Source organism: Hordeum vulgare, chromosome 1H, assembly GCF_904849725.1.
Source record: "Hordeum vulgare subsp. vulgare chromosome 1H, MorexV3_pseudomolecules_assembly, whole genome shotgun sequence".
NCBI classification, from domain to species: domain Eukaryota; kingdom Viridiplantae; phylum Streptophyta; class Magnoliopsida; order Poales; family Poaceae; genus Hordeum; species Hordeum vulgare.
This window is the reverse complement of record NC_058518.1, coordinates 196,979,706-197,123,884: the sequence shown is the minus strand read 5'-3', so window position 1 is coordinate 197,123,884 and position 144,179 is coordinate 196,979,706.

The following is a 144,179-nucleotide window of genomic DNA, read 5'->3' as shown; positions in this document are numbered from 1 at the left end:
GTGAAATCATCCTCCAATAATTGACCATAGGCCATGGCAAGGTTATTGGAGGTAAAGGGGGACTAGGTAAAGCTGTGGTAAAAATTTAAGCGCAAGGAGATTAGTGAAAGGGGCCAAAGCAGCAGTTTTGGTAATTGGACACAAGGTGTTTGATGGATGCTAGGGCTAGAAAATGGACTCCATTTGCTATGAAACTTAATAGGATCACATAATACGTAAAAATAGGCTTGGACACCAAATTTGGTATTTGGTGGAGAAAGTATCCAATGTAGACTTGAAAACCCATGAAATAGGTAGAAATGGCTTTCTGCATATAAAACCATACAAATAAATTCCCACAAATCCACAACTTGGTTTGGTGGCATTATTTGAGCATTAGAGCATGCCCAAAAATCTTTCAATCAATTGGAGAAACTTTACAAGGTAAAGTTTCCCAAGTCTGGAAATCAATAGAGAAGGTTTTGAGGGGTTTGGGACAAGTTCTTCTATTCTCCTTGATGGAACACTTGGTGTGGATGCATTATTAGAGCATGAGAACATGTCCACCAAATTTGAGCACAATTGGAGACACTTGACAATGTAGAGTTGCTCAAATATGGATCTGGACAGATAAGGTTTTGGAATATTTAGCCGAACCAAATCAACTTGGAATTAGATGAAACTTGGCAAGATCATCACTTATATCATTTTTGGCATGCTAGAGTTTTACTCAGATTCATTGGGAATATTCCTTATAGAAATATTCCAAAGGCTTGAAATAGGGCCGAAGGGTTTTGAAGGGGTTTGCCTTATATTTTGAACATGACCATGTGTTGAATTTGTTAAATATGGAATATATATGTCCAATGATTTTCCCCATATTTTCTCAAATATTTTGAAAGCAATAAAAATAACTATTCTTCATAACGACAATTTATTGCCTCAGAGAAACGTATTTAAATAAAATTGTAAAATGACTTTTAAAATAATATTGTGGTTTTGGGAAGACATTTTGATAATGGGATTTAAATAAAATATTTGGTGCAAAATAACTTCCCTAATTTAAGGACTTAAATCAAGGAAATGCTTTTTGGTCAAAATAATGTTTGGCAAAAAGATAGTTTCTGGTGCTATACACATGGCATGATCATTAGGTAAGGGTTTGGGTGTAGAAAGTGAGTCTCGAGAGTAGTAGCAACATTGGCACTTAAACATAAGCAAAAAAGCAAGCAAGCAGCAATCACATCAAGCATCACAATGAGTCATAAAATTTTTAATTGGTCCTAATTTTTGAGCTATGTTAGATTAGCTAGGGAATTAAAAACACATGATGTGACATAGTATCACCATGGGAAAGGCATTTTTCGGGCACTTACCTCTGGTATGACCAATACTGTGAGTCATGGCTTGACATGGAAGTTTCCCGAGTCTTGTGGGTGAAGTGTGCAAGCTATGGAGAGTGTAAAACAATTCGAATAGCTGTGTCCATGGTCAAGGACAGTTGCATGACCACTCTTGTGCAATGTCCATCGTTAAAAACTGTGTATGTTTGAGTGGGAGAGATGATACTTGACCTAAGTCGCATGACTTGATATGATGACTGAACATGAGATGTTCAAACCCTTCTTATGTTGATATCTATAAATTCTTCATATGGATATTTGGAACCTGTTGATGTGTACTTTTACAAGTTGATTGATCATGTCACTGCACTCAAAACAAGCTTTCTGCAACTTACCTACTTAATGCTATATCATGCATAGTTATTGCCTCGTTCCAAGCATGGGTGGCTTGTGAGTACATTCAAAGTACTCATTTGCTTAGCATTGCTTATTTAATTGGCCAGGCATGGAAGAACAGGAGTATGGCGAAGAGTTTGTTGATGACGAACATGCGAACTAGGACGCTTCCCAGTCTGAAATCCTGCAGGGTTAAGGCATATGGCATGGGTTCACACTATCATTGAAGATTTTCGCTGCAAACATATGAAGACTTGGCCATAAAGACCATATTTGAGTAAAATGATACATAATGGATGTAAGATTCTTTTATTCAGTTTTCGTGTGTTCTGTGATCATTGATCTCTAGGATCATTGTGCACGTACATTCGGTGATCACGACTTATGAGTCGCAGTCCCCATGGTTGCAAGGACCATTTGGTCTTCCGAAGTTTGCAGCTCACCGACACGTGTCTTGTGCCCCTTGCAACCCTCTTGGCGTTGGCTGGTAGTTCTACTGGAAGATATTCGCCAGAAATGATCTTTCTTTTCTTAGATTGCCTACCTTATGGTCTTACAGATGATTGAATCAGTCAAAGCACAAAAGTTTCTGGTTCCACAAGAAACTTTTGAGTAGCTTGCTTTGACATGTCATCGAGAATACTATTTTATGCCCGTGGAATGTGTTCCGTCTGTAGGCCATTAAAGCACTCTTCCAAATTCCTTACTTCATCTCCATAAGCTTGAATTACTAGGCTTTAATAATCGTTGTTGATTTGACGCACAACTAGATGTGAAACCCCTCGGATTATCAGCATTCTGATGCCAAGTTTTGTTGTCATCAGAAGACCAGCAAGAAGCCCTTCATACTTTGCCATGTTATTCGTAAATACCTCTTAGGGAAAGTCCAGCTGGACCACATACTTGAGGTGCTCTCTGGTGGGTGCGAAGAGTAGCACTTCGGCATTAGTGCCTTGCAGCGAGAAAGCCCCGTCAAAGTACATGATCCAGTCCTGAGGTCCTTCCCTTTCGGGGCAGATTGTTTCTTGATTCTCTTTGCCCTACTTTGGAGACCATTTAGAGATAAATTCTGCCAAGGACCTGCCCTGTATGGTTGTTGTAATTTCAAAGATTAGGTCAAATCTAGACAACTCTAACGCCCACTCGACAATCCTGCGAGTTAGCTATGGATTCATCAATCTATGTTGCAACAGAAAGAAAGCGACGATGGTGATGTGCTCTGCTTGGAAGTAATGGCACAATTTCCGGGAGGCCATGAGGAGGCCGAAATATATCCTTTGCACCCCAGAATATCTTGACCTAGCCCCATGGAGGGAGCTGACAAAGTGAACTAGGCACTTCACCATCTTCTTCTTCTATGCAACCGTTGTTCTGCTTCTAGCATTGTGTGTGTCTTGTCCGCTCCTTGGCTTGTTGGAGTTGAATCTGGCTTGCCGGTTGCCGTCTTGGGGGTTATCGCCTCCTCTCCCTCAACTTCTATTTCCGGTACCAGAGTAGCCCTGAGCATTTGATTAGTTGCGCTAGGTACAGCTGTGTCGGGGTATTTCCCTACGATGACCTATGGGACCGGTAAGTCCACTTAACTATGGTTCTACCCGGACTATGGGTGTGCAAAGAGCATCATCAATGGCTACATGCACGGTGGTTTAGACAGGTTCGGCCCACTCGGAAGTTTAAAACTCTACATCCCGTGTTCTGGTGCATTATGTGTTTTTTCACAGTATATTTAAGCTTGCGTATGCATGTAGAATGAACTGAGAGTCGACCCTTGTAAAGGTAGCCCTCGACCTCCTTTTATAGTCCAAGGTGTTACCATAGTGGCTAAATTGGTTTTTTCATGGGAGAGTAGTCCATAAGATAGTCGTGAAAGCTACCGACAAAGCTATTATGGAAAATACCTAACTCTGGCAGGCAGAGACTGACGCAATAAATGCATCGTGAGGTGGCTAACTAGCAACGTTCCCGGGCAACGATTGCCTCTCCTTTTGTGCCATTGGCCCAGCTTCCTTTTATTTACTTGACACACCACGGGACGAGTGTCATTAAAGTTGTTGCATGACTCTAACTGCTGGCAGAGGGGTCTGGCTAGACCCTCCTAACCGCCCATCTGCTCGACACCTCACTGATGTTGACAATCACCCCGATGAGGTGGAGCGGCAAAGATCTAGAGGAGTCCTATCGGGCGCGGCGGCTGTCGTGTCTTCTTTCTCCCGCCATGGTGGCTTCTCAGGGCCATGTTTCCAGCCTTGGCTCGCTGTTGCGTGAGGATTGATGTTGCCCTGCACGGTCTTGCCGGCCTAGAGGTCACGGTTACCTGAGTACAAGTCTCCGTACTAAAGCCCCCATATTTTAGTACACCCACAATAGCCACCATCCCTCGGCCACACTTGCATCTGTTACATTCTTAGGCTAGGGCCAAAAATAGTGCACAAGCACACGCGACTGCAATTCCCATAGTTATGATGGTTTTTACTGCTTACCCACGACACCTATTGACTGTGGGTCGGGGGAGTGGTGGAGCAGGTGGTTGTTTCGACGAGTCACACCTGACGAGTCATGTGCCATTGTCGGAGAACGGTGGTCATCCAAGACCGCATGCTTGTCATCAAACGGTTGTATCGGATAGTGTTTAGTCAGCCCATGGGTCCCTTCGAATTAATGGAGGAAAACAACGGGCAGCACCCGTTCACTTCTCTCCACTATGTTCCGCCTTCTCCTCTTCTGTCTCCTATCACACTTCTGATGACACGTGTCACATGCGAGGCCCTGTATTGGATCGGAGGGGTGGTCGCTGGTGCTGAGCGTGCACCAGTATGCGCTCGCCTCGGGTTAGAAAGAGCCAAGCCCTTCCACTCCCCGCCCTATAAAGAGGGGGGGGGTCGATGGAGGGCACGTTGTTGATTCATGTTCCCCCTCACCAATATACTGACAATCATCTTCTTCTCTGTCTTGCCATCTTCACCGCGACGTTCTTGGGATGGCTAGGGGTCGTGGTTGTGCTTGCGGGTCGAATGCCCCATGTGAGGGGCACGCCCTAGAGACCGATGCGGATTAGGTTAACGACAGCGAGGGTTTGTTCGAGCTCTAGCGGGAGGACGACATCAAGGGATCGATGAAGGGCGGCTCCAGCAAACTGCACAAGTAATATTGGCGCGCTTCTCCTGCAGCCTCACATAGGGATCCACACAGGGGAGGAAGGGCACGAGTTTGTCATGCCACCGCCCGACTGGATAGGAGCTGGCTATGCCTTCCTAACCCCTTCTCACGGGTTATGCAAGACACCCGACCCCAAGGACTGTGGCTCCAGGCGGCTCCAGCTCTAATGGGCCCATATGGGTGGCTGCCACCCTCACCCCTAGCAGCGATATGTTCCTCACGCGGGGATGGAAGTTCTTCGCCAGCTCCCAAGGCATTGGCCCCGGGCACCTCCTTCAGTGCAGGTTCGACGGCTTCGCCACCCTACCCGTGAAGTTGTTTGGAGCGTCCAGTGTTCGCGTGGAGTGCTGCGTGAGAGCTCAAGCGGCAACGACCTCGACTCCTCCAGCGATAGTGACGATGATGCCATCATCTTCGGCAACAAGAAGGAGGTCTTCAAATAGGTGAGGTCAGTGTTGTAGCTAGGCCTTGTAGATGGGGTGATTGATGTAGGAAAGAGGCTCTATCGCTACGGTTCTACGGGGAGTATGAGTGCACAAAGAGCATCACCGACGGCTGCATGCACCGTGGTTTAGATAGATTTGGGCCTCTCGGAAGCATAAAACCCTGCGTCCTATGTTGTGGTGTCCTATGTTCTGGTGGATTATGTGTTTGTTCACAGTACAGGTGCACTTGCCTCGACAAGGATGCTTGAGGGAACCATCTATGCAATATAGAATGAACAAATAGGCGACCTTTCTATAGGTAGCCCTGTACCTTGTTTTATAGTCCAAGGGGTTACCAAAGTGGCTAAACTGGTCTTTCCGTGGGAGAATACTCCATACGATAGCTGCCAAAACTATTGACAGAGTTATAGTGGGAAATACCTAACTCTTATGGACACATACACATGCATTAAATGCGCCATGAGCTCGCACGCTCGCAATGTTCCTCAACAAGGATTGCCTCTCCTTCTGTGTCGTTCACTAAGCTACCTTTTATTTACTTGACACACTACGTGGCAGGTGTCAATAAAGTTGTTGCATGTCTCTAACTTCTACTAGAGGCCTCTAACTAGAGCCACCGAACTGTCCGTCCGCTTGACACCTCACTGATGTTGAAAATCAGCCTGATGAGGTGGAGCGGCGAAGATCAGGAGGAGTCCCGTCGGGCGCGATGTCTATCAGGTCTTCTTCCTCCATGCAAGGCAGCTTGCCAGAACCTTGTTTCTCGCCTTGGCTCACTGTTCTGTGAAGGTTGATGTTGCCTAGCAGGATCTTGTCGGCCTAGAGGTCGTGGCTGCTTGTGTACAAGTCTGGGTAGTAAAGGCTCCATATTTTAGTAAACGACAAGCAGCAACAACTCTTGTATTCTTGGCACGACTAGTATTGGAGCCGGGGACATGTACTTTTTCAATTCTTGCAGCGCAACCTCAGTTTCCAAAGTCCATTTCATTGGGCCTGCCTTTTCAAGAGTTAAAATGGCAGGGTGTGTTATGGAGACCTGGAAATGAACCTGGTGAGGGCGGCGATGCAGCCCGCCAGGTGGCGTGTGTTCTTGACGCGCTTTGGTCCCTCTATGTGCTTAGTTGCGTCAATCTTGGTGAAATTGGCTTCTATCACGCGCTTGTGACACAAAGAACCCGCTGAGCTTGCTAGGCGGAATTTGACCAAGCACTTCACAGGGTTAACCTTCACGTTGATCTTGTGCAAGTTCACAAATGTTTCTTCTAAGTGTTGAATTAAGGTGGACTTATATTTGGTCTTGACAACCATGTCATACATGTAAGACTATACATTCCTGTGTAGTTGCGGCCCAAAACCAATCTGAACGGCCCTTGCAAATGTTGAACCAGCACTCTTCCACCCGAAAGGCATACGCTTGAAGTAGTATGTGCCACCTGGGGTAACGAAATTATTTTCTTCCTCGTGTTCTTTGGCCATGAAGATCTGGTGGTAACTAGAGTAGGCGTCAAGGAACAACAACATGTTGTAGCAAGCTGTTGAGTAGACTATCTGATCGGTACATGGCAAAGTAAAAGGGTCCTTTGGACATGCCTTAATGCCGTCCATGAAGTAAGTCTCCATTTCTATTAGCATTTTGCACCACATCTGGATTCTCTAGCCACGTGGGGTGGAGCACACCTCTGATAAGACCTGCTGCTTCGAGTTTCTTGATTTCCTCGTCAATGAATATGTGCCGCTCGAGGGCTTCCTTCCAAACCTTCTGGTTGATGCGGCATGCGTTGGGACAAGCGGCAAGCTAGTGGTTGGTCACATCCCTCGGAACACCGGCATGTCAGATGGTTGCCAGGAAAACACATCGACATTCAACTGTTCGAAGGCGATGAGTGCACTTTCTTATTTGCTGTCAAGGGTGGCACTTATGGTGAAAGTGCCGCCCTCGTCGTCCTCCTGCAAATCAACTCGCTTCGTCTCCATGGCAGTCACCTTGCTTTCTTGCTCTTTGTGCCAATGGTCTCTATTAAGTCGTTGATGGCCGTGCGGCAAACTAGGTTGCGCTGCCTAGAATTATCGCGAGAGTCCTTGTTGGATTTGTTGTTCTTCTTCCTCCCCGGAGCTTTATCGGTAGGAGCAAGTGTCTTGTTGACACATGCTGCCACTGCCTCCCAGAAGATCTTGTCAACGCAGAGAAATGCATCTTTGTTGTCGGCCGGGATGGTGATAACACTCATCAGCCCTGGCATTTTCAATGTGTTGTACGCATGATGTGACACAGCCATGAACTTGGGCAGCACTGGTTGGCCGAGGATTCCATTGTATGGAAGTTAAATCTTTGCAATGTGAAAAACTATCCTCTCAGTCCTGAAGTTGAACTCGCTATCGAACCTCACTGGCAGAGTGATGTTTCTCTTGGCCTGATATCTTCCTGGGTTCACATCCTCGAAGGACCCTGTCAGCAGGAGATCTGTGTCGGGGATCTGCAGCCGCTTGATCATGTCTTGCGAGATCAAGTTCAAGCCATCCCCACTATTGAGCAACATCTTCATGACTTTGAGGTTGCCAATTGTTGGTGATACCAACAACAACACACACCCGACGGCAGTGATGCGGTAAGGGTGGTCCTCAGGATCGAAAATTATGGGAGTGTTGGACTACTTGAGGGGTTTTCTTTCCTCTGTCACTGGTTCTGCCATGTTAACCTCACGGACCCATTGCTTGAGCTGCGGATGGGAGGAGTCCAAAGATGTGACGGCCTCAACACATCCGGCGTCTATTACCTTCTGGAACTCCTGGCCTTCCAAACCTTCTTCATCTTCGTCCTCATCACCATCCTCATCGTTGGACTACTATTCATGGCCCCTAGCAGGCTGATATTTTTGTTGCTTCGCCTTGTTGTGGCAACCGGTACAGCCATCATGGTTCTTCTTGTCAAACTCACCTATACTGCTCCTTTCTCCTTGTCGCTCCTTTCATACTAATGCTTCTATTTTTCAGCAAGTTGAGCCACTTGGAGGTACTCAACGATATCATGGTTGTCGGTATTTTGGGAATGGGGGTACCCAGATGTAACGACTAAGATGCGGTCCTTTCTGATTTAGGGAACGAGGACCCGAACTGGAAAGAAGCGCATCTAAACGTTTCACAAGCATGGTAACATAGCACATACATAATAATAACAGAATGACAATAAGGGATTCAATTGCCATCTCATAAATATATCAGAGTACATCATGCATCCAAACAAGGTAGTTCCGCTACGGACTACAAAACATGAGAAATGACTATGCTACCCTGCAAGCTTGCCCATGATCACGACCACGCCTCAGTCTTCAGGATAGTTCACGTACAGGCGGTCGTTCTCCTCATCGTACTGCCACGCCAGCTGCGTGCCGTCGGGATCACCTGTCTCGGGGGTACCTGAACCTGTTGGTGTTGTGAAGAAATCTGTGAGCCACGGGGACTCAACAATCTATGATCTCGTGCCAGAACTAGTCAAGTTATTAGGTTGGAAAGGTGGAGTATTTAGGTTGCAGCATCCTAAGCTTTATAGTGGTTGACTTACGTAAAACATGAATTGAAGGTGGTCTATACTAGCGATCGGTGATTAACTGATCACTAAGTGATCCTGAACACCTACTTACGTCAAACATAACCCCACCGTGTTCCCGATCGAAGAGAGGTCTTTGAAGGGGACAGTCACGGTTACGCACACATTTGGCAATTTTATTATCTTATGTTTAAGTTATCTAAAACCGGATGTTAACAAATATTCCAAGTTGCCACATAACCATGGGCACGACTTTCCAAAAGATTAAACCCTGCAGGGGTGCTCCAACTAGTCCATCACAAACGTACACGGGCCGCAAAGTAATGCTCTATCACGAATCTCGTGATCTCGTCGGATTCCTTAGAGGAAAACCACAACTCTGGGGAGAACCAAAGCTTCACCGAGATTCCTATACGCAAGATATATCGCTAAGGTAAGAGAAGACTAGCAGGACCTCCCTGTGTGTCGACGACCCTGATAAGAGCAACGTATCTCAATCTCAGGACAACATCCTCTATGCATAGTGGACAATGACCAAACCTCAAGTTTCCTCGAGGTGGTATTGCCGACTGCTAGGTGGGTGGACCAACACTCATGAGGAGCACTGGCCCAGGTTGTTCATTAAAATCCTCGGGGTAGCTATTCCCTATGCAGATTATTATTAAGTGATTAGCAGATTAAAACCAATGTTGGGTCCTGCCGAACAAGTCTTAACACTACGCGATTTATCGAGGGGGCCCCATAACAACCCCAAACGTGTTAGGAGAGAACATTATGGAATCAAACACCGGTAGCCGGTAACTATGGCGGCAATAATGGAACAAAACACCCGGCAAAAGGCTAGGCCTTACGTTATTTACCAAGTATATAGGTGCATTAATTAAATAACAGATTTAACATAATGATATCAAACTCATGTTATCACATGAGAAAAAGCACCATTAGTAGCTGAGCAAAGCCTACTTAGACATTCAAGATTAGCTAGGAAGGGATAAGTGTTTGGGTTTCATGGCAATTCAGGAGGCAATTATTTCAGTGGTAGGCAGCGAGCATATGACGGAAGAAACGTAATCTAGCATAGCAAGTCTAGAGATAGAATCAAGGTCATATCATCTTACCTGTGATATCCTCAGCTTGGAACTGCTCTTGTTCGTCCGGCATGTACTCTCCCGGATCCACGTACTCGTTCTCTGATCCCGGTGCTACCCAACATAAAAATAACATGCAATGAACAACAACACCTCAAGATGCAACAAACACATGATGCATGGGATGAATATGAACATGCATCTCTATTTCTATCACTAGCACAAGCATGAGAAGTAAATACATGTTCCTGGACAGAACTTCACCCTAAGCTATCTTGACATGCATGAGAATGACATGATCAGATGCTTCACGTGAAAACGATGCAAAAACATATAAAGAACATTACAAATGGAGCTACGGATCAACGGGAAACAACGAAACAAGAAATGAAGTGCTACGTGTCAATTACATCACAACACACTCCAATGGCATAACTCTGGTGTAGCCAGGTTGCCAAGACATAACACAAACCAACATGGTTGGGGTGGTGCAAAGAATAACACCACAACATCATCTATGCACTCACAATCATCAAAACACCAAAACTACACAATCTGCCATAAACAACATCATAACACTCTGAGAGCTACATGCAAAGCACCTACAGCCACCCAAACATGCCAAATAAGATATGTGGCAGAAGCTATCCAAGAGTACTACAAGCACAAGGAAAAATATAATGCAAAGGAGTTTCACACAGAAATTTATACAGCTGCTCACTTGCCAAAAATATCAGTTTTCAGGGACTTAGTGAAAATTCCAGATTCTCACTAGGTGTTTATGCTCGGAACCATTTTGACAGCACCCAAAACAATAACTACAGGACTCCAAATGGAATGAAAATATACAGGGAGCTAGAAAAACACATAAGCTTCAACGTTCCAGTTGAAAGCTAAGGCTGAATCAGAACACATGGACCTGCACAAGCTCATCAACAGGAGAAAAAATATAAACAGATTCTCACTAATCTGGATTTTCAGCCACATGCTTACTTTGACTAAGCACCACTTGCACATAAGAATTCCTAAGCATGAAACAAAAGCAACAAGTGGTAGATGGGTCACCCTCTACTGCCACAACCAAGAATCAAACTCTTGGGCCCACCACATCTCATGGAACCAACCTCCAAACATAGAACAAATCTGAAATATGTCATGTCCAAAAAGTATCCTGAAGGCAAAACTGACTTCACCAATGGATTCCTGGGATGTTTCTACCCCAAAAACATATATAATACCTATGCACATGTATAGAACAAATGGGCACAAACTAGGAAAGAAATCTTGCATAGAATCACACATAGTGAATAGTGCATCATCACATGTGCTATTCACTAGAACAACACCTACACAAGCTCTTGCACACTCTCACAAGACAAATGGTGACAAGAGGGTTTGTACCTCATGTATGTGTTCCATAGCACATCACCATTCCACACAAATACCACAAGCACAAGCCTCACTACACATACACATGTAATCTTGCACATATGCTCATCAAGGCATAAATTGCCACGATACGTGTGAGACATACACACATGGGCACCCACACACTCACATCACACCATGGTGCATGAGTTCATCACCATGTCCATGGGCACACACACTCACATGAATCTACACATGCATACATGCAAATCCACCTACACATGCACATCTACTAAGAACATTTCTACACACACTCTCACACAAGGTATGTGGGAAGGGGGAAACCCATCCACACACACACACACACTTGTGCATCAAAGGGGGTACAAGCACAACAACACCACAACATCACAAACCTCACATGCACACACTTGCATAAAAGTACTAGGGCACACCCTCAAGCTAGATCACAAGCAGACTTAGCATCTAGAACAAATATGCACAAAGCACATCTCCTATACATCAGCAACTACTCACATCTAGCAAAAATATTATGCATATAATGTTGTTTTGAGGGGAGGAAAAATACCCTCATGGTGTGATGCACACCGCAGCAACAACTACACAAGCCAATGGTCTATAGCACAAAAATGCAAAAGGGAAAAATAAAAGGAGGGCGCAGGAATCGAACCTTGCACCTCCTGGAGCACAACTATGCAATACTACCACTAGGCTAAGGTGCACTGGTTCGACAGAGAAGGGCATCTAAGCAGGTTAAACTGCTTTGCCACTGCAAACGCTACTGAACCGAAATAATTGCAAAAAGGGGTTCGAGGGGGAATCGAACCCATGACCTGGCCACAACAAGCACACGCTACTGACCACTACACTACGCTTCGGGAGTCTGACAGAACAGAAGGGGGTATTCTTGGGATACCATCGGGCTCTCTGCTCTGCTCACACAAAGACGCCGGCGACAGGAACTCTCACCGGAGCTAGATCTCTCTACTGCCGCTACGCCGCGTGGTCAACTACCAGATCGGCTACGAGATAAAGCCCCTACGCTACTGCATCTACTCGAGCACCTACAACTACCAAGATCACACAACACAGAACACACACATGCACATATGTAGGACCTGCCATCATCCTCTTCAAACAAAGAGATGCCACGATCTCTAAGCCGATCTACTCGAGGGGAAGGGAGGAAGGAGAGGCTGCTCACCTAGGGAAGGAAGAGGGGATGCCGATCGGAGGAGGAGGCCGGCTGGAGAGGAAGAAGACCTGAAGGTGCTCTGCCGCAGAACCGAGGAAGAGGAAGGAGGAAGTACGCTGGGTCCGAGCCGTTGGCGAGCTCCTACCCGTCAGTGAGGTCGCTCCTCGACATCAGCGACGGCGGGAATGAAGCGCAGGGAGCATCCCCGAGCCCCTGGACATGGCGGCGGCGCCGGACGACAACGGGAGCTAGGTATACGTCGGTGGGGTCCTTCTATCTCTCTCTTTGCTAGAAGATGCAGAACCTACCTCGGGGGGAGAAAGAGAGATGGGGAAGGAGTCGCAACAACGGATGGGAAGAGGAGGAACCCTACGGAAGAGGGTGCACGGACGCCAACACATTTATGGGGGGCCTCGACGTCTGAGCCCTCACGACGGCTCGCTCCTCTCTCCGAAGCCTGACAGAAAGGAGGCACGAGATGCAGACGGCGTTAGGAGGAGGAAGGAGGTCGTGCGAGCTGGGCTACCGCGCGGGGAGCGGAGAGATGGGCCGCCAGGGGGGAGGGAGCCCACCAGTGGCGGAAGATAGAAGCAAATATATCCCTGGGGCTGCTTTCTAATAGAAATAAAACAGAGAGAAGAAATAAAAGCACAAGATAAATACATAAAGCTAAAAATAAAACAAAGGTACCCCTGGGTATAAGAAATTATGCCCTATTTAATAAAAAATAGAAAAAGGATTTTAGGAGCAAGTAAATATTTACAAAAGAGGATTTGTATGAACTATTTTGTGAATATTTGCACCTTTAAGACTTGGAATAAAATAGACACTCCACCTCTACAATTCCACCACAAAAATATGCTAAACCTTGGGCATTTTAAGAACAGAAAAGGATCAAGTGAAACTTGACCTTGAGATGAAATAGAGAGGGGGGAAAGTTTTCCAAACCCTAGTGTAAACCAACATGGTTTCCTACTATCACATGCTTACTCCACACAAGCTAACACATCACATCACCACACCATCATGGATCTCACCAACACATAAGATCATAAGGCATCACAAGGCATCACACATAACTCAAGGAAATGAAATGATATGGCATGCATGCATGCAAAGCAAGAGTAAAGAAAGTGACATCACATGAAGTCATATGCATAGGATAGCTCTCATATCAGTGACAAGATGGGCGCACATGAAGAAGATTCCAAAAAGGGAAAGATACACTCTTGGGGCATTACACCATACTTGCCTGCCTGCGGCCCAGGGTTGGCCCACTTCATCGACCAAATACCAACAGGCCTGGCACCACTCAAGGCAAGGCCCTCGCGATGGGCCACACCTCGTGAGGAAGAACATCATCAAGACCCGCAAGGGGCCTCCTTTGGACCCCTCCGGAGCGGCGGATATTCCAAGGCGAGAGCCGGCCTCAGGAGTCGAGGATGACGCGGGGAAGGACTGGCGAGCAACAGACAACAGGATGGTGCAGTTCCCCCTTGAGTGCAAAGGGGACGAGGATGCACGCAGGTCTCCAAGGCATCTCCCAAAGGTTACCATTCTGGTGCAACAAGGCCACCACCGCCCACCAGCAGGACGGACATCATCCCTGGACCCATCCCTACTGCGTTGACAGTCACTTTGCAGTTGAAGACTACTTTTGGATACGGGAAGCATGTTCCCCTGTCCCCCTTTCAAATTTGCCGTTGTCGGATCCGTTCCCGCCGAAACTATAAGGGAAGAGGAAAGGGGCCGCCCCTATATACACACAGTAGGTTACTTTATAGAGGGGGAGCCAATTCATTCCGCCCACCGGCCCCACACAAAGGCCACCCATCTTCCGGCACTTAGTCCGTGCCCTCCTCCTCCTTCCCCAATGGTCCGGGCACGACGGCGAGGCGGCTTGTCGTAGCTGCTGTCGCTCGGGCTCCCTCCAGAGGGGGTGTTGCTACAACGAGAGGCGAGGCGCCCACCGCCGGAGGCGGGCTCATCTACAATATCACCACGGCCTCCATCCTCCGGGAAGCAACATAGACGCTCGCACTTGTCCCCAAAGATCTTGACGAAGAGCGTCGCCTCCCCTTCATACTTGAAGTGGAGGAAGAGCCTCCCCTTCAGGCCTTGAGCGCGGGCGAACGTGTGGCACCCGCAGTTCAGGTACACGTAGCCGTGGGGGTGACCTCGACCTCCGCCCAGGAGGCCCCACCGCAGCAGCCATCATCCTGTAACCAGAGTCCTGGGAGCCTGCCGGTCGGCAGGATCGTCGCGAAGAAGTTGGGAGCTGGAACCATGCGATTTCCGGCCTATCCACCCACATAACGAACTCCATCGCCGTGTAAGCTGAATGAAGCTGCGGGCGTGGCGGCCGGGTGGCCACCGCCGACCTCCCACCTCGGCCATTGTGGATGCTCGCACCAATCGATGACCCATCGGCACAGCCGATGGTGATTCCAGGGCGGGCGGAACCACGGCCGCGCCAGCCGAAGACCGATGTCAACACCGCTGCGTACTTCCGAGGGCGGCTGATACGTCTCAAATGTATCTATAATTTTTGATAGTTTCATGTTGTTATCTTGTCAACTTTGGATGTTTTATATGCCTTTTTTTATCTTTTTCGGGACTAACTTATTAATTCAGTGCCAAGTGCCAGTTCTTGTTTTTTCTATGTTTTTGACTCTTTTCAGATCTGATTTTGGAACGGAGTCCAAATGGAATAAAATCCCTGAAATGAATTTTTCCAGAACGGAAGAAGATCTGGGGACTTGAGGGTCAAGGCAGGAGGCCCACAGGGAGCCCACAAGCCCTGTTGCCGCGGCCAGAGGGGCCCGCGGCAACCAGGCTTGTGGCCTCCCTAGCGCTCCCCTGCCCTAGCTCTTTGGCCTATAAATTCCGTAAAATCGCAGAAAAAATCAGGGCATCCACGAAAACACTTTTCCGCCGCCGCAAGCTTCCTTTTCCCCGAGATCTCATCTGGAGACACTTCCCGTTGCCCTGCCGGAGGGGACTTTGGAGCTGGAGGGCTTCTACATCAACATCATCGCCCCTCCCATGACTCGTGAGTAGTCCACTTCAGACATACGAGTCCGTAGTTAGTAGCTAGATGGCTTCTTCTCTCTCTTGGATCTTCAATACAAAGTTCTCCATGATCCTCATGGAGATCTATCCGATGTAATTCTCTTTGGCGGTGTGTTTGTTGAGATCCGATGAATTGTGGATTTGTGATCACATTATCTATGAATTATATTTGAGTCTTTGCTGATTTCTTATATGCATGATTTGATATCCTTGTAAGTCTCTCCGAGTCTTGGGTTTTGTTTGGCCAACTAGATCTATGATTCGTGCAATCGGAGAAATGCTTCGTTTTGGGTTCATACCGTGCGGTGACCTTTCCCAGTGACAGAAGAGGCAGCAAGGCAAGCATCGTCTTGTTGCCATCAAGGGTAACAAGATGGGCTTTCATCATAGATCTGAGATTGTCCATCTACATCATGTCATCTTGCTAAATGCGTTACTCTATTCTAATGAACTCAATATAGTAGATGCATGCTGGACAGCGGTCGACGTGTGGAGTAATAGTAGTAGATACAGAAAGTATCGGTCTGCTTGTTTTGGATGTGATGCCTATAGATATGATCATTGCCATAGATAACGTCATGACTTTGCGTGGTTCTATCAATTGCTCGACAGTAATTCATTCACCCACCGTCTACTTGCTTTCATGAGAGAAGCCACTAGTGAACACTACGGCCCCCGTGTCTATTCACAACTATCGTCTCCACTTTTACATTTACTTTGCTTTGTTTACTTTTTGCTTTCAGTTCTCACTTTGCAAACAATCTATAAGGGATTGACAAACCCTTCATAGCGTTGGGTGCAAGCTCTTTGTGTTTGTGCAGGTACTTGTTACTTGACGCGATCCTCCTACTTGATCGATACCTTGGTTCTCAAACTGAGGGAAATACTTACCGCCGCTGTGCTACATCACCCTTTCCCCTTCAAGGGAACACCAACGCAAGGCTCCAAGGCCGCGGGGAAATCCTTTGCATATTATCCAAGGAAGTCCCTATAGGCGTAGCCCGTAGCAGAAGGATTCCTGGCGCCGTTGCCACGGAAGGTCTGTTGTCGCAGTAGCAGAAGGATTTCTGGCGCCGTTGCTGGGGAGGAGAGATCAAGTCAAGATCTATCCAAGTAGATGTCACAAACTCATCTCTTGCATTTACTTTTTTGCCACTTGTCTCTCGTTTTCCTCTCCCCCACTTCACATTTGCCGTTTTCCTTTGCCTTTCTCTCTTGCTGTTTTCATTTGCCTTTTTGCCTTTCTCCTTTGCCATTTTCCTTTGCCAGTTTTCTTGCTTGCTTGTGCTCTTTTTGGTTTGTTGAAGTCATCATGGATGAAAACACCAAACTTTTCGACTTCTCGAGTACTAATAATAATGATTTTATCAGTACTCCGATTGCTCCCGCCACTAGTGCGGAATCATATGAAATCAACGCTGCCTTGCTAAATCTTGTTATGAAAGAGCAATTATCTGGCCTTCCTAGTGAAGATGCCGCATCCCATCTCAATACCTTCATTGATCATTGCGATATGAAAAAGCAAAAATATGTGGATAATGATGTTGTTAAGTTGAAGCTTTTTCCTTTCTCGTTGCGAGATCGCGCAAAAACTTGCTTTTCTTGGAATAAGTGCAAAGATGCTTACATATCCAAGTATTTTCCGCCGGCTAAGATTATCTCTCTACATAAAGATATCATGAATTTCAAGCAACTTGATCATGAACACGTTGCACAATCTTGGGAGAGGATGAAGTTAATGATTAGAAATTGTCCCGCTCTTGGCTTGAGTTTGTGGATGATCATACAAATCTTATACGCTGGTTTCAATTTTGCTTCTCGCAATATCTTGGACTCCGCCTCAGGTGGAACGTTCATGCAAATCATGTTAGGAGACGCTACAAAACTCCTAGACAATATCATGACCAACTACTCTCAGTGGCACACTGAATGTTCACCTGCTAGCAAAAAGGTACACGCTATAGAAGAAATTAACTCGCTTAGTGCTAAGATGGACGAGTTGATGAATTTGGTTGGTAGTAGAAATTCTCCATTAGATCCTAATGACATGTCACTATCTTCCTTGATTGAGAGTAGCAACGCTTGTTTGGACGTTAATTTTGTTGGTAGGAACAATTTTGGCAACAACAATGCTTTTAGAGGAAACTATGTTCGTAGGCCTTTTCCTAGTAACTCCTCTAACAATTATGGCAATTCCTACAACAACACTTATGGAAATCACAACAAATTACCCTCTGATTTACAGAGTAATATCAAAGAGTTCATCAACTCTCAAAAGATTATCAATGCGTCCATAGAGGAAAATCTACTCAAGATAGACGATTTGGCTAAGAGCATTGATAGGATGTCTTGTGATATTGATGCTTTGAAAGTTAGATGTGCTCCTCCCAAGGTTAACTTGGATGAAACTCTAAAAGCTATGCGTGTCTCCATGAATGAGAGCAAAGAAAGAACCGCCCAAATTCACGCTAGGCATGAATGGTTTAAAAGGGTGCGTTCTAGTGATGAAAATCACGAAGATCTTAAAGTGCTTGCTGTGACTCCTCTTGAATCTTTGTTTTATCGTGTCAAACCTATTGATGAAGGGGCTGGATATGAATCCACTTTGGTTGAAAAATGCCCCAATGATTCGGAGTCCACCTATCTTGATGATAAAGGTGTGGAGAGTGGAGTAGAAGAAATCAAAATATTGGGTAGTAATGAAACTCCCACTTTGGATTTCAAGGAATTCAATTATGATAGTTGCTCCTTGTTTGAATGCATTTCCTTGATGCAATCCAGTGGAAACTCTCCACATGCTTATAGCCAAAGCAAAGCCTTTACTGCACATATCGTAGATGCTATGATTAAATCTCTTGACGAGAAACTCGAATTAGAAGTCTCGATACCTAGAAAACTTCATGATGAGTGGGAACGTACTATCAAATCAAGATCAAAAACTATGAATGCAATGCTTTGTGTGATTTGGGTGCTAGTGTTTCCGCGATTCCAAAGTCTTTATGTGATATTCTTGGTTTTCATGAGATTGAAGAGTGTTCTCTTAATTTGCATCTTGCGGATTCTACTGTCAAGAAACCCATGGGAAGGATCGATGATGTTCTTATTGTTGCAAATAAGAACTATGTACCGGTGGATTTCATTGTACTTGACATAGATTGCAATCCTTCATGTCCCATTATTCTTGGTAGACCTTTCCTAAGGACTATTGGTGCTATCATCGATATGAAGGAAGGGAATATTATATTTCAATTTCCTCTAAAGAAGGGCATAGATCATTTCCCTAGAAAGAAAATAAGATTGCCTTATGAATCTATGATGAGGGCTACTTATGGTTTGAGCACCAAAGATGACTATACTTGATTCCATCACCTTATGCCTAGCTAAGGGCGTTAAACAATAGCGCTTGTTGGGAGGCAACCCAATGAATCTATCCTTTTTATTTCTGTTTTGTGTTTTGCACACTTTCATAATTATGTTATGATAGTGTTTTTTGTGTTTCTTTTGCGTTTGTGCCAAGTAAGACCATTATGATTATTCTTGGGGATGATCGTTTGGTCATGCTGGAAAAGACAGAATCTTTCTGCTCATGAAAAGAGTTTTCATTTTTTTCTGTAAGATATTTTGAGTTGATTCTTTTTGCTATTGATTTCTACGCAAATTGTTCAGACTTTCGTAAATTGTCAGAATTTTTGAAGTACCAAAAGTATACGAAGTATACAGATTGCTACAGACTGGTCTGCTGTTAACAAATTATGTTTTTGTTGAGTTGGTTGCTTATTTTGATGAAACTATGGATAGTATCGGGGGGTATTAGCCATGGAATATTGAAAATATAGTAACCCAACATCAACATAAGTAGAATTTAAGTTTGCTACAGTACATAAGGAAGTGGTGGTTTGCTTTCTTATACTAATGATATCACGAGTTTCTGTTAAAGTTTCGTGTTGTGAAGTTTTCAAGTTTTGGGTGAAGTTCTTATGGACAAAAAGATAAACAGTGGCAAGAGCTCAAGATTGGGGATGCCCAAGGCACCCCAAGTTGATTCAAGGATGCCGGAAAAGCCTAAGCTTGGCGATGGCCCGGGAAGGCATCCCCTCTTTCGTCTTCAATGCATCGGTAACGTTACTTGGGGCTATATTTTTATTCACCACATGTTATGTGTTTTTCTTGGAGCGTCTTGTATCGTAGGAGTCTTTTATTTTTTTTGTGTCACAATCTTCCTTGCTGCACACCTAGAGAGAGAGACACATGCACTCACTGTGATTTTCTCGAGCTTCACTTATATCCTTTGGTTAGACAATTCAACTCACATGTGTTCCACTTATATATTTTGAGCTAGATGATTTTTCTCTATGAGTTTCACTTATATCTTTTAGAGCACAGCAGCGCGTGGCTTGGTAGTTGATCTATGCTATGAAAGTAGTCTCAAAAGGGGTAGTTATCCAAAGGGATATGAAAACTTCCACCTTCATGTGCATTGAATAGTTAGAGAAGTTTGATTCATCTCAATTAGTTTTGAGTTGTGGTTGTGGTAATATTGAAGTTATACTAGTAAGGTGTTGTGGATCTAGAAATACTTGTGTTGAAGTTAGTGGTTCTCGTAGCATGCACGTTTGGTGAACCGCTATGTGATGAAGTCTGAGCATGATTAGTCTTTTGATTGTCATCCTTTGTGTGGCGGTCGGGATCGTGTGATGGTTTATACCTACAAACCCTTCCCCTAGGAGTATGCGTGGAATGCTTTGTTTCGATTACTACTAAAACTTTTGCAACAAGTATATGAGTTCTTCATGACTAATGTTAAGTCCATGGTTTAGATGCACCTTCCACCATCACTATCATATTTAGTGTCGTGCAACTTTTGCCGGTGCATAAAACCAACCATTAGCCTCCCTCAAAACATCCACCATACCTACCTACTATGGCTTTTTCAAAGCCATTCCGAAATATATTGCCATGCAACTACCACCATGACATGTGCCACCACTTCTACATTGCCATTGCATGATCATAAGATAGCTAGCATGATGTTTCCATTCATGTCTAGGCCATGCTAGATCATTGTCACGGTACACTACCGAAGGCATTCCATATAGAGTCATCATTGCTCTAAGTTTTGATTTGTAAGTGTGATGATCATCATTGATGGACCATTGTCCCATGTGAGGAAATAAAAGAGGCCAGCGAAGCCCATTTACAAAAAGAGGCCAAAGATGCCCACCAAAATAAAAAATAAAAATAAAAAAAGAGGCCAAAGAGCCCAACAAAAAAAATGAGAGAAAAAGAGATAAGAGACAATGCTACTATCTCCTTTCCACATTTGTGCTTCATATTAAGCACCATGATCTTCATGATTGAGAGTCTCTCGTTTTGTCACCACCATATAGCTAGTGGGAAATTTTCATTATATAACTTGGCTTGTATATTCCAATGTCAGGCTTCCTCAATTTTGCCTTAGGTCTTCGTGAGCACGCAAGTTGGATGCACACCCACTAGTTTTCTTTAAGAGCTTTCACATACTCTTAGCTCTAGTGCATCAATTGTATGGCAATCCCTACTCATTCACGTTGATATCTATTGATGAGCATCTCCATAGCTCATTGATATGCCTAGTCAATGTGACCATCTTCTCCTTGTTTGTCTTGCAACCTCCACCACACTCCATTCCTCTTATAGTGCTAAAACCATGGCTCACGCTCATGTATTGCGTGAGAGTTGAAAAGGTTTGAGAAAGTAAAGGTGTGAAAACAATTACTTGGCCAATACCATGGTTGTGCATGATTTAAATTCGTTGTGCAAGGATGATAGAGCCTAGCCAGACTATATGATTTTGTAGGGATAACTTTCTTTTGGCCTTGTTATTTTGAAAGTTCATGATTACCTTGCTAGTTTGCTTGAAGTATTATTGTCTCCACGTCAATAGCAAACTATTGTTTTGAATCTAATGGATCTGAACATTCACGTCACATAAGAGCAGTTACAAAGGACATCTATGCTACGTAGCATTAAAGCATCAAAAATTCATTCTTTATCACTTCCCTATTCGAGGACAAGCAGGAGTTAAGCTTGGGGATGCTTGATACGTCTCAAACGTATCTATAATTTTTGATAGTTTCATGCTGTTATCTTGTCAACTTTGGATGTTTTATATACCTTTTTTTTATCTTTTTTGGGAATAACTTATTAATTCCGTGCCAAGTGCGAGTTCCTATTTTTCTGTGTTTTTGACTCTTTTCAGATCTGATTTTGGAACGGAGTCCAAACGTAATAAAATCCCCGAAATGAATTTTTCCAGAATGGAAGAAGAACAGGGGACTTAAGGGCCAAGGCAGGAGGCCCACAGGGAGTCCACAAGCCCTGTTGCCGCGGCCAGGTGGGGGTCCCACGTCAACCAGGCTTGTGGCCTCCCTCGAGCTCCCCTGCCCTAGCTTTTTGGCCTATAAACTCCCTAAAATTGCAGAAAAATGAGTGCATCGACCAAAACACTTTTCCGCCACCGAAAGCTTACGTTTTCGCGAAATCTCATCTGGAGACCCTTCCTAGTGCCCTGCCGGAGGGGACTTTGGAGCTGGAGGGCTTCTACATCAACGTCAACGCCCCTCCAATGACTCGTGAGTAGTCCACTTCAGACCTATGGGTCCGTAGTTAGTAGCTAGATGGCTTCTTCTCTCTCTTGGATCTTCAATACAAAGTTCTCCATGATCTTCATGGAGATCTATCCGATGTAATCCTCTTTGGCGGTGTGTTTGTCGAGATCCGATGAATTGTGGATTTGTGATCAGATTATCTATGAATTATATTTGAGTCTTTGTTGATTTCTTATACGCATGATTTGATAACCTTGTAAGTCTCTCCGAGTCATGGGTTTTGTTTGGCCAACTAGATCTATGATTCTTGCAATGGGAGAAGTGCTTGGTTTTGGGTTCATACCGTGCGGTGACCTTTCCCAGTGACAGAAGGGGTAGCAAGGCACGCATCGTGTTGTTGCCATCAAGGGTAACAAGATGGGCTTTCATCATAGATTTGAGATTGTCCATCTACATCATGTCATCTTGCTTAAGGCGTTACTTTGTTCTTATGAACTCAATACACTAGATGCATGCTGGATAGCGGTCGACGTGTGGAGTAATAGTAGTAGATGCAGAAAGTACCCGTCTACTTGTTTTGGACGTGATGCCTATAGATATTATCATTTCGATAGATAACGTCATGACTTTGTGCGGTTCTATCAATTGCTCGACAGTAATTCGTTCACCCACCGTTTGCGCAGGTACTTGTCATAGCGTTGGGTGCAAGCTCTTTGTGTTTGCGCAGGTTGTTGTGACTTGACGCGATCCTCCTACTGGATCGGTACCTTGGTTCTCAAACTGAGGGAAATACTTATCGCCGCTGTGCTACATCATCCTTTCCTCTTCAAGGGAACACCAACGCAAGGCTCCAAGGCTGCGGGGAAATCCTTTGCATATTTGCCAAGGAAATCCCTATAGGCGTAGCCCGTAGCAGAAGGATTCCTGGCGCCGTTGCCAGGGAAGGTCTGTTGTCGCAGTAGCAGCGGCCGCAGCCCCTCTTTGGTGGCGGGGCAGCAAAACCATCCCCAGAAGCCATCCCCTTCTCGGCAGCGGAATACTTCCTCACCGACACCACACTGAGGGGTTAGAGGGCTCGAGGTGGAAGGTGCAGAAGACGAAGGCAATGTGATCCTTATCGCCCTCCCAGGTCAAATATGTGGCTGAGGGTAGACTGGCGTCCCTCTGTGTTCCTGGGCCCATGCGGGTCATTGGGAAGCGCGCCCGCGTGGCGTGCGTAGAGTTGATGTCCCGAAGGAGCGATGAAGGCTCGCGCAACGTCCGGGCATCGCGTTAGTTTGACGAGGCACGTCTCCGAGCGCCTCGGGAACTCGTAGTGTTGCCACTTGGTTGCGCGGCATAGAGGAAGCCTGGCCCGCAGACTTTTAGGGCCCGCGACACTTTACACCGCCCTCAAGGCTTGGCCAAGAAGCCATCCCAGGCGCACCTTAGGCCCGGGGGCTACTATCGGCGTTCTAGAAATAGGGGTACCCAGACATGCGTGCCTGCGGCCCAGGGTCCGCCAACTTCATCGACCAAAAACCAACAGGCCCGATACCACTCAAGGCAAGGCCCTCACGAGGGGCCAAGCCTCGCGAGGAGGAACAACATCAAAACCCGCAAGGGGCCTCCTCAGGACCCCTCTGGACCGGCGGATATTCCTAGGCGAGACCCGGCCTCCGGAGTCGAGGATGATGTGGGAGAAAGACAAGCGAGCAGCAGACAACAAGACGGTGCAAAGGGGGCGATGACGCACGCTGGTCTCCAAGGCATCTCCCAAATGTTTCCATTCTATTGCAACAAGGCCACCACCGCCCGCCAGCAGGATGGACGTCATCACTGGACCTGTCCCTGCTGCATTGACAACCACTTTGTAGGAGAAGACTACTTTTGGACACGGGAAGCATGTTCCCCTACCCCCCTTTCAAATTGTTTGTTGTGGGATCCCTTCCCACCGAAATGATAAGTGAAGAGGACAGGGGTCGCCCCTATATATAGAGAGTAGGTTACTTCATAGAGGGGGGCCAATTCATTCCTCCCACCCGCACCACACAAAGGCCACCCAGCCTCCGGAGGCCCTCGACACTATACTAGTTCATCCACCAACCTCCAGGAGACGCAATCCACCAAAGCAGGAGTAGGGTAGTACGCTTCTCAACGACCCAAACCTATGTAAACTGCCCTGTTCTGTGTCTTCCTCACCATCGAGTGAGTTCTCCGCCATCCCTAGCGTGTAGCTAGTCATGCGAACCAAAGCTGCCAAGTGGTTTTGTGGAGCCCGAAATCCGACAATGGCCTTGGTGAGGTTGATCTTGCAGTATGGCCTGTTGGCCTTCTCCCCTTCCATTGTCTCATCGTCTCCAGAGCATGCGGTATGTTCCTTGCCGTATCCCTCGGACTTGGCCTTCTTGAAAGCACTAGACTTGCCGGATTCGTCCAGATCAATAACTTCTTTGCCCTTATGCTTCTCATTGCGTGTTCGGCCTTTCCCCTTGTAGATGGGTGCGTCTTCATCTTCAGAGTCGACCTAAGCGCCAACATCCTCCCTGGTGGGTCTCCTTCCTTCCTCATCACGTGCACACCTGTCAGCCAGGGCATAGAGCTTGGTGACATCCCACACCTTATTTATGCTTATCTCTTCACTCATCCTCCGGTTACGCACGCTCATGTGGAATACAACAATCACTAAGCCAGGATGGATGTCAGGGATGTTGTGTTGCACAGAGCTGAATCTTTGGATATAATTGCGAAGGGATTAACCATCTCTATGCAGAAGTACATGCATGTCGGTGGGTTGCCCTCAGAGTTTGTGACCCCCATGGTATGCACCAATCAACAGATTGCACAAGTCCGCCCAAGAGGAAATGGATCTCTCCGTATGTTCGCTAGCCAAATCCTCACTTTATGCTTGAGCGCTATTGGGAAGTAGTTGGCGAACACCTTCTCATTTCCTCCCCCAGAAGCATGCACGATGATCATGTAGATTTCAAGTAACTCCGATGGGCTGATCGTTTCTTCATATTTTTCCGGAAGCTCAAGTTTGAAGGGATGGCTCGAGGGCCAGCGGACTTGCCGCAACTCATGGGTGAATGCAGGGCAACCTACCTTGTAAGGCAGGCTGCCAAGCACCCTAGTTGGAGGCTTGTCGATAGCTGGATCTGCACACTCATTTGATTGGCTACGCGTCTCCCGTCACTTCTCAATGGTAGTGCCTGCATCTTTCATGCGTTTGTCCTTCAAGACTTGAAGTTAGCCTACCTTCTGTCGCGGGCGTGCTGATGCATAGGACACTTCGTCATGCACATCCAAACGGCGGGACGGTTGTTGCTGTTGCCTAGGTGAGTCCACCATGGGTTCCCCGCCATCCTCGCGTCCGTTAGCAGACCCTGCTAGAGCCACGTGACATGCTTGTGGGGGACCCTCTACCTTCGTCTTGTCACAGTTCATGAAGCTCATCACTGTGGGGACCCCGACTCATAAGTCTTGATCCCCTAATGCATGTGTATAGTGATTCCAAAGATCAATGCTTAGTGAACACATATAAGCTGAATAACAAGAGTCTTACATGCACACATACTGTCTTACACAATTTTGAGACCATTATGATCAGGTCTTACATAAATAGCGCCTTGAAGGCCAAACACCAAACACATCTAGTAGAAGAACCCTTGAGCGGAAGGATGACGCCACCATGCAACGGCGACGAGTCCTGCAACGTGGTCGGCCCAGGCATCGTACCCTTTGTCCATCGGGCATTGCGGAGCAGCTGACCTGCCATGAGCAGCGTGTCGTGCACATTCAAATTTCCTGCATGAACGTAGGCATTGCTGGACGACACGGAGGGTGCGGCGGAGCGGCTACCCTGCCACACTAGGGGCCACGATGGGCTCGGTTGCCCGCGGTTGATTGCGGTGGTGGTTGCGATGTTGGTGGGCCAGTACCTGCCACCCGACGCATAGCTCCCGAGGCGCGTGTTGCAAGCATCGGCCATGGGGTTGGTGGACCTAGGAGCGAAAATGGAGCTGGAGAGCTGTTGTGCAACCCTGCCTGGCGCTCCAAATGTCAGATTCGGGACTCAGCAGACCGAAGAAAAGGTTCAAACTCTAGGGTGCACTTGCTCTCCTACCCTGTTCTACTTCTCAACTTCACGACGACTCATCAGTGGCACGAGCTAGGGAGGACGAGATAGGACACACGTCAATTTACCCAGGTTTGGGACACATTGCGACGTAAAATCATACTCCTGCTTGGTTTTGGATTGCTTGAGGTTGAAGAATGAGCACAAACGTGAGTTTTTCCCTAGCGGAGATGATGGGTGTGCGGATGCCCTCCTACGGAGGCTAGCCCTCTCTTTTATACTAGCTTTGGTCCTCTTCCCCCATAAAACATTGTTGAGAAGGTTTCCATGATGGCTATTTCGAAAGGGGACAAGTCTGCAGTCCGCCCTGAAAAAAGCTGGTCTTCACATGCAAAAGCTTTTCCCCATGATGCGCTGGTGGGCTCGGGGGCAACGTCCGTCCTACCGAGCTCCCAGCTTTAGTCTTCTTGCACCGATCGGGAATCCCTTGGGAGTCGCTTTGGGAGCAAGCTAGCTTGCCCCACTTCTTTTTCATAGGAGAGGAAATGCTCCATGTCTGTGTTGGCTGGCACCGCTGCTATGTTGCCTGCATAAGTTGCGTCACCCACATGGAGATGCATGGTTGTGGGGTCCTCATACGTCGCCCTTGGCGAGCCTGCCTAACGAGAGCCTCAAGGCTAGCCTTAGGATGCGCCCTTGCTACGGGCGTCCCCTCGTGATCTCCGGTGGTATTCCCTTGATGCTTACCTCGCAAGGTAGGGCTCCTCATGAGGGTCTTCCTCCCCGAGATTGCTAGTGGGATGAACCAAGCTCGCGACTGCACGTCATGCATCGGCCCGCAGGCCGACGGACCTAGGTACCCTTGGTTCTAGAGCCACGACAAAAGGCGGTTCACTCCTCAAAAAAGGAGCCAGAAAAGAGTCTTAATGACCAAAAAGTATATGGGATCAATCATAAACCTTTAGATAAGTACGAGTGTCGAATCCAACGTGGACCAAAAGGAAATTGCAAGCGGTTTTAGGAAGGTATTCTTTGCAAGTTTTGTATGTAACAATGATAGATAGTTTTGTAGCAAGATAATTCGTAACAAGTAAGAAGTAACAATAGTAGAAAATGTGCAGCAAGGTTGCCCAATCCTTTCTGTAGAAAAGGACATGCCTGAAAGTACTCATATACTAAGCAAGCGCTCCTGAGGACACATGGAAATGTTTTCTAGTCATGTTCATCATGCTGAGTTGATTTGCATTCTCTTACTATGATAACTTAATATGTGGGTGGACCGGTGCTAAGGTGATGTTCTTCCTTGAACAAACAACCAACTTATGATTACCCTCTCTCGGAAGCTTCCACAACTACAAAATAAGAATTAGATAAATCTAACCATATCATTAAACGCGTGGATCCAAATCAACCCCTCATGTAACTGTGCATAATCTAGGGTTTACACTTCTGTCACTCTCGCAGCCCATCATCTACTTGTTACTCAGCAATGACTTCCCTTAGTCCCATAACATGGTGAAGTTTCATGTAGTCGATATTCACATGAAACCACTAAGAGATGTAACAACATACATATCATCCAAATATTGAACTAATACCAACTTTACATGATTACTTATAACAAGACTTCTCCCATGTCCTTAGGAACAATAGTAACTACTCACACCTCATCAACATGTTCAGGATCGGAGTTACAATAATAATGATTAAGGATTAGAATGTAATCTCTTCCACCAAGTAATCAAACAAGCATCAACTACAAGATGTAATCAATAGAACTAGTGACCCACATGTACCAATCTAAGGTTTTGAGACAAAGATTTAATACAAGAGATGAACTAGGGTTGGACATGAGATGGTTCTGGTGAAGATTGGTCCTCCCACGAAAGAGGAAGTGTTAGAGATGACGATGGCTTTGATTTCCCCCTCTCAGAGAAGAATTCCCATGACATAACTATCTATCAGAGAAGAAAAGGTCCTCTGTCTTGGTTTCTCCCTCAAGACGGTGTCGCTTCGTCCCGAAAGGTTGCTTATGATTTTTTCTAAGTAAAAACACACCATATAGGAGAATAGGGCATCAGAGGGCCTGCAAGGGGGCCACACGCCATCAAGGCACTCCTAGGGGGGTAGGCGCGCCATGTTGGCTTGTGGCCATCATATGGCCCCCATCTCGTATGTTTTTGGCCCAATAATTCTGAAATATTCAAGAAAATATCTACGTTAATTTTCAGGTCATTTGGAGTGTGTTGATTTTTTTTCCTTTTTGTCAGTTTCCCAGTCCAGAATTGCAGTTTCCAGAATTTGCCTTTTTGTAATGTCCCTTGCCTATTCATAGAGAAAGGGCATAAGAATTGTTTGATAGTAGGGAATAATAGACATGTATAACACAAATATCAATAAGGAATCATGATGCAAAATGGATGTATCAGGGTGCAAGTGTTTGCTTCTGTGTGTGCAGTCGCTGAAGATAAGGGTTGCATGCTACTCCTATTGGTTCGATAACCTTAGTTCTCACTGCGGGGAATACTTATCTATATTGTGCCACATCACCCATTCCGCTTAACAGAAAGCCCATGCAGATCACAAGTATGAGTAAGGATTCTAGCGCCGTTGCCGGAGAGTATAAAAACCCTACTACCAAGTAGCTTCGATTAACTTTGTTCTACTTTTTATTAGGAGTTATATTTTTCTTGCTATAAAAATCAAAACTCAATAATAATTACCTTTACTAGTTTACTTGTTTGCTTGTTGCTATGGCTACTTCTAGTTCCGACCTACCCTTTCGTCCTTACTTGGGAGAAGGTTTTGAAGTTCTGATTTTGAAGTACTCAGGTGATGGTTCTTTAAAAGAAGCTTGTGATAGACTACTAGTGATAAAAATGAGAGCTTGGGATAGATTGTCATATTAAATTACTTACCTCTATTTTATAGATTTGTTTTTGGTTCCATGTTTCTAAATGATATTCATTGGAACAATGCTTTTCATACATATGAAAAGATGAGAATTGTAATCGGGCAACCCAAGAAAGAAACCATTGAGCCTACCATATTGGTTATCCACCATCAAACTGAGATAAGAAAAGAAACCAAGTCTATTGTTGAAACTGACTTTACGAGACTTTACAACATGACTACTAAAATCAATGGGAATGTTGTGATGCAATATAAGAGATTTCACACTTTGGATCAAAAGATTTGTGCCCTTGGTATTTTGAAAAATGAAATGAAAACCCTCAATGAAAAATTGGAACAACTTGTTCAAACTACGAAAGACGACGTCACATCATCATATGCATTATGCCTAGTTATGGGCGTAAAATGACAGCGCTAGTTGGGAGGCAACCCAATAGTTATCTTATTTTTCCTAATTTTACTATTTGTTTGTTTTTTACAACATGAATTTTTTCTACTGCAATTATTTTTTTATATTTTTGAATTATTTCTTGTGCTAAGTAAAGCCTTTGTGATGATTTGAATGATAAGTAGAATTATACGGTGCAAAAACTGAAACTTTGACGTGCAGTGCAGAAGTTTTCTGATTTTACTCGAATTCCTTTTTCTGCTGAAATCTTTACACAGTATTTCTATACAACTTCCTTAGATTTTCCTAATTTTTTTCAGAATTTAGGAGTTACATAAGTAGGGTGTCTTTGCTGAACACCATAAACTATTCTGTATTAAACAGAATATGTTTGTGCTTGCATAGTTTGCTTGTTTTGATGATGCTATGGATTATACGGGGGTATAAGTCATGGAATAATTAGAATAGAGTACCTTCTGTAATAAGAAAATATGAATCAATTTATAATAGTAACTAATGTTTATGGTTCGCCTATCTTACTATCGGGTCTCATGAAGTTTTTTGTTGAGTTTTGTGTGCTGAAGTTTTCAAATTTTGGGAGTTGTGACGATGGATGAAGGAATAAGGAGAGGGAAGAGCCTAAGCATGGGGATTCCCAAGGTACCCCAAGGTAACATATTAGAAAGACTCAAGTGTCCAAGCTTGAGGATGCCTCGGAAGGCATCCCCTCATTCATGTCAATCCATCGGTATGTCAATTCGAGCTATATGTTTATTCCTCACATGCGATGAGTTTTGCTTGGAGCGTGATGTATCTTAGGTTTTTTTCTTTTTGGTTTTACACAATCATTGTATTCTGGACACACCCACTTGCTAGAGACACATATTCACCATGATTTCGCAGAATACTCCATGTGCTTCACTTACATCTTTTGAGCTTAGCAGTTGCTCTAGTGCTTAACTTATATATTTTAGAGCATGGTGCCATGTATATTTTATGGAAATGCTTGCATTTTATTTCATTACTTATATTTTCTTCAGAGTTAAAAAAATAGTGAACGAAACTTGCAAGGGTTATAAGACTAGTCCAAATATAATAGGTATTCAAAGAGTGCATAATCAAAACCACATGTAGCACATAGAAGAGAAATTGTGCGTTAATCATATTTATGTGGTAATATTAAACAACATGAGTGCATGGTTGTTGGTTAGTAATAATATCGATATTTAAATAACGCAAATCTGTTAATCATATACATATTGGTCATCACATGGTGATGATGTGTGGGCACTCTTATTCCCCGTTTAAATCCTAGTGTTATTTAGGTCGGGGGTGCGCGATGGTTAAATACTTCCAAGCTCCTCCTGATATGTCTCCGACGTATCTATAATTTTTTTATTGTGCCATGCTGATATATTATCATCCTAAAATACTTTTTGGGTCATAATTTACCAATTTGCATTATTTTTTAACACTAACCTATTGACCCAGAGCCTAGTGCCAATAGATGTTTTCTACATGTTTTTTGTTTTTCAGGTTTACTGTACCAAACAAAGTCCAATTGCACCGAAACATTTTTATGATTTTTTATGGACCAAAGGAGACTTGGAAGATTTCGAGGAGGTTGGAGGCCACATGGGGGAGGCACAAGCCAACAGGTTATGACCAGGGGGATCGGTGCGCCATGATGGCTTATCCTTCCCTAGTGGCCCCTCTGCCTCCATTCTCTAGCCTATAAATTCACATATATTCTCAAAACCCTAAATATCAGAGAGAAACACTTTTTCCTCCGCCACAAGTCTTTGTTACATGGCGATCCCATCAGGAGATCCGTTTCGACACTCTGTTGGAGAGGGCATCAATCACGGAGGGCCTCTCCATCAACTTTGTTGCCCTCATGATGATCTGTGAGTAGGTCACCATAGACCTAGGGGTCCATAGTTAGTATGTACATGAATATCTCTCTCTATTGATCTTCAATACAATGACCATCACATCTTTGCTTTGATATATCCTATGTAATTCCTTAGTATGGTGTGTTTGTTGGGATCTGATGAATTGTGGGTTTATGTTTAGATTATTCATGAAAATATTTGAGTCTTCTCTGGGTTTTAAAATTCTTATTTGCATGATCGTCATAGCTTCGTAATTCTTTCCAATATATATTTAATTTCTTTGGCTAAGTAGTTTGCTATTTCTTTAGTGAGAGGGGTGCATTGTAGTGGGTTCAACATGTCAAGTTTCTATATCCTACTGACATAAGGGTACAAGTTGCATCTTTGTGTTGTTTCCACTAAGAAGAAAACGATGGGTTTTATCATATTGGCTGAGTTTAGTTTATCTACATCATGTCATCATTCTCCAAGCATTACTCTGTTTGTCATGAACTTAATACGTAGAGAGGCAAGAATAGAAGCTCTCTTGAAGTGGAGTAATAGTAGTAGGTGCAGACAGGAGTCGGCCTGTTTGCTTATGGACATGATGCCTATATACACATGATCATTGCCGTGAAAATTGCGTAACACTCTGATGTTCTGTCAATTCCCCAACAGTAAATTGTTCACCCACCATCTGTTACGTTCATGAAAGATGCCACTAGAGAGCACTATGCCCCCGGGTCTATTCACCTATATGTTGAGAAAACTTACAATTTCCATTTTGTTCTTATTAACTTTTATTTTATTTTGCAAGTTACAATTATCTACACACCTCACTTGCTTTCGAATAACGAGATCAAGGGGATTGACAATGCTCTTACCTCCGTTGGGTGCAAGTTGTTTTCTCTTTTGTGTGCAGCCGCTGAAGAAGGTTCAGCACTAATATTCCTATTGGTTCGATAAACCTTGGTTTCATAATTGAGGGAGATACTTACCCATATTGGGCTGCAATTACCCGTTCCTCTTCATGGAAAACCTAACGGAGATCACAAGTATTAGAAAGGATTTCTGGCACCGTTGCGAGGGAATATCTTCAACAACTCTCAAGTAACTTCACACAAATTATCATTCAATTGTTCTTATTTGTATTTTTTGTTATATTTTGCTTGCTTGAAAAAATCAAAAATACAAAAAGAATTACCTTTTCTTGGTACTCCTTTGCTTGTTTTACTTGTTGCGTTTGCTTGAAAGTTGCTATCATGTCTAAGTTTGAAATTAGTGGTACTTCCACCTCTAGCGCCGAAGGCCTTGTTTATCCAACTTCACCTTGTGATGAGAATGCTAAAAGAATTTTTTATGAAGTTTCTAATGAAAAACTTGATAATCTTGTGGATGATGATCCTTCCAAGGAATAACCTATTATGCAAACTAAGAAACTCCACATATGTAGTGCTAATATTATTGGAAACAGTGTGATTCATGATTTTTTTTCACTTGTGCGGAATCACTACCATTCATAAGAAGTTCTATCGTTGCTAAAACTACAAGTTATGTGGATGATATATATTTTCTGATAGTACAAATGGACATACAATTTGTGCACATGCATCCTTTCATACAATGTTTGTTACTAGAATTATCTAATATTCATGAAGCTTCTACAAAACATCTATCCACTATATTTCTTATTCAAGAATTTAGTTATATCATGCAAGAGGCTAGAGATATATATCCTCATTATAGGATTAACTGTGGGTGCCCACCCATAGAGAGGGGATTCTTTATGAGATGGAATAAATAAGAAAACTAAGATCCACGAACTATGTTTCTTATGATGAGAATCTTAGAAAGAATGTGCCATTTAATGTCTTAGTTAATAAGATTTCTGTTGGTGTACTGCGAAATTGGGTCCTTAGTACCGCAGACTTAGGCACGGGAAACCGCGGCCCACAGGCCGGCAACTCCCTCTCGGGCTCACTCTGAGCCACAAGGAAAACCAAGACCAAGGCCAAGGCGGGGCGGCAAGACTCCCACAAGCCTTTGTAGTCGTACGCTCACGGGCACCCGGCAAGATACCAGCCTGCCAAGCCATCGCTCCACCTCACTAGGGGGCAAACTGTCTACATCAACCTAGCTGTCAAGCGGGCACACGAGCATGTAGAGCTGGAAGGTGCACGTGGGCGTGGCAGTGGGTGTGTCCTAGCTGCAGTGACACCCTTCCTGTGACGTGGTAGAATAATAGGAGGTAGCAGGGAGGATAACACAGGGAGAGAGGCAAGCCAAGCTGGGGAATATCATGAGCGCGCCACCTCATGGCGCATTCAATGCGCCTGTCCAAGTCCGTTAGAGTAGGGTATTTCCCACTACCTATCCTGACAAGCATTCCCATCAGTTCAGTACGCACTATACACTCAGTAAAAAGACCGTTATAGCCACTGTGGTAACCCCTTATCCTATAAAAGGAGGTCCGTGGCCCACTCTAGAGGGGTCGATGCTATGTTCAATTGCACGTGTAGCTGCACCTCTTGAGCGTCCATGCCGGGTCGTTGCACTATTATACATGAACCCATCTAATCAACTATCACCAAACAGGACATAGTGTTTTCCGCTCTTGAGTGGCCTCAACCTGTACGGAACCCTCACACGTGATCTGATCGACTGATGCTCTTCGCGCACTCGAACCCCCTTGCAGAACCGTAAAGGGGCCTCCCATGTCCCGTAGATTGTTGTTTTCCCCCGACATCTTTGGCGCGCTAGGTAGGGGGATGTCCTGTGCGCGTTTCTTCACCGGCATTTCCGCATGCCTTTAACAACGCCCATGGTGCCCAAGAAGATAAAGGGTGGCCCGATGGACGCCCTTTCGACATCCAAGCTGCCCACGATGGCCGCTACGGGCGACAGATACGGGGGAGGGAAACACGCCAGTTCCACTGGGGAACGCAGCCACAACATCACATGGAGCTCCACGAATCATGGCCCACACATTGCCATCATGCTAGCACAGTATGCGCTGGTGGCGGCCGGGGGCGACGTCGCTGCCACGGATGCAAATGCAGAAGCGGCTGCAGTGGCGAAACCTCCATCGTGACCATGAGAAGTCATCACGGGGTGGTGCACGGGAGATACCCTTGCGCAGGAGGCACAAGGCCAAGCTCAACCACCTCCCCTTGCTGGGGACCGATGGCGGACGACGGCGCAGGAGAGTGCTCCTTCTGACACTGCCTGGAGTAAGAGCGATGCCCACGCCTCGCCCCGTCCGGTCTGTTAATCGGCGAGGACACTTTAGCACAAGCCCCAATTGCTGCTGAACATTCCACCTGCGTTGGAGATGATGGAGGAGTGGAGGGCGACCACACAGAGCCTGTAGAGTTTTGCCAACAAGGGCAAGCCACACGCGGAAGGCTCCTCGCATGCGCGGCGTGCTGCTCCATCGTGCTTGACCCTGGCGGCGCACAAACTATGCAATCGCCTCCATGACAGTAGTGGGTTATCTGCTAGACAAATGTGCAAGATGAGGTGTCTCAAGCCTCAATGGACCCGTGGCTTAAAAAAGATCAACGTCAAATCTTGAAGGACCGACGTAAGGAGGATGCGCGTAGCACAATCGAAAGGTGACGTGAAACAAATAGTCAATCCAACGATCCTGCGGATCAAGTCGTCGACATGCCTACGCTCGGGGAGCCTAGAAGCCTACTTTATGAGGAGGGATGCCCGATGTTCATCCATGAGTTGCACCAAGTCCGCTTGCCCTCCAGCGGCGCCTTCAAGACGGAGTTGTCGGACAAATATGACAGCAACATCAGTCCATCAGATTTACTAGGCATCTACACCATCGCGGTGCAAGCTGTTGGGGGACAAGATGAGAAGGTCCTCGCTAACTACTTCCAGTTGGCAGTGAAGCCCAACGTGGAGTTGGCTGATGAATTTGCCGGAGGGGTCCATCTCCTCCTGGGTGTATCTATGCAATGAGTTCATCGGGCTTACCATGGGGGCCACAAGCTACAGGGACAGCCCAGTGATGTGCACGTCCGCCCCTAGCAGGATGGCGAGACCCTCCGCAAGTACATCCAGAGGTTCAACCGTGTGGAGCAGAACATCTAGGACATGCACCATGCTGCGGTGATCGTAGTGTTCCACACAAATGTATGCAATCATCGCATTCGCGAGGAGACGAGCATCAACAAGGTGAGGGATGTTGCTAGAGGGTTCCATCTTCTCCTCGCCGACAAGTGCACGCGGGTAGAAGAGGGAAGAAAGCTATCGGGGGATGACGGTGACGCAGAAGTAGACTCTGACAACTATGAAAATGCGTCTGCCTCCTCGAATAAGGGGCGGAAACATAACAAGTAACGCAAGGGAAAGGCAGTGATGGCTACCGAGAGCTCCAGCATTCCTGACACCGACAAGAAGGCCATGTACGAGGAGCCCGGCAAGGATGTTCTCGCGTGCTCCAGAGACGACGAGGCCATAGCACGTGAGAAAACCAGCAAGCCGTACGACAAGATCCACCTCACCAAGGGCTACGACATCAATGAATACCGCAAAGTAGAGCAGCTTGCTCAGAAGCAGAAGCAAGAGTACGAAAGGCGCGACAAGGAGAACGGCCGAGATAGTGCTGGTGGATCCGACAAGAAGAACCACAACGACCGAGGTGGCAGCCGTGGCAAGGCCAAGAAGTAGAAGTAGAAGCGTGCCAGATGCCGAGACGACCAATGTGACAGTGATGATGACGAGGACAAAGAGGAATCCGACAGGCAGGAGTTCCAGAAATCCATATATGCTATGTGTGTCGACGGAGGAGCATCTTTGCACTCCTCCCATAGGGAGTTCAACTAATGGATTCACAAAGGCAAGTTGGCAGAGCCAGCGGCAGAAGTAAGGAAGCCTATCAAATAGTCCAACACTCCCATCATCTTCGATGGTGAGGACCACCCTGATCGCATCATCGCGGTCTGGTGTGTGCTGCTGTTCGTCCCACCAACGATTCACAACCTTAGTGTCAAGAAGATGTGGGTCGACAGCGGGGCCGGCTTGAACTTAATATGACCCGATGTGATCAAGCGACTGCAATTCGAAGGAGTGGACAGGTGGAGATTTCTGCTGAAGGATGAGATAACCCTTGCGGTAACATTTGGTAGCCAGCTCAAGTTCAGGATAGAGAGGGCCACCTTTGACATCACCAAGATGTCGTTGCCGTACAATGGAACCCTGGCCCGTCCCGCGTTGGCGTAGTTCATGGCAGCGTCCCACCACGCCTACAATACACTCAAGATGGCAGGGCCGATGAGTAGAATCACCGTCCATGCAGACAAGAAAGATGAAGTCCTTTGCATCGACAAGTTCTACCGTGAGGTAGTCGCAGCATCCGTTGACAAGGCACCCACTACTGCCAAGAGCAAGGCCAAGACCTTGGGCAAGACACGTGAGGAATTTGGTAAGCACGCAGCCAAGCACAACACGCTCGTAGATGAATCACTCGAAACAAAGTGACCATACCCAAGATGAAGTAGGTGGCCATGTGAGAGGACAGAGAGGGGGGTTCTTTCACCATAAGTGCCACCCTCAATGTCAAATAGGAAAGCGCACCCGTCTCCTTCCTACAGGCAAATGTCAACATGTTTTCCTGGCCACCGTCTTACTTCTCCGATCTTCCAAGGGACGTGATCAAGCACCACCTTGCCATCTATCCTCATGTGCGCCTCGTCAAACTGAAGATCCAAAAACAGGCACTCGAGGGGCAGGACTTTATTGCCGAAGAGATCAAAAATCTTGAAGCGGCAGGGGTAGTCTAGGGTGTACTCCACCCACCATGGCTAGCGAATCCCGTGGTGGTGCGCAAGGTAAGAGGTAAGTGGAGGCTTTGCATCGACTTCACATATGTCAACAAGGCTTGCCCGAAGGACTCTTTCCCCTTGCCGCGCATTGACCAAATTGTGGATTCGATTGCCGGCTGCGACCTGTTGTCATTCCTCGACGCCTAATCTGGTAATCATCAAATTTTCATGGCCAAGGAGGATGAAGAATAAACAGCCTTCATCACCCCTTGCGGCACGTACTATTTCACACGCATGCCATTGGGCGTGAAGAGTGTGAGCTCCACGTTCATGAGGGCCACCCAGATTGGCCTTGGACCACAGCTCCATACAAATGTGGAGGCCTACATGGATGACATCGTAGTCAAGACCAAGAACAAGGCCACGCTAGTCCAAGACCTCGAGGAAACCTTTGCGAACTTGCGCAAGATAAACTTGTAGCTCAGCCCATAGAAGTGTGTGTTCGGGGTCCCATCTAGAAACCTCCTCGATTTTTTCATATATCAGCGCTTGATAGAAGCCAACTCCGCCCAAATTGAAGCAATCGAGCAACTAGAGGCACTGAAGCATGTCAAGGACGTCCGCCGACTGGCGGGTTGTGTCACAACTCTAAGTAGGTTCATTTCTAAATCCGCAAAACGCGCCCTGCTGTTTTTAAGATCATGAAGAAGGGAGGACGAATGACACGGAGTCCGGAAGTAGAAGCAACATTACAAGACGTGAATAAGTACTTGTCCTCAGCCTCAGTCCTAGTCTCGCCCAAGCCTGAGGAACCTTTGCTATTATATTTGGCAGCGACGAACTAGGTGGGTAGTGTCGCACTGGTGGCGGAAAGCGAAGCTGAGGACAGTGAAGCAATGGCTTCCGACCCGATAGCCGATGAACCCAGGCCAACCCCAATGAGCCATGAGCCTAATATGGAAGCAACACAGGGAGCAGAATAGTGAACAACGCACAAGAAGAAAGTGGTGCAGAAACCTATGTATTTTGTCATCTCCCTCCTGCAGGGGGCTCGAACGAGATACTCTGGGATCCAGAAACTGCGCTTTGGCCTCCTCATGGCCTCTCACAAGTTGTGTCACTACTCCCACGCGCACCGCATCACAGTCGTCACCCGCTTCCCACTACAATGGATCGTGAGGAACCCGGAGGCGACCGGCCAGATTGTCGAATGGGCCTTGGAACTAGCTAGTTTTGATCAAAACATTCAATGCACGACGACCAACAAGAGCGGAGCACTTATGGATTTCGTTGCTGAATTTATGCCAACACCAGATGAATAAGTCCCGAAAACAGCCCTTCACGGCAAAGAAACCCCCCACACATGGATCATGTATGTCAATGGAGCTTTCTCTCTACAAGGCGTCCGTGCCGGAGAGCTGCTCACAGCACCCACCGGATAGCACATCCAATATGGTATCCAAATGCACTTCCCTCGGGAGGTGTCAACCAACAATACAGTGGAATACGAGGGTTTGCTTGCCGAGATGTGGGTAGTAGCACAGCTGGGAATCATGAAGCTAATAGTCCGAGGGGACTCACAATTGGTTGTGCGTCAGGTTAATAAAGATTATCAAAGCCCCCTGATGGAAGTATATATTGATGAAGTGAGGAAGTTGGAGGAACGTTTCGAAGGTCTACATATGAAACGAGTCCCCGGGACAGAGAATAGCATCTTTGACGACCTATCGAAACAAGTGGCTCAGAAGTCGCCTGTCGAACCAGGCACCTTCGTGCGTCGGATCACTCATCCTTCAGTTACACCATGTGGTGACCACGACTCATAAGTCGTGATCACCGAATGTACATGCACAATGATCCCAGAGATCAATGCTCACTGAACACACAGAAACTGAATAACAAGGGTCATACATCCATTACGTACTATTTTACTCGAATATGACCTTCAGGGCCAAGTCTTCATATATATTGAAGAGGAAATCTTCAAAGATAGCGTGAACCCATGCCATCTGCCTTAACCCTACAAGCACTCTCACTAGGAAGCATCCTAGCTCACACGAACATCACCAAGGTATTCTTCATCATATCCTGGTGTCTCATGCCTGGTCAATGAAATAACCAATGGCAAGCCAATGAGTACTTTGAACGTATTCTCAAGCAACCCATGTTTGGAACAACACAATAACAATACATGATATAACACTAAGTAGTTAATTTCTAGAAAGCTAATTTTGAGTGCAATGTCACGATCAATCAGCCTGTAAAAGCATGCATCAACAGGTTGCAGATATCCATACGAGCAAGTTATAGATATCATCATAAGCAGGGGTTGAACATCTCATGTTCATTCATCATGTCAAGTCATCTAACTTAGCTCAAGTATCATCTTTCTCACACAATCATCTTTATCACACACACACCTGGTTTATGTGAAAACATCTGGATGTAATTTAAGCAGCACCACCCAACTGTCCTTGACCGTGGACACGACTTTTTGAACAGTTTTACACTCAGCAGAGGTTGTGTGCTGTACCCACAAGACTCGGGGAACTTTCGTGTCATCCACGACTCGTGGTATATTACATACCCGAGCTAAGCATCCGAATAATGCCTTTCCCCTGGCGACACTAAACAAAGAGTCCACTCGATTGGTACACAGCCCTCATGATGTACATCATACGAGTCTCGCTCTAGATCATACTATCCATGAAGGGTCCAATAGTGTGCCCAGTGTGTGTAAAAACAGCCCCTACCAAGCACAACCCCGTCTCGAGAGAGTGACTAGGCTGTACCGCCACTAGTATTTCGGCCTCTCTACTAGCATTGACCAAAGTAATCAACAAAGGCCCGTCCCATAAAGGGCTATCATGATCGCACTGGTAAGGTTGGGACGATCGATTTTTTAAATCCAATCCGTTTTCGAAGGGACACTCTCACAACTTGCTACGGTACACAACTTCTTTCTCAAGTGGTCACCGAGCTCAACATCATCTCCCTCGGCATTAGTGGCACCCAACGAGGTTTTAAAAAAAAACTTTGAAATCATTTCCTTCATCGTGACCATGCATATTCCCATCCCATTTGTGTAGCAACTACTAGCAACCGACCGGTGCTAGCGCCGCGTCGGGCCCCTCCTCTCTCCCTTTCTCCTACCCTTGGCGACGCATACCCGTGCTCACCCGAATCGGTCAGGCAGCGCTTTCCACCGCGATGCGCAAGGAGCTAGCCCCGCTCCTACTCAGTCCTTCATTGGGACTAAACCTCACCCACGAACACCATGGGCTCATTCCCGAGCCTCCTGTCCACCTCTAGCCATTGCTATGGCCTCGCCGACGCCAACTTTCGGTGGACCGCACCCTCCCCATATACAGGCCACCGCGTCCTCTCTCCCCCTCTCGAACCTCTCTTGCACCTTCAATCGACCATCCAATAATCCCACTTGAGCTCCCTGACCACGAGTGCTCGAGATCGACCGAGGCGCCGCCGCATCGGGGTTGCGTCGATCTTGGGACATAGGCCCGCTCCAACATCCATTCCACCTCCATCTTGACCGCAGCAAGCCCTAGGTTCACCTCCACAACTTCCCCGCTCCTTTCCCTTGTTGATCATCGGCACCAACCACCTCCCGACACCCTTCACCGTGGCCTCCTCGTTAGTGGCCACTCTGGCAACCCCAGCCACTCCCTCGACCTCCATCCGAATGGCGGGAGTGTGAGGTGTCTGTTCCTGCACTCGCCTTCCCTCCCCTTCCTGTCGCGAGGTAGAAGATAACCCCGACAGGATGACTCACTAGTCATCCTCAGTCTGTATCTCTCTCCCTCATAGCGCGCGCGCCTGGGCGGGCTGGTTGGCTCGCTGGGCAAGCCCAGCTATTGGCCAAGTTTGGCCCAGGGTGCTGAGCCCCTTTTCCTTTTTCTATTTTTCGCATTTGCGAAAAATTCCACAGGGAAAATAATCTTCCAAATCCAATAATTTTTTCACCATAAATCTTGTAAAAATGTGTATTATTTAATAACACTACTTGTGTAACTTTTACAAAAAAAATTACACATATTTTTATTTTAAAACCTAGTTTTAAGTATTTTTAGCCTCTGTTAAAATATATATTAAAACCTTTTTCACTCCAAAACCAGAGACAATTATCTTTAGATGTGAAGTTAGTATCTTACAGAGTAGGGTAATATTTTAGGAGTGAGTTTTGTGTTCTTTTTTTGTCTTGCTTCTTACTATTGTTATTACTATCGCGAGATAGATCATGTGGTTGACGAAGGAGTTGGACCCAAAGAATTTGAAGACCCCGGAGTCTTTGCTGACCAAGGCAAGCAGCCCTTTGATCATGCCCAAGAAACTTTTAGTTGCATGCCATATGGTACCTTATTTATGCAGATATTACTATTGGATCGGGGACCACCCTTGTTGGGTTGTCCCCGAACAACACCTCGTTGAAACCTGTATTTGGGCATGACCCTAGCACTAATGAGGGATGTGCATGTGGGATGTAGTTAGTTGCAAGTAATTTCTACGCAAAAGGGATGGGAATATGCATGGTATTGACGAAGGGAGTGTTTACAAAGGCTTTTCGAAAACCCTGTCGGGTGCCACTAATGCCCGAGGGTGGTGGTGTTGAGATGGATGACCACTTGAGAAACAAGTGGTGTACCAAGAAAGATTCTGTGTGTCTGGTTTGGGAAACGGGATTAGATTTGATATTTGTAACCATCCCAACCTTACAGGTGCAACCTCGATACCCCTTATGGGATGGGGCTTTGTTGATTACTTTGATCTATACTAGCAGAGAGCCTGCATTACTAGTGGCGGGAGTGACATGGACATTCTCGTGACGGGGTCGTGCCAAGTATGGCGACCATCCTCTTTTTTACAAGTTGAGGGCACACCGTTGTGTGCCCTCATGGATGGTATGATCTAGAGCGAGGCTCGTATGATGTACGTCATAGGGGATGGCACCAACGAGTGGACGCTTTGTTTAGTCTCGCCAGAGGAAAGCCATTGTTCGGGTGCTTACCTTGGGTATGTTATATACCGTTAGTCATGGATGAAACGGAAGTTCCCCAAGTCTTGTGAGTGTAGTGCGCAACCTCTGTAGAGTGTAAAACTATTCGAATAGCCGTGTCCATGGTCAAGGACAGTCCGGTGGTGCTGCTTAAACTATGTCCACTCGTTTTTGCGTAAACCAAGTGTGTGGGGGGGAGTATGAGAAAAAGATGGTGACATGGGGAAACATGATGCTCGAGATAAGTGAGGTAACTTGGCATGATCGGTGGAGATGGGATGTCTGACCCTCAGTTGATATTGATATACGTAACATGTTCATCGGGTTACTACTACGTCTTCTGATGCATGTCGCACATGAATTTGATCATGTTGTTGCACTAGGGAAAATCCTGGTTTCCGCAAAATCAGCATACTAGTGTTATATCCTACTTCGTTATTGTTGTGTTCCATATAATGGGTTACTTGCGAATACATTCAAAGTACTCATTGGCTTGGCACTTGTTATTTAGTTGGCAAGACATGGAAGAACTAGAGTTTGGAGAAGAGTTCGTCGGGGATGAACATGCGATCTAGGATGCTTCCCAGTCAGAGTGCCTATAGGTTAAGGTAGATGGCATGGGTTCACGCTATCACCCAAGTTATCCGCATTCAGTGGTGTGTTGGTGTGTCCGCCTTCGAGGCCGTATTTATGTAATGACTTGGCCTTAATGGCCCTATTTGTATCAAACGTTATGTATGGATGTAAGACTCTTGTTATTCATCATGTGTGTCTGCTGTGAGCATTGATCTCTGGGATCACTACACACGTACATTCGGTGATCTCGACTTACAAGTCGGGGTCCCCATAGAGCTGGTATCAGAGCCATCTTAATTGTAGGAAGCCTTAGATAGCATGGACGTCACATGCGACGAAGCACCTGTCAAAATCTAAACCTAGACTTTACAATTAGGGTTTTATGCATCCCTCATATCTTCCACTATACCACTGAAACCTCTTTTACTAACACCTCTCTCTGAACCTTATAGATGGTCATCTTACCCGAGAGCCTCCTAGAGACCGGCTTTCCCCTACACCTGGAGGACAGCCTGGAAAAGTGTCAAGTACGCCGATCACCAGTTTTTCTCTATCACGAGCACTAGGTCAATGCCACCACAAAGGAGTACCACATTGATGTGGTCGTGAAGTCAAATGACTCTCCGACTAGTTGGTTCTTTGATGGACCGCAGATGGAGACTCTCGTATTAGTAGTTGATACGGCGACGCGAAGGGCACTCATCCACCTTCCTGACATCCTTCATGAGATGGTGAACGAACTGGCTACCCGTCACTTGTCTTTTGTTAAGGAGGAGGTTGGCGGGAGTTGGATGTTGACCCCATCCCCGGAAGAACGAACACTACTTAGGTTCCAGACCTACTTCAACCTCTCCACCGACAGTCTGGCTCACAACCTGATCAAGGAGTCAGTGAAGCTCCGCTACGAACTTCACCATGCCCGCGAGCTACTTGGTCAAGCAAAGACAAAGGCAAGCACGATCAAGAAGCATGGAGCCCTCGAGGGATAACATGCTGTCGCATATCGAGGAGGAATCCCGTGGCTTAAGGTCACCCCTGCATGAGGGCAAAGGAGTAACGCGACCTCTTGACCGCTCTACCGGCAAAGCGTCACCGGGATGAACCTCTTCATCCCCCGACAACCTCGACAGGAGACGATGCCCGCGCAGAAGATGACTAGGAGGAAGACCCAGAGGAGCGTGAGTACGAGATCGAGCACTCCACTACTTGAGTCCAAGAACCCCTGGGGTTGGACAAACTAGGAACCCTTCATGCAAAGTTGAGTCTATATAATGGTTCAGATGAAACCATGTGTGCTTGTTGGTTGCTTTCTGTCTGTTACTCGATGCATGCTGTGCTTTTTCCTTAGGCAGCATGTAAACGGCTACATCGCTTATCTTACTTAACGGTTATGTGCTGGGACGTTCGACCCTTTTGTTTGACACACTTGCACATACCAACCCCCTCCCCTCTTTAGGCATGTTTCCCTCTTGTGTTGTTTGTTCCGACTAATCTCATAGTTGACTTGGCTGCTCCACACAGGATGGTGACTGCTACTTGCGCCAGTTCCTTTGACAACCCTAGCACTAGCAACTCTAGCCAGCATCCAGCAACCGGTGGGTCTGCTAAAGCTGGAGCTCACCAGGAGCACCCACAAGGCGACATTCCCCAACATCCGCCTCCTTCGAAGAACCTGACCATGGCTCAGTTTGTTCATGCTCTCTGGGAGGAACGCCAAGCCAATAATGGCACAAGCGGCCAAGCACTTCACAGCCCATGACGAGGATGTTGAGTGGAGGATTTTCTGGGATCAATTTCAGACTCCTAGGCCTAACTGAGTCTCAGCTATGAGATGAAACTGCTCACGGAGCTACATAGGATGGTGGATCCGTCCATGAAGAATCTCTTTTTCCAGTTGTGGCCTACCGGGCCTCTGCAGAGTAGCTACTTCGTCTTGGTGCAGAAGTTGGTCAATGTCGCACCCCGGATTGAGGTTCTGAAGCGCTCCGTCTACATAGAAGGAGCTCGGATGGCATTTGCGAGGATAAAGCTCCTTACAATGGAAATTGCACCTCCGCCTACCGGGAAGGAGCACAAACGTCCCGAGCTATATATTCCCTCCACAATGGAGGGTGCTTGGGTTATAGAAGCTCAATGCTCAAAAGATGTACTCTTTGAGTGAATGTTTTGTCAAGTGCCTCCGAACAATTTATTTTTATAATGCTAGTCTTGAGTGAGATGCACTTTGTATTATTTGAACTCTTGACTTTGGTCGTTCAATCTGAAAGTTACCAGTCGTCGGCTTCAGCCCCCATGTAGAGCCTACTTGGGGTGCTTCAACGTCCACACTATTACCCTTAGCCGGTGTATTGGTGCCCGAAGGTGGTAGTGTGTGAAGAAACCGAGGCAATCAGACTATGGGTATTTGTCGCTTTCACTTAGACTTAGGAGTTTTCAATTCGGGGGCTCATAGTAAGATTTCGGTGTTTTTGTGGTAATCGGATAAACCAAATTTCGAAATAGCTACCAGAGGGTCCGCAGAGGCACGAACCGTGTGAGAAATATGACCTAGAGGTAATAAAAAAGTAATTATTATTATATTTACTTGTTCAAAATATTTTTTATTATCCATGCTAGAATTATATTGATTGTAAACTCAAATACATGTGTGGATAGATAGACACCACACTGTCTCTAGTGAGCCTCTAATGGACTAACTCGTTGATCAAAGATGGTCAAGGTTTCCTGACCATAGACATGAGTTGTCATTTGATGAAGGGATCACATCATTAGGAGAATGATATGATGGGCAAGACACAAACTATAAACGTAGCATATGATCGTGTCCGTTTACTACTAGCTTTTCTACATGTCAAGTATCTGTTCCTATGATCATGCGATCATGCAACTCCCGGACACCGGAGAATGCCTTGTTTGTATCAAACATCAAAACATAACTGAGTGACTATAAAGGTGCTCTACAGGTATCTCCGAGGGTGTATGTTGGGTTGGCATGAATCGAGACTGGGATTTGGCACTCCGTATGACGGAGAGGTATCTCTGGGCCCACTCGGTAATGCAACATCACAATAAGCTTGCAAGCAATGTGACTATGGAGTTGGTCACAGGATCTTGTATAATGGAAAAAGTAAAGAGACTTGCCGGTAATGAGATTGAGCTAGGTATGGAGATACCGACGATCGAATCTTGGGCAAGTAATATACTGATGGACAAAGGGAACAACATATGGGAGTGATTGAATCCTTGACACTGAGGGTCAACTAATCAACATCTTTGTAAAATATGTAGCAACAAATATGGGCATCTGGGTCCCGCTATTGGTTATTGACCAGAGAGTGTCTCGGTCTTGTCTACATAGTTCTCGAACTGGCAGGGTATACACACTTAAGGTTCGGTGACAATATAAGCATAATTAAGTCATAGTGTTGGTGACCAAAGGTTGTTCGGAGTCCCGGGTGAGATCCCAGACGTGACGAGAGACTCGGGAATAGTCTGTAAGTGAAGGTTTCCCGAGACCTCCATGGATTTTGCGAGGGCTGCATGTTCAACAATGGAAATTTGCTGTTGTCTGGACATAGAGGTCGGGTATGAGCTCAGAGGTGACTTCTCGACAAAGAGGGAACAGAGGCCATGGCAGGACAAGAGACTCGGAATCAAGGCTTCGGGATTTTGAGGTTCATCGGTCGAGACCGTGATTTTCTTGGGGATTAGATTGCCCTAAGAGTCGACGAACAATTCGAGATCTCCAAATCCATTTGCTAACCGGGAATGAAGCCCCCTATATGGCCAGGAGGGTCCATTGGGTCCGCGCACAGCGTGACACTGCCGAGCTTGAGGGCATGTCCAGGGGCGAAGATGCCCCCGTTGCTGATTCGATCACTAATGATCACGCGAGTCCTCGACCCTTCTGGCGATCCAACAATGGAACTTTCAATGAAAGCACCAATATCGGTATCAAAACCAGCCGATCTTGGGTAGGGTTCCCGACCTGTGGAACTTGGATCGATGGATTGCAGGAGAAAAGGGGAGACACTATTTTCCCAGATTCAGGCCCTCTTGAAGAGGAAACACCCAACGATCTGCTACATAATATTAATGAGGATGATGATTACAGAGTTGATCTACCCCGCGATCTTATGTTCTAAACCCTATATGAGTCAACTTGCCTATACGCATGAGAACCTCTGGTTTCTATAGACACCAGGGTTCCTAGGATTACATATTATCGACCTCAGCCGGGGACAGATGGGCTGATCTGGTTGTCTTGACTTGGAGTGCACGCCATTCTTCGGAGCATTCCATCTTGATCATCAAGTTGTCACACAATCCGGTCTTCAATGATACAACCTATATGGTAGGCCCATAAGGGGTAAGCCGACCGCCCCAGGACCCCATAATCTAGGACTCTCTCTACGGGAGTGCTACATCGACGTACGTGTTTCCTCGACGAGGGGAGGGGAATCCTGTGGGGGAGGCCCCTCCGGAGGCATCCTAGTCCCCAGGCTTGACGTCGCGTTCCAGGGGATGGAGGGTGGGGTCCTTCAAAATCACCAATATCCCCACACTAGACGTCGCACGCCTGGGGAGAGAGGGTGGGGTCCCATCAAAACCGCCCATGTCTCCATGGCCCACACCACTTGGTTGGATACGGAGGATTGGTGCTTGGAGTCAAACACCCGGATGCCTACCTGTGACACTCTCACGTAATAATGAGTGGGTTGTATATGACCGGTGCCTCCTAAGGGTAACCCCACGACAAGCTGCCTCATGGCCGCGGTGGAGGGGCCCTCCCACACCCAAGTGGAAGTCCCTATTCTTAGCTCTGGTGGAATGACTGTCGAACCGTGACCACTCCCATGTTGTAGTGGAAGCCCTTGCATCGCGCTTGGGACTTATCAAAAAAGACGTCTTGCGAGTCACAACTAACACTTGTTTTAGGTTGAGCCAAGCTGGATATGCCAGCCGCATTTCTTTCTAAGTTGACCCATGCTGGACACAGCAGCCACTTTTATTCTTTCCTGCCTTCGACTTGCGAACGAGTTCACGGGGCTCGCCCATGTTGGGTACGGCAGCCGCACCACTCTTTTTTCGGTTGGCAAACAAGTTAGCTTTGGGTTTTCTAGCGAAGGTCTCGGTTTTCTAGTTTTTGCGAAGCTTCCTTGGTTTTCTGCCCTCTTACCACGCCCAACTAGAAGGGGGGACGCTGAAGGAGTCCGGGGTTAAGGGGTCCTCTAGTTGTCGGCTCTTCTATTAAAGGACGACCTAATGGGCCGTCCCAATTGAAGGCCGGACTGTGTGGCCATCTCATATTACAGGAGGATAGCACCTAATACTAGCATGACTTCCAAGTAATGTAGACTAGGTCGGGCCATCCGCCCCCAACCGAAGGTCTGTTGAATATAATCCTAGATACCCTGATGTCATACAAACTAGGGGTCCTCATCCATGCAAGAAGGTTGACTCACCTAGGGTTTAGCTCATACGATCTCGAGGTATATCAACTCTATAATCATCATCCACATCAATATAATCAAGCAGTACGTAGGGTTTTACCTCCTCAAGAGGGCCCGAACCTCGGTAAATACTCTCTCCCCTTTTCTCCGACAATCCACCGATCCTAATTCCACAGTTCGGGACCTCCTACCCGAGATCTGCTAGATTTGATACCAACATTGGTGGTTTCATTAAAAGTTCCGCCGATTGGATCGTCAGGAGAATCGATGACACGCTAAGTTATCAGCAAAGAGATCCTCAACAAGGATGTTTTCGTTGCCGAATAGATCTTTTCTTTTAGAAGCATCGTTCTGCACGGCAATCTAGCCGCCCCCCTTGGCAAGGTCGGGAATTTCAACCCCGGTGAGGAAGTCAGGTTTGGGAGCCTAGAGTTCGCCACTGACCCCCGGGGATACCTTTTGTTAACAAGGCTTTTAGCTCCTTTCAAGGACCCGTGGGTCATGACGCTTCGGCTATGGAAACCATGGATCTCGACACTGGGACGACCTTCATCCCTAATCCGCCCTTTGAGTCTGACCTGTTCAATGCGTCCGAACTAATCTCAGCTGAATATACCTAGAGGTGACCTTGAGAGACTCCGGGGCATTAGTGACACGGGCTAACCCTGAACTAACAAACGATGGGAACTCCGCCCTGGTACTGCACAAACTACTCGACCTGATCCAAGCCATGGGCATGAGGAACATTCAAGCTATGATTACAATCAGGTCGGACTTAGACCGGCTCATAGGGAAATTTACGTCCCGCCCATCTCACATCTGATCAACACTTTCGAGTGCCCAGTTAAGGGCTCTGCGCACCAGGTACCGGAGTTAAGGATGGTGTACGTTTGGATCACTGATCATTCGGACTTACCCGATAATCTGAAGAACATATCTCGCCCAAGCAATATTTCGAGGCCAGTGGCTTATCCGGTACACGACCCATCCCGGTACACGGTCACCGAGATCTCAAACCCAACCCACGGGAACTTAAAATCTTATCCCACCTTCCACCCAACTCGAGCATAAAGCGGAAGAGTTCGGTTTATCAGACCCACGTGAACTTACACAATGGCAACGGGAATCAATACACCACTTCTGGGCTAGATTCCTCCTCAACAATAGGACAGAGGGCCACGACGGAGAGGAGCTTATCAGCGCCTTCTGGCATCATTGCCGTGATAAGGGCATCCTCAATGCCCTCTGTCATCGCCGGATTCAAACGCTGGCCAAGCTATCAAGCCTGGTGCTCAAATAACGTGCCATGGAAAGCACTTGTCAAATACAACAAATGTGCAACGATCCCAGCGTTACTGAGCAAAACACACAACTCCGTACAAGACGCACACCCCCACTCACTGGGCAGATCCCCTCTGGGCACCCAGCAAAGAGAACACGGACAAGGGCTAGGTCGGTCCTCGACTACTACTAGGCAAGCCATGCCCCATACACTCTACCCTGCCTAAATCAAATTCCACCCATAGCCTTTGAGCCTGCTGGGTCGTCAGGCAAGTCGCAAAAGTCGGGGAAGGCAACGTCAAGGCAACACCTACGGAGGGCCGGTCAGGAGCACCGCCGCACAACAGCACAAAGATCTTAACGATCCACAAAACATTTACCTCGAAGAACTAGAGAAAGAAAGCCTTTCAGGCGCTCCATCAAATTTACCATGTATTGGCGGCAAAACCATGGTAGAACACACCCATTACTTTCGACCAGGGCGACGATCCGATGACAAGCACAGGCCGGACACCTACCATCCTTCTCCTGAACCCTATAATCGACGGTGTCACACTCAACAAGGTGTTAATGGACAAGGGTAGCGACCTCGAGCTTAACTACGAGGACAAGATTGAAAAAATGCAGTTCAACCGATCCCGGATCAAGTAAAGCACAACCACCTTCCGAGGTATTGTCCCCGGGAGAGATGCCCGCTGCATCGGACGAGTAACGCTTGACGTAGTACTCAGTAGACCGGAGAACTACCGATCCAATGAGCTCCTCTTTCATATCATCCCGTTCCACGATTGTTACCATTCACTATTGGGATGTGAAGCCTTCACAAGGTTCCAGGCCATACCGCACTACAGGTACATGAAGCTCAAAACGTCGGGCCAAATGGCGTGATCATGCTGATCAATGACCCCAACAGAGCCCTCCAAGCTGAAAAGGAAATGGCATCCCTAGCCCTGAAGGTACTAGCAGAGACCCTCGCCACAGAGGAACTCACGGCGCTATGTGCCGTAGTGGACAAATACGACCTAATCCTCGGAAATCTGCCAAAGTCTGCATCCTTTAAATGTGTGGACGAGATCATTAAGTTCCAGGTACACCCGATGGAACCTAATAAGATCGTGTCCATGGAGCCCAACTGGAGCTCGCAATCGATGAAGCCTTCCGCGCCTTCTTGCGGGAGAATTGTGACATATTTTCTTGGCCCCCCTTAGACATGCCAGGAATCCTCCGGGGGCTAGCGGAACACAGCCTGAACATAATTGCATGCTTCAAGGGTGTCAAACAGGTCCTGCATCGATTTTCTGAACTAAAGTCTCAAGCTATGGGTGAAGAACATGCCAAGCTACTGGAAGTCAGGTTTATGAAAGACATTAAACGTCCCGAATGGTTGGGAAACCTAGTAATGGTACCAAAAAAGGACAAATCTTGGCGCCTATGCATCGATTTCAAGGTCCTAAACAAGTCCTTCCCTAAGGAACCTTTTCCGTTACCTCGAATAGACCAAATTATTGATGCAACAGCGGGAAATGACTCCCTGTGTTACCTTGAATCTTACTCCGGATACCATGAAATTAAAATGAAGGAACCCAATCAGGCTGGAACCACCATTATAACACCCTATAGGCCATTCTGCTTCAACACAATGTCGTTCAGGTTCAAAAACGTGGGCGCCACTTACCAGTGCCTCATCCAGACATGCTTGGGGAACAGATCAGCAAAACTATGGAGGCATACGTAGATGATGTGGTTGTTAAGACCAGACACATCAGCCTGCTGGTAGACGACCTCAGGGGAAACCTTTGTGAACCTTCGGGCATATGGTACACGACTTAATCTGGATAAGTGTGTCTTCGGAGTCCCAGCTGACAAACTCATCAGATTCATCGTGTTGCAAAGAGGACTTGACGCCAATTTTTCCAAAATACAAGCATTGTCACAACTCGCTATCCCAACAGAGCTATAGCATGTCCAAAAGTTGGTAGGCTGCATGGCGACCATAAGCCGGTTTATCTCTGGAGGAAATCCAAGCGATACTGGCCGGCAATCCCATCCTAGCAGCGTCCTACATAGGGGAGCCGAAGCCGCCGTGGAATGAGAAGTCGTGGTCAACAACTACAGATACAAAGGCTAGTGTACTACGGATACAAAGGAAATCAAAGATGCTCACCCCATGCGAAACCAGATACCCACACTACCAATAGATCACTTTGACTTTGGAAGTACCATTGAGCGACATCATCAACAACAAGGATGCCACCGGCCAGATTTTAAAATGGGTTATCGAGCTCCTGTCATTTGAGATCACCTACAAGCCACAACGAGTTATCAAATATCAAGTACTAGACGACTCCATCGCTGATTGGACTAAGGCCGAACTCCCAGTGTCACACCTCTTTTCACTTTAGCTCAACTGTAGTCTTTTCAAATTTGGATTTAACTAAAGCTTTTTAAGCAAATGTTGTGAGTGCCATGATTTTGATTGAATGTATGTATGCTTGAGTGTATGGACCTAAAAATATTTTTTATGACATAATATTTCCACAAAAATCCTTTTTCTCATTTTTGTTAATTCAAAACCTTGCTTTCGGGTTTGCACTTTAAGTCCCTTAATTCAAGGGGGTGCCTTCACCAAAAGATTGTATTCTGATTCTAGCACTATTATAACTCTCCAAAATCATAAAATAATTATTTTATAAAGTATTCTCCTATTTTATTTACATGTCCTTTTCTGAGGCCAGAAATTTTATTTCTGAGTGGAAAATTATTTTTCTACCTTAGAAAAATCTGAGAAAATTTGGAGATACTCCGGGGACATATATTTCCATATACAAAATTTTCCGCCCCTATTTATGTTCAAAATATTTGAGGAAACCTTTGAAAACCTATTCTGTCTGTTTTCACCTTTTGAAATATTTCCAAAGGATGTATTCTCAATAAATTCCCAGAAAATTCTAACATGTTCCCCAAGCTATATTTGGTGATCATGCCAAGTTCCACGTCCTTACAAGGTGGTTTGGTTCACCAAATAATCCTAAAATCCTTCCTGTCCAGATTCGAGTTGAAACAACTCTACATTACAAAGTTTGTCGAAATGGCCTAAAACTTTGCAGGAGTGCTCAATACCCCAAATGACGAGACCCTGCCAAGAATTGGATTTGTGGGGATTAATTTGCTCACATTTCCTCTTAATAAGGCATAATTGTCCATTTGGGGGTGTTTTCAAGTTTACGTTGCCAAACTTGTCCAATGGAGCTCAAATTTGGTAGAGCATACTAATCTTGCTTAAAACTCAATCTTGTTAACTTTCAGCCTCATTGGTAAAGGTTAGATGCCTCGAACACAGATCAAACACCTTCTGTCAGATTGGTCAAACAACATCTAGCACTCTCTACACGCACTCCACGCTCTCAAAACTCCTAGCACACACTGCCAGCACCAGTCCTCAACTGCAGACGAGTGGCCCCTCCTTGGTTCAAAGTGAGTAAGCCAAAAACCCCAATTTAGCTCCTAGTTCATTGCTGGCAGAGCCTGTTTAAGCACTTCCTTTTGACGAGCATTGATCTTCTCGGTTCCTAGCAACCGAGGGGCCTCTAACCCACACCACAGAGATGCCAGACAAGGCCAAAGCATGCCAGAGCGCGCTAGCATGCCGTGGCATGCCAAAACTGCGCTCTGGACGTGTAACAGGGCACACCTGAGGCTAGGGAGGTCGGCCCCGACCGATTATCGCCTCCCCTCGATGTCTCACCTTGCCCCTAACAACGACCCAACTCAGGGCAGCCTCAGGGCCCCTTCTTCCCCTCTCCACTCACTCAGGGCCCCGATTCGGTCATGAGGGCGCGGTCCCGTAGCACCCCAACATAGCTTCCCCCGCCCCTCCCGTTGCCTCCACGTAATCCTAAACCACGTCCGTAAACCGTGGTTTCGGCCCCGAGCCCTCTCTCCGTCTCCTGCAGCCGTGGTGAAAACCACCGGCGCTCCCCCACTCAGTGCCCCGTCACCGGCCTATAAATAGCCCCCTGTCGTTCTAGCACCTCACTCCTCTCCTCCCAACCTTCGATTGAGCCCCTAGCACTCCCAGATGATAAAGGAGAGCCCTGGTGCTCGAGATCGACCGAGGCGCCATCGCATCGGACCTCCTTTGATCTCGGGCTACAGGATCGATCTCGAACTCCTCTCACTTCCCATGTGACCACAACAAGCTTAGGAACCCTCCTCCACCACTCCCTCAGGCTTCTCCCGCTCGGAACACCCTTGTCCACCGCAACCTGAAACTCCTCTGCCGCAGTCTCGTCGTCGCCGGTGACATAGGTCCTCCCTGTGGTCCCTCGACCCCTACCAGGTAGGCGGAGACGCCACGAGCCCATTTATGTGCTCACTTGGCCATGAGGACGTCAGATCCGCCGCCGGCGTGCCTCCCCTCCTCTCTGTCCGGAGGTGGAAGACGACCCAGATAGGAGGGTCCCACCTATCGGTGGCCACTCTCTCCCCCTCTCCCCCCTCTCTGTCGTTGACCGCATGGGCCCGTGCATCAGGTTTAAACCTGACGGTGTGTGCGCCCGGGCTGGCTGGTTGGCTAGCTGGCCGGTTGGCCAACTGCTGGCCGAGCTGGGCCAAGGGCTGAACCCTTTTCCTTTATTTTAAAATCCGGATTCTTAGATTATTTCTACAAAATAAAATATTTTTTAAATTGAAATATTTTTCCACCATAATTCCTGTAAAAATATGTAGAATTAATTAGTGTTGTTGTGTAAATTGTTGTAAAGACTGTTATGCACAACATTAATTAAATACCTACTTTGGGTATTTTTAGCTCGTGTTAATGAGACTTTAAAAATACCTTTCTACTTCAAAACATAAACAAACATTTTTAAAACTAAAGATATAATTTCTAAGAATAGGTTAACATTTTCAATATGAGTTTGTGCTCATATTTTATTGTATTATTATTATTATTATTATTATTATTACGTCGATAGATCACATGTTTCACGAAGGACTTGGACCCGAAGACCTCGAAGACCCCGGATACCTAGCTGATCAAGGCAAGCAACCCTTTGACCATGTTTGCGAAAACATTTTTTATGCATGCCATGTTGAATACTTTATTCCGGTGGATATGATCATGAAATAGTCGGTCACCCCTCGGTAGGGTGTTCACGATGGCTCCTCTAGTTCACGATCTCCGGTTCAGGAGCCTCGGGTCGACGAGCCTCAGGTCGACGAGCCTTCGACCCACGAGACTCGTGTCCCAGAGGCTTCGTTCCAGGTGACTCCGGAGCAAAGCAGGGATGAGGGTACATCCCCTGAGACCCAGCGGGATACCTGGGCTGAGCCAACTGGCCATGCTGGTAGCGACGAGGAGCTGGGTGAGGGGGCTACCGTCTACTAGCGTGGTAGTTCGGGGCTCCCGCTCGTGCCGACGACCCCCGAGCAGAGGTGGTCGATTAGGCCAAATGGGGACAAGTAAGTTAATTTACTCTTATTTAACCTGTTGCCTTCACGTTTTCTCAAATATCTATTGTTTTGGCTTTAATTTGTCATACCATAGGGGTTGGATTGTTGCCAAGGGTGTCCACAAGCCCAACTACGTCCTTGGTGTGCTTTGCCGTAAAAACTTCCCAGGGTTTGTTACGTTGCCCGTTCGAGAGCGAGAGGGAGGAATGACCTGGGAGCACTACTTGGGTGCTCCGGCCCCGCCGGAGGTGGAGATCGACGGTGTTTTGTGCCACACGAGGGCCGACATGGTGATCCGACAGTTCTGGGTAATTTCTCCTTCAGACAATTGTAAATCAACCATAGCTAGTTATTGTACTAATCGGTGTTGTCTCGTTTGGACACCTACTACAGGTGTGAGGAGGGGTACGAGGAGGACGCGGCAAAGGTTATCGAAACGGAATGTCGCCGCTTACTTCAAAACTTTCGGCACGAGGCTCGGGTGCAGGCTGTGTGAGACTACTATGCCACGCAACGTATTAGGAAGGACAAGGCGAAGTGCCATGATTCTAAGATGGAGAAGGAGCATTACATGAAGGTAATTACATATTATTAAGGCTTTGTAGTTAGTTTCCTTGATTTGGTTCTTACGTGCTCAAATTTCTCTTTATTAACTTAGGTGCCCCCGAGATGGTGTGTGGATAAGATGGATTGTTGGGAGGCCTTGGTGGATCACTGGTGCTCCGAAACATGGGAGGCCAGCCACAACAACGCCAAGGAGAGGCGTGGCAAAATGGTTGGTGTGCCACACCATCAAGGGAGCATCAACTTAATCCAATTTGGCGAGAACTGGGTATGTGGTTTGCTTCATGCCTCATGCAATTCATTCTAATGCTATCTTGATCCCTTTACTAATACAATTTTCCTCTCTCTCTCTTTTAGGCGTGTCACAATAAGACGGAGGTGCCAGAGATGTACGACCTGTATGCGATGGCCCATGCTGCCTCGTACAAGAAGGTCAAGGCATTCTCTGAGTCTGACCTCGAGCATCCAGAAAACTTCACCAACATCTCCTCCCACCACAAGCTCGTGAAGTACAAAGATCACGGGAAGGCGAGGAAAGGGGAGGACTTTAACCCGAGCGAGGGGCCTATTGATCTAGAGTTGGTGATGATAGCTGGCAACGGGAGGCCCCATGCCTCGATCGCCATTGGAGACGGCCTTATACGTTGTCCTAACACTCTCCAGCAGATAAAGGCATGCCAAACGAGCTCCTGTCCGAAGATAACACCTCGTCCACGGCCAGTCGAGCTCGCCATCGAGGTTAGTTTAATGGACACAACTATCTTTCCGCATTATGTTGTGCGTTGGAACCAATATGATTACATTGCTAACAATGAGTTGTGTTGCAGGCTGCTATTCAGAAAGAGAGAGAGGCAATGCAGGCGGCTATCGCGGAGAAGGATAAGGAGATGAGGGAGCTGGAGGAGAGGACGACTGCATTGGTGGAGGCGGAGAGGGCACGGAATGATGCGTCTAACAGGGCCATATACGAGCTCTTCATGGTAAGTTTGTTCTTCATTATATTTCAAATCTTGAATTTTAATGTCCGTTTCATTAATAAATAAAAAGTTTGAATTGTCGAAACCAAATGTACAGTCTATGTGCGAGAAGAGCGGCCAAGTCCCTCCGTCGAAGCCAGTCATTAACATGGCGGGGACGGTGAGTTTCATTTCAGTGCAGTGATCTTAAGGGTGTTCTCATGCTAACGACACATTGGAAACGATGTTTGGTGCAGAATATCTCCGAAAACGCATCGCATGACCCTTCTACAGTGGAGCCTTCTCCAGGGCAGCCTTCTCCAGGTGAAACAAGCGAGGGCCACCGTGCTTCACCGTCATGATGATGATAATGGTATGTTATTTCTAGTGTTTTAATAAAAATTACATATACTTAGCTAAGTTCTCTCATAAATGACATAATAAGGCTTAGGTAGCTCGAATATGACATATTCCCACTAACTTAGGTATTAAATGGCGTATAATTAGCTTAGCTAGATCCAAAATGGCTTAATAAGCATAGTTTGCTCATGAATCACACATTTTACCCAAGTTAGCTCCGAAATGACCTATAGTTAGCTAGGCTTCCACCTAAATGACATAATGAGCTTAGTTAGCTCCAAAATTGGTCTATTTAATAAAACATGACCTATACTTAGCTAATTATCCTCGAAATGACATAATTAGCTCCAAAAAGGCATTCTTAGCTAATTTAGCCCGAAGAAGGGGACAAGAGGAGAAGAAAGAGGAAAAATGAAAGGAAGGAAGAAGAAGAAGAAGACAAGAAGAAGAAGAGAATAAGAAGGATAAGAAGAAGGAGAAGGAGGAGAAGAAGGAGAAGGAGCTCCTCCTTCTCCTTCTTCTTCCTCCTTCTTCCTCCTTCTTCCTCCTTCTCCTTCTCCTTCTTATTTTCTTCTCTTCTCCTCTGCCTTCTCCTTCTTCTCCTCCTCCTCCTCCTCCTCCTCCTTCTTCTTTTACTTCTTATTCTCTTCTTGGTTCTTCTCTTTATCTTCCTCTACGTAGCTTAGACTCGTCCAAGAAACACTAAATTGGCTAATTATCATACAAAATGACATAATTAGCTTAGTTAGGTTAAAACATCATAAGATCCTTGGTTAGCTCATTAAAATGACCAATTTAGCTAACAATGAAATAATAAGCTAAAAATGGCATAAGAACCTTGGTTAGCTCATGAATATTATATACTTAGCTAATTTAGCTCCAAAATGACATAATTAGCCCATTTAGCTCCAAAAAGACATAATTAGAAAATTTAGCTCCGAGAATAGGATAAGAGGAAAAGAAATAGGAAAAATGAAAAGAAGGAAGAAGAAGAATAAGAGAATAAGGAGAGAAGGAGAAGGAGGAGGAGGAGAAGGAGGAGGATAGGAGGAGGATAAGAAGGAGAAGGAGGAGAAGACCTTTTTCTTCTTCTCCTCCTTCTCCTCCTTCTCCTTTTTCTTCTCCTTCTTCTTGATTTCTTCTTCTTCTTCTCATCCTCCTCTTTCTTCTCCTCTTTCATATTCTCCTTACCTTATTTTCTCCAACAATGACATAATTACCCCATTTAGCTCCAAATTGACATAATTAGCCCAATTAGCTCCAAATAGACATAATTAGAAAATTTAGCTCCAAGAATAGGAGAAGAGGAGAAGAAATAGTAAAAATGAAAATAAGGAAGAAGAAGAAGAAGAAGAAGAGAAGAAGAAGAGAAGGAGAAGGAGGAGGAGTAGAAGAAGGACGAGGAGAGGAGGAGGAGTAGAAGGAGAAGGAGGAGAAGACCTTTTCCTTCTTGTCCTCCTTCTCCTTCTCCTTCTCCTTCTCGTTCTACTTGATTTCCTCTTCTTCTTCTTCTCATCCTCCTCTTTCTTCTCCTCTTTCGTATTCTCCTTAACTTATTTTCCCCAACAATGACATTATTAGCCCATTTATCTACAAAATGACATAATTAGCCGATTTAGCTCCAAAAAGACATAATTAGATAATTTAGCTCCAAGAATAGTAGAAGAGGAGAAGAAATAGGAAAAATTAAAAGAAGAAAGAAGAAGAAGAAGAAGATAAGGAGAAGGAGGAGGAAGAGAAGGAGGAGGAGAAGAAGGAGAAGGACAAGGAGAAGACCTTCTCCTTCTTCTCCTCCTTGTCCTCCTCCTCCTTCTCCTTCTTCTTCTCCTTCTTCTTGATTTCTTCTTCTTCTTCTCCTCCTCCTCTTTCTTATCCTCTTCCATATTCTCCTTACCTTATTTTCCCCAACAGTCACATAATTAGCCCATTTAGCTCCAAATGACATAATAAGCTCAAAATGGCATAAGAACCTTGGTTAGCTCATGAATATTATATACTTAGCTTGTTTTCCTCTAAAATGACATAATTAGCCCATTTAGCTCCAAAAAGACATAATTAGATAATCTAGCTCCAAGAAGAGGAGAAGAAATAGGAAAAATGAAAAGAAGGTAGAATAAGAAGAAGAAGAAGAAGAGAAGAAGATGGGAAGGAAAAGGAGGAGGAGGATAAGAAGGAGGAGGAGAGGAGGAGGATAAGAAAGAGAAGGAGGATAGACCTTCTCCTTCTTCTCCTGCTTCTCCTCCTCCTCCTTATCCTTCTTCTTCTCCTTCTTCTTGATTTCTTCTTCTTCTCCTCCTCCTCCTCTTTCTTCTCCTCTTTCATATTCACATTTTTGTTGTTGTTGTTGATTACCTCATAAACATCATATGTTATTGTTCTTCTTCTTCTGACTTCGCTAATTTCTCTCTAAAGTAACCTATATACTTGTTCATCTAGTATTATTCTTCTAATTTTCTTATTTGTCATTTTGCAAATTACATTCACTTCACGGGAAGCTTGGATTATATTGATGGAATACTTGAAGATGATTTCTTGTACCATGGCTTCACGGAAGCTTGTATTGAAACTATTGTAGTATATGGATATATATGAAACTTTGTATGCATGAGGTGTAATATATGGTTTGCTACGGATGGAACTTGCATAATATGTATGTACTATGGATAAAAGTTATTTTAATATGGTTATGACTACGGAAACAAATTTATTTATGTAAAAAATATATATATAGATATCCTGATTATTGTGAAAAATGCTGGATATAATAAGAAATAAAATAAAAAGGGGCTGGTTCCCCCCTTTGTCGTCTGCCCCCCTTATGGCAAAGGGGGGATGGCAGATGGAAAGAGGGGAGAGAGAGGGGCTTGGTTCCCCCCTTTGACGTCCGCCCCCTCATGGCAAAGGGGGGATGGCAGACAGCAAAGAGGGGAGAGAGAGGGCCTTGGTTCCCCCCTTTGCCGTCTGCCCCCTCATAGCAAAGGGGGGATGGCAGACGACAAAGATGGGAGAGAGAGGGGCTTGCTTCCCCCCCCCTTTGCCGTCTGCCCCCACATGGCAAAGGGGGAATGGCAGATGGCAAAGAGGGAGAGAGAGGGGCTTGGTTCCCCCCTTTGTCGTGTGCCCCCTCATGGCAAAGGGGTGATGGAAGACGACAAAGAGAGGAGGCCTGCCATTAACACTTAACGGGACCGTTGGTGTATCTGCCCTCCCATTTAATTTGCCGTTTGCCCCCTCATGGCAAAGATTCTTTGCCATCCGCTTTAAAACAGCACATGGCAAAGAACATCTTCACCGGATTTTTTTTGCCGTCTACTTTGTCGTCTGATGACCGACGGAAAGCCTTTGCCGTCCGTGGTTCCCCCCTTTGCCGTCTGCCATGGTAGATGGCAAATTTCTGAATTTCAGTAGTGAGGAGCCAATGGTGTAGAGCAGATTATACCACCTACAGCCGAGCAAGATGATCAAATCATCGACGGAACTTCAATTGAAGAAACGCCCTCAGCCCACGAGGTCATGGCAATAATCGCGCCATGGACCGAACCCTTCCTTGCTTATCTCCTATGAAAGGAAGTCGCCAACGACCAGACTGAGGCGTGACGCCTCTTCTTCCGATCAAAGGCTCACAAGGTCCATGTGGGAGATCTATATAAAAAGAGCACCAGAGGACTCATGGAACGGTGCGTATCCGAGGAAGAAGGAATGCAGCTTCTAGCCGAAATACACTCCGGTATGGGTGGTCACCATGAAATAGCATGTGCCCTGGTCAGCAAGGCTTTCCGAGGTGGTTTCTTCTGGGAAACAGCCTGAGAGGACGCCCACACACTCGTTCAGCGTTGTGCGGGGTGTCAACTCTTCGCTAAACAAAGACACATTCCCCCAACAACTCTTTGGACAATCTTGATCACATGGCCCTTTGCGGTGTGTGGTCTGGATATGGTCGGCCAGGACCAAGAAAAAAATACCTCCTGGTGATGGTCGAAAAGTTTACCAAATGGATTGAAACAAAGAATGTCAGCTCCGCCAAGGCCAAGCCAGTAATCGACTTCATATCCGGTGTCACACACCACTATGGGATACCGCATAGCATAATAACGGGCAACCGATCCTATTTCACCGCCCAGGAGGTAAAAGATTAGTGCTCAAATTTGGGCATCAAGATCGACTATGCATGTGTATACCACCCACAAACCAATGGACAAGACGAATGAGCCAATGGGCTTATTATGAGCGGTATTAAACCTCGGCTGCTCCACTCGCTTAAAAAGTCCGACCGTCAATGGGTGGAGGAGCTCGACTCCATACTATGGGGCTTGCTTGCCACCCCGAATCATTACACAGGGTCACACCATTTTTCATGGTGTACGGGGTTGAAGCGGCCTCCCCTGCAACATTATTCACGACGCACCTCGGGTGCGTATGTACGAGTAAAAGAGGATGAGTTGGATCGGCAAGACGACTTAGACGCATTGGAAGGTTAGTGTGACATAGCTCGGGCCTGATCTGCTTTCTATCAATAGCAAGCTCGATGCTATTAGAGCAGGGAAGTTCGGGCAAAGGCATACAACATGGGCGAACTCGTCCTACGCGTCCGAGAGAAGCAGAAGCATAAAATTCACCCAAAGTGGGAGGGGCCTTCTATAATTGATGAAGTCTTAATATAAAGAGCTTATCGCTTACACAAATCAGAGGACAACCGCGTGGAGCCAAACCCATGGAATGTAGCTCGTCTTGGGTGTTTCTATGACTAGACCGACGTTGTTACCTTCTTTAAATCATTGTCCTTTTTCTTTTTGCCAAAGTTTCTTGTTTTCTTTTGTAGGGTTTATTAGACGGTCCTAGGACTGTTCGGCTTAACCAAACTGCCTCGAGCATTTGTTAGAACATCCGTGCTAAATGGAATGATCAAATATCATCTGGGGGCTTCATCAAGAAGCAATTCAGTGTATTCATCACACGTGCATCTAAAGTGCGGTCCTCTTGTGACATGCGTGCGGCGGGCCTCACTTGATCATACACAAGGTGAAGAGGAATTTATTTCCCATCTGACCCTGCCTGCCCAACCCGGGCCATCTGCTCGGGGTCGAGACGGGCAAAGTGAGTCTTCACAATAGCCCATGCCTCCCGAGCTCCTTCTTGGCAGGCCAAAGTCTTCCATAGTTCAAAGCGGCATCAGGCGCATCTGAACAGCTGGACAACCTCGGCCATCCCTTGCGGGGGGTTTTGTTTGGCCATAGAGCCCGGACTATACTCCGCATAGCCTTTCAAGCCCGCTCATGCACAACGGATAGTTCCTTCAGTAATTCCTCCCCAGAAGAACTGGCTTCTTCCTCACAATGCCCAGTTAAGAGACCTAATCAAAAAGAGGCGCACATCTTCACGTTCAACACAATGAAACACCTTCCTTTATAGGACGGAATTTTACTTATAGAATATGCCACCCTTCAGTTTCTGATTCTCTTTGCAGTTCTATACCAATTGAGCTTTTAAACTCTCAATATCCTCATCTTTTTTATTCTCTTCTTTGATATGGTTATTTTCCTTGCAGCATTGCTTTAATATGAGATGACCAGCTTCAAGCTAAGATTCGACATACCTCTGAGAACCTCGAGATGCATCTAAATACTTCTGCATTTGGTTTTTGATTTGCATGCTATCATATAATTCTTGGTTATCCAGGAAATCCAACTAAAATTTAGCATATCAAAAATAATTTCGCTTACCTTGTGCTCCTCCGGTGAATTTTTTCACATCTTCCAGTTCGGCTTGGCTGTCTTTTAGATCGGCTTGGCTTAGCTGAAAACTATTGGATAATTTTTTTTCATTTTCCTGCTTTAAAGCATGTAGTTTGTTAGAATGTCATGTATGACCCTTGATTCAGCCGTCCCAACGATATTAAGGCTCAAAGGCAGGTAACCGCCCTGCTGCACCAATGCATGCGGGGGTGGGCCCTGTCAGGACTGCGGCCTTTATGGCCACGAACACCACTTGCTTGACCGTTACTGCGCATGCTTCACGCGTGGCAGTAACGCGTTGGGAGGTTGGAAGGCTACTGTGCGCGCACTTCTCCAGCTCGCGAGCTTGATGCGCGACGTGGGGAAGGGCCATCTACAACGGCTCCGAAACTACATAGTCCCATGCCAAGGAAGCTCGTACACTATTTAGCTCCTGCCCAGCAACGCCCCATGCGTGTGTGTGGCCCAGGCCCGAGGCTCCTGTCGATGCACTAGAGACTGGGATCCCTTTTGCCCCAGACATGTGCACGGGCATCGGCGACACCCCTAACAGCAGTACACAAGGAAGAATTGCACAAAGGCAATTCAAGACCCACCAAGGCCACGCCCTTCCCTCTCTCATTGGGCGTGGAGTACAAGGGATCCAGATGCATGGCCCCGGCAAGCCCCCCCCCCGCCCCTGGCCAGGAAGATTCCCAAGTCTCCGGCACGCTTACTGCACCGGGAACGCTCCCGAAGATTAGCAAGGCCCCGGCAAGCCTCCCTTGCTGGGAGGGATCTCACAGACTGGCAAAGCCCTCGACAAGCCCTCCTTGCCGAGAAAGTATTCAATCCCCGAGCAAGCCCTCCTTGCCGGGAAGGTGACCAAGTCATCCGACAAAGACTCCAAGCCAGCAAACCCCTTCCGCTTGCCAGGTGTCTTCCCCCGTTTCTGCCAACATCCGACCGCTCCAGTACATCCGTCATGTGCCCGCAGATGACCCAGGTGTCGATTCACCTGGCTACATGTCGCAACCACCTTGCGGCACGTCAGGGGTCGTACAAGGCATTTATTGCCCCTCACAACACCAAACAAGAAGAACGGTGAACACTGTTCACTATGCACCCGTGAGCACAGTGTTGGTTACCCCTTTGCCTATAAAAGGACGCCCAAGGCTCTTTCTCAGGGGTTGGACTTTTCGGGATCAGACACTCCATAATCACCTACTAAGTTACTATAGCAAACCACCCTATAGTAAGCACACAATGAAAACTAAGCAGGAGTAGGGTGTTACGCGCCAAGCGGCCCGAACCTGGGTAAAAGACCTTGACGGTGTTGATAGCTAGCTCCGCTCTCGATGCCGTACCTCTCTCTCCCCGCCGAACGATCGAGGGACTCCTGGAGTTTACCATAGGTGTCTGTTTCCCAGACAACACTCTCTTGATAAAACAGCCCATCCTCAAAGATAATCTAAATCTCCGAGTCCTCATGAAATCGGAGGTCAGTGTCATGAGCGAGGTCCTCACGCTAGGGTGCGGGACAATTTACAGTCTCGATCCAGATCCTCCAAGTTTGCCGAGGGGGATTAGGTGTTATTGGTGAGTAATACCGAACATAAATATCCAGGGTTTGATATAATCACACCTACCCATTCAATAATATTATATGCCAAAAAGCCGTCCTTGAGGGTGAGGCAGGTGAAATCTTCTTTTTACCCTTTGAAAAGATCGGGTAGAACGACTGCCAAGGCCTCCTGATTTTCCGGTCCCTGCCGTTTGGATCAAATAGAGTAGCTTGTCCCCCTGTAGTGCCATAAAGGGTGTGTACATTATTGAAGTGGTTGGACGCACCAGGAAATCACCCTAGCCATCATGTCAATGATGGTCAGCCCACTGTGGGAAAGTATCTTAACATTCGGGGATAGGCTCTTCACTTTGGAGCTCTCCTCTTGGGAAGAGCTCTTCGGGCACGAGCTGAATCACTGCTTCAAAGGGGCCGCAGAGTATTCAGGAAGACCTCTCCAAACTGGTTCGAACAAGGGAACATCTTCAATGTAAAACCACTTCGAGTACCACTTGTCGGTCTCCTTCCTTGATGTCTCGACAAGGTATCCTCCGGCGGTTATGTGCCATACATCGGCTCCACCCACTTCCCGAGTTGCTACTCCCCTACTTCGGGGAACGGTGCAGAAATACTTTCTCCATAGGTCAAAGTGGGGCTCGCAACCCAGGAACATCTCGCATAAGGCCACAAAGCCTGAGATTTGAAGGATGGAGCCGGGGTGAGATAGTGAAGCTGCAGCCCGTAGAACTCCAACAAACCCCTTAGGAAGGGGTGAATAGGGAATCCCACCGCTTGCAGCAGGATAGAAACAGAGCAGACCCTTTCCCCCTTTCGGGGGGAAGGGCATTTTTCTACGAAGGCTTCGCCATCTGTAGAGGTCAGTGCGGCGCGAGTGGTGTGAGGTCTGACTGGGGAAGATATCCTTGAGTTTCGAGTTCACGCAAGGGGAGAAGGGAAATAAAGCAACTGGCCCAGTCCCCCGGAAGGAGGCCTAGGGGGCATGAGGAGGAACCTGCCATGCCTCCGGAGTGCTGGAACCCTAGGGTTTCTTGGTAGCACTAGGAGGGCGGTGGATCCCCGGAACGGATTTTGATTTTCTTATGAAGGGTGTTACCTCATCTGGTTATAAGGAGCGGTTCTGTCACGTGTAGCTAAAAGTTCTTGCCTTTATCTGAGCACGCAAAAATCGCGAATTGTTATTAATCTTTGTGGAGAGTTAGAGGCTATGGGCCCCGCGATGCATCAATAGTCGTGAGTCAGGCAAGGACTAAATCGTCATTCCATGAATTGGAGGGAACACGGGACCTCGCCTTACAAGCCGAACATTCTGGGTGCGAGCATGCAAAGATCATGTACATCGGTGTTGAAGGCCATTTCAGGGGCTGCTGAGGGAGTCCGAGATTAAGCGGTCCTTAGGTAGTCAACTCATTTTGTAGAGACAGACCTAATGGGTCGTATCAATTGAAGGCCGAACTATGTGGTCACCTCATATTCAAGGAGGAAAGAAACGAAGACTGGCGTGGTCTCCAAGTAAGGAAGACTAGGTCAGCCCATCCGCCCCCAACCGGAGGTCGGTTGTATGTAACCTTAGATCCCCTAGTGTCTATAAACCAGGGGTCCTCATCTATGCAGGAACATTGACTCACCTAGGGTTTAGCTAATACGATCTCGAGGTAGATAAACTCTATATAATCATCCTCCACATCAATATAATCAAGCAATATGTAGGGTTTTACCTCCACAAGAGGGCCCAAACCTGGGTAAATATTGTCTCCCCTTTTCTCATGCAATCCATTGATCCTAGATCCACAGTTCGGGACCCCCTACCCGAGATCTGCGAGTTTTGACACAAACAGACGCCCAAATGCAAGCGGGCAACCGCGCACCGTGAAATGAGGTATTTTCTTTGTCGTACTTCCCTTGAGGGGCTTCGCGAGGCTGACCTCATGAGCGGCAGCTGCTTGCGCAAGACGCCCATGCGAAGAAGGCAAGCCCTTGAGCGATGCGCCACGGGAGCCCTCACACCCACACTCCGGGGTTGGGCCCTAGCACCACAAGGCATCAAAGCAACAACGGCGGAGGTACAAGCTCGACAGGGAGTGCTTTATTTTGTACCCACAATAGTATTCAAATCAATGTGGGGCGTGGAGGACATAACTCTTTTGCACGCCCCATGGAGTGAGCATGTTGAGTTGCACGAAAAAGAAGGCGACATGGAAGAGGGGGAGGCTGAGTTCCCGAATAACCGCCACAAGGCGGCTCTGGTGGCGCCCTCGAGAGGGTACTGGCCTCGTGAGATTCACACGAACAACCATTGTTGGGCACTTCTTGGTGCGTATGTGGGGCTGCGTCAAGGGGCTGCCTCCGGAGACCTCGCGGGGGACTGTGGCCGAGGATACGCAAAGCTGGGTAGCGCACAGGGGGTGCCGGCCCGAGACCCACACGCACATCTGGATTGGGGCCTCGGGAGGTGCGTGATATGGGCTCTCATGAGCCAAAGCACACGAAACGCATGGAGAAAAACAAAAGACACCGCAGAAGAAAATAATACACCCCGAGCATAACACGCAACCAATATTTGAAGCAAAAGTAAGTTACAAATGTCTAACGCCCCTACGGGACGAAGGGTTCTGTGGTGCAGCAAGTATAGGTTGAGGATTCTCAAGTAGAGGAGGCGCCGTCCTTTGGATGCACCATGTGGGCAAACCGCCCAACAAAACACTCCACGTGCCTACGCACCTCATCCCTGAGGGGCTCCAAATCTCCGTGGGAATCTACACCATCGCGTGGGACAGCTCGAACGCGGGATTGTAGTAGTGTAGGTTGGAGAAGACGTGCATCTGTGTGTTTCCCAGGAGGTCGCGCGTGCCGGACTCGATGTATTCCTCCACCATGGAGGAGCCCGACTCTAGCGTGTGCACCACCCTGAGGAGGAAGTGGGGGTGGCCTCTGTCGCCATAAGCTCGCGGCTGTGCGGGGCATCCCTCACGAAGTGGCGGAGCACGATGCCCACGTGTAGGGCCAGCACCACAGACCGTTGGGTGCACTGTGCCTCGATATGTCACGCATGTGCTTCCATGCACCGTGTCGTCCTTGGCCTCCGGTGCATCGTTGGCGACTTCACCAACCTAGGCTAGGAGCAACTTAAGCTCCTCCTTGCCCTCCCCCTTGCTCCTATAGGCGGCCTCTAGGGCGGCCTGAGCACCCTGCAGATGGGCCCATAACACGCTCACCTCTAGTTGGATCGCATCATACTTGAGCTAGAGGAAGGCTTCTCGTCGGGCGAGCTCTCCATGGTACTCCTCCAGGGCAGCCGCCCGCTCTCGAGCTACCCTCACGTTTGCATCGGCAAGGCCTCCTTGCAAGCTGCTGCAATGGTGGCCTCGTTAGCGAGAACTCGCCTCTACAAGGCCTCTAAGCGCTCACACTCCACCTCTTGGTTGCAGGCGGTGAGGGTGGCATCCCACTCATGGAGGGACACGGTCGCCTCCCGCTAGATGACGTCGATCTCCCTTAGGGTCAGGTCCGCCCCGCATCCAGGGCTCTGAAGGGCGAATGCAACATCCCCGGCTGTGTGCTCCTGGGGCTCCACCAGTGCCCTAGCTGGGACCGTGGACCCCCCGGTTCCTGCTATTCCAAGTGCGGAGGAAGAGGCCTCACCAACCGGTGGTATATGACGGAGTGCCCCTCGCAGGGCATCCCTCGGCCTCTTGGATGCGGGCGCCCTGAAAAGCTCGGCGATCGGGTTCATCAGATCACGCAGGACATGCAAGGAAGGACGATAATGCTGACACAATTAATCATCACTGGTGGCCCAACGCATGTGTTCTGGGTTGGCTTTGGGGGCCGGACCTCGTTGTCCCGAGGAGACGACAGTAGTACTAAGGGCCCCGCCCGCGCTTTGTCACTCGTGGCATCCTCATCGACCGCCATGGAAGTAGAGAAGGCCGAGTTCGCGCAAGGATGAAAGAGAAGCATGGGAAGAAGGCATACGGGGGAGCAGTGTGGTGGTAGTTCCATACCTTAGGCACGGTGGTTTTGTAGGCGCAAGCCCGGGACCCGAGGCGCCGCAGGGGGTGGAGGCGATGTATACCCTTTTTGGCGTCACGTGCCAGGCCTGGCCGATGGGCAGCCCCATGCATGCCGTGGGCGGAGAGGCAATCTTATGCGAGAAGGGTGGCGCAAGTGAGTGGCATCGGTCAAGGGAGCAATAATGGTGGGCGATGCGCACACGGTTTGCGTCAATTCACTCAGAGGGGTTCCCGAAGTGTTGTGGGAAGGAAGAATTCCACGAAACGATGGGTGGCACACGTTGAGCGTGAACCGCACGCAATTGGGGCCTGTGTTGTTTCGCTCCCCACTGGGCACAGCCGTGCACAACGCGGGCCCTGGGCTACTACCGGGCCTCTGGGACCAGGGGTACCCAGGCCCGTTGGTCTGTTGCCCCGGCACGACTAGCTCGGCCCATCGGCACGTTCGGCAAGGAAGACCCTCGCGTGGGTCCCTCCCTCGAAATTCAAGCATCTAGGGATTATCGACGAGGATTGTGGGTGGTCGCTCGCTACAAGGCCATGTCCCAAGTCTACAACTGAAGCTCTCGCGTGATAGGCTCGTCGAGCGCGACATTGCAGGGCCCTGCAATCATGCGCCTTCATGTGGGTGATGCAGGTTTGGCAGGATTAGGAGCGGTTCCGGCAGGCACAGAAAAGGAGGATTTCCACCTCCATACTAAGGTGCTGGGGCGAGCTGGCATGGTCCCAAAGCAACTGCAAAAGGTTTCCCGATCGGTGCAAGAATACCAAGGCTGGGGGCTCGGCAGGACACAGGTCACCATCGATCCCACCAGCGCATCATGTAGAAACGCTTTTGCACATGAAGACCACCTTTGTCAGGTCAGACTGCAGTCCTGCCCCTTTCAAATGGTTCTTGTAGCAACCCTTGCCACTAATGTATTCAAGGGAAGAGGACCAAGGCGAGTATAAAAGAGAGGCTTGGCCTCTATTGTTAGAAAAATCTTTCGACTCCCGTCGTCTACACTAGGGCAAGAACCCACCTTTGTACTCGTATTCCACCTCGAGCAATCCAGGCAAGCAGGAGTAGGGTCTTCCACCACAAGGTGGACCGAACCTAGGTAAATTTTCATGTGTTCTCATTCACTTTCGTTAGATTGAGCCAACGGGGAGTCACCGTGAAGTTGAGAGATAGACTAGGGCCGGAGAGCAAGCGCGCCCCAGAGTTCGAACCTTTTCTCGGTCCACGGAGCCCCGATTCCGACAGTTATATCATCCTTTATAACTTCCTTGTTCCACGTCATGGGTTTCCTGCAAGTACATTCAAAGTACTCATTGGCTTGCCACTAGTTATTCATTTGCCCAAGCATGAAAGAGCAGGAACTTGGAGAAGAATTCGTAAGTGACGAACACGCGAACTAAGATGCCTCCAATTTAGAATGCATGTAGGCTAAGGCAGATGGCATGGGTTTACGCTTTCTTTCAAGATATCTGCTGCTAGTTATGTTTGGTATCTCGGCCTTCGCGGACCTATCTATGTCAAACTTGACCTTAATGGTCTCTTTCTGTATCAAACAGTATGTACGGATGTAAGACTATTGTTATTCAGCGTCTGTCTATTTAGTGAGCATTGATCTCTGGGATAACTATACACATGCATTCATTGATCACAACTTATGAGTCACGGTCACCACAAATAGGAAGAAAATGTTTTGGAGGGTTTTGTCCAATATTTTGAACATGACCTTGTGTTGAAACTCTCATATATGGAAAATATATGTCAAGTGAGTTTCCCTGATTTTTCTCAAATATTTTTGAAACATAAAAAATATTTTTCCTTATAAAAGACCATTTTTGGCCTTAGAAAAAGGTATTTAAGAAGATACAAAAATTAACTTTCAAAATAATTATTTTGTGGTTTTGGTAAGTATTTTTGATAATAGGATCCAATAAAAATATTTCTAGGAAAACATCTTCCCTAATTAGAGGACTTGTAGTACAAAGCTAAATTCAGGGGGTTTTGAAAGCTTAAATTAAATAAATGTTTTATTTCAAAATAATATATTGGATAATAGTTTTAGGTCCTTTGCACATGGTACGGTCATGGGGCAAAGATTTTGAGTAGTAAGATGAGTCATGGTACGAGGCGAATTGTTTTCGTGATTTCAAACACAATCAAGCACTCAAACAGATGGCAATCATTTCAAACATCACAAGCACACAAATCATTTTAATTGGCCCAAAAAATTTGGAAACTCATAAAATAGAAAAGAGATACAAGTACAGGGTGTGACAGGCCTAGCCCCCTTATAAGAATCTCGTCCCCGAGATTTCTAAGCTAGGCGCTAAAGATATAACAAAATCGGATCTAAGGTAGTCTTCATCCTCCTAGGTTGCTTCGGCTTTAGTGTGGTTGCTCCACTTTACCTTGAAGTAATTGATGGTGCGGCTTCAGGTGGAATACTCGACTTTATCCAATATGCGAACAGGTCTATCACTCCACGTGAGGTCTGGCTGAAGGTCAATGGCTTGATTATCGATGTCCTTGTAAAGATCGGGGCGCTAGGTGAGGGAGTCCTTGATTAAGGGGTCCTCGGGGCGCCGACTCATGGATTGAATCATCAGAGTCCGGATAATTGACAACTTCATATGTAGGAAGGAAGGGTCCAAGGACCGGCATGTACTCCAAGTTTAGAAGGACTAGGTCGGCTCATCTATCCCCAACTGATAGTCGGTAACTTGTAAACCCTAGGGTCCCTAGTGTCTATATAAACCAGAGACCCCTATCCGTGTAGAGCAGACTGAATAATCTATGGTTTAGCATATATGATCTCGAGGTAGATCTGTGTTGTAATCATCTTCATCAATACAATCAAGTAGGTTGTAGGGTATTACCTCTATAGGAGGGCCCGAACCTGGGTAAACCACTGTCTGCCCCTTCTTCCTACAACCCATCGATCCAAGGTCCACAGTTCGGGACCCCTACCCGAGATCTGCCAATTTTGACACCGACATTGGTGCTTTCATTGAGAGTTCCACTGCGGGATCGCCAAAAGGTTTGATGGGACGTCTGGTCATCAGCGAGGAGGTCTACAATAGGGACTTGTTCATCCCCAAAAAAATCTTCGCGTTCGGAAGCATTATTCTGCACGTCAATCCGGCTAGCCACCTCAGTCAGATCGAAAATTTCGCCCTCGGTCAGGAAGTCCGGTTCGGGAGCCTATAGTTCACCGCCAACCCCCCGGGGAGACCTTGTGTTAAAATGGCTTTCCGCTCCATCGAAGGAGCGCACAGGACCTCCACGCTTTGTCCTCCGAAGCCATGAATCCAATCATCAAGATAAACGCATCCCTGATCCGACCTTAAATCCCGACAAGCTTGGGGTGTCCATACTTGCGTCAGCCGTGCTCTCCCCAAAGGCGATCCCAAGTACCGCCAAGGGATTAGGGACACTAGTCTCCCCTCGAGCACACAAGCGGTGGAAGCACCACTGAAACCTCAACACTGCATAGAATACTCGACCAGATCCAAGTCGTGGGCAAGACTAACAATTAGGGAACGATCTATGATCAGATCAAGATCAAAATGATGACACACAAATCCACATCCGTCGCATCACACATCTGGTCAGTACTCTCGAATTCCCAGTCAAGGGCTCCCCGTACCAATCATCAGAACTAAGAACGATATGTATCCCGGTCGCCGGTAACCGGGACAAACTCAAAACCTAGAGCGTCCATTCAGCTCCAGGAACAATTCAAGGTGAATGGCTGGTTCGGAACGCGGTCCCGTCAGGGATGCGGCAACCAAACTCGCAATAGAAGAGCCAACGAGAATACAAAAATTAAACCAACTTGCAACCAAACCTCAGTATCCCTTCATAGCTGGGTTCGGTTCAAACCCGTGGATGGTCACTCAAAGATCGGGTGAGTCAGTGCACCACTTTCGGGTGAGGTTCTTCCTCCTTGAAAATAAATGCCTTCGAGACACGTTGTCGGGACAAGGGCATTCTCAGCGCCCTAGCCCGTCGGCGGGTTCAAACCTTCACAGAACTATCTAACCTGGTGTTCAAATACTGTGCCATGGAGAGCACCTAGCAAAGCAAAAAGACATGCATCAAGCCAAATTTCATCTAGCATGGCAGACGAATTTGGATAAAGCACACAACTATATATATGGGACAGGCTACCTCCGAGCACGTGGAAAGGAGAAATAAGTCAAAATCAAGGGACAAGTCGATCCTTGACACACTACTGGACAAGATATGCCACATAGACTTTGTCCCACTAGAAAAACATACCACACACAACCTTCAAGGATGTTGGGTTATCCAACAAGTCGCGGAAAGTGGGGAAGTACTGCTCTAAAAATCAAGACTCGAAGGGCCTGGGGCACCACCGAGTAATAGTGCGGAGATCCTAATGATGTACTAAACATTCTCCTCAACAAACCAGCGAAAGAGATCCTTTCGAGAGCTCAATCAAATCAACCATGTAGTGGAGACAAACCCTTGGTCCAACATAGCTACTACCTTCGACCAAGATGACGAGACGGTAACGAACACTGGCTGGACACCTGCCGCCCTAGTGTTGAACTCCATCGTAGACGGCTTCGAACTAAGAAAAGTACTCGTGGATAGGGGGAGTGGGCTTAACTTCATTTATGAGGATACGCTAGATAAAATGCAGTTCGACCGATCATGAATCAGGCAAAGCTCAACCACCTTCCGAGGCATAGTCCCCGGCAAAGAAGCACACTGCATAGGATGCATTACACTCGATGTTGTATTCGGTACCCCTGATAACTACCGATCCGAGGAGCTCTTTTTTCACATCGTGTCGTTCCATAGTGGCTACCACGCCCTACTCCGGATGGGAGGCCTTTACAAGATTCCATGACATACCACACTATGGGTATACGAAGCTGAAAATGCCAGGGCCAAATGGAATAATCATGCTAGAAAGTGATCCTCATAGGGCGCTCTGAGGCGAAAATAAGACGACATCCTCGCCTTGGAGGTACTGGCCGAAACCCTGGCCGTAGAAGAACTAACAGCCATGCGGGCCGTGTTGGACAAAGACGACGTATTCCTTTGCAAGTGACCGAAATCTACATCTTTCAAGCCGGCGGACGAAACTATCAAATTACAGGTACATCCATTTGATCCCAATAAAACCGCATCGATTGGAGCCCACCTAGAACCCGCAGTAGACGAAGCACAACACACCTTACTACGCGAGAAGTGAGAAATATTTGCGTCGCATCCTTCAGATATGCCAGGGATCCCAGGGGGCTGGTTGTAAACACCCTGAACATTATAGCAGGCTTTCACCGGTGAAACAAATGTCAAGCCATAGGGGAAGAACTAGCCAAGTTATTGGAGGCCAGATTCACCAGGGACATCAAACACCCTCACTAGATGGCAAATTTGGTCATGGTGCCAAAGAAGAATAAATCCTGGCGGCTATGTGTCGATTTTAAAGACCTCAACAAAGCATGCCCAATGGACCCCTTTCCTTTAGTCCAAATAGATCAGATCATCGATGCAATAGCCGGACACGACTCCTTGTGCTTTCTTGATGCCTAATCCAGATACCATCAGATCAAAATGAAGTAATCCGATTAGGCACCAACTGCCTTCATAACCCCATACGGGTCATTGTGATTTAACACAATGCCCTTCGGGATTAAAAATGCAGGAGCCACTTACCAACGCATGATCCAGACATGTATCGAAAAACAAATCAGAAAAATATAGGAGGCATGCATGGACAATGTAATCATCAAGACCCGCCACGTCAGCCAACTAGTAGACAATATAAGAGAAACATTTGCTAGCCTACGGGCATACGGCATAAGGCTTAACCCGGACAAATGCGTAATCGGAGTCCCAGCTGGCAAATTCCTTGGGTTTATAGTGTCGTAGCACGGAATCAAAATCCAGCTAAAATCCGAGCTCTGTACAAACTTGCTATCCCAACAGAGCTATCGCACGTCCAAAAATTGGCAGGCTGCATGGTGGCCTTAAGCCGGTTCATCTCTTGCCTCGGCAACAAGGCCCTCCCACTCTACAGATTGCTGAAGAAGAATTAAAACTTCCAATGGACCGAGGAGGCCACGACGGCCCTGGAAGAAACCAAAACGCTACTGCCCAGAAACCTAATACTCGGCGCACCTTATCCAGGGGAAACAATGTTGTTATACATCGCAGCCACTAATCAAGTGGTCAGCGCGGTCCTCGTCGTAGAACGAGAAGCTGAGGGTCACCAGTTACGGGTACAAACACCTATCTATTACGTATCTGAGGTGCTTACCCCATGTAAGACCAGATACCCACACTACTAGAAAATCGCTTACACAATGTTCATGGCGTCACGCAAACTCAAACACTATTTTCAGGAGTGCTTAGTCACGAAGACATCGGAAGTGCCCCTAACGATATAATTAACAACAAGGATGCCACTGATCGGATAGCCAAATGGGCCATCGAGCCCCTGCCGTTTGAGATCACCAATAATCCATGGAGAGCTATCAAATCTCAAGAGCTGGCCGACTTCGTTGCGGAATGGAGAGAGGCCAAACACCCCAATGAATAGATCAGCTATGCTCATTGGATCATGTACTTTGACAGATCCAAAACCCTGGCCGGTCTAGGAGCTAGAGTAATGCTCACATCTCCTACAGTAGATAATGTGAGGTACGTACTACAGATTATGTACGCCGACTCCAATAATGCAGCCAAATACGAAGCGTTGTTGCATGGTATTCAGATGGCGGTCTCAATGGGTATACAATGGCTTGAGGTACGAGGAGACTCCCACCTCGCCATATCACAAATTAATGGCGAATTCGATGCCAAAAAACCAAAGATGACAGCATACAGAGAAGTCGTACTCAAGATATCGGCACGATTTGAGGGACTAGAATTCCATCGCGTCTCAAGGGATAACAATCAAGATACAGATGTTCTTACGTGTTTTGGCGCGACACGTGACCCCGTCCCCAATAACATATACCAGGGAAGGCTCTTTAAGCAATCTATGGTGTCGCGGGATGAGTCGGGGATCAAAACTGGCGACAATGCGGAGCAAACTAACCCCCCCCCACGCCATAGCGCAGCAAGATAATCAAGTCATCGGCGGGCCTTCTATCGAGGAAACACCCTTACCACATGAGGTCATGGAAGTAATCGCTGCAAGTACTGAACCATTCCTTGCCTATCTATTACGCAAGGAGCTCCCCGAGGATCAAACTGAGGCACGACGCATTGTTCGTCTATCTAAACCCTATAAGGTCCATGAGGGTGAGGTGTATAAAAAGAGCACCACCGGAATACTTCAAGGGTGCATATCCGAAGATGAAGGGAAGCAATTGTTGGCTGAAGTGCACTCTGGCATGGGCGGCCATCATGGAGCAGCCTCGGCCTTGGTCAACAAAGCTTTTTGAGATGGCTTCTTCTAGCCCACAGCTCGAGAAGATGCCCACGCACTTGTTCAGCGATGCACGGGATGCCAACTATACGCGAATCAAAGTCATGTGCCTCCCACAACCCTTCGGACCATTCCGATCACTTGGCCCATTGCGGTGTGGGGTATGGACATGGTTGGCCCACTTAAAGGGGGAACAAGAAAAAGAAATATCTTCTGGTGATGGTGGACAAATTCACCAAGTGGATCAAGGTGAAGCTGGTCAGTTCCGCCAAGGTCAGGCTAGTCATCGATTTTATATCTGGCGTCGTGCACCATTATGTTGTCCCACACGACATAATAATGGATAATGGATCCAATTTCACCGCCGAGGAGGTAAAGGATTGCTGTGCAAATCTGAGCATCAAGCTTGATTACGCCTAAGTTTACCATCCACAAACCAATGGCCAGGTCTAACGGGCTAATGGGCTCATCATGAGTGGTATTAAACCATGTCTCATACACTCTCTTACAGAATCCGACTGTCATTGGGTGGAGGAACTTGATTCCGCACTATGGAGCTTGCGTACCACCCAGAACAGTTCCACATGATACACCCGATTTTTATGGTATACGGGGCCGAAGCGGTCCTTCCCTACGATATCATCCACGACGCATCCCGTGTGCGTATGTACAAGGAAATGGAAGCCGAGCGAGATCGACAGGAGTATTTGGATGCCCTAGAAGGCGAGCGTGACATAGCTCGGGCCCGATCAGCATTTTACGAGTTGCAAGCTCGGTGCTATCAAAGAAGAGAAGTTCAGGCCACGAAATACAATTCGGGCGAACTAGTGCTTTGCATCTAAGAAAAATAGAAGCATAAACTTCACCCAAAAAGGGAAGGCCCCTTCATAATCAACACAGTTCAAATGGGAGGAGCTTATCGTCTGCACAATCCAGGAGACAATCATGTCGAGCCAAACCCATGGAACGCAGCTCACGTTCAACATTTCTATGACTAAGACCAGCATCGTTGCCCCTGTATTTTTTTCTTTTTCCTTTACCTTTCTTTTTTAAACATTTGTGTTTCCTCTTTCTCTGGAGGACCTTCCTATACTACCCACAGGTGAGTTTGGCTTAACTGAACACTGTGTTTTTTCTGAATACTCATGTAAATTCAAATATTCCGGCATAACACCTAGGGGCTTTGTAACAAAGCAATCGGATATGTTTAAACATACATGTCCTGTATAAACCTCGACTTAAAGTAAACCTCGACTTAAGATCTTTGCAAAGCTGGGTTGCCTCGCTCCTATGCTTACTCTCTACATTCCCTATCTGTTTTGCTATAGGGTAAAGGGAGCACCTCTGTGTTTGATATGGCCAATTCGTCTGGAATCGTACCTCAGATGGGTGTAGCCGCAAGGTAGCATTCTTACTATACAACTTGGTCGACAACAAATGAGGTCAATTTAATCGGCAGTACTCGCCATCGCACAACATTGAGTTAATCGGAAAAACATTCTAAACAACTACACACTATGTAGCAACCGAGAAAAAGGAACCCATAAAGGAACTATTTTTTGGTAGATGTTTCTTGCGCTTCGTCGTCATATAACATAATCTCCTCACACCATATTTGTGTGTTTGTACCATATGGCCGGATTGTCTTGTTCTTAGAAATTGATTCCCGCTATCATTGGGTATAAAATAAAAACATGGGAGGTAGAAGCGGATGGCCGGTTATGACAAATGTTACAAATTTGAAGGGAAGTGTCTTGGTCACAAAATATAGACATTGCACATGGTTACACCCTTGGGTTGGTCAATATCATCAATTAATATTATCCAGAGCACAGTCTTCCGACGATAGACAGACAGCTGACATCACTTGGTCATACACCAGATGTAGAGGTATCCCCGTGCCATCACGGCCTGCTAGACCAACTTAGGCCATGTGTTCGGGATCAAGACGGGTGAAGCGGTTCTTCACCATGGCCCATGCTTGCCAAGCTCCTTCTCGACAGGCTAAAATTTTCGACAGCTCGAAACGGCTCTGGGCTCTTTTGAATAGTTTGGATAGTTCAGCCAATCCCTATGGTGGAATTTGGTCTGTCCATAAAACTTGTACCATATTCCGCATGTCTTTTGAGCCTGCTCATGAACGGGGGAAAAGCCCTTATAGCGTATTCTCCCCGAAGGATCGGCTTCTGTCATGGGATGCCCTGTCAAGAGACCTTTTCACGCAAAATGAACGACGAAAGTCTTTTAGTATACCGTCATCATACAGTGATTTATCAAACAAAGAGTTTAGAGATTTTTACTTACAATATAAACCGCTCTTCAAATGTTGATTCTCTTCCTTGCTATGTGCCAGATGAGATTTTAAAACTTCAATCTTTTGATTCTTCTTCTCCTCCTTGAGCTGGTTGTTTTCTTCGCGGCATCTTGTTAATAGACAATGACCGGCTTCAAGTTGGGATTCAGTTTACCTTTGAGAATCACGAGCTGAGTCTAGATCCCTCTCCATATGGTTTATGGATTCGCGTGCTATATCAAAAAATTCCTGTGATGAGTAAGTGGCCTTATGCAATTTGTCACACCATCAACAAAAATTACCCTTACCATGAGCTTCCTTGGTAAACTTCTTTACGTGCTCGAGCTCTGCCCTATTAGCATTAATTTCGGTTTGCATTTGTTGCATATATTTTGACATTTTGTTATTTTCCCGCTTCGGAGCCTGGACAAGCAAAATCAACAGTCAGGTCGACCATTAACTCAGCCGTTCCGACCAAATTAAGGCTCAGGGGCTACTAGACCTAAACTTCGGTTCAAATTACAAAAATACTCATGAATACGTGTAGTTGAGTTTATGACTGCAAGGCTATTTCTTTGAGACTGTTCCGTGCAACACCGAGATTGGCATCTGCCTAACTTAGAGCATTAATCTGTTGCTTGCGGAAGGTAGGGTGTCATAATGACTCCTTGATATGTCGATAATTCATGGTGCTCTCAATTTTAGATTTGGTTGCTGAAACATCATCGGCAGGGCCGGGTGACAGGCAAGTATTCGGAGCCCCCGCATTGGCCGAATATCGTGAGTTGGGCTGGCCTTCCAATACCACGGCCACGTTTTTGGATGGGGAGGGTCGCGCTTCTTTTCTATGATTAGCGGCAAAAGATTGTAAATACACCAAAAAATCTGCTATTATTACAAATGCAAATGGTGGGTACGAGTACTTGGCTGAAGGAGTGGTCGAGGTATTGCCTACCACCTCCTGTTCGGGAATTTGTTCCTTAGTCAACGTAACCCCGACTCAGAGGACACATGATGCTGTTTGGTGCGTGTTCCTATGATGTTTTGGAACAGTCCCGTGACAAGTGTCCATCTTCCGCTTGCTTTCCGAAGCTGGGACGGACCTGGGGTTTTCGGCCATAAGGGCCACCACCTGTCCATCAAGGCTCTCCTTATAAAATACCTCATCCTCAAAGATAATGGATATTTCTAGATCTTCGTGGAATCGAGGGTCGTCATCCCAAGCATAGTTTTCGGGTTGGGGAGCGGGGCATCTCACTGTTTCGATCCAGCGCCTCCAATTTCACAAGCAAAGTAGCAAGGGGTTTACATTTATCGGTAATATGACTGAACAAGATAACTACAGATGTGTCCAGACTTACCCACGGATGGGTTTGTACGATGCGAAGCCTTCCCTAAACGCAAGACGTGTGAAATCTTCCTTTTCAGCCTTGAAAAAAATCAGTTAGAATGGCTGCTAAATCATCCTAGGTTTCCGGACCTTGCCGCTTTGAGCACGTCGAGTCATATGTCCCGCAGTAATTCCATAAAGAGTGTATGCACTTCTGAAGCGGTTGGAGGCACTTGGTGATTACTGTGTCCGTCACTTGTACGATGGTCAGACCGCCATGAGCCAGCATTTTCACCTTAGCAGCTAGGCGCACATCCGAGCTCTCTTCTTCAGACTTACTCTTCGGACGCCAACAAAATTGCTTCTTTAAAAGAGCCCCAAAGTACTCGGGCAGGCCTCACCAAACTGGCTAGAATAAAGGACATCGTCGATGTAGAACCACTCTGAAGACCATTTCGGTCTCCTCCTTTGGTGTATCGACTGGGTATCCGATGGTTGCAATATGCCACACCTTGGCCCCACCTACTTCCTGGATGGATGTTCTGTCAGTCCAGTTAACAATTCAGAAGTACATTCTCCACAAATCAAAGTGAGGTTCATAGCCTAGGAATATCTCACAAAAGGCTACGAAGCCTGAGATGTGGAGAATGGAACCTGGGGACAGGCTATGGAGCTTCAATCCATAAAACTCCAACTAACCCATCAGATACGGATGAATGGGAAATCCCAACTTACGCAGTAGGAAAGAAGTAAAACAGACCCTTTCGCGTCTTTACGGGGTGGAGGATTTTCTGTGAGGGCCTCGCTGTTGTAGGCAGTTAGGCCGGCAAGCCACTACGCGAGATCAGAAGGGGGCAGATACCCTTGGACTTCAAGGTCTCGCAACCGAAGCTGGGAGACAGAGCAACTGGCCCAATCACCTGGTTGAGGGCAGAAGGGAAGATAGGAGGTGCCCGCCATGGAGCGAAGTGCTGGGATTCTAGGGTTTTTCTTGGCCGCACTTGTGGAGGGGGAAATTGCGATAAGGCCTTACACCTAGGCCCGTGCTCATTTATAAGGAAGGTCGTCTCGCCCACGTCTATAAGAGACGGTTCCGTTGAACTGGTGGGACACGTGCTTTCTTTGTGATACCCGGTGCCCAAAAATTATTATTAAATCTTAGTGGTAGGATTGAAAGATATGGGTCCCGCGACCCTTCGATATTCGTAGATTCACTGAAGACTAGTTCGTCATGTTGCAAATGGAAGGAGGAACTCGCCTTTCAAGCCAACTACTGGAGACATGTGAAAGTTGTCGAAGACTATACACAAGGGCGTGGAAAGGTAGTTTGGGGGATACTGAGGGAGCCATGGATTAAGGGGTCCTTGGGGCGTCGGCACATGGACCGAATCATCAGAGTCTGGATAATTGACAACTTCGTATGTAGGAAGGAATTCTCTGAGGACCAGCGTGTACTCATGTTTACAAGGACTAGGTCGGCTCATCTATGCCCGACTGATAGTTGGTAACTTGTAAACCCTAGGGTCCCTGGTGTCTATACAAATCAGGGACCCCTATCCATGTAAAGGAGGCTGAATTGTCTAGGGTTTAGTGTATACGATTTTGCAGGGGGATATGTGGAAAAAATAGCCTTCGTCTCCCCTTGCGTGGTGTTCTGTTATGTGAGCATGCCCTTCGTCCTAAAGAGCATTGGGGCCACCTTCTAGTGGCTAATGAAGATCGTGTTGGGGCCCTAGCTAGGAAGGAACGCTCAGGCTTACGTCGATGACACCATGGTCAAGATGCATGAGGCAACAACGCTCATTGAGGACGTGGATGAAAATTTCGCCAATCTGCAAAAGATCAACCTGAAGCTCAACCCCGACAAGTGTGTCTTCGGGGTCCCCTATAGAAAGCTCCTACGCTTCCTCATGTCGCATCTTGGGATTGAAGCAAACCCGGAGAACGTCAAGGCCATCAAGGAGATGCGCCCTCCCTGAGCCCTAAGGAAATGCAAAAGTTGGCAGGTGCCAAACCTCCCTTGGCCCCTTTATCTCCAAGATTAGTGGGCGTGCATTGTCGTTCTTCAAGTTGATGAAAAGTTTGGGTCCGTTCACATGGACCCCTAAGGCAGAGGTGGCCTTTACAGACCTTAAGTGATACCTCACGAGCCCTCCCATCAAGGTCGCATCGCGGCCTCGCGAGCACCTTCTATTGTACCTGGCGGCCACCCCTCTCACGGCCAGCGCGACCTTCATGGTGGAGTAGGAACGCCCTCCTCGCACGAGAGGCCACCGAGCACGCGCCGCAGGAGCTTGTGGCGGGTTCCTTCTGGGCCGAGCACGGGATCCCCTAGGGAAGCCGTCGCCACTCTGGGGGGCATTCCTTCTCAGGAGGCTACCATCCCCCTGAGGGGTGTCTCCCCTCAGGAGGCTACCTCACCGCAGGAGGCCCCCGAGACGTGTGATGTTACGCCTTGGAAGTCCCCGTGGGTTCGCCCCGCGAGCCCCTTGATGGGTGCGACGATGACACCACGATTGCAAGGCATGTGGAGTACCCCATGTACTATGTCAGTATCGTACTAAGGGAGCATGTAAGCATTATCCCATGCAGCAGAAGCTCCGCCTCACGCTCCTTGTCACCTCTAGAAACCTGCGCCACTACTTCGAGGGGCACTCGATCAAGATTATCTCTGCCTACCCCTTGGAATATATCATGTACAGCCCTAAAGCCCCTTCCAGGATCACCAAGTGGAACATCAAGTTGCAATCCTTCGAGCTGGAGTTCTGCACCACCAGGGTAATAAAGGGTGCGACCCTGATGGACTTTATCACGGAGTGGACAAACCCAAGCAAAGGCAAGCCTCGTGAGGGCAAATCCACCCTGCCTAGGATGAAGCACCTTGCGGTTGGATCATGCGCATTGACAGTGCCTTCTCTACACAGGGTGCGGTTGCTTCCGTGGTGCTCACTTCACCAAAAGGATACAAGCTTTAGTATGGGGTCCGGTTGTGCTTCAGGTATGGCATGAATGTTTCCAACAACATTGCTGAATATGAAGGCTTTATTGTCGACCTAAAGGTCGCCTTGGCTCTCGGCGTCAAGCGCCTCGTGGTGAAGGTCGACTCCCAGCTCCTCGTCAACTTCTCCAACAAATAGTACAAAATCAAGGATGAGCACATGGTGGTCTACTTGGAGGAGGTAAGTAAGCTCGAGAAATGGTTCCTTGGTTTAGTATTGCAGCACATTCCTTGTGACGCCAATCAGGAGACCGATGACATCGCAAAGAGGTCATCTCGTCTGGAGTCCCAATGGTCGGACGCCTTAAAGGAATAACTCCCCAATCATCCGGCATGATGCCCGTCAGAAGCACCGCGTCGCTTCGTGAGGAGCTGCCGCCCGCGGTGCTGACGACCACGTTGGACTGCAGTGCGGCCTCATGGGATTGGCTGCTACTCGCAGTGGAGCCCCAAGAAGGCGACTGGGAAGCACAGTGCATTGTCCGGTGGGACACTGCCTACTGCCTGTGGGAGGAGAGCTGTACCGCAGGCGGCCCAATGACATCTTGTTGAAGTGCATCTTGGGGCAGCAACAGCGTGAGCTTCTCGCCGACATCCACAAAGGAGGTTGCGGATAACACTCCTCATCGCACACCCTCGTTGGTAAAGTTTTCTGCATAGGCTTCTACACGCCCACGACACTTTGCGACGCCACCGAGTTGGTCCAGTCCTGCGAGGCATGCCGGTTCCACGCCAAGCAGATCCACCAACCCACACACGGGTTGCACACAATTCTGCTCACTTGACACTACGTAGTGTGGGGGCTAGACATCTTGGGCTCCTTCCCCTGCGCGGTCGGCAGATACCACTACCTCTACGTCACTGTCGACAAGCTCATCCTGTGGTCAAAGGTTGATTCCCTTCGCACCATCCCGGCCGACTCGGCCATCAAGTTCATCAACGGTTTGGTGGGTCAATTCAGCATCCCCAACAGCATCATCACTGACAAGGGGTCCCAATTCACAAGTGGTCTCTTTAAGTCATACTACGCTAACCTTAGTACGCAGATATGCTACGTCTCCATGGCACACCTCTGTAGCAATGGCCGGGCCAAGAGCGCCAACTTGCGAAGCTTCAAGACCCGAAGCTTCAAGAACAAACTTGAAGCTTGCGAGAAGGGCTGGCTCGACAAGCTACAATTCGTGATGTGGTCCATCCGGACTACTGCGACCAAACCCATCGGCGGGATCAGCTTCTTCCTGGTCTAGGGCACTGAGGCGGTCCTGCCCGCGGAGCTCAATTATGGTTCCCTGTCGGTCTTGGCGTTTGATGAGCCACATCAAGCCAACTTGCGAGAAGCCGACCTCCTGCAACTTTCGGAGGTCTCCGCCGGGACGCCCTTAGCGCCGCAAGATACCAGGACGCCTTGTGGTGCTACCATAGCCGCCACGTCCGCGCTCATACCCTCGAAGTAGGAGATCTTGTCCTGAGGCAGGTCCTCTCCAGGGAGGGCCATCACAAGCTCTCCCCCATGTGGGAGGGACCCATCAGGATCGCCCATGTCTCCAGGCGTGGCACCGCGCGCTTGGAGATGAAGTGTGGGAGCACTGTGCCAAATGCATCGAACTCATCATGTCTGGAGGTTCTACCCGTGACACTCTGAAGTAAGAATGAGTGGGATGTATATGCCCAGGGCCACCTAAGTGTACCCCCACGATGAGCCATGTCGTGGCCTTAGTGGAGGGCCCCTCCCACACTACTGGAATCCAGTTCTTTGCCGTCAGCCAGGTCTTTGCCGTCGTCTCGAGAGAGAGGGGGCTGGTTCCCCCCTTTGCTGTCTGCCCCCACATGGGAAAGGGGGGATGGCAGACGGCAAAGAGAGCAGGCCTGCCGTTAACATTTAACGGGCCGTTGGTGTATGTGCCGTACGATTTAATTTGCCTTCTACCCCCTCATGGAAAAGATTCTTTGCCATCCGCTTTAAAAAAGCATACGGCAAAGAACCTCTTCAGCGGATTTCTTTTTGCCGTCTACTTTGCAGTTTGCTGACCGACGGCAAAACCTTTGCCGTACGTGGTTCCCCCCTTTGACGTCCACTATGGGAGACGGCAAATTTCTAAATTTCAGTAGTGCCACTCCCAAGTGGAAGTCCCTATGCTCAGCACTGGCAGAATGACTGTCGAACGCGACTATGCCCAAGGCACAGTGGAAGCCCTTGCATCACGCGTGTGCATCGATCGTAGAAGACGTCTCACGAGCCGCAATTAACGCTTTGTTTTAGGTTGACCCGTGCTGGATACGGCCACCGCATATTCTCTCTAGGTTTATCTGTGTTGGATACGGTAGCAGCTTTGCCTTCTTACCTTTTTGACTTGTAAGCAAGCTCACGAGGCTGACCCGTTCTAGATACTGAAGTCGCACCTCACCTTTTGGGCTTGTAAACGAGTTCGTCCCTGTTTTTAATAAAGATCTCTCTTCTCTCCATGCAAACTCAACACCTCTCTCTTGAACATTAGACCAGCGGGGGCTAGCGTACGGGGCCGACGTCCGGGATACAGGTCTCGTCCACGGGCCAGTTCCCGCGCGCACCACCTCACTAAGGCCTCTAGTGCCTAATTCCCTCCTACAACATGCAAAAGTGATCCGACGAGCATGTGTCACGCCCCTGCGGCATAGCGCCCCATACGCGGGAAGGTGTGACGTCCGACAAAGGATGGCCTATTGGGCATAACGCCTTGGGAGGTCTGACCTGCCCTGGGCATCCTCGCTGCTTGGCCTTACCAAATTAATGGTAGCCTCGTTCCCAGGTGGCAGCCAAGGCCCCCGTACAGGCTACACATCAGACAACAAAAGATATGAAATAACACCAAAGGAACCCATACAAAAAAAATATTCATGACATGAGCAGGGAGTTTAAACAAAAGTTGTTGGCTTCGCGCCTCGGCGGGACGACAAGCCGACAGGGACATGGTGTCGGAGAGGCCTAGAGGGACGTGCCACTCTCGTCGGCGTTGCAGTCGTCCCCGCGTGCTCCATCTTCGTCGTCGTGTACATCGATCGCGTGCCCTTGGCAACCCCTTGACCCTCGAAGCCGTAGGGGGTGAACTGCGCACTCACCTCATCGACGTGGTCCCTCGCCGTCTTCCCCATGGCACCGCGGCTCACCTCAGGAACGGGGCCAATCACGGCCTCGAAATCAAAGTGGGGATCGGTGTGGAAGATTTTGCTGAAGACGCGCTTCAGTGCTTGGGACAGGCGATCACGGATTTCTTCCTCGATCAGGGCGCCCACTAGTTGGGTGCCTGCCTCAAGTTGTTCCACGACCTTGGTGAAGAAGTCAACGTAACTGGTGGCGGTGGGTACGAGAGGACTACAGACGCTTCCTGTGCAACTGAAACCCAAGGATCGCCACGCCTGCCGCTCGAGGCCTGGGAACATCTTCGAACACAGAAGTTGTAGCCCCCGAGGCTCTCTCTCCTCGTTAGTCGGGCGCTCCATGAGGGAAGCCGCACCACTCACTTGGCCCTCGTGAGGGAGTCCTGGACTAAGGGGTCCTCGGGCCGTTGGCTTATCCCTAATTGGCCAACCATATGGGCCACATCATTGAAGATCGGAATGTCTGATGACTTTATGATGAAGATGGGATGCTCTAAAGACTGGAAAGCACTCCAAGTCAAGAAGAGTAGATAGGCCCATCTATCCCCGGCTGTGTTCGGTAATATGTAACCCTAGGAACTCTCGTGTCTATATAAACCACAGGTTCTCATGCATATAGGCAGGTTGACTCATCTTGGGTTTAGCTCATACAATCTCGAGGTAGATCAACTCTGCAATCAACATCCACGTCAATATAATCAAGCAAGACGTAGAGTTTTACCTCCTCAAGAGGGCCCGAACATGGGTAAATATTGTCTCCCTTTTTCTCGAGCAATCCATCAATCTAGGTCCACAGTTTGGGACCCCCTACCTGAGATTTACCGGTTTTGACACCGACATTGGTGCTTTCATTGAGAGATTCGATGTTGGATCACCGGAAGGATCGATGGCTTGCCTGATCAACATCGATCGGCAACGGGGACATCTTCGCCCCAGGGCTGGTCCTCATGCTCGGTAGTGTCAGGCTGCACGTGGACCCAACGGGCATGCTCGGCCTGATCGGAGGCTTCGTCCCTCGTCGGCAAATATGGTTCGGAGATCTTGAATTCTCCATCGACTCATGGGGCAATATGATCCCTGCCAAAATCACATCCTCGACTAATGAACCTCAAAATCCCGAATCCTTGACTCCAAGTATATTCTCCGGCCACGGCCTCAGCTCCCTGTTTGTTGAAAAGTTAGCTTTGAGCACGGATCAGACCCTATGCCCGCACAACAGTGAATGGCCAATGCCGAACTTGCATCCCTCGCGGAAGCCACCGAGGTCAACTCCAAAAGTCACCAATAGATTGATTAGGATAAGCTCTCTATGTTAAACGAGACGCTTGACCAGATCGAGTCGCTTCAAGTCTTATATAGCTGAAGCCCGACCTAGACACAGATCGGCTCAGGGGCGGATTACGAGGACTTCTATGACCCACCCACCACCCACTTGGTAGCCACCGTCGAAGACTTAACTGACGCGTTGGTGTAAGTGCATCTAGTGCCTCTTAGTGATTTTGGTGATTGAAAACTTATAGGTTAAGAGACTGATTAATTTGTAAGTGAACACAAGATCTTTAAGTCACTGAGGAGTTTGAGTTATTCGAAGACTATCGATACCTAAAAATGTATGTTTTCAGGTGAAGCCTTTGGTGATACCTTGAAGACTTTGATCGCGAAGAAATTGCGAAGAAATTGATATTCCTCATGAAGACATTGAAGATGAGGAATTTGGTGTGTCCTGGACAAAAATACTCTAAAGACTTTCAAGCTTGAACATTTACTCTTTATATTTCATTTTGTTCATTCTTGAGTCATGGGAACATTGTACTATTAAAGACGGTCAAGGTAATACTGTGGAAAGAATTTCCTCATGATGCCCAACTCAATCCTACACCTACCAGATCCCCAAAGTGAGCAACATGAGAGACATGAGGACTTCCACACTTGAAAGTTACGACTGTTGCCGTGCCACGTGCTACCTGTCCCAAATCTTATCCACCCAACGGTCATATCATTAAGGGCATTTATGTCAAATCATGCCAGGATGCTCCAGGCTATAAATAGCCACCCCCACAACCACTAGCTGGTTGGCTTCTCCGAGATAATACGACACTTATCATTTAGAGCAACGCAATTCCTCGAGGACTTTGAGAGAAAATCATCAAGTGAGGAAATACCCCAAACACCAAAACCCACACCAAAACCCAAGTGATTGAGCATCACTTAAGAAGTTATTCCTGTGTGGAACCGACGCTTGTTACCTTTCAGGACTATGCATCCTCCAGATGGTTAGGCTTCATGGTCTAGAGCATCCAGCAATCAATTGTGGATCGCCGGGTGACCGAGTTTGTGAGGGTTTGGAAGTCCGCCATGAAGACTTACCACGAGTGTTGGGCCACGACTGTGTGTCCTTAGCTCAAGGAGAATACAATAGGGACTATGTGTCCCGGGACTGTGTGTCCTTTGGTTTGAATACCAAGCCGCTCGAAAGCAGACATAGAAATGTCTCAAAAGTTGGAACTGAGTCATCAACAATTGTCTTCATCAAGCTAATGGTTCTACTTCTTCAAGTCTTTTCATTTCCTCGAATTGCATGTTGAAGATTTTAACCTGTTCTGTTTGAAGAATTTGACTGAAGGCTTTCTCTAAATTCCTCACCTCAAATTCTTCACCTGAGTTATTCATCACATGCTTATCGTGTATACGTGACTTGTGCAAACTGATTCTCTAAATTCACGTTGAGTACTTTGTTGTAGTTATTTTATCACTTTTGTCTAAGTACTATTTCCGCTGCACTCAGTTCATGACTGAGAACTTTCCTCACTAGGAATTTCCTCAGCGATGAATTTGCAAAAATCGCCAATTCACCCCCATCTAGTCGATATAACACACTTTCAATTGGTATCAGAGCAAGGTACTCCGTTGTTCTATGTGATTTTGGTTTAACCGCCTGGAGTTTTAGTTATGTGGACCGCAGGTATGATCAAGGTTACTCCATGTTGTCGTACCTTCGAAGGAAACGACTTCCCCTACTTGAGGACCAAGATGCAAATGCATCTTCAAGCAACTGACAACTATCTCTCGTACATTCTGGAAAATGGTGTTCCCTCCATCACTTCAACTATCTCTGTCGCTGATGTGAAGAAGTTCAAGCAACTAGACTCGGAAGAAAAGAATATCATGTGTGGCCATCTGGACAAAGGTCAGTATGGCAGAGTCAGTGCTTTTCGCTCAGCTAAGCTTACGTGGGATAGGCTATCTAAAGTCAATGAGGGAGTCTCCACACAGCATGACTCTCGTCTTGATGTTCTTCGCAATCTCTTCAACCATTTCAAGACGCTTGATAATAAAAGCTACCAAGACACCTTTGATCGCCTCAGTGACATCTCAAATGAATTGCAAGCTCTAGGAGCCAGAGACATCCCTGACCATGAAGTTGTGAAGTAACTGCTTCGATCTCTTAATCCATCGTTTGACACACTAGTTCTGATGATCCAAGAACGAAGAGACTACAAGATGCTTGATCCTGCTGCTATACTTGAGAGACTCAATACTCATGAATTCCAACAAGAAGAAAATAGAGATCTATATGGACCAAGCTATTAAAGACCTCGTGCGCTGAAGGCAAAGGTTGTGTCCTCATCTGAGGAAGAATAATCTGACTGCAGTCTTGGTGATCCCGAAGAACTTCGGAAGGAACTTGGTATGCTGGTGAGGAAATTCCAGAAGTTCACAAAGCATGGCCAGTTCGGAAAGTCTTCAAGAAAAGATATGAGGAAATGAGAATCTTCGTCTGAGGACTACAAGAAAAGAACATGCCACAAATGCAAGAAATCTTGTCACAACATTGGTGACTGTCCTCGTTGGGTGAATGAATCACGGAAGAAGAAATACAAGGATGAAAGTTCTGACGACTCAAAGAAAAAGAAGAAACCTTCAAAGTCGACATCGCACAAGAGGACCAGTTTCAGGATGGCTCGGCGACTCATTGGCAAGGAAATGGATTCTGAACAGGAATCTCAGGAATGTGATGAAGAGGAAGGTTCTCAAGTGGAGTCTGAATCTGGCGTGGCAAGTCTTGCACTTGATACCACATTCGTGAGCAAGTCGATCTTCAACCTTGAAGAAAATGACAACGTCAACAACACTAATGAATATGATGATGACTTTGCTCCCACCTATTGCTCCATGGAAAAAGGTTCAAAGGTACCAAACCACACATCCTCCTCTGATTCTAGTGACTGTGAACCTGATGATTATCAAAAACCCAGTTAATACAAACTTGCCAACATTGCCACTAAGCAACAAAGTGCTATTGAAAAGCTTCCGAAACTGCTAGACAAAAGCGATGATCTGTTGAATGATGAAATGAATCATACTCAAATCCTCACTCAAGATGTTCAGAGTCTTCACTCTAGATTTGATAGTCTACAAGATCATTATGGAAAACTCTTGGCTGATCATGATAAGCTTTCTAATGAATTTCTTCAAAGGAAGCTTGATATTGAGAAGTTGAAAATGTCCCATGATTATCTTTGAATGAAAAATGATTCATTACATTCTCAACAGATCAGTACCGCCCAGGAAGAATTCATTCCACCATGTCTGAAATGCGTCGAACGTGAAACTGCTAATTCTTCACCTGAAACATCAAATTCTTATATCACTACAAATTCTTCAACTGTTCATGTGATATAAAAAAATTCACTTGAGGAAACCACGAATGCTAGTGACGAAAATGCAGGATTGAAGGAATTGTATGTGACATACATATACAAAAGTCTCAAAGGGCATCAAACCCTTTACGATGTGCTCAAAAATCAGATTCTAAATAGGAACACGAGGAAAGAGGGCATTGCCTTTGAGAGGAAACTGAACATTGATGGGTCATACTGGAACCTGAGCAGTACCCCAAAACCTCATGGGTTGCTGCAAAAGGACCTCCCATTGATCCATCCACTCTAGCATGCTTTGCATGTGAAATGTATTATTCCTCTGATGAGTCAGTTGACTCCAACTATAAACTGTTCGAAAATCAATCTGGTGAAGTATCTTCTCGATATGTTGGAACTAACTATAGGAATGGACCTCCCGTGAGGAAAATCTAGGTTCCCAAAATATGCTTGGAAAATCTTTAAGTGAATGAACTCATGACACCACCACTGAAAAACCGGAACCTCAGATCAAATTCCTCATGTCGACCAATGTCTTCACGAGGATCAAATTCCTCAAATGGTCAAAATTATGCTCGTACTCGCATTAATGCTTCTGTTATGCAGGGAAACTACAAGGGACATGAATATGTGCACTATTCCTCAAATAATTGTGTTCATAAGTCCTCAAAGAATTTCTTAGCCTATTCATTTGAGTACTCTAACCCCCTATTGTGAAAAGAAGTGTGATACATCTCAAACGTATCTATAATGTTTTATGGTTTCATGTTATTATCTTGTTATCTTTGGATGTTTTATGTACCTTTTATATCTTTTTTGGGACTAACTTATTAGTTCAGCGCCAAGTGCCAGTTCCTGTTTTTTCTGTGTTTTGGCTCTTTTCAGATCTGATTTTGGAATGGAGTCCAAATGGAATAAAATCCCCGAAATAAAATTTTCCCAAACGGAAGAAGATCAAGGGGGCTTGAGGGCCAAGCCAGGAGAGCGACAGGGGGCCCACAAGCCCTGTAGCCGCCACCAGGGGGCGGCGGCTAGCAGGCTTTGTGGTCTCCCTGGCGCCACCTGACGTAGCTCCTTCGCCTATATATTCCCTAAAATACAGAAAAAAATCAGGGAATCCACGAGAACACTTTTCCGCCGCCGCAAGCTTCCATTCCGGCAAGATCTCATCTGGAGACCCTTCCCGGCGCCCTGCCGGAGGGGACTTTGGAGTTGGAGGGCTTCTACAGCAACATCATCGCCCCTCTAATGACTCGTGAGTAGTTCACTTCAGACCTACGGGTCCGTAGTTAGTAGCTAGATGGCTTCTTCTCTCTCTTGGATCTTCAATACAAAGTTCTCCATGATCTTCATGGAGATCTATCCGATGTAATCCTCTTTGGTGGTGTGTTTGTCGAGATCCAATGAATTGTGGATTTGTGATGAGATTATCTATGATATATATTTGAGTCTTTGCTGATTTGTTATATGCATGATTTGATATCCTTGTAAGTCTCTCCGAGTCTTGGGTTTTGTTTGGCCAACTAGATCTATGATTCTTGCAATGGGAGAAGTGCTTGGTTTTGGGTTCTTACCGTGTGGTGACCTTTCCAAGTGACAGTAGGGGCAGCAAGGCACACATCGTGTAGTTGCCATCAAGGGTATCAATTTGGGATTTGTCGTAGATATAAGATTGTGCATCTACATCATGTCATCTTGCTTAAGGCGTTACTCTATTCTTTTGGACTTAATACACTAGATGCATGCTGGATAGCAGTCGACGTGTGGAGTAATAGTAGTAAATGCAAAAGTATCGGTCTACTTGTTTTGGACGTGATGCCTATAGATATAATCATTGCCATAGATGACGTCAAGACTTTGCGCGGTTCTATCAATTGCTCGACAGTAATTTGTTCACCCACCGTCTACTTGCTTTCACGAGAGAAGCCACTACTGAACACTATGTCCCCCGAGTCTATTCACACCTATCGTATCCACTTTTGCTTTTACTTTTCTTTGTTACTTTGTTGCTTTCACTTCTCACTTGGCAAATAGTCTATAAGGGATTGACAACCCCTTCATAGCGTTGGGATCAAGATTTTTGTGTTTGTGCAGGTACTTGTGATACTCCTTCACTGGATCGATACCTTGGTTCTCAAAACTGAGGGAAATACTTACCACCACTGCGCTACATCACCCTTTCCGCTTCGAGGGAACACCAACGCAAGGCTCCAAGGCCACGGGGGAAATCCTTTGCATATTAGCCTTGGAAGTCCCTTAAGGCGTAGCCGTAGCAGAAGGATTCCTGGTGCCGTTGCTGAGGAGTATCAAGACAAGAATAGTCTCCCTTCAGCACGTGTTTCTGGCGCCGTTGGAAGGTCTTTTGTTGCAGTAGCAGAAGTATTTCTAGCACCGTTGCCGGGGAAGGACGGATCTATCCAAGTAGGTCTCACAAACTCATCTCTTGCATTCACTTTTTTTGCTAGTTGCCTCTCTTTTTCCTCTCCCCCACTTCACATTTGCCGTTTTCATTTGCCTTTCTCCTTTGCCGTTTTCATTTGCCTTTTTCGTTTGCCTTTTTAGTTTGCCTTTTTCTCTCGCTTGCTTTCTGTTTGCTTGTGTGCCATGTGCCTTCAATATGCTTGCATCTTCGCTTGCTGAAAATCTAGTGATATGGATCCTCATCCACTTGCTAATCTCTTTAAGAGATCCACTTATGTGGAACCAATTGCTAGTGAATTGAGTGCACTTGACTATCTTTATGGAGTTTTGCTTGAGATGCGTGAATCTGAAAATCATGATGAAGAAACCTATGAAGTGATTCACGAGGGCTCCTTGAATGAAAAGCATGATTGCAATGATTTCACTATGAATCCTATTAGTGACAATCTCGGGGATGCTAGTTTTGCTATGTCCCCTACTTGTTGCAATAATCATGATTGGGGTGATGATCTTTCTTATGATCTTAAAAATTTGTTCAAGCCTCATGATGAATATGATATTAGCAATAATATTGAAAGTGGGTTTGGAGAAGTCATGACTTTAGTTGATGATAATCCCACTATTTTTGAAGAGCGTCAACATTGCATGCATGTGGATCATGAAAAGAATATCCTATGAGATAGTTACATTGTTGAATTGGAATATGATCCCACATGTAATAGCTATGAGAGAGGAAAATATTTTGGTAGAAACATTCATGTTACCAAATTACCTCTCGTTATGTGGAGATTCCTATTGTCTCTTTCTTCTTCCTTGCATATTGTCCCTATTGGTAGTCTTGACAATCTGTTTTCCTATAAAATGCCTATGCATAGGAAGTATGTTAGACTTAGATGATGTGATTTTCACATGCTTTATGATCCTCTCGTTGTGCTTCGATTCTTGTCTTTTGTGTCAGCATCATTGATGCCTAGCTAAGGGCGTTAAACAATAGCGCTTGTTGGGAGGCAACCCAACGAATCTATCCTTTTTCTTTCTGTTTTGTGTTTTCCAGACTTTCATAATTCGGTTATGATTATGTTTTTTGTGTTTCTTTTTGCGTTTGTGCCAAGCAAAACCGTTATGATTAGTCTTGGGGATGATCGTTTGGTCATCCTGGAAAAGACAGAAACTTTCTGCTCACGAAAAGAATTGTCATGTTTTTTTTGTAAGAGCTTTTGAGTTGATTCCTTTTGCTGCTGATTGCTACGGAAATCCTTCAGACTTTGGTAATTGTTCAGAATTTTGGAAGTACCAGAAGTATACGAAGTATACAGATTGCTACAGACTGGTCTGCTGTTAGCAGATTCTGTTTTTGTTGAGTTGGTTGCTTATTTTGATGAAACTATGGATAGTATCGGGGGGCATTAGCCATGGAAGATTGAAAATATAGTAACCCAACATCAACATAAGTAGAATTTAAGTTTGCTATAGTATCTAAGGAAGTGGTGGTTTGCTTTCTTATACTAATGTTATGACGAATTTCTGTTTAAGTTTCGTGTTGTGAAGTTTTCAAGGTTTGGGTGAAGTTCTTATGGACAAAGAGATAAAGAGTGGCAAGAGCTCAAGCTTGGGGATTCCCAAGGCACCCCAAGAGATTCAAGGATGTCGTAAAAGCCTAAGCTTGGGGATGCCCCAGGAAGGCATCCCCTCTTTAGTCTCCAATCCATCGGTAACGTTACTTGGGACTATATTTTTATTCACCACATGTTATGTGTTTTGCTTGGAGCGTCTTGTATCATAGGAGTCTTTTATTTTTCTTCTGTCACAATCATCCTTGCTGCACACCTAGAGAGAGACATGCACTCACCGTGATTTTGTCGAGCTTCACTTATATCCTTTGGTAGACAATTCAGCTCACATGTGCTTCACTTATATCTTTTGAGCTAGTTGATTTTGCTCTATGTGCTTCACTTATATCTTTTAGAGCACAGCGGTGCGTGGCTTGGTAGTTGATCTATGCTTTGAAAGTAGTCTCAAAAGGGGTATTTATCCAAAGGGATATGAAAACTTCCACATTCATGTGCATTGAATAGTTAGAGAAGTTTGATTCATCTCAATTAGTTTTTAGTTGTGGCTGTGGTAATATTGAAGTTATGCTAGTAAGGTGTTGTGGATCTAGAAATACTTGTGTTGAACTTAGTGATTCCCGTATCATGCACGTATGGTGAACCGCTATGTGATGAAATCTGAGCATGATTAGTCTATTGATTGCATCCTTTGTGTGGCGGTCGGGATCTCGCGATGGTTTATACCTACCAACCCTTCCCCTAGGAGTATGCGTTGAATGCTTTGTTTCGACTACTAGTAAAACTTTTGCAACAAGTATATGAGTTCTTCATGACCAATGTTGAGTCCATGGTTTAGATGCACTTTCACCTTCCACCATCACTATCTTCTTAGTGTCGTGCAACTTCCGCCGGTGCACAAAACCCATCATTAGCCTCCCTCAAAACAGCCACCATACCTACCTACTATGGCTTTTTCAAAGTCATTCCGAGATATATTGCCATGCAACTACCACCATGACATGTGCCACCACTTCTACATTTCCATTTCATGATCGTAAGATAGCTACCATGATGTTTCCATTAGTGTCTATGCCATGCTAGATCATTGTGACGGTACACTACCGAAGGCATTCCATATAGAGTCATCGTTGCTCTAAGTTTTGAGTTGAAAGTGTGATGATCATCATTGATGGAGCATTGTCCCATGTGAGGAAATAAAATAGGCCAAAGATGCCCACCAAAAAAAAGAGGCCAAAGAGCCCACCAAAAAAAATTATGAAGAGAGAAAAAGAGAGAAGGGACAATGCTACTATCCTTCCACACTTGTGCTTATTAAGAACCATGATCTTCATGATTGAGAGTCTCTCGTTTTGTCACCACCATATAGCTAGTGGGAAATTTTCATTAAATAACTTGGCTTGTATATTCCAATGATAGGCTTCCTCAAAATTGCCTTAGGTCTTCGTGAGCAAGCAAGTTGGATGCACACCCACCAGTTTTCTTTGAGAGCTTTCACATAATCTTAGCTCTAGTGCATCATTTGTATGGCAATCCCTACTCATCCACACTGATATCTATAGATGAACATCTCCACAGCTCATTGATATGCCTAGTTAATGTGACCATCTTCTCCTTGTTTCTCTTGCAACCTCCACCACACTCCACACCACTTATAGTGCTAAAACCATGGCTTACGCTCATGTATTGCGTGAGAGTTGAAAAGGTTTGAGAAAGTAAAGGTGTGAAAACAATTACTTGGCCAATACCGGGGTTGTGCATGATTTAAATTCGTTGTGCAATGATGATAGAGCATAGCCAGACTATACGCTTTTGTAGGGATAACTTTCTTTTGGCCTTGTTATTTTGAAAGTTCATGATTACTTTGCTAGTTTTCTTGAAGTATTATTGTTTCCACGTTAATAGCAAACTATTTTTTTGAATCTAATGAAGCTGAACATTCATGTCACATAAGAGGAGTTACAAAGGATATCTATGCTAGGTAGCATGAAATCATCAAAAATTCATTCTTTATCAATTCCCTACTCGAGGACGAGCAGGAGTTAAGCTTGGGGATGCTTGATACGTCTCAAACGTATCTATAATTTTTGATGGTTTCATGCTGTTATCTTATCATCTTTGGATGTTTTATGTACCTTTTATATCTTTTTTGGGACTAACTTATTAATTCAGTGCCAAGTGCTAGTTCCTGTTTTTTCTGTGTTTTTGGCTCTTTTCAGATCTGATTTTGGAACGGAGTCCAAACAGAATAAAATCCCCGAAATAAATGTTTCCCGAACAGAAGAAGATCAGGGGGCATGAGGGCCAAGCCAGGAGAGCTACAGGGGGCCCACAAGCCTTGTAGGCGCCACTAGGGGGCGGCGGCTAGCAGGCTTGTGGCCTCCCTAGTGCCACCCTGACCTAGCTCCTTCGCCTATATATTCCCTAAAATACAGGAAAAAAAATCAGGGAATCCACGAAAGCACTTTGCCGCCGCCGCAAGCTTCCGTTCCTTCAAGATCTCATCTGGAGACCATTCCCGACGCCCTGCCGGAGGGGACTTTGGAGTTGTAGGGCTTCTACATCAACATCATCGCCCCTCCAATGACTCGTGAGTAGTTCACTTCAGGCCTACGGGTCCGTAGTTAGTAGCTAGATGGCTTCTTCTCTCTCTTGGATCTTCAATACAAAGTTCTCCATGATCTTCATGGATATCTATCCGATGTAATCCTCTTTGGCCGTGTGTTTGTTGAGATCCGATGATTTGTGGATTTGTGATCAGATTATCTATGATATATATTTGAGTCTTTGCTGATTTCTTATATGCATGATTTGATATCCTTGTAAGTCTCTCTGAGTCTTGGGTTTTGTTTGGCCTTCTAGATCTATGATTCTTGCAATGGGAGAAGTGCTTGGTTTTGGGTTCTTACCGTGTGGTGACCTTTCCCAATGACAGTAGGGGCACAAGGCACACATCGTGTAGTTGCCATCAAAGGTAACAAGTTGGGCTTTGTCATAGATATGAGATTGTCCATCTACATCATGTCATCTTGCTTAACGCGTTTACTCTGTTCTTTTGGACTTAATACACTAGATGCATGCTGGATAGCGGTCGACGCATGGAGTAATAGTAGTAGATGCAGAAAGTATCGGTCTACTTGTTTTGGACGTGATGCCTATAGATATAACCATTGCCATAGATGACGTCACAACTTTGCGCGGTTCTATCAATTGCTCGACAGTAATTTGTTCACCCACCGTCTAATTGCTTTCATGAGAGAAGCCACTTGGGAACACTACGGCCCCCGGGTCTATTCACACCCATCGTTTCCACTTTTGCTTTTACTTTGCTTTGTTACTTTGTTGCTTTCAATTCTCACTTGGCAAACAATCTATAAGGGATTGACAACCCCTTCATAGCGTTGGGAGCAAGATTTTTTTGTTTGTGCAGGTACTTCTGATACTCCTTCACTGGATCTATACCTTGGTTCTCAAACTGAGGGAAATACTTACCACCGCTGTGCTACATCACCCTTTCCACTTTGAGGGAACAACAACACAAGGCTCCAAGGCCACGGGGGAAATCATTTGCATATTTTCCTAGGAAGTCCCTTAAGGCGTAGCCATAGTAGAAGGATTCCTGGTGCCGTTGCTGAGGAGTATCAAGACAAGAACAGTCTCCCTTCAGCATGTGTTTCTGGCCCCGTTGGAAGGTCTTTTGTTGCAGTAGCAAAGTGCATTAGCTTCAATGGCCCCATTCTCATATGGTGCTCGTAGGATGATGAAATCTTGGCCACCCCTTTAGATGTGGGTGGTGAAGAAATTGAACTAATTACTTCTGGAGGTCAGGTCTGCAGTTGGAAGTCATCATCTGAAGAATTTGATGGAGACCTAAGGAAATTTCTTGGTAGGACACAAGCTAAAACATGATGAAATGATCTACCATTTCACTCGTCCTCAAATTTACTGTTTGTGATGAAGTTCAAGTCTGATGAGATTGATAGCATATTCTTCAAATATGAAGGACATGAGATGGTAAGCTATACTACTACATCTGCAGGATTATCAACCCAAGAACAAAGAGTGGGTTCTTGATAGTTGATGTACAAATCACACAAATCACATGACTGGTGATAAAATTTTATGGATGAATATCCCACTGACTCCATCACCACTGAAGCATATCACGTACGCTGACAAAGGTAAAAACAAGGTATTGGGACATGGTAAATGTCGGGACCCCGATCCTAAGCCATAGGAATCCAGCATGTAACACATCGCATCCCTTTGCGGTTTCATGCACGGTTGACCCCACGGCTGCCACCTTAACTTAGCCGAGACCGTTTGTGCCTTTTTACTAACATGTGCATTTGTGTCGCTAGCATTCCAATGTCAGAGAACCCGGGTCGACATAACTATTCATAAACTCAAGTGGCTCAAGTGTACAGAGACAGGCAATCATAACCCAACAAAGCATGTGTCGGTCATCAGGGAGTGTAAACGAGTTATAGCAAGCTACAAGGAATCCATTACACTGCGTGACATTTCCCCGTAGGGACAGACACATCAACTAAGAAGGATACATGACGGTCAACCAATGTGTCCACAGCAGTAGCGAACTACCAAGGCATGGTGGGAACACAAATGGGCATTTCTCTGTATAGGGAGCTACTAAAGGCATACAACTAGGTGTCGAATCCCATATATATCACAGTGCATCACACGTACGCATGACATACTCGATATGAATAGATACAACAATGGCATCACAACATAACCATACAACATCACAACATTATTTAGAAGACTCGGAAGAGTCTTGCAGAATATGTTCATACAGGTAGGCGTCACATGACCCGACACTCAAGTCATACAAGCAGAGTCATACAAACCAAGCGGAAGCATTAAAGATGTCCGAGTACAGACAGTTGAAAGGAAAAGGCATAAAGCCTGACTATATACATACCCCTTCTGAAAGGGCGCAGGTCGTAGTTGGGACACCAGCTACTCGTCATCTTCGAGGTCTAGATAGAACCCACCTGTTGGCTCGTGGGTATCCTCTGCAACATTTATTACGCAAACATGAGTACAAAAGTACTCAGCAAAACTTTAGAACAAATCTGTATACTCATGCACATGTATCAATAAAGGGGTTGTGGTGTTTCATGCAGCAAGCCAGCTTTGACTCTTGGCTAGACTAAACTATAATTTTAAATAGTTTTAAACAACATTGATAAGTCGTACACGAGTCCATTACCACCACAACAATACACTATCATGGACTCCTTTCCGCCTCCCTACGGAAATGCCATACATGATAGTCACACTTATCTTGATTCTCTTGTCAGTAGCCATTAAAGTTATCCATGAACAACATATGTCCCCAAGTAGTCCATATCCGCGGACACGACTATTCGAATAGATCATAACCCTGCAGGGGTGTACTTCTTCACACACGCTCTCGCCACTTATCGCCATGTGGATGTCATGCACCTTGGCAACCTTCAAGTGGAAGCCCAGTGAGGGAGTCGGCCACGACCATTAACCACGCTAATACCTAGTCCAGGTTTATCACCTATTTGAGAGTGAACCCGCACGGAAGAATGGTCGAGGTTTCCGCCACGGCCCCAAACGATGTGCACAGGGTTCCCAAGCCCACCATCCGGGTGCCAGTTGGTACACCGTGCCACTACCTACCACATCATAGCCCACCTCTAAAGTCAGCACTATGCACGGCCTCCAGCATGACTATAAACACCACAAACTACTTGCAACTCGTGGACTAATTACTAGGCGATTAATAAGCTAAGAGAGTCAATTAAGTATCCCAACATGTGGTAGTATCTAGTCTTGGATTACATACACGGAACTCAGTTCCTAAGGACGGTTCCAATGAAACAACCCACCATGTACTCCTACATAGACTTTCATCGGTACCTTTACCAAATCAGGTTCCACACTTATACTTAGTCGCTAGAACACATCCATCCATTCCTGTTCATCATCCAGATGAAACAGACCTGACACAAGTCTAGGCATAGCAAGCATAGCAGGAAAAGCCACATCATGGCTCAAGCAACTACTAGGTATGCTAGGTTGCAAGGTTTGGCTATTTACTATGACAATGACAGGTCATGCAAAGGAAGAGGTTCAGCTACTGCAGTAAAGCATTTGAAATACTTTGTCATAATGCAATAAGTGGGAGCAGGAGCAAGAACATGGGATTATATCGGGATGATCAAAAGGGTGCTTGCCTTGTTGCTCAACAGAAGGATTAAATCCGTGAGTCAGATATTCGGACGTATCCGGAAGGGCAGAGCCTACCGAAATAATAACGTCAATCAATAACATTCTTATGCAACAATATGATGCATAATCATGCCATGAAATGAAATGAATCATGAGCTAGTGTGGATATCAAACCTTTGGTTTGATGCTGATTTGAGTTCGAATTCAAATACTATTTAAAATGGGACATTTATTAAATTGCTTTAATTGATTTGACCTGATGTTGTTTCATAACTTTGTTTTCCATGCATGAAAGTAGCACCATTGTGTTCATTGAATTTTTTTGATCAATTAGCATATATTATTTGTCAAATTTGAAGTTATATTTAATATTTTATGAATCTCCAAAGTTTTGCACTTATTTTGGAATTATTTAAGTCACAGAATTGAATTTACTGCATCAGCATGACATCAGCACGGTCAACAGGGGCTGGTCAGGTCAAACCTGACCAGTAGGGCCCACTCAGGGGCTAATCCCATGCTGACCAGAGGCTAAGTGGGGTTTGACCCACTCTGGGGCACACTGTTGGTGGCCCTACAAAGGGGGGGGGGTAGGCTCTAATGAGTTGTCCACGTCGACCCCCACCGAAGGGTGGTCGCCGACGACCTTAGCCACGGCGGAGAGCTCGCTGGAGATGCTCTGGTTCGCGCTACAGGCCTCGGACTCGGGATCTGAGAGCACTGGGATGAAGCCCAGGCTCGACCCCATCTAACAGGAGCATCGAGAGGGGCTGAGGGTGGCCGGAGGGCACCGACGACGAGCTGTGGCGGCTCCCGGAGCTCGGGCCCGATGACCTCGGTGCTAGGGTACAGGAAAAACACGAGAAATTGGAGGAAACTCTCAGGAGCTCACTGTAGTGTCGATGAAAGGCTCAGGCTGCTCGGGGAGGCACTAGATCCGACAAATCGACGATGGCTTGCCGGCGGTCGAAGGTGGAAGACGACGGTGATGGGGGCGATGCAGGGATCGTGGGCTCGAGCTCGAGCTCAAGCTTGACTCTAATGGCAGTGAGAGGAGGGGCACAGGGGAGCGAATGGGGAGAGGGAGAGAGCTGGAATGGGTTGCGGGGGCTTATCCCTTCACGGCCAGCGCGACGGGGAGGCCAGGCAGGCACTCAGGTGCGTGGCCGCATCGAAGGAGGCGGCGCCCACCTCCTGCTGCCTAATGGCGCAAGGAAGACGACACGGAGGAGGAAGCTAGGTTGGGCCTTAGCGTCAGGTAAGAGTTTCTCAATCTTTTTTCCATTTCTATTTCTGTTAAAACCATTCTGACATTTGTTTTATTTTATTTTAGCTAAAAACTATTGCTATAATTAGTGAATAAACTCTCGGGTGTTATTTGTAATATTTCCAAGCGCACATAAAAGATTCAACATTTTACAATAACCAGAGATAATTAAAACCCCTTATTTGAATATTATCACAGGCTTTTGAGTCTTAGATAAAATGCCAAAAGTATTTTTAAAAAGAAATCCACCCGTGAAATAATTTTTCCACTATTTATCAAAAATGATGGATTATGAAGACCATTTTGGGTTCATTGATTTATCACAAGTTTTGAATTGGATTAAATATGAAAGTGCTAGGGTTTATCTTTGATTTCTATTTTCATTTTTAATGCAAGAATAAAACACGACCACAATCTTGCTGATCATTAAAGGGTAGCTAGGGATGTGACAACTCACCCCCACTCAAAAAAGGGTCGTTGGGAATAACGCGGGATACTCAAGTCGGAGACGGTCCTCTCTTTCCCATGTTGCCTCTTTTTCAGAATGATTTGACCATTGAACTTTAATAAACTTGAGGTTTCGACGTCGACTCGTACGCTCCGCTTGATCCAGAATACGAACAGGGTATTCTTAGTATGAAAGGTTATTTTGGAGATCAAGCGTTTCGTGGTCCACTGATACGTCTCCAACGTATCTATAATTTTTGATGGTTTCATGCTATTATCTTGTCAAACTTTGGATGTTTTGTAAGCCTTTTATATCTTTTTTGGGACTAACTTATTAAGTCAGTGCCAAGTGCCAGTTCCTGTTTTTTCCTTGTTTTTGACCCTTTTCAGAGGAGGATTGTAAACGGAGTCTAAACGGAATGAAACTTCCAAAAAGATTTTTTCCGAAACAGAAGACGATCGGGGGACTTGAGAACCAAGGCAGCCGGCCACCAGGGACCCCACAAGCCCCTAGCTGCGGCCAGGGGGGCCGTGCCTCCCAGGCTTGTGGGCTCCCTGGGCCTCCTCCGCCCGAGGTCTTTTGCCTATATATTCCCAAAAATTCCAGAAAAATCAGGAGATCATCGAAAGTATTTTTCTGCCGCCGCAAGCTTCTGTCTCCGCAAGATCCCATCTGGGGCACGTTCTGGTGCACTACCGGAGGGGGGATACAGATATGTAGGGCTTCTTCATCAACACCATGACCTCTCCGATGATGCGTGAGTAGTTCACCATAGACCTACGGGTCCATAGCTAGTAGCTAGATGGCTTCTTCTCTCTCTTGGATCTTCAATACAAAGTTCTCCATGATCTTCTTGGAGATCTATCCGATGTAATCTTCTTTTGTGGTGTGTTTGTCGAGATCCGATGAATTGTGGATTTATGATCAGATTAGCTATGAATCTTATTTGAGTTTCTTCTGATCTATTATATGCATGATTTCATATCCTTGTAATTCTCTTTGAGTTGTGGGTTTTGTTTGGCCAACTTGATCTATGATTCTTGCAATGGGAGAAGTGCTTGGTTTTGGGTTCATACCGTGCGGTCACCTCACCCAGTGACAAAAGGGGTAGCGAGGCACGCATCGTTTTGTTGCCATCAAGGGTAAAAAGATGGGTTTTCATCATTGGTTTGAGATTATATCCCTCTACATCACGTCATCTTGCTTAAGGCGTTAATCTGTTCGATATGAACTCAATACACTAGATGCAGGCTGGATAGCGGTCGATGTGTGGAGTAATAGTAGTAGATGTAGAAAGTATCGGTCTACTTGTCTCGGACGTGATGCCTATATGTATGATCATTTCCTTAGATATCGTCATGACTTTGCGCGGTTCTATCAATTGCTCGACAGTAATTTGTTCACCCACCGTAATATTTGCTATTTTGAGAGAAGCCTCTAGTGAACACCATGGCCCCCGGCTCTACTTCACACCATATTTTGATCCTTACTCTTTTACTTTGTTGCACTTTCCGCCTTCAGATCTCACTTTGCAATCAATGTTGAAGGGATTGACAACCCCTTTATAGCGTTGGGTGCAAGCTCTTTTGTGTGTGCACAGATACTCTAGACTTGGCGAGATTCTCCTACTGGATTGATACCTTGGTTCTCAAACTGAGGGAAATACTTACTGCATCACCCTTTCCTCTTCAAGGGAAAAACCTACGCAAGCTCAAGAGGGAGCAGAAGGATTTCTGGCGCTCTGTTGCCGTAGCATCCACTTCACGGATAGGATCCGAGAAGCAATGCCTGAGTTGCGAGACGTGGAAAACATCGTGAGCCTTGGAAAGATGCGGGGGGAGTTCCAACTGGTAGGCAACTTCTCCTCGTTTGGCAAGTATGCGAAAAGGACCAATGTAACGAGGAGCCAATTTGCCTTTGATACTGAATCGATGGGTACCCTTGAAAGGTGTAACCCAGAGGTAAGCCTTCTCGTAAACTTCAAAGGTCACAGCCTTATGATGATGATCATATGGGCTCTTTTGACGAGACTGGGTTGTTTTCAACTTTTCACGAATAATGCGAACTTGCTCTTCTTCTTCGTGGATCATATCCAGACGAAAGAGTTGCCTCTCTCCGGTTTCTAACCAATTAAGAGGTGTTTGACATCCTCGTCCGTAGAGAACTTCAAAAGGGGCTTTGCCCAAGCTTGATTTATAACTATTGTTATAAGAAAATTCGGCGAATGGAAGGCACTTCTGCCAATTCATACTGAATGATATAATACAAGCTCGAAGCATATCCTCTAGGATTTGGGTGACTCATTTTACTTGACCACTTGATTGAGGATGGAAAGCAGTGCTAAAAGTTAGCTGAGTCCCCATGGCATTCTGAGAACTTTCCCAGAAATGAGAAGTAAAAATACTTCGATGGTATGAATTAATCTCTAGAGGGACACCATGAAGAGACACTATTCGAGAGATATATAACTCTGCTAACTGGCTAGCTGTTATACGCTCACGAACTGGAAGAAAATGAGCTACTTTGGAAAGACGTTCAATGACCACAAAGATAGCATTATTTCCTATCTTGGTCTTGGGAAATCCAGTGATGAAATCCATACTAACTTTATCCCATTTCCATTCAGGAATAGATAAAATTTGAAGGGTGCCAGCAGGCCTTTGATGTTCTTCTTTAACTCGACGACAAACGTCACAGTTAGCAGCGAACTCAGCAATTTCTCTCTTCATCCTAGTCCACAAAAACCTCTGGCGTAGGTCCTGATACATCTTAGTACTACCAGGATGAATGGTGAGAGGGGAATCATGAGCCTCCTTAAGGATCAACTGTTGCAGACGTTTGCTCTTAGGAACCACTAAACGGTTCTCGAAGAACACGACACCTTGCTCATTAATAGAGAAATACCTAGCGTTTCCGCTAGCAATATTCTCCTTGATCTGGGATATACTCTTATCATATGTCTGCACAGCTATGATTAGATCCCTAAGAGTAGGTATCGCCACCAGGGTAGAAAGGAATCCTTGAGGGACAATGTGAAGGTCTATCATTCGAAATTCCTCATAGAGACGTGGTTGACCTCGTTGTAACATAAGATTCTTGCAATTAGCCTTATGACTTAGTGCATCAGCCATAACATTGGCCTTCCCTGGGGTGTAAGTTATCACTAAGTCGTAATCTGTGATCAACTTAACCCACCGTCTTTGCCTGAGATTCAAATAAGGCTGGGTGAAGATATATTTCAGACTTTGGTGATTAGGGAATATTTCACAACGATTACCAAGAAGGTAATGGCGCCAGGTTTTTAGTGCATGGACTACAGCTGGAAGATCAAGATCATGTGTGGGATAATTATCCTCATGTGGACGCAATTGTCGAGATGCGTATGCAATCACATGACGATCCTGCATGTGAATGCAACCTACTCCTTATCGCAAGGTGTCGCAATAGATAAGAAAGTCCTTAGGGAAATCTCGTGGTAACAGCACACGTGCGGAATTCAGGCGTCTTTTCAGTTCCTGAAAACTATGCTCACACTGTGGTGTCCACTCGAACTTTTAATCTTTCTTGAGGTGCTCAGTTAGAGGCTTTGCAACCTTGGAGAAGTTCTCGACAAAGCAGCGACAGTAGCTCGGTAGAACAAGAAAACTCCTAACTTGCTTAACCGATTCAGGTTGAGTCCAATCAAGGACGGCTTGAACTCTCTCGGGATTGACAACATTACTCTTACCAGAGATTACTTGGCCTAGATAGGTCACTTCTGGTAACCAAAATTCACATTTTGAAAACTTGGCATAAAGGCGATGCTCTCGAAGTTTCATCAATACCAGCCTTAGATGCTCGACATGTTCTTGTTCGTTCTTGGAGTAGATTAGAACATCATCAAGATATACCACGACGAATTTATCCAAATACTCCATGAAGATTGAATTCATCAAGTGAGAGAAGGTGGATGGGGCATTGGTTAAACCGAAGGACATGACGGTGTACTCGTATTGGCCATAACGAGTGACAAAGGCCGTTTTTGGAATGTCCCCGTTCTTGATCTTGATTTGATGGTAACCCAACCTCAAATCCAGTTTGGAGGACACTGAGGATCCAGCGAGCTGATCATACAGATCGTTGATCCTGGGGAGAGGATACTTGTTCTTTATGGTGACCAGATTAACTGGTCGATAATCTACAACCATCTTTCTTCTTGACAAAGAGGACAGGACAAGCCCAAGGGGAAGAGCTAGGAAGAACGGAACCTTTACTCAAGGCCTCATCGAGTTGTTTCTTAAGTTCGGCTAGCTCCAAGTGTGCCATCTTATAGGGTCTTCTGGCTATTGGAACAGTTCGTGGAACAAGATCTATCACAAACTCTACATCCCTGTCAGGTGGAATTCCTGGTAGTTCTTCTGGAAAAACATCCAAAAAGTCACGGACTACCGAAATGTCTTCAAGTTCTGAGAGAGGACTAGCATTGAGGAAATAGAGTTGGCATTTGGCAACTCGAGTTGAGACATTAACTATCTCACCCGAGGGATGGGTAAGCTGAACATTCATAGTATGGGTATCAATCTTGGCGTAATGAGCTGACATCCAGTCCATATCCAAGATGATATTGATATCTGAGGATTTTAGGGCTATCAATGATGCTAGAAAACTAGCCTGTCTACTAGGATTTCATTGTCATAACTTATCCTAGAAGTTTGACATTTATTACCAGGGGTTTGGACAACTAATGGGATTAGCATATGACAAAAGGACTTGTTATGCAACTGCGCATAACTTTCGAAAATGAAGGAATGAGATGACCTAGTGTCAAAAAGAACGGACGCTCGGTGATGATTGACAAGGAGCGTACCCAAAATGACGTCGGGATACTCTACAGCTTCTTTTGCTGAAACATAATTCACGCGGCCACACGCAGGAGTTGGCTTCACATAATATGCTTTGCCCGGCTTGCCTTGCCCAACAGACTTCCCAGGTTGCTTGACAGTTATATTCTGAGGACACTCTCATGAATAGTGTCCTGGTCCTCCACGCTTGTAATAGGTCACCTGATTGGCATGTGGTGCAGCATTGCTAGCAAGACCACCATAGGTCTTTGCTAGAGGATTGGTCTGGTTTGCCTGAGGCGCCACATAGGATGGCCTCGGGGTATATCTTGGTGGCAGGGAGCTATTCGGGACGCACAACCGGCACTTTGGAAACGCGGATCCGGATGAGGAGCCAGAATCGCGGGAGTGCTTCTTCGTGGCTTTATAGTCGGTATGACCAGTCTCGGCACTGATCGCCTTCTTGACAAGAGCTTGAAAACTTGTACATTCATGAAGGCGCAGGTCATGACGAAGTTCGCGGCTCAGACCCTTGTGGAATCTTGCTTGTTTCTTGGCATCAGTTGACACCTCTTCATTTGCGTAGCGAGCGAGATTACCAAACTCGTGGCTATAAGCATCCACGGTCAACTTTCCCTGGGTGAAGGCACATAATTCCTCTCTCTTACGGTTCATCAAACCCTCTGGAATATGGTGCAGACGAAAGGCTGCACTGAAATCTGCCCATGTAGCTACTGGTCTGGCAGGACGCATAGCTTGAAAATTCTCCAACAACAGATTGGTGGCGCCTTCCAGAAAGTACGAAGCGAAGGTCACCTTGTCAGCCTTAGAAACATTGGCAGAGCGTATCTTGCGCGATATACTGCACAACCAATCATCAACGTCGAGAGGTTCAACGGAGTGATCGAACTTCGGGGGATTCAGCTTCACAAAGTCACTGAGAGACATTGCATCATTTCGTGGATGACGATCCATATTTTGCTCAATACGTTCTAGCAGACGGTTAGTCTCTCGCTTGTTTCTTTCCACCTCGAGCATAACCTCCGATAGAGAAGGCACGTGGGGCAGTTCCTCCTGTGTTGTTGACTACCTTCTCCCTACTCATGGCTAGGGGCACGGTTCTGCCTGGTAAACACCATCCGGGAAAACAAACTCACAGCTTAGACTAGATCAACATCAATACTAAATATGGATTAAGAATGCACTAAACACATGGAATGCGGAAATGAACATCCGAACAACATGGTAACAAGGAACTACTATATATACACCATGGTTCATGCACACCATTACATAGTTCAGTACAACCTCAACTGAAGAGCAAACGACTGATAAGATGATACTACTCATCAGAGGCTTTCCAAGCTTCCTATACAATATTTATCTATGCCTCCGGAACTCATCTCGCAACATATTCATACTCCACAAGACACACAGGACTGTGAAAATACAACTACTACAATACTACTCTTCCACTCACAGGTTCAAGCATCCGCATAAAACATCTCATAAAGGTTGCCTCCATGGTCTGGGAGCTGAACCTGCGGATCAGGAAATACTCAAGCCTGAGACCCCCGGGAACCGTAAGGACACGGGTGTGACCTTGGTCCCCTGACTAGTGGCAGTAGAGGTCCCCGAAGAGGGGTGACACCTCCTATAGCAGGCCAGTCAACATGAGCTGGAAGATGAGTCCTAACGGGGTTCAACATCTCCATATCTCCATATATACCCTGTCTGAACTACAGGTGCCAGCTGTGTCAAGGTTGTCCACAAACGGGCACGAGTAGCATAGAGCTCCATACGAAGGGCACGAGCATCTCTGTCTCATTTCTCTAACATCTCAGTGGTAGACTGCAGCAGCGGATCTTCCAAAGAGGAATCAAAGTAGACCCCACTGAGGCCTTCTTCTCCTGGCTGAGAGGTGGGAACATAGCAGAACTCTGAATTCGGGAGCAGTGCATGTCTGGCTCTCATGATGGTCAACATTGAATAGGCGGCATCTTCTACCGCCATGTCAACGGCAACCCCCAATCCATAAGACCAATGGATCGGCTCCTCGGCTCCAGGGTAATCTGGGAATACCCTAACGATGCATAGGTACTAACTCTGGTTGAAATCCCGGTACTGCTCCTCCACTATATACTCTGGGTACCAGCGGTAACCGGCTACTGACATCATCCTGACCAGCATAGCCGTGTGACCCGGCACATCAATGCTCCTAGTCAGACGGTCCACCTGACGAGAAGGACGTCCAGGCATCTGAAATAGAGAGTAATGCAAAAGGCATTAGAGCTCCGGAGACAAAATTGGGCAGCATAACGGCTGTAAATGCTCAAAAATAATTTTGAGACAACCCACGAAAGACAGGATAGCATAACCAGTCAACTATCAGGTTCAATTATATGGTCATGAAAAGCTTGTTTTCTTTTCTTTGAAACAAAAGAAACTCGGATTAACTCTTGAACCGTTTTCGTACAATCTATCGATTGGTAACACACGATCCTGATAGATAGATAAGTAACCTAGTTCTTAATCCCCATAGAAAAGATGAGAATGACCAGAATAGAATGACTTGAGAGGAGAAGCAAGAAACTTATGTTCCCTTCCACAAACAATTCCCTTATATATAACTAAAGCAATTCTAGACTCAACTTCGACCAGTTTGGCTTGCTAATCCTACAATCAGTCAGGCTCTGATACCAACGCTGTCGGGACCCCGATCCTAAGACGTAGGAATCCAGCCTGTAACAGGTCGCATCCCCTTGCGGTCTCAAGCACGGTTAACCCCACAGCTGCCACCTTACCTTAGCCGGGACCGTTTGTGCCTTTTGACTCACGTATGCATTTGTGTCGCTAGCATTCCAATGTCAAAGTACCCGGGTCGACATAACTAGTCATAAACTCAAGTGGCTCAAGTGTACAGAGACAGGCATACATAACCCAACAAATCAGGTGTCGGTTATCAGCGAGTGTAGATGAGTCGTAGCAAGCTACAAGGACTCCATTACACCGCGTGACATTTCCCCGTAGGGAGAGACACAACAACTAAGAAGGATACATGCCGGTCAACCAATGTGTCGGGAGCAGTAGCGAACTACCAAGGCTCGGTGGAAACACATAGGGGCATTTCTCGATATATAGAGCTATTAAGGGCATACGACTAGGTGTCGAATCCCATACATATCATAGTGCATCACACGTACGCATGACATACTCGATATGCATAGATACAACAATGGCATCACCTCATTACCATACAACATTGCAACATTTATTTAGAAGACTCGAAAGTGTCTTGAATAATATGTTCATACAGGTAGGGGTCACATGACCCGACACTCAAGTCATACAAGCAGAGTCATACAAACCAAGCGGAAGCATTAAAGTTGTCTGAGTACAGACAGTTGAAAGGAAAAGGCATAAAGCCTGACTATCTACAGATCCCTTCTAAAAGGGGCCAGGTCGTAGTTGGGACACCTGCTACTCGTCATCTTCAAGGTCCAGATACAACACACCTGTTGGCTCGTGGGTATCCTCTGCAACATTTATTAAGCAAACATGAGTACAAAAGTACTCAGCAAGACTTTAGAACAAATTTATCTAATCATGCACATGTATCAATAAAGGGGTTGGGGTGTTTCATGCAGCAAGCCAGCTTTGACTCTTGGCTAGACTAAACTATAATTTTAAATAGTTTTAAACAACTTTGATAAGTCATACACGAGTCCATTACCACCGCAACAATACACTATCATGGACTCCTTTCTATCTCCCTACGGAAATGCCATACATGATACTCACACTTATCTTGGTTCTTTTATGAGTAGCCATTAAGTTATCTATGAACAACATACATCTCCAAGTAGTCCATATCCGCGGACGCTGCTATTCGAATAGATCATAACCTTGCAGGGGTGTACTTCTGCACACACGCTCTTGCCACTTATTGCCATGTGCATGTCATGCACCTCGGCAACCTTCAAGCGGAAGCCCAATGAAGGAGTCGGCGACGACCGTTAACCATGCTAATACCTAGTCCAGGTTTATCACCTATTTGAGAGTGAACCCGCACGGAAGTTTGGCCGAGGTTTCCGCCACGGCCCCAAACGATGTGCGCAGGGTTCCCAAGCCCACCATCCGGGTGCCAGTTGGTACACTGTTACACTGCCTACCGCATCATAGCCTACCTCTAAGGTCAGCACTATGCACGGCCTCCAGCATGACTATAAACACCAGAAACTACTTGCAACTCCTGGACCGAGTACTAGGCGATTAATAAGCCGAGGGGGTCAATTAAGTATCCCAACGTTGGTAATATCTAGTCTTGGATTACATACACGGAACTCTGTTCCTAAGGACGGTTCCAATGAAACAACCCGCCATGTACTCCTACATAATCTTTAATCGGTATCTTTACCAAATCAGGTTCCACACTCATACTTAGTCACTAGAACACATCCATCCATTCTTGTTCATCACCTAGATGAAACAAACCTGAAACAACTCTAGGCATAGCAAGCATAGCAGGAAAAGGCACATCATGACTCAAGCAACTACCTGGTATGCTAGGTTGCAAGGTTTGCCTATTTACTGTGACAATGATAGGTCATGCAAAGGAATAGGTTCAGCTACCGAAGTAAAGCATTTGAAATATTTTGTCCTAATGCAATAAGTGGGAGCAGGAGCAAGAACATGGGATTATATCGGGATGATCAAAAGGGTGCTTGCCTTGTTGCTCAACAGAAGGATTAAATCCGTTAGTCGGATATTCGGACGTATCCGAAAGGGCAGAGCCTACCGAAATAATAATATCAATAAATAACATTCTTATGCAACAATATGATGCATTATCATGTCATGAAATGAAATGTAGCATGAGCTAGTGTGGCTATCAATCCTTTGGTTTGATGCTGATTTGAATTCAAATACAAATACTATTTAAAATGGGTCATTTATTAAATTCCTTTAATTGACTTGACCTGATGTTGTTTCATAACTTTGTTTGTCATGAATGAAAATAGCACCATTGTGTTCATTGAATTTTCTGATCAATTTGCATATATTATTTGTCAAATTTGATGTTATATTTAATTTTTTATGAATTTCCAAAGTTTTGCACTTATTCTGGAATTATTTAAATCACAGAATTGGATTTACTGCGTCAGCATGACATCAACAGGGTCAACAGTGGCTGGTCAGGTCAAACCTGACCAGTATGGCCCACTGGTCAGTGGCTCTAGGGCTAATCCCTTGCTGACCAGAGGCTAAGTGGGGTTTGACCCACTCTGGGGCCCACTGTCAGTGGCCCTAGGGAGGATTAGGGTCTAATGAGCTGCCCACGTCGACCCCCACCGGAGGGTGGTCGCCGACGACCCTAGCCGCGACGGAGTGCTCACCGGAGATGGTCTGGTTCGCTCTACAGGACTCAGATTCGGGATCTGAGAGTAATGGGATTAAGCCAAGGCTCGACCCCATCTAACAGGATCATCGGGAGGGGCTGAGGGTTGCCGGAGTGCACCGGCGACGAGCTGTGGCGGCTGCCGGAGCTCAGGCCCGATGACCTCGGTGCTAGGGTGTAGGAAAAAGAGGGGAAATTGGGGGGGGGGGACTCTCACGAGCTCACTGCGGTGTCGATGAAATTCTCACGCTGCTCGGGGAGGCGCTGGATCCGACGAATAGACGACGACTTGCCGACGGCCAAAGGTGGAAGACGATGATGATGGGGGTGATGCACGGCTCGGGGGCTCTTTTCCTTTGGCGAGAACGACGTGCTATGCCTAGGCGGATCGAACGGCATGCTCGGGGACGTGGCCAGAGACGACGGCGAGCTCGAGCATTTGTTTGATTTTATTTTGGCTCCAAACTATTCCTATAATTAGTGAATAAACTCTCGGGTGGTATTTGTAATATTTCCAAGCCCACATAAAAGATTCAACATTTTATGATAACGAGAGATAATTAAAACCCCTTATTTGAATATTATCACAGGCTTTTGGGTTTTAAATAAAATGCCAAAAGTATTTTTTTAAAGAAATCCACCCCTGAAATATTGTTTCCACTATTTATCAAAAATGATGGACTTTTATGAAGACCATTTTTGGTTCATCGATTTATCACAAGTTTTGAATTGTATTAAATATGAAACTAATAGGGTTTATCTTTGATTTCTATTTTCATTTTTAATGCAAGAATAAAACATCAGTACAATCTTGCTGATCATCAAAGGGTAGCTAGGGATGTGACAGTAAAGTTGTTATCTCTAAGGATCGGCACATGGACAAAGTCATGCATGTCGAATCCCTTGGGTTTAACCTCTTGTCCGTCTCAATGCTTTGTGATCTTGATATGGTTGTCATCTTTGGAAAATATAGATGTGTAGTCATCATGGAATCTGACAAATCCAAAGTCTTCGAATGCTTTAGGAGAGGAGACCTGTATATTGTTGACTTCTCTACAGGTCCACAACCAGCCGTGTGTCTACTAGCAAAAATATCAGAAGGTTGGCTATGGCATCGACGAGTTGGTAATGCAGGCATGAGGAATTTGCACACACTAGCGAAGAAGAAGCATGTCATTGGCATCGAAACCATAAAATTCCTCAAGGACCATCTTCTCCGTGCTTGTGAGTGTGGAAAAATGACCAGATCTAAACACCCCTCGAAGACTATCATGACTACTACTCGTCAGTTTGAATTGCTTCATATGGATCTCATTGGACCTACTCATTATGCTACCCTAACCAATGCAGCATCTCCATATGGCTTTGTCATCGTTGATGACTATTCTCGTTATACTTAGGTACACATCATTGCTTACAAAATTGAAGTACAGGAAGTCTTCAAACGATTTTCCTCAAGGGCCTCGACGAACTTCGGCGTCAAGATTAAGGACATCAGGAGTGATAATGGGACAAAATTCAAAAATACTGGTCTTAATGATTATCTTGATGAACTTGGTATTACTCACGAATTATCTGCTCCTTATACTCCTCAACATAAGTGCGTCATTGAATGAAAGAAGAGGAATCTGGTTGAAATGGGAGGGACTATGCTTGAAGAATATCAGACTACTCATCTCTTTTGGCCTGAGGCAATCAACACTTCTTGCCACATCATCAACAGGGTATATATTTACAAAATCCTCAAGAAAATCTCATAAGAACTCCTAAGTGACAAGAAACCCAATGTAACATATTTCAAAGTCTTTGGTGCAAGATACTCGATTAGAGATCCTCGTTATAGGTCAAAATTTGCACATAAAGCACATGAGTGTTTGATGCTTGGTTATGGAAAGGACTCGCAAACCTACAAAGTCTTCAACACCTATCACAACAGGGTTGTTGAAAATGTACATGTGTGGTTCGATGAAACTAATGGCTCGCAAAGAGAGCAACTGACTCATGAGCCGGATAAATTGACTCGTGAAGAATGTATTAAGCACAAGGCTACTGAAGATATCATTCCTACTGAGGAACAACCCCTTGTTGAAGAACTCGTCCCCAACAATGATGAAATTCAAGTGGGTGCACGTGAGGAAAATGCTCCATATCAAATTCCTCAGCCCAACCAAAGTCTTCAAAAACACATCCTAGGATTGCAAATGAAGTGGAAATTCACAAAATCCACGATGACATCAATGCGCCAGGTCCTCTCACTCGCTCAAAAGCTTCACACTTAGTTAACTTTTGTGTACATTCCACCTTTGTGTCTATCACAGAACCATCAAAAGTTGTTGAAGCCTTCTTGGAACCTGAGTGGATTCAAGCCATGCAAGATGAACTTCTTCAGTACAAGCTAAATGATGTATGGGAACTCGTCAAAAGACCTGGTCCTCGCAAGCACAATATCATCGGCACCAAGTGGATCTACCGAAACAAGCAAGATGACGATGGTGAGGTTGTGAGAAACAAGGTATGGCTTGTAGCCCAAGGCTGCACACAGGTTGAACGAATGGACTTTGATGAAACTTTTGCATATGTTGCTAGACTTGAAGATATTCGTATATTGCTTACTTATGCTAACCATCACAATATTATTTCAAATGGATGTGAAAAGTGCATTCCTCAATGGTAAGCTTGGTGAAGAAGTATATGTTTCTCAGCCCCCAAGTTTTGAAGACCGAAAGCATCCTCACAAAGTCTTCAGACTCTAAAAGGTACTCTATGGCCTAAAGCAAGCCCCTCGGTCGTGGTATGATACATTGAAGGAATTCCTCATGAAGAAAGGCTTCAAAGCCGGTTCACTTGATCCTACTCTTTTTCACAAAATCCTATGACAATGAACTATTTGTGTGCCAAATATATGTCGACGACATTATCTTTGGTTTAGTGACAAACGTTACAGTGATGAATTTCCCTACATGATGGGTGAAGAATATCAAATGTCCATGCTAGGGGAGCTGAAATTCTTCTTACGTCTACAAATTCGTCAACAACGCAATGTCATCGTCATCTCTCAAGATAAATACCTCAAGCATGTCCTCAATAAATTCGGCATGAATGAATGCAAAGGCGTCAAGATTCATATGCCTACCAAAGGCCACCTCTGGAGTGACAAAAATGGTATAGATTTCGATCAACGGGTATATTGCTCTATGATTGGCTCTTTATTGTACCTATGTGCATCTAGGCCACACATTATGCTTAGTGTTTGCATGCGTGCAAATTTCCAAGCAAAACCGAAGGAATCACACCATAAGGGTGTGAAACACATTCTTTGATATCTAGCTCACACACCAACGCTTGGATTATGATACCCCAAGGGCTCAAATCTTCACCTCGTTTGATATTCCGACTCTCATTATGCTAGTGAATGTGTGGATCGCAAGTCAACATCACGCACATGTCATTTCCTCGGACGATCCTTAGTTTGCCGGTCCTCAAAGAAGTAGAAATGTGTATCACTCTCCACTTCTGAAGTTGAATACATTGATGCTGGATCATGTTGTGCTCAACTACCATGGATGAAGAAAACGCTCAAGGACTACACCATCAGCATGAAGAATGTGCCCCTCTACTGCGACAATGAGAGTGCAATAAGGATCGCCTACAACCCAGTACAACACTCGAGGATGAAGCACAACCAAATTCGTCATCTTTTTCTTCTTGATCATGTACTCAAGGTGAGGGTTCGATAGAAGATGTGTCTAGAGGGGGTTGAATAGACTACTTGTCAAGATTAAAACTCTAGACTAACCTAATTTGTAGGAGGGCAGAAATCTAGCAGTTGTAATAAGTCTAGTTCACCCTACACATCTTGTTCTAAGAGTATTGAAGCAGAAAGTAAAACATGCAAGTGTATTGTAGAGGAGTAAGGTAGGGAGATCAAACGCTCGAGGTTGACACGGCGATTTTTGGCAACGTTCCGATAGATCGCGTTATCGTATATCCATGTTAATGGAGACTTCAAACTATGGAGGGTAACGACCGCGATAGTCCACGGCGTGCTCCACCCACGGAGGGTCCACAAAGAAGCGGCCTTGTCTATCCCGCCACGGATTTCGTCCACGGAGGACTACCCTTACTCATGGTAGATCTTCATGAAGTAGGCGATCTCCTTGCCCTTACAAACATCTTCGTTCAACTCCACAACACGAAGTAGGAGGCTCCCAAGCGACACCTAACCAATCTAGGAGGAACCACCATGCAAAAAGGTTATAGATGTAGTAGATCAATGAACTCCTTGTTCTTGTGCTTCTAAAGATATTCTCCTCAACACAAATCACCCTCTCATAGAATATGGATGGGTAGGAGAGGTTGATTTGGTGGAAAGCAGTTTGGGGCGGCTAGAGAACATGTTTCAAATGATTGGATTGGAATATCTTGGTCTCAACACGTGAGTAGGTGGTTCTGTCTCAGAAAATGGATCTAGAAATGAAGTGTGTGTTCTGAGTGCTTCTCCCATTAATGAGAGGTGGGTGAAGGGGTATATATAGGCAACAGCCAAAATCCAACCGTTACACACACAAAAGCAAACTCGGTGACACCGAAGTTGAAAACTCGGTGGTACCGACTAGCACTAAAGGTGTGAGCTTTTGAATGTTGGTGAGACCGATAAATACAACTCGGTGGCACTGAAAAGGTGACTAACGGTCAGATGGCCAAACTTGGTGGCACCGATACTCAACTCGGAAATTCCTATTTTGTGTATCTTGGCAACAGAATGTTGGTCACCCAAACTCAGTAGCACCGATGCAGTTTCGGTTGCACCTATTTGGTGGGAATGGCTAGGGTTCGTACGTGAGGTCAAATTCGGTGAGTCCAATATGTAAATGTTGGTGAGTGGAAATGTGGGAAAAATGACTCACTATTTTGGTGGCTAACTTTGAGCATTTGAGCAATCAGTTCATTTTACTACCTCACCCCCTTTTAATTGTATTTGCTTTCCTATGGACTCAAAAGTGATTTCTCACAAATATAAAATGAAGAGTCTTCTAGCTTGAAGTTTGAGCCAATATTATTCCTTTCTTGCATCTAGGGGTATCTCCACATAAACCTTAAGCCATAGCTCTCCATGGACTAATCCTGAAATATCTAGGTAAAAGTGTTAGTCCAAGAGACAATGTATGTTGTCATGAATTATCAAAATCACCAAGGGAGCATATGTGCTTTCAATCTCCCCCTTTTTGGTAAGTGATGAAAACATACAAGCGAAGCTTCAAATAAAGATATTCAAAAGGATATGACAACTTTGAAGGAAATATGACTAGTACAAGCTCCCCCTAAATGTGTGCAAACAATATGTGCAAGAAATAAGAGGTCATCATGAACAAGGATATGATGCATATACTTACCTTGAGGATCTTGAGCGTATTGTCATAGGAGTACACTTGGGAAAATAAATGTTAGATAACACAAGAGTACCCTGTTGTAAAGATGCAAAATAAATTCAAAAGTACCATGAAATTGAAGACATAGTTAAGACATGATTTGATGAAAGAATATGTCTCCAGGGAACGAGAACTTTTTTCTCCCCTAAAAATGAGTATGTAAAGTTTACTCTCCCCCTGAATCATGGCATGTAGATATTGGGAGTACGTCGGGAAAATATGTTCTGACCAATGAAGCCAATTAAAATGGTATTTATCTCTCTCCCCCTTAATGTGTAGGGTTTGATATAAGTATCACCCCTTAGTGTTGTTGCTCCCTCTTTCGTATAAGCTTCTTGATAGTATTTGATAGTATTTCTCCCCTATAAATAGGTTCACTGAATGGAAGCTTTGATGATATTTCTCCCCCTTTGGCACGATTACCAAAAAGAAAGGTCACAGGGTAAGGGCTCATTGGGATACTTCTCTCTTTTGTAAGGGTTCGTGGAATTTGTCATTTCTCCCCCTTAGATATTTTGTAGGGTTCATTGAATGTTCTCCCCCTTAGCTATAGATAAGAGTTACTTGAGTGATCTCCCACTAAGTTAGGGATCCTAGAGGATTCTCACTCTTATGCTGCATGGGATCACTAAGAATTTTCTCCCCCTAGACAACTTGTCTCCCCCTAAGACAATAATCTGGAAGAAACTATTAGAGCAACAAAGTTAGAAAAATCGGAGTCACCGAGGCATGATGATTTGGTAGAACATATATTGATATTTAGGCTTGTTGGAGAAATCGGTTGGACCAAGTTTCCCAATTCGGTGAAACCAAGTTGCAATGATAGTGAACTGTTTTAGAGAAAATAGGCTGATTGAAAGCATTGTTTCAAAAGGTCAAGAGTCCAAAAGAATGATAATTCCAACTGAGACAGTTAAACAAAAGTAAGAAGAATAAGAGACGATTTTTTTGTTCATACACACATATATATGAGAGTGGATTGGTTCTAAGAATGTGAAAGATCAAATGCGAACGATACTATATTCTCCATCTAGATGTGGGGCTGTTACTAAGTCACCTATATTAAAGTATTTCACTTGAGTTGTCAAGCAATGATGCTTGATCATAGGTCATACTCATTGTTAAGCGTAAATGGGGTTGCCATTTTTTGATTAATCAATTGAATGTCTTCATATCACTTGAATTGTTGTACACCATGAATTGGTGTAGATCTTTATCGAGGATATGAGTACATACCTTCGAATGATGTTGATGACGTAGCATGTAGGTGAATTTGTTGTGGATGCTCAAAGTTAATGAAGATCATCTTGAGTTGGGAGCTATCCGTGTCGTTTTGGTTCACTTTTCACCGACAATGGTTAGTAACGCAATGAAGAACATAATATAACCAATTGACATGAGTGAAAATCATTATCATAGTATTGTCAAGGATATGATTTGTTGTCTTCTTCCTTCATATCCGAAGAAAAGGTTGTTGATAGTTGGCCATGTCAAGATTGCTTTTGATGAGAGTTGGTTTTGAATCTTGTGGAGTCTATTTCTTCCAAGTACCTACACAAGGTTAGATGCAATACAAGGGAGCATAGTTTCCAACACATAAGTGTCACATCCCTGATCCCCATTAGGGTTTAGCAAGTTGAGCTCATATTTTTCTTCCATTGCATCTTAAGAATTTGAATTGCACTCAAGGAAGGAAAAGAAATCCAAAGCAAAGTAAAGAAAACCAAAGCAAAACCCTAGCCACCTTTTATTCAAAAGAATTCCAACAAGTGCCAAATCAATGAATCTAAAATGGCCATTAGAAAAGTTCATCTTCTCTGATAAATGTTGAAAACGAAATATCAGAGATGAAACTTATTTTCAAACTACTTTTGGAATTTTAAATTTAAGTTAGAAGCTACTGAATCAATTATATATTTGATTTCAAAGAATTCAAAGTTTCCAAAAATGTTAAAAACTTTATGAGTGGTTGGAAATATTCCAACTAACACTCTGGTATTTTTCAAACTATTTTAGGAATAGTTTGGAGCCAAAAACAATTGAAACAATATCAGAAAGAATAAAACAGAAACACAAAAGAAAAGAAATGCAAAAACTTTATCTAGCGCTTACGTTGCCCAGGCCCAGCTGCTCCCCGTCGTCTTCCTTGCCAGTGAGCAGCAGGAGGTGGCCGCCGCTCGATCCGGCGCGGCCACGCACCTGTACGTGTGCGTGGCCGCCGCATCGCGCTGGCGCGAACGGGGATAAGCTCCCCGAGGTCTCCTTGTGCTCGTCCGCTCGCCATTCGCCCCACGTTCTCCCTCTCTCTCTCGGCCGCCATGACCGAAGCTTGAACTCGAGATCAACGTCGCTCCAGCCCCTCTCCCTCTCTCCTGAGCAGCGCGTTAGCTTCGCCTTCGCTCCCTGAAGCTCTCCAGCTAGTCGCGTGACGCCAGGAACCCCTGAGACGTTGTGATGCCGTCATCTTCCTCCTCGGGTCACTGGAGCTCGTCGATGTCGTTCTCCCTCCTGAGGCCATCCCCGAGCCCACTCTCAACGCCTCTGTACTCCCCGTGAGCTCAGTGTTCTTTCCCCCAAGTTTTCCCCCTTGATCCCTTCCTCTAGGCCCCGATTCCACCGGAGCCCGACGAGATCCGCCGCGGGACCTCATCGTCGGTAGCTCTCCGGTGATCGGCTAGTCCATCTGAGGCCACCAATGGCTTCAGTGCATTACGTAGATGCTGTAGGAGCCCAGCCCCGCAAGAAATGCCCTCTGTTTCGATGACCCCGATGATGCCCGACCTTCGGCCACCGCCAAGCTCGTTGCCGGCGTCATCTCCGGCCGTCTTAGCCTCGGTTCTTTGCATAAATTGAACTGCAACTGAGTACTAGTTCGTTTGGTGCCCTCCGCCGTGCATTTGGTCGCTGGAGATGCATTCCCGAGCCCCTCCTCCGTCTGTGTGGTCGCCGAAGGCTCACCGCCGGCGAAATCGACCTCGCCGTCGGTGGAACTGACCGCCCCTGAGCCTATGACAGGTGGGGCCAGCCCGTGGCTAATTAAGTTTAGGATTCATAAAATAATTAATTTAATAAAAACTTAAACAAACACTGACATGTGGGTCCTACTCGGTTAATTAATTAATTAAGTTAAATCTAAATTAAAACTGGCCAGAGTCACTGACTAGTGGGTCCCACTTGTCAGGTTTGACTTTCAACAGCCAGTTGGACCTGCTCACCTCATGCTGATGCTATAAATACTTTGTCAGTTTAAAAATAATTGTAGAATAAGTTCAAAACTTTGGAAATTCATAGAAAACTGAATATAACTCCAAATTTGACAAATAATATATGTAGAAGGATCACAAAAATTTAAGGAACCCAATGGTGCTATTTTCATGCATGAAAAACAAAGTTATGAAACAACATCAGGTCAAATCAATCAAAAGAATTTGATAAATTATAATTCAAAAGATATTTGAATTATGATTTCAAATCAAGATCACCCCAAAGGGTTCTCCTAGTCATCTCAAAACATGCTACATTGCATTTCATGCATCATTTTGTTGCATATGTTTGATATTGCTTGATTGTTGCTATTCCGGTAGGCTCCGCCCCTCCGGATACGTTTGATTATCCGACTGACGGATATCACCCCTCTGATGAGCAACAAGCCAAGCAACCATTTTGATCATCCCGATGAATCCCATATTCTCGCTCCTGCTCTTATTTTTTGCATTAGGTCAAAATGCTTTCAATGCTTTTACCACGTTAGTTGAACCCACTTCCTTTGCATGACCTGTCCTTGTCACAGTAAATTGCTGAACTTTGCAACCTAGCATACCTGGTAGATGCTTGAGCCATGATGTGCCTTATCCTGCTATGCGTGCTATGCTTAGAGTTTTGTATGGTTCGTCATCTGGGTGATGAACAGGATCGTGAGAATGTGTTCAGTTGGTAAAGGTCGTGTGTTGAACCTGATTTGGTAAAGGTACCGGTGAAAGGCTATGTAGGAGTACATGGCGGGTTGTTTAATTGGAACCGTCCTTAGGAACTAAGTTCCGTGTATGTAATCCAAGACTAGATACTACCACACGTTGGGATACTTAATTGACCCTCTCAACTTATTAATCGCTTAGTACTCGGTCCAGGAGTTGCAAGTAGTTTCTGGTGTTTATAGTCATGCTGGAGGCCCTGCGTAGCGCTGACGTTAGAGGTGGGCTATGATGCAGTAGGCAGTGGCACGATGTACCAAGTGGCACCCGGATGGTGGGCTTGGGAACACTGCGCACATCGTTTGAGGCCGTGGCGGAAACGTCGGTCGGACTTCCGTGCGAGTTACCCTCAGATAGGCGATAAACCTACACTAAGTATTAGCATAGTTAATGGTCGTGGCCGACTCCCTCGCTGGGCTTGCGCTTGAAGGTTGCCGAGGCGCATGACGTGCACATGGCAATAAGTGGCGAGAGCGTGTGTGAAGAAGTACACCCCTGCAGGGTTATGATCTACTCTAATAGCCGCGTCCACGGATATGGACTACTTGGAAGCATATGTTGTTCATAGATAACTATAATGGCTACTCATAAAATTTTCAAGATAAGTGTGAGTGTCGTGGACGGCATTTCCGTAGGGAGACGGAATGATTCCACGATGGAGTATTGTTGTGGTCTTAGTGGACTCGTGTGCGAGAAACATAGTTGTCAAAACTATTTAAAAATGCAAGTTGTCTAGCCAAGAGTCAAATGGTGGCTTTCCGTATGAAACCCCACCACTCCTTGTTGATACATTGCATGAGTAGATAGATTATCCTAAAGTCTTGCTGAGTACTTTCGTACTCACGTTTGCTTAACAATTTGTTGGAGTGGTTGTTAATGACCCTAATGGAGGGTTCTACCTAGACATCGACGACGACGAGTAGCTGGTATCCCAGCTATGATCTAGCCCTAGGATGGGTCTATAGATAGTCAGGCCATGTGCCTTTGTCTTTCCATCTGTCTGTACTCAGACAGTTTTACTCTTGCGCTGGCTTGTAAGAATTGCGTGTGTGAATTATGATGATGGGTCGTGAGACCCCTATCTGTGTAATATCATTTGTGAGGCTCTTCCGGGCCTTCTAAATAAAGTTTGTATGTTTATGGTTATGTTGTGATGCCATCGATGTATCTATACATATCGGTATGCCATGCGTACGTGTGTTGTACTTGATATGTATGGGGTTCGAATACCTAGTCCTATGCCTTAGTAGCACTCCTTACGGGGAAATGCCCCTTTGTGATTCGCTACTGCTTCGGACACATTGGTTGACCGACACCTGCTTTGCTGTGTCATGTATGCCTGTCCCTGTACGGAACTGCCACTTTAGTTTATGACTAGACATGTCGATCCGGGTTCTTTGACATTGGATTGCTAGCGACACAATTGCATACGCGAGTCAAAAGGCGCAAACGGTCCCGGCTAAGGTAAGGTTGCGGCCGTGGGGATAACCGTGCGTGAGACCACAAAGAGATGCGATGTGTTACAGGCTGGATTCCTATGGCTTAGGATCGGGGTCTCGGCAATAAGATAGTCACATCAATGGCATCAAGAAGTAGTCAGTCAAGCTCATGCCCTTTCATGCATCCGAGTGAGTCTCGCTCAAGTTTGAAGCATCAATGATGTTCAACTCACACATCAAATGACAAAACGCTTTCTCATCAATTGTTTTGGTTAAAATATCAGCCAGTTGTTTGTTAGTACGGACATGCCTGAGATCGATATCTCCTTTGGTAACATGATCACGGATATAATCATGTCGTAGTTAGATGTTCTTGGTTCTAGAATATTGCACAGGATTATATGCATTCTTAATAGCACTTTTGTTGTCACACAACAATGGGACTTTTCTAACATGAATGACATAATCCTTAAGTGTTTGAGACATCCATAGTAATTGAGCACGACATGATCCAGTGACAATGTATTCAACTACGGTAGTTGATAAGGATACTGAGTTTTGTTTCTTGGATGTCCAAGAGACAAGTGATCTCCCAAGAAATTGACATGTACCCGAGGTGGATTTTCTATCAAAATTGTCTCCAGCATAGTCCGAGTCGGAATAGCCAACAAGATGAAAGGAAGATCCCTTGGGGTACCATATGCCAAAGTTTGGTGTATGTATAAGGTATCTCACTATCCTTTTCACAGCCAATAGATGACACTTTTTAGGTGCTTCTTGATAGCGGGCACACATGCAAACACCTAGCATGATATCAGGACGAGAGGCACTGAGATATAACAATGATCCAATCATTGATCGATAAACCTTTTGATTAACGGGTGCATCATCCTTAGTGAGGTCAAGATGTCCACAAGTAGGCATGGGGGTTCTCATACCTTTGCATTCTTGCATGTTGAACTTCCTGATCAAGTCCTTGGTGTACTTGGTTTGAGAGATGAACGTAACTTCTCTCGATTGTTTGATTTCCAATCGAAGCAAGAACTTCAGTTCACTCATCATGGACATCTCGTACTTCTCTGACATCAGCTTTCCAAACTTTTCACTAAAATGTGGGTTAGTAGAGCCAAAGATAATATCATCCACACATATTTGCAAACAAATAGTTTGCCATGTACTCTTTTAGTGAATAAGGTTGCATTAATTATGCCAATCTCAAAAGTTCCATGAGAAACTTCGTTAGGCATTTGTACCAAGCTTTAGGTGCTTGTTTAAGACCATATAAAGCTTTATGAAGTTTGTAAACATGATCAGGTTTCTTAGGGTTCACAAAACCAGGAGGTTGTTTAACATAAACTTCCTCTTCAATTTCTCCATTGAGAAAGGCACTTTTAATATCCATTTAAGTATAGTAGTTACTTGCAATAGTTTTGAGGTATTGATTTGAGTAATGTTTGGAGTATTGGTGCCAAGAGCTTGAGCCTATTAGTTCTAGGTGTCGTATTTTGGGAAATCCGTTTGTTTTTATAAAACTAAAAATTAGTTGAGAACTCTAGTTACTAAATTGATCGCTAACCTCTGGAGGGGTTGGAATATATAGAGTACCCGCACATTACCGTGAGTAGAGGATGCGCAAGGATAACCAAACCCCCAAACACTCCTCCTCGGGGTACTTGTTTCTTTGTGAATTTACTAACTAGATAGAGAGTTACCGATAATAAGTGTATGAGTTCTTTGGACTAATGTGAGTATTCGATTGTTGGCACTTCCACCATCCATATTTTTCTAGCCTCTTCGGTACCGTGCATTGCCCTTTCTCACATTGAGAGTTGGTGCAAACTCCGCCGCTGCATCCAAACCCATGACAGGATATGCTTTGTCATACATAAGCCTCATTATATCTTTCCTCAAAACAACCACCATACCTACCTATTAAGGCATTTCCATAGCCTTTCCGAGATACATTGCCATGCAACATCCACCATCTCATGACTTGATCTTCATGAAATACATGATTTTGCTTGTTCGTAGAGCATCATGATAGTTGGGCGTTGCTCCAATTATTGCTACATGACGCGCTAGTATCATTGCATATCCTGCTACACTAGCAGAGGCATACATTTGCATACATCATGATAGTTTTCACTTGTCTTCATGTTGAGTACTTCTTATAAAGTGTGATGATCTTATTTTTATTCATGTAAAACATAGAGTGTTTCCCTTAAGTGAGGAAAAGATCCCAAAGAGGACAAACAAAAAATTCCAAAGAGGACAAATGAAAGATAAAAAGAAAGATCCAAAGATGCCACAAAAAAATAAAAAAATGAAAAGACAGAAAAAAGAGAGAAGGGGGCAACACTACTATCCCTTTTGAAAGATCCACACTCGTCTCCATTGCTATATTGGTACTAGATAGATATTATCATTCATGCATAACTATGTGGGGACCCTTACACTATAGAACTTGGTTTGCATATTCCAATGATGAGACTCCTTAAATGATCTCTAGGTATTCAGGAGCAAACAAGTTGGATGCACCCTGATACGTCTCCAACGTATCTATAATTTTTTTTGGTTCCATCCTATTATCTTGTCAAATTTGGATGTTTTGTATGCATGAATATGCTATTTTATATCTTTTTTGGGGCTGACCTATTAACTCAGTGCCAATTGCCAGTTTCTGTTTTTTCCGTGTTTTTGATTTTTTTCAGAGAAGAATATTAAATGGAGTCCAAACGGAATAAAACCTGCGGGGTGATTTTTTCCATAACAGAAGATACACAGGGAACTTGAGAACCAAGGCAAAAGACCTCTAGGGAGGTCACAAGCCCCCTAGCCGCGGCCCGGGGGGCCGCGCCTAGAAGGCTTGTGGACCCCCCGTGGCTCCTTTGCCCTACCTCTTCCTCCTATAAATTCTCTAAAAATCTAAAACGACCATAGAGAGCCACGAAAATACTTTTTCGCCGCCGCAAGCTTCTGTCTCCGGAAGATCCCATCTGGGGCACGTTCTGGTGCCCTGCTGGAGGGGGATTCGGACACGGAGGGCTTCTTCATCAACACCATTGCCTATACGATGATTCGTGAGTAGTTCACCACAGACCTTCGGGTCCATAGCTAGTAGCTAGATGGCTTCTTCTCTCTCTTGGATCTTCAATACAAAGTTCTCAATGATCTTCATGGAGATCTAGCCGATGTAATCTTCTTTTGCACTGTGTTTGTCGAGATCCAATGTATTGTGGATTTATGATCAAATTATCTATGAATATTATTTGAATCGCCTCTGATCTCTTATATGCATGATTTCGTATCCTTGTAATTCTCTTTGAGTCGTGGGTTTCGTTTGGCCAACTTGATCTATAATTCCTGCAATGGGAGAAGTGCTTGGTTTTGGGTTCATACCATGCGGTGTCCTCACCTTGTGACAGAAGGGGTAGCGAGGCACGCATCATGTTGTTTCCATCAAGGGTAAAAAGATGGGGTTCATATCATATTGCATGAATCTATCCCTCTACATCATGTCATCTTGCTTAAGGCGTTACTCTGTTTGTTATGAACTCAATACACTAGATGCATGCTGGATAGAGGTCGATGTGTGGAGTAATAGTAGTAGATGCAGAAATTATCGATCTACTTGTCTCGGACGTGATGCCTATATGTACGATCATTGCCTTAGATATCATCATGAATTTGCGCGATTCAATCAATTGCTCGACAGTAATTCGTTCACCCACCGTAATACTTGCTGTCATGAGACAAGCCTCTAGTGAACACTATGGCCCCGGGTTTACTTCGCATCATATTTTCAGATCCACACAATTACTTTGTTGCACTTTTCACCTTCTAATTTCACCTTGCAAATAATCGTGAAGGGATTGACAACCCCTTTATAGCGTTGGGTGCAAGTTTGTTTGTTTTTGCGCACGTACTTTGGTGCCTCACCTTGATACTCCTACTGGATTGATACCTTGGTTCTCAAACTGAGGGAAAATACTTACTGCTACTGTTCTGCATCACCCTTTCCTCTACAAGGGAAAAACCAACGCAAGCTCAAGAGGTAGCAAGAAGAATTTCTGGCGCGGTTGCCGGGGAGTATTCAAAGTGAAGCTTATCCAAGTAACTATCGCAAACTCGTCTCTTGCATTCACATTATTTGCCTTTTTCCCCACGTTTTCCTCTCCCCCACTTCTGAAAAACAAAATTTACAAAAATATTTGCCTTTTTAGTTCGCCCTTATCTTTCGCTTGCTTTCTGTTTGCTTGTGTGCTTATCTGCTTGCTAAGTCACCATGACTGAAAACACCAAATTGTGTGACTTCTCGAATATTAATAATAATGATTTTATTAGTACTCCGATTGCTCCCGCCACTAGTGCGGAATCATATGAAATCAATGCTGCCTTGTTGAATCCTGTTATGAAAGAGCAATTTTCCGGCCTTCCTAGTGAAGATGCCTTATCCCATCTTAATACCTTCATTGAGATATGTGATATGCAAAAGAAGAAAGATGTGGATAAAGATATGATTAAATTGAAGCTATTTCCGTTCTCATTACGAGATCGAGCAAAAAACTTGGTTTTCATCTTTACCCAAAAATAGTATTAATTCTTGGAACAAGTGTAAAGATGCTTACATTTCCAAGTATTTTCCTCCGGCTAAAATTATCTCTCTCCATAATGATATCATGAATTTTAAGCAAATAGATCATGAACATGTTGCACAATCTTGGGAGAGAATGAAATTGATGATTAGAAATTGTCCTGCTCATGGCCTGAGTCTTTGGATGATTATACAAATCTTTTATGCTGGTTTGAATTTTGCTTCTAGAAATATCTTGGATTCCCCCTCCGGTGGAACTTTCATGGAAATCACGTTAGGAGAAGCCACAAAACTCCTAGATAATATCATGACAAACTATTCTCAATGGCTTACTGAAAGGTCACCTACTAGTAAAAAAGTGCATGCTATAGCAGCAATTAACTCTTTGAGTGCTAAGATGGATGAGTTAATGAAATTGTTTGCTAGTAAAAGTGCTCCTTTAGATCCTGATGATATGCCTTTGTCTTCCTTGACTGAGAATAGCAATGAAAGCTTGGATGTTAATTTTGTTCGTAGGAATAATTTTGGAAACAACAATGCTTATAGAGGTAACTTCATTCCTAGGACTTTTCCTAGTAATCCCTATAATAACTTTGGCAATTCCTACAACAATGCTCATGGAAATTACAATAAATTACCCTCTGATATTGAGAGTAATATTAACGAGTTTATCAACTCGCAAAAGATTTTCAATGCGTCCATAGAAGAAAAACTGCTCAAAATTGATAACTTGGCTACGACCTTTGATAGAATGTCTCTTGACATTGATGCTTTGAAATTTAGATGTGCTCCTCCCAAGATTAATATGGATGAAACTTTGAAAGCTATGCATGTTTCCATGAATGAGAGTAAAGAAAGAACCGTCCAAATTCGTGCTAGACATGAATGGCTTAAAAGGCGTGTTCTCATGATGATAATCACGAAGATCTTAAAGTGCTTGGCGTGACTCCTATTGAATCCTTGTTTTCTAATGTCAATCCTAATGATGATGGGGCTGGATACGAATCCACTTTGGTTGAAAAATGATTCGGAGTCTATCTACCTTGATGCTAAAAGCACTGAAAGTGGAGTATAGGATATCAAAACTTTGAGTAGATATGAAATTACTACTTTTGATTTCAAGGAATTCAATTATGACAGTTGCTCTTTGATTTAATGTATTTCCTTGATGCAATCCATGCTAAAATCTCCACATGCTTATAGCCACTATAAGGTTTTACCGATCATATCGTTGATGCTATGATGAAATCTCTTGAACAGAAACTGGAGTTGGAAATATCTATTCCTAGAAAACTTCATGATGAGTGGGAACCTACTATCAAATTCAAGATTAAAACCTATGAATGCAACGCTTTGTGTGATTTGGGTGCTAGTGTTTCCGCTATTCCAAAGTCTTTATGTGATGTTCTAGGCTTCAATGAAATTGATGAGTGCTCTCTTAATTTGCATCTTGCGGATTCTACTATTAATAAACCTATGGGAAGGATCAATAATGTTCTTATTATGGCAAATAGGAACTACGTACCCGTAGATTTCATTATGCTTGATATTGATTGCAATCCGACATGTCCCATCATTCTTGGTAGACCTTTCCTTAGGACTATTGGTGCTGTCATCGATATGAAAGAAGGGAATATTAGATTTAAATATCCATTAAAGAAAGGAATGAAACACTTTTCTATAAAGAAAATAAGTGTGCCTTATGAATCTATGATGAGGGCTACTTATGTTTTGAGCACCAAAGACGACGATACTTGATTCTATCGCCTTATGCCTAGCTAAGGGCGTTAATCAATAGCGCTTGTTGGGAGGCAACCCAATGAATTTATCTTGGATTTTTTGCTTTCTGTTTTATTGTGTCCACACTATCATAATTCTGTTATGATTGTGTTTTTTATATTTCTTATTGTGTTTGTGCCAAGTAGAACCTTTATGACTAGTTTTGGTGATGGTTGTTTGATCTTGCTGCAAAAGATAGAAACTTTGTCCTCACGAAATTATTTTTAATTCCTATCCAGAAAGAGCGTTTGAGTTGATTCTTTTTGCTGCTGGTTGATATGGAAATTTCTTTAATTTTCATAATTTTTCATAAGTTTTGAGATACAAAAGTATACGAAGTATACAGATTGCTACAGACTGGTTTGTTTTTGACAGATTCTGTTTTTGTTGTGTTGATTGCTTATTTTGATGAAACTATGGAGAGTATCAGGGGGTACTAGCCATGGAAAAGTGAGAATACAGTAATCTAACATCAATCTAAATAGAAATCAAGTTTACTACAGTACCTAAAGAGTTGGTGGTTTGTTTTCTTATGCTAATGATATCACGAGTTTCTGCTTAAGTTTTGTGTTGTGAAGTTTTCAAGTTTTGAGTGATGTTCTCATGGACAATGGGATAAAGAGTGGAAAGAGATTAAGCTTGGGGATTCCCAAGGGATCCCAAGCCAAATTCAAGGACACCAAAAATCCTAAGCTTGGGGATGCCTCGGGAAGGCATCCCCTCTTTCGTCTTCAACCCATCGGTAACGTTACTTGGAGCTATATTTTTATTCACCACATTATATGTGTTTTGCTTGGAGCGTCGTGTATTATAGGAGTGTTTTCTTTTTTTTGTCACAATCATCTTTTCTGCACACCTTTTTGATAGGGACATGCACTCATCGTGATTTTTCTAGAATACTCATTGAGCTTCACTTATATCTTTTGAGTTACGCAATTTAGCTCGCATGTGCTTCACTTATGTCTTTTGAGCTAGATGAATTTGCTCTAGTGCTTCACTTAGATCTTTTTAGAGCACGGCGGTGTCATATATTGAAGAAATAAAAACTCTCGATCTTCACTTATATCTTTTTGAGAGTGCTCTCTCTAAGTAACTTGGTAATTGGCGTGTGCTATGAAATTAGTCCCAAATATGATAGGCATCCAAAGAGGATATGATAAAAACTTCCATATTCAAGTGCATTGATAAGTAAGAGAAGTATGATTCCTCACAATTAGTTTTGAGATATGGATATGGTAATATTAGAGTTATGTTAGTAGGGTGTTGTGAATCTAGAAAGACTTGTGTTGGGGTTAGTGATTCCCGTAGCATGCACATATGGTGAACCGCTATGCTAGGAAGTCCGAGCATAATCAATTTATTGATTGTCATCCTTTGTGTGGCGGTCAGGATCGCGCGATGGTTAACACCTACCAACCCTTCCCCTAGGAGTATGCTTTTAGCACTTTGTTTTGATTACTAATAAAACTTCCGCAATAAGTATATGAGTTCTTCATGACTAATGTGAGTCCATGGTATAGATGCACTTTCCCCTTCCACCATTGCTAGCCTCTCTAGTGTCGCGCAACTTTCATCAATGCACAAACCCACCATATACCTTCCTCAAAAGAGGCACCATACCTACCTATTATGGCATTTTCATAGCCATTCCGAGATATATTGCCATGCAACTCCCACCGTTCCGTCTCATGACTTGTGTTGTCACTTTCATATTGCCATTGCGTGATCGTAAGATAGCTAGCTAGATCGTTGCACATCCCGGTACACTGCCAGAGGCATTTCCTATAGGTTCATCATTGTTCTAAGTATTGAGTTGTGAGTAAATAAAAGTGTGATGATCATCATTATTAGAGCATTGTCCCATGTGAGGAGATTAAAAAAACAGGCCCAAGATGCCCACCAAAAAAATGAGAAAAAAGAGGCCAAAGAGCCCAAACAAAAAATAAATATGAGAGAAAAAGAGAGAAGGGACAATGCTAATATCTTTTTCCACACTTGTGCTTCAAAATAGCACCATGTTCTTCATGATAGAGAGTCTCTTATTTTGTCACTCCATATACTAGTGGGAGTTTTCATTATGTAACTTGGCTTGTATATTCCAATCACGGGCTTCCTCAAAATTGCCCTAGGTCTTCGTGAGCAAGCAAGTTGGGTGCACACCCACTAGTTGTCCTTTTGAGCTTTCACACACTTATAGCTCTAGTGCATCCGTTGCATAGGCAATCCCTACTCACTGACATTGATATCTATTGATGCGCATCTCCATAGCCCATTGATACGCCGAGTCAATGTGACCATCTTCTCCTTTTTGCCTCACAACCTCCACCACACTCTATTCCACCTATAGTGCTATATCCATGGCTCATGCTCATGTATTGCGTGAGAGTTGAAAAAGTTTGAGAAAGTAAGAGTGCGAAAACAATTACTTGGCCAATACCGGGGTTGTGCTGATTTAAATTCGTTGTGTGGGGATGATGGAGCATAGCGAGACTATTTGATTTTGTAGGGATAACTTTCTATGGCCTTGTTATTTCAAAAGTTCATGATCACTTTGCTAGTATGCTTGAAGTAATATTGTTTTCATGTTAATAGTAAACTATTGTTTTCAATCTTACAGATCTATACATTCATGCCACAAGAAAGAAGTTACAACGGAAAAAAATGTTAGGTAGCATTCACATCAAAAATTCAATCTTTATCACTTCCCTACTCGAGGATGAGCAGGAGTTAAGCTTGGGGATGCTTGATACGTCTCCAACGTATCTATATTTTTTGTTCGTTCCATGCTATTATTGTCAACTTTGGATGTTTTGTATGCATGAATATGCTATTTTATATCTTTTGGGACTATCCTATTAACTGAGTGCCAACTGCCAGTTTCTGTTTTTTCCGTGTTTTTGACCTTTTTCAGAGAAGAATATCAAATGGAGTCCAAACGGAATAAAACCTGCAGCATGATTTTTTCCATAATAGAAGATACGCAGGGAACTGGAGAACCAAGGCAAAGGATCTCGTGGGAGGTCACAAGCCCCCTAGCCGCGGCCTGGGGGCGCCTAGCAGGCTTGTGGGCGCCCCGTGGCTCCTTTGCCGTACCTGTTCCGCCTATAAATTCTCTAAAAATCCAAAACCACCAGAGAGATCCACGAAAATAATTTTCCGCCGCCGGAAGCTTATGTCTCTGTAAGATCCCATCTCGGGCACGTTCTCGTGCCCTATCGAAGGGGGATTCAGACAGGGAGGGCTTCTTCATCAACACCATTGCCTCTCTGATAATGCGTGAGTAGTTCACCACAAACCTTCGGGTCCATAGCTAGTAGCTAGATGGCTTCTTCTCTCTCTTGGATCTTCAATACAAAGTTCCCCATGATCTTCATGGAGATCTATCCGATGTAATCTTCTTTTGTGGTGTGTTTGTCGAGATCCGCTGAATTATGGATTTATGATCAGATTATCTATGATTATTATTTGAGTCTTCTCTGATCTCTTATATGTATGATTTCGTATCCTTGTAATTCTCTTCAAGTTGTGGGTTTCGTTTGGCCAACTTGATCTATAATTCTTGCAATGGGAGAAGTGCTTGGTTTTGGGTTCATACCGTGCGGTGTCCTCACCTAGTGACAGAAGGGGTAGCGAGTCACACATCGTGTTGTTGCCATCAAGGGTAAAAAGATGGGGTTTTATATCATATTGCATGAATCTATCCCTCTACATCATGTCATCTTGCTTAAGGCGTTACTCTGTTTGTTATGAACTCAATACACTAGATGCATGCTGGATAGCGGTCGATGTGTGGAGTAATAGTACTATCTACTTGTCTCGGACGTGATGCCTATATGTATGATCATTGCCTTAGATATCATCATGACTTTGCGCGATTCTATCAATTGCTCGATAGTAATTCGTTCACCCACCATAATACTTTCTATCATGAGAGAAGCCTCTAGTGAACACTATGGCCCCCGGGTCTACTTCACATCATATTTTCAGATCCACAAAATTACTTTGTTGCACTTTTCACCTTAAAATCTCACCTTGCAAATAATCGTGAAGGGATTGACAACCCCTTTATAGCGTTGGGTGCAAGTGTGTTTGTTTTTGCGCAGGTACATTGGTGCCTAACCTTGATACTCCTACTGGATTGATACCTTGGTTCTCAAACTGAGGGAAATACTTACTGCTACTGTGCTGCATCACCCTTCCCTCTTCAAGGGAAAAACCAACGCAAGCTCAAGAGGTAGCACACCCCCACTAGTTCCATTGGAGAGCTTTCCTTAGCTCATATGTGCATGCGTTACATGGCAATCCCTACTCCTCACATCATATCTATCATTTGGCTTTCTCTCGCCTATGGTTGTCCTCATTGATGTGAGCCTTTCACACCCTTTTGTCTTCCTTCCCCATCATTATTCTATTTTCCATCCTAGGTGCCAACATACACTCATCCATTGCATGAGTGCTCAAAGTCAAAGGGAGAGGATCATTTTGACTTGTGCCTGACTAGTGGTCTGGGGATGAGTGAAAATAAGGAGACCAAGTGTGAAGTTTAGAAGATTGAGTTCTCAATAAAAATATATTTTATAATCTCAACCCATCTCCCACTTCTTGCACGCAAACACCATTTGGAGACATTCGAGTCTCGGACAGCGAGAGCTCTTGCACCTTTATGTTCTTACTTTGCTAAACTCAATACTAGATATATACTCTTGCTTGTTATTGTCTTGACTTGAATTGCATATCTTACTTGCTTTACTTTGAATTCTTATATGTGTGTTAGCATGTCACCACAAAAATTACTATGTTATCATTTATCTACTCGAGGATGAGCAGAAATTAAGCTTGGGGATGATGATACGTCTGAAACGTATCTATAATTTCTGCTTGTTCCATGATCTTTTGGGTGACAACGTTATATGTGTTGCTACACTTTTATATCATTTTACACATATTTGGACTAACCTACTAACTCAGTGCACCCAGTGCTAGTTTCTCTCTGCTAATGTCTATTTTGCAATGGCTTTAATCCAATTTTTCGAAGCCTAAAAAATTCCAGGAAAAATATATAAAAAATCAGCGTAACGGAAGCTTCCAGATCACCGAAGATGGCTCGGAGGGGGCCACGGGCCGTCCAGGTCACCTGCTGGCGCGGCCTACCCCCTAGCTGCACCAGGAGGCCGCCTGGGTGGGGCCCACATCCTATGGTGCCCTCGTTTGGCCTATATTTAGTCCTCTGAGAGGAAACTCTTCCACAACTTCCAGAATCACGAATTTCTCCATTGTTCCGCCGCCGCAGCGCTTCCAAGATCGGGAACGTTAGGAGACCTCTTCCTGGCACCCTGCCGAAGGGAGAATTGACCTCCAGGAGCTTCTCCACCACCATGCATGCTTCCTGGACATGTCGTGAGTAGTCCTCCTTGGACCATGGGTCCATGACCAGTAGCTATGTGATGCCTTCTCTCCTATCTTGTGCTTCAATGGTTAGTCCTTGCGAGCTGCCCTACATGATCAAGGCATCTATGTAATTCTCTTCCTATTGCTATTCTCGGTTTATTGGGATCCGATGGATTACGAGATTATGTTCAGATTGTTATGAGTTATATATTTTATTATCCTTTTATATTATGTTCCTTAGTGATTCATGCATGTTCTCCGTTGCTATTTATTGCTTTGGCCGAGTAGTAGATTGTAACTCCAAGAGGGAGCGTTATGCATGATTGTGGGTTCATTCCCCACAATGTCTAGATTGAGTGACCGAAACATGAGACTAGGGGATGTGTTGTTGTCACCAGGGAGAAAACAACGGTGCTTGTGACCATGGTTGCAAGGATTGTTTACCTTACGCATAGTTCATTAATGAAGTTGTCCGTTGCTTTGAGTTTACACTTTGGGTGGGGCTCGCAACTGAATACCGGCAAGATGTTCTGGATAGATATCTCAAGGTGGATGATTAGTAAGTAGATTCTGATGAATAAACGGTCTACTTGTCTTGGCGTACTTCCCATTACTATTGAACCTCTGACTATCAAGTAGCATAATTAGCATTGCGGTGTGTTCATAATTCTATCAATTGCCCAACTGTGATTTGTTTACCCAAGCATAGTCGTTTATCGTTTTTTGGGAGAGAGGCATCACTACTACACATCATGTGACTCTGGTCCATATCATCATCATTGTTTGCACCTCCATCATTTACCTCTTTCATTTACTTTTCCGTTGTAATCACTATTACTTTCTCGCTTGTGTTTTGAGCCTTTGCAAACTACAAGGCCGGAGAGATTGACAACCTCTCTATACTCGTTGGGAGCAAAGTTATTTGTTGTGTGTGCAGGTCCACGTTTTCTGCTAGCGCCAGGGTGGGAGACACCTACTTGTTGATCCTAGAAGTCCTACTGGTTCGATAAACTTTATAGTTTCTGTGTGAGGAAAAACTTGTTGCTGACTACATATCAACCTTCCACTTGGGGTAACTAATGAGGTGCGAGAAGTATATACATCATCTCGTCATCAGGCACTCGACTTCTTCTTTGGCTTCACGAAGGGCACGCTCGCACGCCTCCCTCACAGTAGTAGTGGACGCTTCGGCCTTCGTACGCGCCGCTTCTTTTTGGCGGCCGCTCAACTTGACAAGCAAGTCAAGGTGATGCCACCCGCAAGACAAGCGTGGGCGTTCCATGGCAAAGTGTACGTCTGCATCCCAAAGCTCTACCCCAAGCTTCCCCACCATGCTCAAGGCGTTCCTCAGGAGGTCGTGGTGAACAGAGGTCCCGGAGACCACGAGATCTAGGGTCCAATCCGGCTCGGGCCCCACGCGTGCACACCCAAACGTGGCCCCGAAGGATCTAGGACCACCTCTCGGAGGCTGGGAGCTGGTTCATGCTCGCCTCGCTCTGCCAGGTGTGGGTATCGTGTGCACAGGGCTCCAGGCCCCCTCCGAGGCGGTTGGCTGCTTGGAATCGACCACGGTGTCTAGCGGGGCGGCAGCGGTGGCACATGGTAGCTCCGTCCCCTTCGACACACCGTCGCCGCAGGGGTTCCTTTAGGAGGTGCTGCGGGAGTCACCGCCATTCCCCCCACGGCATCGACAAGCGCTGGTGGAGCCGCATCACAACCAGGCGCCTCGCTCGCACTGGAGTCCGGTGCGCCTAGGCCACTCCCCCAGGACCGATCAACTACGGGAAGCCACGTGTAGGGCTAGGGGGCTTGCTGCCCCTCTTGCTCGCCGGAATCCTGCACAAAAGAAGGGATCAGTCAGACTTGATGCACAGAAGTAAGGAAATCGAAGGGGTGGCGCTCACTCGTCCTTTGTGGCCCATCTCCTCTTATTTAGCACCCTCAGTAGGGCCCCGGTGTTTCCCTTGGGTCAGGCCCGAGGCGCTGGCTTGCCACCCCACCCTGCACCAGCTAGGGGCTCTGGGCCCGTCAAAGCCCCCGACTCAAAAGCACCCTTAGTAGGGCCCCGGAGCACTTGTCCCGAGAAGCAGCTCCCACTAGTCCAAGCGGTGCATTGTCCGGGCAAGGTCGCCCCCGTTCTTGTAGTTGTACAGAGGGCGCCCCCACGGGGAAGACCGCTGACGGCTTTGCCAAGAAATACCAGGCGCACCCCGTCGAGCGTGTCGACCGACAAGTGCTCCGGATGGAGCCGCATGGGATCCTTCCGCCTGGAGAATGTGCAGAAAGATGACTGTGACGTTGAAGAGGGGTAATCCGCCGCTTGAGGAACTCCATCACAACCTGTGCAGTTTTCACCCCCGCTTCCCTCAAGGTCTCCAATCTCCCTCGCACTGGCAACAACCTTGAGTCATCGAGTCGCGCGTGCTCCCACCGAGAGCTCGGCACCGGTAGAGAAGAAGTATTCATCTACACGGGGTTGTAATGTCCCTCGTCCATGTACACCCAGTGCCGCCTGAAACCTTTGGCGAAGTGACCGAGCTTCATATCGATGCACTCGCCCTTCATCATGTCAAATGACCTACAAGGACACGCAACCGCGGGGTTGGTCAGTTGCGGTCGAGCGAAGGGAGAAGAATTGCCGGAACAACACCAATGAGGGAGGAATGCCCAAGAAGACCAAGATGCAGCGTATGAATTTGGTAGTGCACCAGCACGTCATTGAGGAACTCCAAGAATTGGGGAAGCAAGTGGAGAAGGTTGCAAACAGCTCGGCGAGGGGGCGAAGCCAGCAAGATCTTTATGGCCCCCCATTTCCTTGAGCCAGCTGCGACCATGGGGAGAATCTTATCGAATCCTTTGCGATTCAGCACTATGGACCTACCCAGGGCGGGTTCCGGTGCCTGTCGCCCTTCCACCGCCACCATTCCCTCGCCTTCCTTGCTCGGGGGAGCTGCGAAGGCACTAAGGGAGTCTGGGATTAAGGGGTACTCAGTTAGTCGGCTCACTTCATAGAGGCGGGCCTAGTGGGCCGTATTAATAGGAGGCCGGAATGTGTGGTCGTCTCTTATTCAAGGAGAAAAAGCACCGAAGATTGGTGTGACGTCCAACAAAGGTAGACTAGGTCGGCCCATCCGCCCCCGGCCGGAGGTTGGTTGTATGCAACCCTAGATCCCTGGTGACTATATAAACCACGGGTCCTCATCCATGCACGCAAGTTGACTCAGCTAGGGTTTATCTCATACCATCTTGATGTAGATCAATTCTGTCATCATCATCCACATCAATATAATCAAGCACGATGTAGTGTTTTACGTCCTCAAGAGGGCCCGAAAATGGGTAAATATTGTCCCCCTGTTCTCCTGCAATCCATTAATCCTAGGTCCATAGTTCAGGACCCCCTACTAAAGATCTATGGTTTTGACATCGACAATGGTGCGTTCTATGAGAGTTCTGCTCATTAGATTGCCAGAAGGATTGATGGCCCGCTTAGTCATCATCAAGGAGATCCGCAACAAGCATGTTTTCGTCCCTAGATTGATCTTCGCGTTTGGAAGCATCGTTCTGCACGCCAATCCGGCCGGTCACCTTGGCCAGGTCAGAAATTTTATCCCTGGTCAGGAAGTTAGGTTCGGGAGCGTAGAGTTCACAACTGACTCCTGGGGAGACCTTGTGTTAACAAGGCTTTTAGCTCCTTTCATGGAACCCGCGGGTCCCGACGTTGCGGCTTCGGAAACCATGGATCTCGCCATTGGTCGACCTTCACCCCTAATCCGCCCTTAGGGCCTAACGAGTTCAACACGCAGAACTCGTCTCAGCCGAATAAACCGTGGAGGCGACCTTGAGCGCCGCCGGGGCATTAGTGATACGGGCTAACCCCGAACTAACGAATGGTGCGAACTACTCCCCGGTACTGCACGAACTACTTGATCAGATCCAAGACATGGGCATGAGGAACAATCAAGCTACGATCTACAATTAGATCGGACTCAGACCCGATAACACAGAAATTCACGTCCCTCCCATCACGCATCTGATCGACATTCTCGAGTGCCCTGTTAAGGGCTCCCCGCACCAGTTACCGGAGTTAAGGACGGTATACATGTCGATTACTGGTCATCTGGACTTACCCGATAATTCGGAGAATATATCTCGCCCCGACAATATTTCGGGGCAAGTGGATGATCCGGTATGCGACCCATCTAGGGACGTGGTCACCGAGATCTCAAACCAACAACTCACGGAACTCACAATCTTATCCCATCTGCCACCCAACTCAAGCATAAAGCATAAGAGTTCGGTTTATCAGGCCCACATGAATTTACAAAATGGCCAGGGGAATCAGTAGACCACTCCTGGGCTAGAATCCTCGTCAACAAAAGGACAGAGGGCCTCGAGGAACAAGAGCATATCAGTACCCTCATTGTCCTCTCCCGTCGCCAGAGTCGAACCCTCGCTGAGCTATCAAGCATGTTCCTAAAATACGGCGCCATGGAAAGCACTTGGAAGATACATATAATGTGCAACGATCCTAGCCTTACTAAGCAAACCAGACAAATCCGGACAAGACGGACACCCCCACTCACGGGGCTGATCCCCTCCGAGCACCCAACAAAGAGAACACGAACAAGATCCAGGTCGGTCCTCGACGTAATACTAGACAAGCCATGCCCGATACACTCTACCCTATCTGAATCAAGTTCCACCCACAACCTTCGAGCATGTTGGGTCATCAGGCAAGTTGAAAAAAGTGGGGAAGGCATCCTCATGGCAATACTCGCACGGGGTGGGTGAGGAGCACCATCGGATAACAGCACAGATATCTTCACAATCTACGAAACATTTACCTCAAAGACTAGCACATGCAGGACACTTGCCGCCGTAGTCCTAAACCCCATAGTCGACGGCTTCAGACTCAACAAGGTGTTAATGCATGGGGTAGCGGCATCAGCCTCATCTACGTGGACACACTTGAAAAAAGGTAGTTCGACCGGTCTTGAATCAAGCAAAGCACGACCACCTTACGAGGTATTGTCCCACGGAGAGAGGCCCGTTGCACATCTTTCGTATCGTCCCATTTCATAGTGGTTACCATGCCCTGTTGGGACGCGAACCCTTCACAAGATTTCAGGCCATACCGCACTACGGGTACATGAAGCTCAAAATGCCAGGGCCTAATCACGGTGATCAGTGACCCCAACAGAGCCATCGGACCTGAAACCAAAATGGCATCCCTAGCCCTAGAGGTACTCGCGGAGCCCCTCGTTGTAGAGGAACTCATGATGCTACATGTCGTACCAGACAAAGACGACGTGATCCTCTGCAAGTGGCCCAAGTCCACATCCTTCAAACTTACGGACAAGATCATCAAGTTCCACGTACACCTAGTGGATCTTAACAAGACCACGTCCATTGGAGCCCAACTGGAGCCCGCAATCGTTGAAGCATTCCACACCTTCTTCCGCGAAAATTGGAGCTTATTTGCATGGCACCCCTCAAACATGCCAATAATCCCTCGGGGCCTAGCGGAACACAGCCTAAACATAATTGCAGGCCTCAAGCTTGTCAAACAGGCCCTGCGTCGATTTTCTGAACCAAGGCGTCAAGCTATGGGTGAAGAACTTTCCAAGATACTAGAAGCCATGTTCAATACAGACATTAAATATCTCGACTAGTTGGCAAACCTGGTCATGGTACCAAAGAAGGAGAAATCTTGGTGGCTATGTGTCGATTTCAACGACCTAAACAAGGCCTGCCCTAAGGATCCTTTTCTGTTACATCGAATAGACCAAATTATCATTGCAACAGCTGAACACGACTCCCTGTGTTTCCCCGACGCTTACTCCGAATACCATAAGATCAAAATGAAGGAATCTGATAAGGCCGCAACCGCCTTTATTACACCCTATGAGCCATTCTAATTCAACACAATGTCGTCCATGTTAAAAAACGCGGGTGCCACTTACCAACGCATGATCAAGACGTGCTTGCGAAAATAGATGAGCAAAAATGTGGAGGCAAACGTGAACGATGTGTTCGTTAATACTAGACATGTCAGCCAGCTAGTAGACGACCTCAGGGAAACCTTTGCCAACCTACGGGCATACGATATATGGCTTAATCCGGATAAGTGTGTCTTCGGAGTCCTAGTTGACAAACTCCTCGAATTCATCATGCCGAAAAGAGAATTGAGGCCAATCCGACCAAAATACGAGCATTGTCACAACTTATTGTCCCAATAGAGTTACAGCACGTCCAAAAGTTGGCAGGCTGCATGGAGGCCCTAAGCCAGTTTATCTCTCGCCTTGGCTAGAAGGCCATCTAGCTTTATAGGTTGCCGAAGAAAACTAAGAACTTCAAATGGATTGATGAGGGCACAATGGCTCTGGAGGAAATCAAAGCTATATGGGCCAACAACCCCATCCTGGCAGCACCCTACATAGGGGAGCCAATGTTGCTATACATCTCAGCCACCAATCAAGTGGTTAGCACGGTCCTCGTCCAGGAACGAGAAGTGGAGGTCAACAACTACGGGTATAGAGTCCAATGTATTACGTATCCGAGGTACTCACACAATGCAAAACCAGATACCCACACTAACAAAAGGTCGCTTACACAGTGTTTATGGCATCACGCAAACTCAGACATTATTTCCATGAATGTGTGGTCACTATGACTTCGGAAGTACCACTGAGCGACATGATAAAAAACAAGGACGCCACTGGCCAAATTGCTAATGGGTCAACGAGCTCCTCCATTACACCACCTGACATTTCCCTCTAGGGACAGACACAACAGCAGAGAAGTATACATATCGGTCAATCAATGTGTCTATAGAAGTAGCAAGCTACCATGGTTTGGTGGAAGCTCAAAGTGGCATTTCCCTGTAAACAAGGCTACCATAGGTACACAACTAGGTGTCGAATCCCGCACATGCAATTCATTTCAAAAAATATAAGCAATATGCACGATATGTGAGAATACAACATGCAATCACAACACAACTTTGTGACTCAAGCATTCTTTAAAGACTGATAAGAGTCAACATAGTTTGATATTACAAATAGGGGTCATATGACCCAACACTGAAGGCATACAAGCAACAAGGAGAAGAAAAACATGTCACGATACATACATATACTAAAAGTGGCTTGAGGAGCCTACAAATATACTATGAGCCTACGAAAGGATCCAAACCTCTGTGTGGGATTCCCAAGCTAATCGGTCAACATCAAACTTAGTGTAGAAACTAATACTGCGACTAAAATCTCCTTTGTTAAAACATAAGTTAAGCAAATTTGAGAACAAAGTTACTCAGCAAGACTTACAACAGAACTATCTACATATGCATCATTATCAACAAAGGGGGCGGTGGAGTTCAATGGAGCAACCACCTTTGATTCTTAGCTAACCTGTACTACGACTACAAGTAGTATCTTTGGGTTAAGAGAGCGCAGATGAGTCCACATATTCACCATATTAATACAACACTATAGATCCTCTCCCGTCTTCCTATGAGAAGGCAATACATAGCACTCCCACTTATTTTGTGCATTTTAGTGCATACAATTAAGTTGTCTATGAACCATATAAGCATTCCAAGTAGTCCATATCTGAGGACGTGACTATTCTAATAGATGAACTAACCCTGCATGGGTGTAATTCTCCCCACATATTTCCACCACTTAATGCCATATACACGTCATGTATCTTGGGAACCTTCTAGTGGAAGCTCGTCGTGGATGTAGACCATGACCATTAACCACACAAGAGCCTAGTCCAAGTTTATCGCCTATTGAGACTAGACCAGCAAGGAAGTCCGACCGAATTTTCCTCTACGGCCCCAAACGATGTGTGCAAGGTTCCACAAGCCCACCAATCGGGTGCCACTTGGTACACTTGGCCACTATGCATCTAATGTACTAAAGCCCACCTTGTCAGGTAGCGCTAAACACGGCCGTGAGCACTTCTCCCACAAACACCAGAATCTAGTTGCAACTCCTGGACGGAGATCAAGGCGATTAATAAGTCGAGCGAGGTCATATTTCAGTGAACATTGTGTGGTAGTAGCTGTCTTGGATCACATACACAAAACTCAGTTCCAAAGGAAGGTCCCAATGAGACAACCTCTCCATGTACTTCTACAAGGGCGCTCATCGCTACCTTTACCAAATCGGATTCACACACTTAGCTCTCACATAGCAGGGCATGAACACATCCATTCCAATTCAGCGCCTAGATGGATTAGACCCGACATGACTCTAAGCATAGCAGATAGAATAAGAAAGCATAGATGAGTAAGAAAAACAAGGCTTAAGCAGTTGCTACTCATGCTAAGTGGTTTCAACTACTTACCGTGACAAACACAGGTCATGCAAAGGAATGGGTTAACCAACTGAGAAAATGTAATAGTTGAATCATTATTGTCCTAATGTTGTAAAAGAGAGCAGAAGCGAGGGAGTGGGTTTATATCAATATGTTCAAGGGCGGTTGCTTGCCTCACACTTCTAAAGATAAAGTGAGTCTTCATCGGTGACATCATTCTCATCGTCGTAATAACATCTAACGAGAGGGGAAAACAACAATAGACAGAAAAGAACAACATTTTTTGGAAGGAAAACTGTAAGGGAAACCCCCCACAACGAGTTTGTTTTTGTAATAATAAGAACCCAAATTCGCTCCCGTGGGGACTTGAACCTAGGTGGCTGGGTTGTACATCCACTCCACTAGCCAAGTGAGCTAGGCTCACTTCCTTGAAAAGGAACAACATTTAATGCAATGCATAACCAAAAGGAATGGAATGCCATGTTAAGGTACTAAATTGACCTAATGAAACAATAGTCCAAGTTAATTGAAGTGGAATTCAAACCTAGTTCATATTCCAACACCAAATGTTCTTTCATAAATTTTCTCTAATCATGAAATGTCCTAGTTAGTGAAGTTAACATGAGAATGGCATAAATAGAATCGTTAGATTTTCTAATCAATTTCATATATAAATTATTTTCATCCGAGTTATAGAATAATATATATGAATGTTAGAAATTTTAAACATTTTTCGAAAATAGGTAAATCGTTTTTGATTTTTTTATATCCAGAAAAGGTTTATTGCGTTAGCACTACGTCAAGATGGCGTCTACGGTCAACAGGCCCGGTCCATGTCAAACGAGTCTAGTGGGGCCTACTGCTCAGTGACCTAGAGCCTAAGTGGTGTTTAATCCCGAAGTGACTAGGATTTGATCCGCTTCTAGGGCCCACTATCATTGGATGTGGGTTAATTAGCAAGGTTATTTGGCCTTAATGGCGATGCCACATCGGTACCTCATTGGTGGTGCTAATCTGGAGTGGTGGATCTCACTGTCTCGCAGTTTCTCGCAGATGAGCTTGCGCGATTGGGCTTCTTGAGGAGCTCATAATGCAACGCTTTGAGCGGTGGTGGTGGAA